The 143,779-nt window shown below is 39.7% G+C and overlaps 10 protein-coding genes across 18 annotated transcripts; 6 read left to right on the top strand and 4 right to left on the bottom strand.

Annotated features, from left to right (window-relative positions):
• Positions 1-2,709: 2,709 nt before the first annotated feature.
• On the bottom strand, positions 2,710-3,928 carry LOC114360663 (DNA fragmentation factor subunit beta-like). Its single transcript, XM_028315417.1, has 3 exons — positions 3,606-3,928; positions 3,283-3,421; positions 2,710-2,957 (listed from the first exon to the last, which is right to left on the bottom strand). The coding sequence occupies exons 1-3, from the start codon at positions 3,708-3,710 to the stop codon at positions 2,710-2,712; spliced, it is 492 nt and encodes a 163-aa protein (XP_028171218.1). The 5' UTR covers positions 3,711-3,928.
• Positions 3,929-4,381: 453 nt separating this feature from the next.
• Positions 4,382-6,077, top strand: LOC114360670 (thymidylate kinase). Its single transcript, XM_028315427.1, has 6 exons — positions 4,382-4,607; positions 4,684-4,784; positions 4,941-5,088; positions 5,262-5,379; positions 5,466-5,552; positions 5,714-6,077. Exons 1-6 carry the CDS (start codon positions 4,529-4,531, stop codon positions 5,835-5,837), a joined length of 657 nt encoding a protein of 218 aa, XP_028171228.1. The 5' UTR covers positions 4,382-4,528; the 3' UTR covers positions 5,838-6,077.
• peng (Pumilio and CPL domain-containing protein penguin) lies at positions 6,076-9,860 on the bottom strand. The gene is made up of 9 exons (XM_028315426.1): positions 9,762-9,860; positions 9,211-9,623; positions 8,680-9,085; positions 8,300-8,427; positions 8,028-8,193; positions 7,257-7,433; positions 6,890-7,121; positions 6,441-6,640; positions 6,076-6,267 (listed from the first exon to the last, which is right to left on the bottom strand). Exons 2-9 carry the CDS (start codon positions 9,612-9,614, stop codon positions 6,085-6,087), a joined length of 1,896 nt encoding a protein of 631 aa, XP_028171227.1. The 5' UTR covers positions 9,615-9,623; positions 9,762-9,860; the 3' UTR covers positions 6,076-6,084.
• A 2,506-nt stretch (positions 9,861-12,366) lies between these two features.
• LOC114360673 (DNA excision repair protein ERCC-6) lies at positions 12,367-15,585 on the top strand. Its single transcript, XM_028315434.1, has one exon. The coding sequence runs from the start codon at positions 12,524-12,526 to the stop codon at positions 15,530-15,532; it is 3,009 nt and encodes a 1,002-aa protein (XP_028171235.1). The 5' UTR covers positions 12,367-12,523; the 3' UTR covers positions 15,533-15,585.
• A 411-nt stretch (positions 15,586-15,996) lies between these two features.
• lic (dual specificity mitogen-activated protein kinase kinase lic) lies at positions 15,997-18,006 on the top strand. Its single transcript, XM_028315436.1, has 3 exons — positions 15,997-16,329; positions 16,552-16,717; positions 16,846-18,006. The coding sequence occupies exons 1-3, from the start codon at positions 16,262-16,264 to the stop codon at positions 17,620-17,622; spliced, it is 1,011 nt and encodes a 336-aa protein (XP_028171237.1). The 5' UTR covers positions 15,997-16,261; the 3' UTR covers positions 17,623-18,006.
• l(2)k05819 (transmembrane protein 94-like protein l(2)k05819) lies at positions 17,979-49,778 on the bottom strand. Of its 6 annotated transcripts, XM_028315428.1 has the most exons (28): positions 49,537-49,778; positions 48,920-49,176; positions 48,495-48,602; positions 47,845-47,993; positions 46,657-46,806; positions 44,348-44,556; positions 43,129-43,348; positions 42,821-43,024; positions 42,182-42,366; positions 40,240-40,363; positions 39,655-39,789; positions 38,910-39,055; positions 37,755-37,885; positions 36,489-36,565; positions 35,958-36,157; positions 30,640-30,741; positions 28,908-29,040; positions 28,319-28,489; positions 27,379-27,507; positions 26,504-26,583; positions 26,147-26,270; positions 25,252-25,374; positions 23,802-23,969; positions 22,515-22,671; positions 22,075-22,194; positions 21,311-21,404; positions 20,650-20,826; positions 17,979-18,609 (listed from the first exon to the last, which is right to left on the bottom strand). In XM_028315428.1, exons 1-28 carry the CDS (start codon positions 49,647-49,649, stop codon positions 18,537-18,539), a joined length of 4,059 nt encoding a protein of 1,352 aa, XP_028171229.1. In that variant the 5' UTR covers positions 49,650-49,778; the 3' UTR covers positions 17,979-18,536. The 6 variants fall into 6 exon arrangements, with proteins under 6 accessions (XP_028171229.1, XP_028171231.1, XP_028171230.1 ...); XM_028315430.1 differs by lacking the exon at positions 30,640-30,741; XM_028315429.1 differs by lacking the exon at positions 22,075-22,194 and having other exon boundaries at positions 22,395-22,671.
• Positions 49,779-50,472: 694 nt separating this feature from the next.
• On the top strand, positions 50,473-85,312 carry LOC114360667 (WASH complex subunit 1). 3 transcript variants are annotated; one of them, XM_028315421.1, is made up of 7 exons: positions 54,618-54,780; positions 55,797-56,192; positions 56,288-56,581; positions 56,839-57,176; positions 68,023-68,158; positions 80,911-81,114; positions 81,344-85,312. In XM_028315421.1, exons 2-6 carry the CDS (start codon positions 55,818-55,820, stop codon positions 81,091-81,093), a joined length of 1,326 nt encoding a protein of 441 aa, XP_028171222.1. In that variant the 5' UTR covers positions 54,618-54,780; positions 55,797-55,817; the 3' UTR covers positions 81,094-81,114; positions 81,344-85,312. The 3 variants fall into 3 exon arrangements, with proteins under 3 accessions (XP_028171224.1, XP_028171222.1, XP_028171221.1); XM_028315423.1 differs by lacking the exon at positions 54,618-54,780 and adding an exon at positions 50,473-50,540 and having other exon boundaries at positions 80,911-85,312; XM_028315420.1 differs by having other exon boundaries at positions 80,911-85,312.
• Positions 50,547-54,774, top strand: LOC114360666 (cytokine receptor domeless). Its single transcript, XM_028315419.1, has one exon. The coding sequence runs from the start codon at positions 50,831-50,833 to the stop codon at positions 54,566-54,568; it is 3,738 nt and encodes a 1,245-aa protein (XP_028171220.1). The 5' UTR covers positions 50,547-50,830; the 3' UTR covers positions 54,569-54,774.
• Positions 85,313-87,645: 2,333 nt separating the features above from the next.
• On the top strand, positions 87,646-98,348 carry LOC114360668 (WD repeat-containing protein 13). Of its 2 annotated transcripts, XM_028315424.1 has the most exons (12): positions 87,646-87,851; positions 87,949-88,004; positions 88,109-88,228; positions 88,562-88,669; positions 88,751-88,904; positions 90,025-90,191; positions 91,205-91,265; positions 92,025-92,107; positions 92,694-92,756; positions 92,880-92,977; positions 96,462-96,661; positions 98,166-98,348. In XM_028315424.1, the coding sequence occupies exons 1-12, from the start codon at positions 87,770-87,772 to the stop codon at positions 98,264-98,266; spliced, it is 1,293 nt and encodes a 430-aa protein (XP_028171225.1). In that variant the 5' UTR covers positions 87,646-87,769; the 3' UTR covers positions 98,267-98,348. The 2 variants fall into 2 exon arrangements, with proteins under 2 accessions (XP_028171225.1, XP_028171226.1); XM_028315425.1 differs by lacking the exon at positions 92,880-92,977 and having other exon boundaries at positions 87,665-87,851; positions 92,694-92,854; positions 98,166-98,302.
• A 17-nt stretch (positions 98,349-98,365) lies between these two features.
• LOC114360664 (uncharacterized) lies at positions 98,366-116,868 on the bottom strand. The gene is made up of 12 exons (XM_028315418.1): positions 116,752-116,868; positions 112,564-115,681; positions 111,906-112,053; positions 110,848-111,073; positions 108,085-110,510; positions 107,781-107,950; positions 106,843-106,893; positions 105,226-105,426; positions 103,837-103,957; positions 102,400-102,504; positions 101,480-101,704; positions 98,366-100,783 (listed from the first exon to the last, which is right to left on the bottom strand). Exons 1-12 carry the CDS (start codon positions 116,811-116,813, stop codon positions 100,194-100,196), a joined length of 7,443 nt encoding a protein of 2,480 aa, XP_028171219.1. The 5' UTR covers positions 116,814-116,868; the 3' UTR covers positions 98,366-100,193.
• Positions 116,869-143,779: the final 26,911 nt, after the last annotated feature.

The raw sequence follows: 143,779 nt of genomic DNA on the forward strand, positions 1-143,779 counted from the left end.
CCTGTTATTTAGCATTATTGCTGTTTTTATTTTATCAGGATATGTCGCTTAGTTTAAAAGTTATTACGTTTTCTTTACAATAAGTAATTTTAAGAGAAAAAATATACAGGGTGTTTCTTGTAAGGTGTCAAGCCGAAGGCAGGTGATAGGTGAGGACTAGACCTATCGATTTCACCCCCATGTATGTTCTACGATTTTTCGTAGTTTAGAAGTTATCGTTAATTTTGTGATTTTTTCAAATTTCAGGACCTAGTGGCTTAATTTTTTTTTTTATCTTTTTTTTTGGGTTGACTTTTCTCAGATTTCTTTTTTTTGACAGATTCTTCGCACAACTTCGCCCCGTATGGCAGTCACGGAAACTGACCCGAAGGGTCAAGATCAAAATTTTCGGGACCAACGTTAAATCCGTTCTGCTCTATGGGTGTGAAACGTGGAAGGTCACCAAGGTCATCTCGCACCAGCTGCAGATCTTCGTCAACCGCTGCCTTCGCCGAATTTTCGGCATATCCAGTATATGAGAAAATCTCAAACGTCGAGCTATTGGAACGCTGCCACGAAATTCCGATCGACCAGCAGATCAAGCGCCGCAAGTGGAACTGGATTGGCCACACTCTCCGAAGAGATCCCGATCACATCCCCAAGCAGGCTCTGGATTGGAACCCCCAAGGAAAACGCAAACGTGGTCGCCCCAAGCAAACTTGACGGCGCACTGTGGCAGACGAGGCGAAGAAGATCGGCAAGACTTGGAGTGAGATCAAACGCGAAGCTCAAGACCGAACGCGATGGAGGACTGTTGTTGACGCCCTCTGTCCCATCTAGGGGACATACATAGGACCCTAAGTCAAGTAGGTCAAGAGTGATAAAAGTTTAGATACGTTACTGTATCTACGATCTCGTTACAAGGCCCAAGAATTTAATCTATATTTAATAATATTTTTATTACCTCTTTATAACTCAACTAGCTTTCCGCCCGCGGCTTCGCCCGCGTGGAATTTTGTCTGTCACAGAAAAACTTTATCGCGCGCGTCTCTGTTTCAAAAACCGGGATAAAAACTATCCTATGTTCTTTTCCGGGACTCAAACTATCTCTATGCCAAATTTCATCAAAATCGGTTGCGAGGTTTAAGCGGGAAAGCGTAACAGACAGACAGACAGACAGACAGACAGAGTTACTTTCGCATTTATAATATTAGTTGGGATAGTTGGGATTTGATTTGGACTGAATTTTGTTTTATTTAGAAGATAAATTAATTTAGGTTAGGTACCTACTTACTATTCCTCCGCAAACTAACTTTATTATACTAAATTTGCTAACTTTAGCTTAATCCCGGAAATATCGAAAATACCGGATTATCGGTATTCGTCTAGAGCCAATACCGAAAATACCGGTTTTGCTGAAATGATTCGGTATTGCGACCCCTAGTCAAAGCCCTCTTTCCCACTGGGCACTTTAGGCACGTGCTCAGGGCCCCGCGACGGAGGGGGCCCCCGTCTGTCCGTCTCAAAATACCTTCTTCTAGATGACAAGGGCCCCCTTGATCCGTAAGTGCCCAGGGCCCCTAGTAGGTTAAAGACGGCCCTGTGTTTACATAACTTTTTGTCCTAAATTAAATTAGAGAAGTTATACATAAGCAAAAAGGATTTTTTTTGCTTATAACTACTTCAATCTTTAATTTAAGGCAAAAAGTTATATTAACATATTTGTAGGCAAAGCAATTTTCTACAAATTATGACTTTACAATTTTTGCACGCGCATGCCCCGCAACCCAGGCCGTGGGGGGCCCGCGCAGGCTGGGGCCCGGCTGGCAAATGCCACCCCGACTGTATGGCCAGTCCGACGCTGGGATTTGGTAAGTCGACTTTGTCGCAGTTAACTGGCACTGTGCTATAAGTCTTTATAGCACAGTACCAGTTATAAACAATCCTTTGTGATGACAACGATTGTAGGAGTTTCTGGTTCCCTTGTCTTCATTTAGGCAGAAGGGATCGCTAAATCATTAGCGGGGCTTAACCCGCTTACGCGTCAACCATTAAGACTATGGATCCTTATGGAATTAACATTACCTACTCCGCCATCTTAGTAAGTATCAAATCCCGCACGTTGAATGGACGGAAACCGTATTGAAAGGAAACCGAATTAGTGGCGATTATGCCGTAACACTGAGTTTACCATAATGGTTTTTACGGTGGCGGTCGCGATGTAGCGTTGGAACACCTTGAGCTTCTCCTTGACACAGTACTGAGGAACTCCTGTGCTGCTGCCCTTGTGTATAAGACTCTCTCTTTCTTACCTTCGAACCAGCCCGGGTCCTGAGCGCGCCTCTAGTGACGCGCCGACCGGTCGCGTTGTAGCGCCGCGCTGGAACACCTTGAACTTCTCCTTGACACAGTACTGAGGAACTCCTGCACTGCTGCCCTTGTGTATACAGTATACAGACTCTTTCTTATCTTCGAACCAGCCTGGGTCCTGTGCGCGCTCACTGAGCATAGTGCGCGCGTCACTAGCGGCCGCGATGTAGCGCTGGAACACCTTAAACTTCTCCTTGACGTCAGTACTGAGGAACTCCTGCGCTGCTGCCCTTGTGTATACAGACTGTCTCTTTCTTACCTTCGAACCAGCCCGGGTCTTGCGCGCGGTCACTGAGCATGGTGCGCGCGTCACTAGCGGCCGCGATATAGCGCTGGAACACCTTAAACTTCTCCTTGACATCAGTGCTCAGGAACTCCTGCGCTGCTGCCCTTGTGTATACAGACTCTCTCTCTCTTACCTTCGAACCAGCCCGGGTCCTGCGCGCGCTCACTGAGCATGGTGCGCGCGTCACTAGCAGCCGCGATGTAGCGCTGGAACACCTTGAACTTCTCCTTGACATCAGTGCTCAGGAACTCCTGCGCTGCTGCCCCTGTGTCGATGAACTCTTTCTTCGTTGACCGAATCATGTTGTAGTAGAAGTCGAAATCTGAAAGATTCTTTCTGTTAAAACTTTTTATGCTAAAAATTTTTTTTTATTACCTTTCAGGTTTAATAGCAAAAGGTCTTGAACATAGCTGAATAAAGACTATTGGAATGGAAAAGGAAAATGTGATTAACTTTGTGGTAATTAAATTAATTACAAGAGGGAAACATTTCAGATGTTAAAACGCAGCCTACTGTGTTACAGGTAATGCTTGCTTGTTTTAACATTAAAATTAAGAAAATAATTCTAAAATTAATGCAATAAACTTCAGTCTTATTTTATTAAAAAAAAAAGAACATGACCATCATTATGAGCAGCTTTAACATACCAGTGACCATAGTTTCTTTATTCTTCAGAAGAATGAAGAGAGTTTGCGACGGTAGAGTGGACAGGTATTCGTCATCCTCCACGCGCGTCCCGTCTTCCGCCACGAAGAGCCGGCAGCCCCCCGCCTCCTCGACATTGAACTGGAACAGAAAATGGGTCAAGGTACCGCGATATGTCAAGGCCTGCTGCCCTTGACACACATCCCTATCCAGGAACCAACAATCAAATTCATAAATGAAACTCACCCCCAATAAACAAGAAATACACAATTTAAACACTTATTTAACCGAAAGGGGAACACTTAATAAATAAATTAAAACTCACCCCTAACTTTTTCCGAGATTTCGCTATCAACTCCTCCAAATTTTCAGCGGCGACGCCGATTTTCTTTTCGCGTTTAACGTCTGCAACTTTATACCCTTTCTTCATGATGATTTTAAATGATTGCTTTAGAAAAAACAAAAGAAATAATTTTTACAATAAATACGACGCACATCTGCCGCCACTTCACATTTCACTTGCGGTCCGAATCTGTGAATGAGAAGGAAAATGGGAAATTGAAGGGAAATAGCTACTGACCGAACGAACTGACTGAAACTGAAAAGGAAAAACTTCGGCTGAAAAACACAAAGGAAGGAATGGGAAGGAAGGAAGAACGAATGATGAATGAACATATCGGCAAAATGTCAAAAGTCAACCACAGACTATCTTTTTTGTTCATTGGTTTATAAACGTAGGGAGGGACTGATCATACATACAAAATAAGCGTGCCTATAATTAAAGTTAGAACACAAAATGGCGGCTGTAACTTCACTCCGCGAAGAGACTTCGAAATTACAACTGTCACGTTTTTTTTGCCATTGCCATGAATAAAGGGGCCGCTGTTTCGCATTGTGTCCATATTAGTTCCAAAACAGTAACGGCAACGCGTTAGATAGCTGGCGAACGAGCTATTGCAAATTTTTTTTTTATGTCTCACCCTCCACCAGTTGGGTAAAAAGACCCACAGCTGTTGTTAGGGTTCCGTAGTCAAATGGCAAAAAACGAAACCCATATTTTACATTTTACCATGGGTGCCTCCATATTATTGATAGCTCGTTAGTTCTGTCACCTGTCGGCGGCGGTTTTTTTTTTTGGTGCTTGGTGGTTGTTTTGACTTTTGATAAAATTGAGGAGCCAAAATAACCTACGATCTTTCGTAGCGTTTTCTGTATTTATTATCTAAATTCTGCTTGTTTTTATCAATTATGAAAATAAATCGAGGAGCCCTAATAGTTGTCGAAGGGTTGGACAGAACTGGGAAGTCAACGCAGTGTAAAGCACTTGGTAACTAACGATACTTTTCTCTCTAGATCTTGTGCTATTTTAAATGTAAATAAATGCATACGAATGATGTTTACAGTTGAGAGATTGAAAAAACATGATATTCAAGCAGAGGCCACCAATTTTCCTGCACGTAATACAGAAATAGGTAAAGTGATTGATAGCTATTTGAAGTCACAGGTAAATAATATATAGAGTAATTTTACACGATTTTATAATTACATAAATTGCCTGCGTGCACGTTTTCTGGCTGACAAGTAGAAGAACATATTTTTCAGAAATATGATTGAGTTCTATTTTATTTACTTTAATTAATGTTGTTTTTTAACTTTTCAGAATAATCTATCAGATGAGACTATTCATCTGCTCTTTTCAGCAAATCGTTGGGAAAGGGCCAATGAAATAATGAAGACTTTAGAAAAGGGCATTAGTGTAATAGTAGATAGGTATTGCTACTCTGGGGTTGCTTTTACTGCTGCTAAAGGTATGGCAATTACTTTAAGTTTTTAAAATAATTTAACAGCACTCAGCAGTAGGTACAGATTATAAACTTTTGAGTAAATAGTGTTGTAATTAAAGTATTCCTTTTTTTAAAAACACTAATTCATTATGCTATCAAAGATAAAACTTATTTTGCAAGACTTATTACGATTTCAGGATTAAATATTGACTGGTGTAAAGCACCCGACGTTGGCCTGCCCAAGCCCGACAAAGTGTTCTTCCTAACAATGCCTTTAGAAAGTGTTCAGCAAAGGAAAGGATATGGAAATGAAAGGTCGGATTTTATTCTAATCAGTATAAAATTGTATCATAAAACTTGATTCTGAATAGCCTTTCATAGAAGTGTTTTGTTATTTGTAGGTATGAGGTTCTTGCTTTCCAGAAAAGAGTCGCAGAAATGTATCTTAAGTTGCAGGATGAGACTTGGGACATAATCGATGCAAACAGGTATGTAATAATACTGGTTAAACTTAACACTATTTTAGTCTATGCTCTTGACAGTTTTTAAATTATTTGTGTTCTTACTTGTGTGATATGCAAACCCATCCAAAAAAATTCTAATGTGAAATTTATTATGTGTAATGTTCAAACTATCTCAATCTTTTCAGGACAATGGAATGTATTGAAGAGGAATTATTGCAAAAAGCACTGAATGTTATAAACAAAATAGAGAATAAACCAGTGGGAAAAGTATGGTCACCATCTACTGAAGCATTTATACTAGAAAAATAAGAATAAAAGAGCCCCTTTACACTAGTTTCACAGTTAGCATAAATGTGCAGTGCACATTATGATGTAAATTGTACAAATTTGTTGTGAATGTCACACATGGAACGGAAGAAAGTTTGTTACTGATTAGATGACTGACTGACCACAAATGTTAAGGGGCTCCAAACTTTTATTTTGTAATTTTTAATAATCATGAATGATGCTAAGTATTACTAAAAGGATGAAATAAATATTTTAGTAGTATATTTGACTAACATTTATTTTTCTGAATATTTTGCAGCAAAATTTTTGCACCCTCTGAAGTCTGCTGCTTCAATATACTTGTGTGAGGTTTTAACTTCTTTAATATCTTACTGGATACACTTTCGTTGTTATTTTCAATCAGTTTCAAGAGAAAGAAGCATCCTCTGTTTGTTGGCAGCCATGCTTTCAACTGTAAAAGGACAAAAAGGTGATTGATTAATCAAGAGAATAGTGTTTATTTGATTGTGCCTCAATAGTGTCAACATATTTTGTGCTATTGATTGAATCCATAGTCTGGCATTAGTTGGAATACCTATAGCACGGTATAGTAAGTTATTGTGTCATGCAGCAACTCTATCTTACCGTTTCCTCCTGCAAGTTCTCACGTACGGCCTCGCTCAGGGTATGCTCTGTCTTGTCTTTGTCCAAACAAGCCAGTTTCTTCAGGCACATGTGTATTCCCGCATCCTCGACCGCCAGCACCGGTTTTCCATCGACAGTGATCTGCCAATCCGGCCGGCATATAACTTCGGCCAGGGCGTGCAACATTTCTTTTGTACTTTCTGCAAATAATTTCATAATTTTATCAAGACATTCTACAATGTTAAATATTCTGTTGATTGTAGGGTTGAACAGAAGAATGCTTAAAGCCATTTAGTAGTAGTAGTGGATGTAGTTGTAATAAATAGGGGGAGTTTTACAAAAGAAAAATGTGCTGTAGATAAGGATAGTAGACAGTAACTAAGATCACCTATTCTTTCTGTATTAGAATTTTTAGTTAAAAATTGTATAACTTAGTACTTTATCTTTACCTATAGACAAGACAGCCACAGTCAGCAGCATAATAGCCTTTCCACTCAGCCAGAACTCCGGGTCGGCCAGTATATCTGCCGTCACCGCGGGCAAGATGGCTTCCCGCAGTTCAGCCGTGCGAAGCTCCGCGTCCTTCTTCGAGGTGCCGCTTTTGGCGCCCTCGTTGAGAAACTGGATCAGTGTGGGGTGGAATGTGGCTGTGTCTTTTGGTTTCACTAGCCAATGTATTGTCTGAAAGGATATAATAATAATTAATATTGTTCATAACAGGTGAAGGATTATTCAATGTGTTACATAAAATTCAATTAACCACTACTTGTCTCCAGGACTTATAATAAATGTTATTCTGTTATGATAAACACTTACCATGATGCCCCAATGATCTTTAACAATATCTTTTAAGTTACTGGCCAGTGTGGACACTATAGCCTTCTTCACTAAAACTGTGTCATCAACCGAGTCAAAAATAGCCAACAGGAGTCTATATCCAGTCTTGTGTTTGCTGAGTGGCACTGCATGCTCCTTTACTACTTTTAGTATTGTCTGAAAATGAAGGAAAACTTACTTAGTACAATATTACTACAAATATCAAATGGACTTTGCAACGCAAGGGTGGTGTCGTGTCGTGTTCGGATCCGTTCACGGTACTTATGGTCATGGCCACACTTATATATCGTGGATTGTAAAATTATTGTTGTCTTTATTGTTATTATCGTATATTTTTTATCTCAGCTTTAGTGCTGGTAAGATTAATTGTTATTATTTTTTTAATTTTGTGTTGTTTTNATGTGCTATGCCCCCTTTCCTGCCCTCCTATTTGCGTGTTCCCGCCGACGGACAGGCACTTTACGGAGTGCTTCTCCTTCGGCGGTTGGGCGCAGCAACGTCAAGGGACCCGCTGAAAATCAGTGTCGAGGCATTCCCACGGCGTGCCCCGATTAATGCTGAGCGGGCCCCTATTTGACAGCAGGGCACAATGTTTTTCTTTTTGTAATTTGTGTAAATTTTAATGTGATGTCGCCCTTTTTGTCAAATAAAACATTTTATTATTATTATTATTATTATTATTTTCTTATTCAGAACCTTAGAGAAATTAGTACATAAATGTATATGACTTTATAGTACTATGGTCCATACTTTTTTATCTTTGTTGGTGCCCTGCCAAACACACATGCTAGCAGCATTGACACCAGGCAGTGAGTTGCTGAGTGGCACAATAAGTGGGCTGAGTGTTGACACAAATTCTGTTCTGTCCTCCGCGCTGCATTCACGAATGTAGTCATACAAAACTGAGTGCAGCAATCTGAAATGTTAAACATACATTTTTCAACCTGGTGATTTCTTTTACATGTATAATAATTGCCATAAGCAAAGATAACTACAAAATATTGTAAAGGAAAGTAACTTACTCGCTGTCATGTAGATTTTTATCCAAAATCTTTTGTATATTGGCTTTACAAGACTGCAGTATGGCTGGCCTCATTTCAGGACTGTCCTTGTAGGCATCTTTCAGGCACTGCACCTTAGGATCTTTTGTCTGAAACATTTTATTTTCATTTTCCAATATACAATGTAAACAACATTACAATCCATTTTGAGGCAATTTACTGCCATGTTAATTACTAATTTGCTTGTCTCATGGACTTCTCTGCATAGATGTCTGGAAGCGATTTCTTCATAGTGATAAAACTAAAATTTTGTATTATAAATTGATTGCACAGTAAAATTAGTGGATAGTCTGTAATGTAAAGTAGTAGTGTGAGTAAGATAGAAAATATTATCAACTTACGTTTTTATAAATATCACCATAGAACTCCTGCTGCATGTGTATTTTCTCTTTGTTGTTTGCAAATTCACCATAAGCATAGTCCAAAACTGGTGCACTAATGTTATGTGATGCCAACGACACAATATGCCCAATGAATCTTTTGATCACTTCATGGCGGATGGAGTCACTGCCATATTTCAGTATTCTCTTCACTGCATGGTGACCATATTTGGACTGGGCCATATTGACAACCAGGTCCAACAGTTCTGCAATGATTTCATTCTTAATTTCATCAGAAGCGTATTTGAGGAGCACTTGTATGACTCTGCTGAGATCGTGTGTCAGGGCAATGGACTTGTAATGGCTTTTCAGCAGGTTGTGCAATTCTTTGCAAGAACTCGCTCGAAACTCTGCTTTCACTACTTTCCTAAAACAAGAGTAAACCTTGCATAAAGATAACAGGCAAACTATTCAGTTAGTGATAGGTTTAAATTAAAATATAGGTGATCATTTGAATTCCAGAAAATATACAAAAAATCTTAAATTAGTTACCTTTGAATCTGTGCAGCAAGTAACTTAGCCTTGTGAGACACCTCAAACACCTCGGCCGTCGCCTTGGCTTTCCGGCGCGCAAGCCGTAACTGTTTCTTTTCTTTCTTCATTTCTGACCATATTGGTTTTTCATCCTTCCCACTTTCTTTTGAAAACTTGCCAGTAATTTTACCATCTTTATGAAAACCTTTACCTTTTACATTTCCATCTTTGAATTTCTTAAAATCTTTAGGGCCTTTTTTTAAATCCTTACCGCCCTTCTTAAAATTCTGGGGCTTTTTGTTGAATGGCTGTTTCTTATCCCCATTTTGTTTTTTGTCTTCTTGTTTTTCCGATTTTAATTTCGGTTTTTTGTTCGGAGCTACAGCATTAACTTCTTCACTTTTTCGTTTAACTTTCTGCATTTTGCTATCCTATAAATAAAGCAAAAAATACATTTTTTTACCAGTCTGTCGGTTGTGTTAGAGGTTATAAAAACTACACTTTTTGTAAAAGTGAGGTACTGGCTTAGATAAACCTTTAGTAAAATGTATAAATAATAATAACAGTACCTTTTTTATTCTTGTTTAAAAATATTTAAAACCACGTGTGAAAATAGCTCAGCCGATACCGAAATCGTGCGACAGAACAAAAATGATGAAATGTCAATGTCAATCCATGTGTCAATCAATCAATTGTCAGTTTTTTTTTTATTTTGTATGGCTCTGGGACTGATAAATCACAGCCGAGGCCAGAGAGTTGAGAACACAGATATGGATTAGAGTAGATACAGCAAGTTGATCGTCAAAGCGTGCCATTCCGATATGTCCAAATGGACATACATGGTCGAGTGATGTTCATGTAATCCGATTACAACAATCGATTACGATGATTTTACGAGAACAGTAGTACGAACACGGTAGAAAGAAGATATTATTTACGGATTGAGAATTGTAATTAACAGCACAAGTAGCAAATAATTAATTAGAATAAAGTAGCAGTAGAAGAAGTATAAAGTGGCATTGTTTTTAATACATATCCTGCGATGTACTCTTAAGAGTTAAAACCATGGTCCCTGTATGTGGTGCACTCATACCGATCCCAAGGAACCGTACTTACTCATAACAATAAGACACACACTGATCCATGTATTCATGCACTTGACAAATTTATGTCTTGAAACGCTGGTAGGGTAAAAAAAATAACGAGATTTGACGAATTGTAAGAATTACTTTATTTTAAAAAGGTAAATAAAGATGTTTTTGGTTTTGTATTTAACAAATTATCAGTTTTATCGGAATTAATTAATTTTCGAATCGAGTCACACGATATCTTTCGATGACTTTGCGAATGCAGTACGATGATACGATTACTTTTACGTTGCGGCAATCACTAAAATTCGCTAAAATGACACTAATGACGTTTAAAAAGTGGCACGCTCGGCTTCATACAATTTTTGACACATGCTGCATCTATCCATATCTGTGGTTGAGAAGGACAATATACACAAACTAAATTGAACGAATGGAAAAAATCTAAATAGAAACCATTTCTCTATTACAAATTACATGCTCAGCTTTTAAGATTCAGCACGATCAAGATCTCAAAATTTCACACAGGACGAAAGTTTGATTTGACCCCAGCCTCAGAGCCAGACAAGTGGCACTTTTTGATCGCTTTGAAAATCGAATTCCTTCACTTACGTTCACGTTTTGGGCGAAGGGCGAAGTAACTACAACAAAAAAAACTTTGAAACTATAGCCTGACCAGAGCCCCGATTACGGTAACTTTTAACGTTAACAATCCAGACACGCTTCTCGATTCTGCGATACAATTGGTCGTTCAACAGCGTACGTCAGCTGTTTTGACCAATCGTATCGCAGAATCGAGAAGCGTGTCTGGATTGTTGACGTTAAAAGTTACCGTAATCGGGGCTCTGGAACATACAAACCCTGGCATAGAGGCGCATTTGATAGTGCAACACTGAGTACAGTCGTACATGTGTTAAATTAATAGGCTAAATTTATGTATCAGGATTCAGGATTACGGGCTAATTTGATATTTTCATAAATTAACGAAAAATATTATTAAAGGTAACCTGGTTTAAATAAATTAAATGAAACCATCAATCGAGCTAGTAGGATTTATTTTATTATTCATCAATAATCAAATTCAGAACTTGAATATTCAACTGCAATGTCTGCTCATGAACCCTTCAAACTCGGTACTTCTTTCCCAATTCCATAAAATTCAAAACTTAGAAAGTGACAAAAAACATTAAAATAAGTAGTTGAAACAGACTACAGCTAATTTTCATAGTGGACTGTACTATACGATAAACATGTCAGTCAATTTGAAAACCTTTGTCGGAAACATTATTCAATGAAAATATTGTCCGAACCCTTAGTATTTCTCTTCGACAAATACATTAACACATCGTGAACCACTTTTCTTTCACGACTATAAAAATATTTTAGCAATTTAATTCACATAATCAATTGCAAACATTTAAAATAAAGTTTGTTTACACTTTGACAACAATAGACTGACATGCAAGGTGACATGTCAATGAAGTTTTCAGTTATAGTTCCAAAATACTGTGGGTCTAGACAAAGTGCAAATTATAATCACAAACCAGTCGAAAAGTGGTCGAAAGGCCCCTTTTTTGTATGGAGTTTTGACGGATTCGATTTTCGATTCGATCAAAAAGTGCGTTTTGTCTAGGGGGGCTGGACTGTCCTGTCGATGACATTGACAGTGGGGCGCCACCGTCAATACCGGATCGCTGGTCATCTATATAGATGACCCACGCTGAACTGTCCCACCAAACTCAATGACAGAGGGGCGCTACCATCGTTCAACTATATGGTTTTGAACATGGCAAAAATCGGAACCAGCGATCCGGTATGGACGGTGGCGCCCCACTGTCAATGTCATGCATAGGACAGTTCAGTATTTGGGAACTATACTGTTGCCATTAAAAGAAATTAGTTTAGTTTTCCGCAACATGGCGAGGGTTTTTATGTTCCTGGTCAGGCTATAACAAAAAAAACGTCGGAGCGAAGATATTTCGAAATTACAACTGTCACGTTTTGTTTGCGTCTTTGTCTACGGGGCTTGCTTTTACTCTTTATATTATCAAGGACTGGGAATGATGAACCCCAAAAAAAAAGTAAAAATTCAAACAAATTTTTTTTTATCGATGTTTCGTCGCTTGTTCGCTTGTGTTCTAAATTTTTATTCAAAGGATTTTGTAAATAAAAACATCGTCAGGCGACATTTCATTCAACAATTTAGTTGAAATAATGTAGATAAGTTTAAATATTTGGTAGAAATGGTGGATATAAATAAGTATCTTGAAAATCAACTTGCTTTGGCTAAGAAACATACTATACACAAGGTCGGCAGATCTAATGATGTTTCAGAAATAAGTAGAACTGCCGCTGAAAAAATATCTAGAAAGGAGGACAAACAATTATTTAAGAAAAACCGCAAAATTAATAAAGAATCTTCAATACAAGTATGCACAGAAGTTGAACAACCAAGTACTTCAAAAAATAAGAATGAAGACGACGAGAGCGATTACCTTCCGTCGTGTGATGAAGATGATGATGAGGCAACTGTACCAAGTCTGCCATCTACATCGCGACCCAAGAAGAATTTAAAGAAAATCGTAGATGACGGTGACCGAAATTCGTACGACAACAGGATAAAAGAATGGAGGGAAAACTTAGAGGCAGCACGCACCGGTAATCTAGTAAATGAGTCTCATTCTGCTGACATTCAATATTTGCTAGATGGAAATAAAGACGTTGAGAAGTTTCAACATCTGGACCAAGGTTTGCGCATTCCTATATTTGTTTGGAAGCAACTTTATAAGTACCAAAGGACAGGAGTGAAATGGTTGTGGGAATTGCATCAAGTGCAATCTGGAGGATTGTTGGGTGATGAAATGGGTTTAGGCAAAACTGTTCAAATAATTGCATTTTTAGCAGGATTATCAAACACTGATTCTGGGATTTGGGGTGGACTTGGCCCATCTATTATTGTAGCCCCGTGTACTGTCATTTACCAGTGGGTTTCACATTTCCACTACTGGTGTCCATATCTTCGAATAGCAGTTCTGCACAACTCTGGATCTCATTCAGGGAACCATAATAAACTCATTCGTGATATTCATCACTCCCATGGAATTTTATTAATAACTTATGCTGGAGTTGTTAAATATTCAAAAGATCTGCTAGGTCATAAATGGCATTATATTATTTTAGATGAGGGCCACAAAATAAGAAATCCTGACACTCAAGTCAGTAAACATGTTAAGAAATTTGATACTCCACATAAACTGTTGATAACAGGTTCTCCCATGCAGAACAGCTTACAAGAATTATGGTCATTGTTTGATTTTATGAGCCCTGGGCTACTTGGGACTCACCATGCATTTATGGAATATTTTGCAAATCCTATAACCCAGGGAGGTTATGCAAATGCTACAGAGCTTCAGGAAGCAACAGCTTTGGAAATAGCAATTGCACTGAAAAAATTAATCACCCCTTATATGCTCCGAAGAACAAAAGCAGAGGTTCAAGAGCACATAAAGTTGCCTGAGAAAAATGAACAAGTCTTGTTTTGTGCCCTTTCAGAAGAACAAAGAGATTTGTATATGGGGTATCTTATGGGAAGTACTGTCAGAAGTATTTTGGATAAAGAGAGCAGATATGGGGATCCTATTCGTGCCAGAGTGTTAGTAGCTCTGTCTACTTTAAGGAAAATATGTAATCATCCAGATTTGTATCTTTATGAAATAGAAGAAGACCAAGCAGTTTTGAATGATTCATTTGGTCATTGGAAGAGATCAGGGAAAATGACAGTTGTGAATTCTCTGTTGAAGATATGGCAAAAACAGGGTCACAGAACACTTATTTTCTCTCAATCCAGAGCAATGATATGTATTTTAGAGCAATTTTTACAAAACCATAACTATAAGTATCTCAAAATGGATGGCACTGTGATAGTTAGCCAGAGACAAAATTTGATTAAAACATTCAATGAAAATCCAGAATATTTAGTGTTTCTGTCAACTACAAGAGTTGGAGGTCTTGGAGTTAATTTAACTGGTGCTGACAGAGTGATAATATATGACCCAGATTGGAACCCAGCCACTGATAATCAAGCAAAAGAGAGAGCTTGGAGAATTGGGCAGGAGAAGAATGTCACTGTTTACAGATTACTTTCTGCTGGAACAATTGAAGAAAAAATATATCAGAGGCAAATTTTTAAACATTTTCTGAGTAACAGAATACTTGTAGATCCTAACCAGAAAAATGTTTTGACAACAAGTACATTGCAGGGTTTGTTCACCTTAGATGAACCTAATCACGATGGTGACACTGAAACTGCATCATTATTTAAACACACTAAGGTAAATATGGACAACAATCACAAAAAAGATAACAGTGGAGGAATTTCCAATTCAAAAAAGAAAATTGAAGCAATGAAAAGAATGGCTAAAGAAATAAGTAAAAGAATATCAAAGAATGTACAAACACCTAGTACTTCAGTGGCAGAGGTAGATCCAAGAGAAAGGTATAAGAGAAAAAGGGAACTTTTGTTGAATCCCCCAAAGGCTCCTCCAGAGCTAGAAATAAATCTGATGGATGATAAAATAACCACAGAAACATTTGACAATGTTATGTCTGAATTGGATATAATAAATATGCATGCAAAAGAAAATTATGAAGAAAATCTTATACAAGAAGTGCTTAGCAAACAAAATAAAGATAATGAAAAAGATGATAATAATAGTTCTACAGAAATCTGCAATGAAAGCAAAGAAGAAGGTGAGATAAATAGTGATAGTGAATCTAGAAGTAATAAAAACAATTTAGTAGGTGACAGTGGTAGTAGTGATAAAATTTCAGATATAAATCATGGTAAGCAGTTAGAGGGCTTACCAGATCAAGCTGAAGCTTCATATGATGATAGTCTAAAAAAGACTAAAAATCATCATGGTAAAAATAGAGATAAGAAACGAAAAAGGAAAGATTCTTCTGTATCTGAAACAGAGATAGACAGTTTGCTAGCTGTAAAAAAAGTTAAGAGGAAAAAACACAAACATAATAAGGAAGAGAAATCAAAAAATGATGACGATTATGTATTAAATAAACTTTTCGCAAAAGCGTCTGTAAAGAGTGCATTGCAACATGATGCTGTGGTTGGTCTAGCCGAAAAAGAAAAGAGGCTCAGATTAAAAGAAGAAGCATCGAAAGTTGCTAAAACTGCTGTAAGAGCCATTAAATTTTCATCCTCAAATAAGCTGAAGAAAACTGTTCAAGTTCTTTAGAAATGTTGAATTTTAATATTTTTTGTAAGACTAATAAAAAAAGTGTTTATATTTTTGTTTTTTCATTTGTCTCTTTTTCACTTAAGCGCTAAGAGGTCAATAATCTCTTCTTCGGAGGTTCTTATAAGTAATTGAAGTACTTAATACATACATGGATCCCAGATTCGATTCCTGGTTGAGACTATTACGTGCTCTGTGGGCTGTGGGTTGAGTGAAATAACTTTTGGGAGTGCTAGAAAGTGATATTGGTTGTTAATTATGGATTTTTTAAAGCGATGATTTTAATTTAGATGGGGGAAATAGGATATAGGAATACCGTAAAAAAAATATAAATTAATTTTCTAAGAAAAAAATAGAAAGTGCTTAGAATTATTGAACCATGCATGGTAGAAATTTTAATTTTAATGTTATTTTTTTTTTAGTACAACGTTAACCGTAGTAGAATTACAAGCGATTAATGGTAACATTGTCCAACCAACTGTCAAAATTGAAGCTACCTTCTTTGGGTTATCAAGTTCACTTTCAATCAAGAAGTAAATGTAAATTATCTAATAGTACAAGCTTCCTCAGACGAGAAATAGGCAATGAGAAATTTTACGGCAGTCATTATGTGCAAATAAAATCCATAAAGTAGCGTCTCCCAACGGCAGCAAAGCACGGGTGTATCGACGTAGGAAGTTGGCTTTAGGTATTATTTGTAATAACTGCTGATAATTCGGTGCCATCAGTATGTCTGGACGAAGAAAGCCTCCACCACCAGGATTTAACTTCCCACCCGTACCAGCGCCAGTGACTGTGTATGTATCAAGGTCTTATGTCAAATGTGGTAAATCTTCACATTCAGCACATAATTTTCTTTCCTATTTTTCACTTCTCATTACTGTAATATGTATTTTAAATTAGTACCACCTTGGCTAAGTGTTTTTAATTTTAGTAAAGTAACCTCTATAGCAATTTTACATGCACCAAACACTATTCCGACATGATTGTTAATACAAATGCAATGTACTAATTTCCAGGACTCCACCAAGAAATCTCGACAAACAGACCACTATAACGGTAGATGACAAGACCTTTACAGTGCACGCTGATGACCTGGTGAAGATATGTGACCTTGGCCGTGGGGCTTATGGTATTGTGGAAAAGATGCACCACAAACCTAGTGACACAATAATGGCAGTCAAGGTAATATGATAAATATAGATATTAATTTTATTGTATAAAAAATGGAATTGTGTTAGTGTGGTAATGTAACATGATTTACTTTCATCTTGGTTTTGGTTATTTATCTATAACTGTATCTATTGTTTCAGCGCATAACAGCTACATTCAACAACCAGTCCCTGGAGCTGAAGCGTCTACTGATGGACCTAGATGTCTCGATGAGAGCCAGTGCATGCCCATATACAGTACATTTCTATGGAGCCATGTTCAGAGAGGGTGATGTGTGGATTTGTATGGAAGTCATGGACATGAGCCTTGATAAATTCTACACCAAGATCTATAAAAACAATAGAACCATACCAGAAAATATTCTTGGGAAAATATCTTTTTCAGTAGTCAGTGCCTTGCACTACCTGCACTCCCAACTCAAAGTGATCCATAGAGATGTGAAGCCTTCCAATATTTTGATCAACAGAAAAGGTGAAGTTAAGATGTGTGACTTTGGTATTTCTGGCTATCTTGTAGACTCAGTTGCTAAAACCATTGATGCGGGTTGCAAACCTTACATGGCTCCTGAGAGAATTGATCCGTCTGGTAATCCAGGGCAGTATGACATTCGCAGTGACGTTTGGTCACTTGGCATATCTATGATAGAGTTGGCGACAGGTCAGTTTCCATACAGCAATTGGGGGACTCCCTTTGAGCAATTAAAGCAAGTGGTCAAAGATGATCCACCAAGGCTACCGAGTGGCCAGTTCTCGCCAGAGTTTGAAGACATGATTGTGAAATGTCTGCAGAAAGATTACAAGAAGAGGCCAAACTATGATGCACTACTGGCCCATCAGTTTTGTCAAGAGCATAGTCAAAAGGAGACTGATGTAGCTTCCTTTGTTCAAGAAATACTAGACTTACCTGATGACTCCTAGTGATAGGAATATGTATTTTACTTTAAGTACCTTTAAGTACAAGTGTTTAGTGATTACTAACAATAATCTAGATTGTTACTGGAGAATTATGTGAGATAATTGTTATTAACAAATTAATTTATGTATGTTTAACTGACAGGTCCAGCCAAATGTAAGTTCAGAAGTCAGACTGGCAGAAAAAAACATTATTTTCATGTCACATAAATCAAAACTTAATTTGTGATACATGTTTAAAATTCAAGTAGAACTATTCAATGTAAATGAGTAGTCACTAGGTGGTATAGTAGTTCATTAAATTAAGTTTGATTGTATAATCAATTGTATAAAACGGAGTACGCCTTTTATGTCTATGTACATAGGTACATATGCCTTTATTAATTTTAATGATAAAATAATTGGCAATATAGAGTATTTTTAAATGACTGCTATGTCTTATACATCACAAATTGATAACTCGTAATAAAAATATTTGTTTTCAAATAGTATTTAATTAATACCTTATTTTGATAACAGGCATAGCGCTTAACTGAGTAGTTTCCTGTGGTAGTATAGCAGAGCATATTGTTACGTTGAATCGCGAAGTTTGTTTTGACAGCGCAGTTACGTTACGTCACACTGCTCCCGCATTCTCCACTGTCGCTCCGCCCGCAGGAACATACTCAGTTATGAACTATGCCTGTTGAAAAAATAAAACACAATATCTTAATAACATCTCTTGAAATATTCATGTTTATCATAAAAACAGACGTTATAAATAAAGTAAGTACAAAATAGTGTTAGGTACATCATAAGTACATTGTCATTTTTCTCTTATAAATAAATCTCGACCGCACCTCTGGCTTCGTTCAGTAAACACGGTAAAAAATATTCAAAAATTCTACTAAAGCGTAATTGACTAGAGGTAATTGTTTTCATCAAAACGGAGAGTTCATTCCCAGTTTTGTCCCGAAGTCTAAGCGGGCTCGTCGCTGGTTGCGGATGTCAGCTCTGTAAATAAAAAGTAAAATTAAATGCCATAATCTAATACTGTACCATCTGCCTATCTAAGTACAAGCGAATCTTGTAGTCAGAGTGTACAAGCAAAACCGCCATTTCATGAGAGCGAGAGAAAAGGCCTCCCCTGCCTCCCCCTCATATGCTCATGATACAGTCAGGAATAGATTAAAAAGGTAAAAAACTGAGTGCTACTGCTATTGTTGAGCACTCACTTCTTGTCGTGTCGATAACAAACCTACACAGTGTCAGCCCAAAACTCCGTATAAGGCTAAGAACTCACGGCGCGATTTCCACCCGCGCCCGCAGTTTCTGTAGAATGCAGATACTTATGTAAAAACTAATGCACAGATTGCGCCCGCGCGCTCTGCGATCGATCGGCGGGCGACCATTTTGTACCAGTGACTTGATTGGCGCGCATATCACCCGCGTCCGCGGTGGTTGCGGGGCGGCAGCCCCTACTGAGTTCCAGGGATGTTATGGATATCTGTAACCGTAACCGAAACTTTCGGATATCCGAAATAATAAAATATCCGAAACCGTAAACGATTCATAAGTTTCGGATAGTTTCGGATGTAGGCAGTTTAAATTGTTTTTTGTATAGTATTATAGGTAAAGGCATAACAGCCTAATTTACCTTTATAATGCCATCTAGTATCAATTTTTATTACTTTTTATTCGATGTAAGTGTGTAGTGTGCGGCCATGAATGAATCGTGTTGGACAACTATTGCAAATTGCATTCTAGAGCACAGATATCCGTAACCGTAACCGAAACTTTCGGATATCCGAAATAAAAAAAATATTCGTAACCGTAACCGAAACCGGTATAATATTATTCCTATATCCGTAACCGTATCCATAACTGAAACTACATAATATCCATAACATCCCTATTGAGTTCTTAGCCTATGAGTGGCGTTGTCAGTTTCAATATTTGTTTCCATGTAAAATATGTGACCGTCCATTCTGGTCACAATAGACATGTTAACACCACCAATCAATTGACGTACTTTTTAAAACTGTCAAAACGAAACTCTCCCATAGTTTTTGTATGGCACTACAACAAGCAAGTGACGTCACTATTTTGTCAACTCAATTAAACTACTTTTTTCAATTACAATGCGACCAAAAATCGTAATTTACAGGTAATTTAAAAATAATTAAGTTTTTAAGACCAGAATGAAGTGTCTTTTTAGAAAAGTTGTGATTTCGAATTATTGGAGAATGGTGTCAAATTGTCCATTAAATCTTCCTGCGTGCAGTCTGGGCACGGCACTCACTTGATCTCCTGCCACTTGATCAGTTCGTTGACCGCGAACACGGCGAGCGGTGAAGCGGCGCACGCGAGCGCCAGCGGCCAGCGCGCGGCCAGCCGCAGCGAGCACAGCCCCCAGCGCGCGCACAGCCCGTACTATACCTTCGCGAAGTAAAACTTCTGTACGTAGTACTTATTATTATTGTGTGACGCCACTCACTTGATCTCCTGCCACTTGATGAGTTCGTTGACCGCGAACACGGCGAGCGGCGAGCCGGCGCACGCGAGCGCCAGCGGCCAGCGCGCGGCCAGCCGCAGCGAGCACAGCCCGTACTGTACCTTCGCGAAGTAAAACTTCTGTACGTAGTACTTATTATTATTCTGTGACGACACTCACTTGATCTCCTGCCACTTGATGAGTTCGTTGACCGCGAACACGGCGAGCGGCGAGGCGGCGCACGCGAGCGCCAGCGGCCAGCGCGCGGCCAGCCGCAGCGAGCACAGCCCGTACTATACCTTCGCGAAGTAAAACTTCTGTACGTAGTACTTATAATTATTTTATTATTGTGTGACGACACTCACTTGATCTCCTGCCACTTGATCAGTTCGTTGACCGCGAACACGGCGAGCGGCGAGGCGGCGCACGCGAGCGCCAGCGGCCAGCGCGCGGCCAGCCGCAGCGAGCACAGCCCCCAGCGCGCGCACAGCCCGTACTATACCTTCGCGAAGTAAAACTTCTGTACGTAGTACTTATTATTATTGTGTGACGACACTCACTTGATCTCCTGCCACTTGATCAGTTCGTTGAGCGCGAACACGGCGAGCGGCGAGGCGGCGCACGCGAGCGCCAGCGGCCAGCGCGCGGCCAGCCGCAGCGAGCACAGCCCCCAGCGCGCGCACAGCCCGTACTGGCTGCTCAGCATCACCCAGCTGAACACGCATTGCATTAATACTCTGCGGAGGAAAAACGACGGGTGAATAAGGTACTATAGATGACCTAAACTGAACTGTCCTACGAAACTCATTGACAAAGGGACGCCACCATCGTTCAACTTTATAGTTTCCAACATGGCAAAAATCGGAACCAGCTCCGCTATTGACGGTGGCGCCCCGCTGTCAATGTCACAGATAGGACAGTTCAGTATATTAGGTCTATACTAGCAATGGTCCTGTCTACCTAAAGATATTCTAAAAGGTCACATCTAATTTAGACCGCTTTATTTTATTTATGTAGTGGGTGTTTAAGGCCCAATATCCACCAAAGCGGAGCGGAACAGAAAAGTGTGTTGAATAACCAATCAGATTTCATTAATTAATTCCACTTCTCGTCTTGTCAAATTCTATAGAAAAAACAAGTGACAGCCCGACACTTCTCCGCTCCGCCTTGGTGTAAACCGGGCCTAAAGTACACTGTCTAAAAAGTTGGATAGATACTTACAATAGGACTACACTAGCCGACCAAACTCGGTTCGACCAGAAACATTTCTGCCATATGGAAGATTGTCTATGCACGAACGACAATGATATCACAACTGCGAACAAAACAATCATTTTAGTACAGAGCATTTTCACGTCAGACGCGAGATTACAGTATCTGTGGGCTTAGTGTGAGTTTACATCAAATGTCTTCACTAGTGACTGCGTAAAAAAATTACATTAAAAGTAGATTGCACCATCTTACTTTACTTAACTCTGACAAAATCAAAAAGTTGACAAACTCCATACAAAAAGCACCGGTTATCGTCATAGTTACCGTTAAAGTTAGGTGGTGCAACTCAGCCTAAATGTATGACGGGTTGTACAGCGACCCGAGCGGATACTTTCAAGAACTAAAATCTTCATAATTTTTTTTGACGCGCTCACTATGGAGGTCGTTTGATGTAGTAAACTTACACTAATGCCCGTTTTCATCATCAATCCCTAATTTTTAAGTGACCCCTATAGTAATACATAACTGGCATTTTGTTCTCATCGGGGTCACTTAACAACAACAATGTTAACAGCATTGTTGTGTTCCGGCAGTTAGATGTAAGATAGCCGGTTCCTCCGTGGTTGAGGATTCCGAGTGAAGCTCGCTTCCACCTTCGGCCTGATCATCACTTACCATCAGGCCAAGAGCTTCCACGTTGTCGATAAAAAAAAACTTAAAAATTAGGGATTCATGGTGAAAACGGGCTTAAGCCTATTGTTTCGCTCACTCACTTAAATGCACAGTAATAAGCGCGAGCGTGATATGCTGCGCCAGATACAGTCCGTCATAGAAGTCGTCGCCCCAGCCGTGCCAGCTGCGCCGCGTCAGGTCTCGCTCGGGGGCGAAGGCGCCTGCCAGCAGTCCGTCGCGTTGGTAGACGACGTTTAATGTAAACTCACACTAATGCCCGTTTTCACCATCAATCCTTAATTTTTAAGTGACCCCTATGGTAATACATAACAGGCATTAAAATTTTGTTTTCATAGGGGTCACTTAAAAATTAGGGATTGATGGTGAAAACGGGCTTAAGCCTATTGTTTCGCTCACTCACTTAAATGCACAGTAATAAGCGCGAGCGTGATATGCTGCGCCAAATACAGTCCGTCATAGAAGTCGTCGCCCCAGCCGTGCCAGCTGCGCCGCGTCAAGTCTCGCTCGGGGGCGAAGGCGCCCGTATTGACGGGGTACACCAGCCAGCAGCCCGTCGCGTTGGTGGCGACCGAGATTTGCTCGCAAAATTCCCGCAGAGTGTACCCGTAGAGAACGAGGATCGAGATAGCAGCGGGGAGGAACTTGCAGGCGTAGCACCAGAATATGAATAGCGCCATCTGGGGGATAGTAATAAGAGTTAAAAATACAAAAAAATCATAATTATCCATAATAATGTGTCAGGGTGCGTAATATGTGTCAGCGCATACACATGTTTACTTGTCCTTGTTTCCTAATTCCTAAACGTGTCAACATAATTGCGTTAAACCCTGAGTTGGTTCCCGCTCGGCCTAGTTCAGACACGCGCGTTAACTGGGCGATTTTTAGGGTTCCGTAGCCAAATGGCAAAAAACGGAACCCTTATATTGTTGGTTCTCATTGGCGAGGTACTGAGACGGTAACCGTGCGGTTTCGGTTTGATGCAAATGTACGAGAACTGTCCAGCAACCACGCGATTATCGCCGTGTCTAAACCAGGATTAATCGGAAAACGCAGCATGGGACGTCCCACCCACGAGGTGGACCGACAACTCATAATGGTAGCAGGAAGGCGCTGGATGCATGCCGCTATCCGGGCGATATGAAAACATTGGGTGAGGCCTATATGTTCAGCAGTAGATGTCCTGTGGCTGAAATGATGATGATGATGATGACTTCTCTTTTCCACCGCTGTCAAATTCTATTGAAAAATTTGACAGCCCGACACTCCTCCGCTCCGCTCCGCCTTGGTGGAAACCGGGCCCAACGTCGACAGCCCATATCGTGATTGCACGCGGTGGAGTGTCAACTGCCTACCTGGTCCGTGAGCACGTAGAATCCCGTCCAATGACCCCAAGCTGCCCATCCTTGTCGCTCGCATGTAATTATGTTGCTGTCGCGCTCGCACACAGTGAGTGTGGCACAGTCGCGACAGTAATATAATTACGCGCGCGCGATAAGGATGGGTAGCTTGGGGTCATTAGACGGGATTCTACGTGCTCACGGGCCAGGCTTTAGTAGACGCAATTTCCACGTGCATCTCAAGATTCGGCCACAATAACCGCGAGGTTGGTATGGCCATGGGTGGTGGTAGGGATGTTATGGATAATATGAAGTTACGGTTATGAATATAGGAATAATATTATACCGGTTTCGGTTACAGTTACGGATATTTTTTTATTTCGGATATCCGAAAGTTTCGGTTACGGTTAAGGATATCCATAATATCCCTGGGTGGTGGTTTTTTAGCCCATATCGTGTGTGGCACGTGCCTGTGTGTGCACGCCGAGCTGCGGGCGCGTGGCGGCGCGCTGCATGCAGGCGGCGTCGAGCGGCGCGCAGGCCAGCGGCGCGGCCAGCAGCGGGCACGCCACGCAGCCCAGCCACGCGCAGCCGCCCACGCTCAGCGCTAGGGGCAGGAACGCGCACAGCGACCCGACCTGCCACGAATATAATGAGGGCTATCATTTTTATACTTAACAGTTGGCACCCCTGGCGATTGACAGGACCTTACTCTACAGTGGCGCCATCTTGATGAGTGCAAATGCGATAGTCCTCCTACCACTTTAGCGCTCACCAGCTGGCGCCACTGTCTTCGCTACTAGCAAGTGACAGGACCTTACTCTACAGTGGCGCCAACTAGTTAGCGCTAAAACGCTAGCCATCATTGTGTTATACTAACATTATTAAAAAAAAAAGTATTCAAGTATGTTTATATCCGTTGTCTAGTACCCAAAGTACTAGCTTTGCTTAGTTTGGGACTAGAAGCGCAGTGTAAAATGTCCAAGGATATTAAAATAAATAAATAAAAAATACATTAGCTGTGCCCGCGACTTCGTATGCGTGAAAATAGTTTGAATAAATTTTCCCGTTTTGCAACATTTATTCCTTGACAAATAGGCTATCGAACACAAAGAGATTTTTTCAAATCAGCGGGCACGCCACGCAGCCCAGCCACGCGCAGCCGCCCACGCTCAGTGCTAGGGGAAGGAACGCGCATAGCGACCCGACCTGGGACCAAATACATGTACATAAAACTATACATTTCCGTTGCAAAATAATACCCTATTAACATCCATACGCTGTTTAGAATATTAAGCCGGGTCAAGACGAAGTAATGTATCACGAATTTTACGTATGGACGGCACTACGAGCATTACATGTAAAGTGCTGCGCATACTATTTCAATTACATTACACGGTAAATTACATTACACATTACACCCGTCTGAACACGGCTTTAGGGACATCGATGTGATAGCGTGGATGACGAAAGAGGAGAATAAGGGACATAATATATTTGAACATCAGGCCAACTAAGACCAGCGTAGAGAATAAAGGTCAAATTAGAGAAAGTCTTGTTCGTTCTGCAGTGGAGACTTAATTCAAGCATGTGTGTTTAGTCTTAATATTGAAATTAACTAGTTACAACCTTGTTCTTCAATTGAGTTTTCTAGAATTATTTTAAAAAACTATTTCTTATCAGCTTACTATTTGGTCACACAAGTTAACACGACCTAAATAAATGTTCAACCATATGCATGCCATCAACACTCTAGACAAGTAACGTTAAGTGACCTGCCACACTGGCGGGTTGCAGCCGCGACTGCGAGACGAACACGTCGCGGATGCGCAACTTTTCCGCCTCAAGTTTTCGCCTCGTGTTCGCCGCGCTCCGCTTGTAATCTGCCAGTATGGCAAGGCCCTAACTAAGTTATGATACCTGTAACAGCGCGATGAAGCAAACGCTGCACATCCAGAACTGCGTGCTGTTCCACAGGCACGTGGTGAAGTGCCGCGACATCGTGATCAGCGTGAACAGCGACACGTCCGCGTCGCGCGTCATCTGCCGGCACACCATTCATTTATAGCTCGCGCAACAAGAGTTGAGGCGATCGACACAACCAAAGGCGCTTGTCGCGTTGACTTGCATATTCTGACTAATATGTGTGTTCTGTACTAAAATTTTACATCAGTGTGAGTATGTGTTCCCCTCAACTTTCGTTACGCGACCTATGTTATAGTTCGTTTCACGCAGTCAACAAGTGAACAAGTTGCGATTGCAGATTTTGACTCTTGCTGGCAATGTTAGTGTGAAAAGCCCAAGCATTAATAGTCAATTTTGATACATGAACACTGAACAATGATTAAAAACTTTTTAACCATTTTTAAAGCTAATTAAATACGATATTCAGGCTACTTAAACTTAATTATAAACTGAATTAAAAACATAAGTAGGTACATAAAAAGTAAATAATCTTACCTGTTTACTGCAGTAATTAGTCAGCGGCTGATTTTGCCACTTGTTTTGCAACTTTACAAGCAGCATGGAAATATAGTAAAGCAAGTTAACGTTATGCAGATATTTTACATAGTAGTATTTTTAATGGCAAAACTCAACAACCATTTGATAAGAGCACACAGGAAAATCACATTATTCTTAAGCGTGTACTTTTGAAGTAATAATTCGTTAATTTTTATATACTTCGGAAATCGCACAAAAAAGCTAAGCAAAGCAGGGTGTTGCCATCATTCGATGAACTCTCTTTGGCTCATCTCGTTTCTAATTTCCATAAAAATATATTACACTTAAAATATCACTCAAAAATTTATCTTACCGAAAGGGAGCAAGGCACAGAGTTGAGCGCCCTGGCCAAGTCAATCGGGCCTATGCACTTGTCAGGTACTTGGTAAGGCGGCATTTTCTGACACAGCACTGGGTACAACGGCTCTACTGCTATGCTGTAACATATTTTACTCTTAGAATTAATAAATCTGACACTATTCACACATAAAAACTGGTGGCCGATCACCTAATGCAATATATTACGTTTTGTAACGGTATGAATCTCACTAATTTAAAGTGTATTTTTAAGTAAGCCAGCTAAAAGTTGTAATTAGAAAAACTAATTTTCAAAGTGTTCAAATTGGGTAATTTATGGTCAAAGATGAAAGAAGCAATGAACAAAAATAACCTTGCGTCTGCTTGCATGAATATTTCCATATTGAGGCAATTCGCAGCAGATCCCATGACGCAAACCACCTCACCATAGTCCTGCAATAAAATTTTAGTCTTAGTAGGGTATTGTTGTTTTTATTTAATTCCACCAGCCCCCTTTCGTCACCGACCGAGGAACTAGTCGCAGGTTAGCGTAACATCCCTACGTTGTCACATTGTCGACATTTCATCAGATCGCAATAAACGTTTCGCTAATAACTGTTTTAATGCTTACAGCTGACTGGAATTCACTGCATACTGATATCTTTCCCGAACACTATACTCTTCAAGGCGAGAGTAAATAGGCATTTACTGGGCAGGTATGTAGTACCCTAGACTTCATCTCATTTCATATCACTAGATTGACGATCTGATGAAGGTCGCGGAAGACCTTGGATGTGGGCAGCGCAGGACCCGTCGATGTGGAATTCCTTGTGGTAGGCCTTTGTCCAGCTGACGTCATTTGAATTAATTTAAACAGGTTTTAACGCGATAAGCAAAAGTTTAAAATTAATTATTGCAAAGACGTCATTTTTGATCGAAACGAACTATGGGTTAATATCAGGTGTAATGAGGGCTATCGTTTTTATACTTAACAGTTGGCACCCCTGGCGATTGACAGGACCACCACTGTAGAGTAACTACAGTGGCGCCATCTTGATGAGTGCAAATGCGAGAGTCCTCCTGCCACTTTAGCGCTCACCAGTCGGCGCCACTGTCTTCGCTACTAGCAAGTGACAGGACTTTACTCTACAGTGGCGCCAACTGGTGAGCGCTAAAACGATAGCTCTCATTGCAGTGAAATATCTGCCTTATGCAGCACAAAAGAAAGCCTAAAATCCATTGGCATACCTGCATGATCTGCACCATAAGGCGCACGGAGCGCGCCGTGCAGTCCGTGAACAGCGACACCAGCAGCGGCACGTTGTCCACCTGCGCGATGTGCGGCCGGATGTTCTCGATGCCGCGCGGCAGCTTGGCCTATGAGACAGAACAAAATGCTATGAAATCAATCATTTCCCAAGTGAGTTGGCGAAAAACTGACGTCTAAGTCTAATCGCGTTTAAAACTCATAAACCTGGTTGATTATGGGCGCCTTCAAAGCGCGTGAGGAAGCGCTGCAGTGGCGCCACTGTTACACCACATAGTAGACGTTTAAAACTGTCAAAACGAGACTCCCATAGATTCTGTGTGGCAGTACAAGCCTGAAACGTCATTATTTTGTCAACTCAATTAAGCTATTTTTGTCAATTACAATGCAACCGAAAATCTTAAGTTACAGATAATTAAAATTAATTAAGTTTTTAAGACGAGAGTGAAGTGTCTTTTTGAAATTAAAACAGTTGGGGAATGGGGAATGGCGTGTTATTAGGCGAGTGATGAAGATGTAAGTTGACTGTTACATCACGATGGAGGAGTCTCTCGGTTACTAATTTTAAAGTTGACCGTATGAGCTGCTGATTTGTCGTTAGCTGGTACACTCACCCGGTTGCTCATGTCGAAGTTGACGGGCGCGGAGTGGTCGGTGGAGTCGGTGAGGCACGACAGCGAGCGGCACGCGTCCGCCGGCGACTCCGCGCCTTCCGCGTCGTCGTCATCATCTAGGAGCGAGTCTGCAGCTCGGCTGTTGACATGTTAGCTCATGCCACTCACCCGGTTGCTCATGTCGAAGTTGACGGGCGCGGAGTGGTCGGTGGAGTCGGTGAGGCACGACAGCGAGCGGCACGCGTCCGCCATCATCTAGGAGCGAGTCTGCAGCTCGGCTGTTGACATGTTAGCTCATGCCACTCACCCGGTTGCTCATGTCGAAGTTGACGGGCGCGGAGTGGTCGGTGGAGTCGGTGAGGCACGACAGCGAGCGGCACGCGTCCGCCGGCGACTCCGCGCCTTCCGCGTCGTCGTCATCATCGTCTAAGAGCGAGTCTGCTGATGGGTGTGAAGTGGCTATGCTGCCGCGCTGAAACTACAATTTTACTTGTTGTATGTGTAAGACAGTAATATCTATAAGAACAAAACATCAAACCACTTTCCGCAAGTACAATTTCGCTTATACAATAGGTAGGATCTGCCTGCCTCATGTCATATGTTTGTGGCCAGGATAGCTCGTCGTAACGCATTCGTAAAGAAATACGAGTAAAAGGACTGTAGGCAACGTCGCAACCAATTTACAGTCAAATAGTGCGGGTGGGCGGAGCAATAGTGGTACCGCCCACACTAGCTCTTACTTAATCTACCTAACAATGTTAATTGTCTATGTTAACGCTTCATATCACTGCAGCGATACAACACGCTGCAGCGCTGTATGAATTCTCAATAAATAAATAAACAAACAAACAAACTTTTTGTATCTTTTTATACTCAAGATCTTGTTATCAGCGTACCTTCAGTCCACTGTGCGTCGTAATAGAATGTCGCGCTTTCTTGATCTCGTTGTCAAACTTGACGGTCGTGTGCTCCAGGTTGATGGCGCCGGGCGCGGACATCGACAGCGCCTTGCTCGTCGATATGGTGTTGCTACGAACATCACTACGTCACTTCACTACGCCACGAGGACGACACGGCACGTGTGTTAGTGGTGGTTGTCAGTGTGTGAAGCTGAAGCGGTAGGGTTATCGCAATGTCACGTGGCGCGAGCGGGGAATACGTGGGGTGTACGTGGGCCTTATGTAGGGTGTGTATCGTATAAGATTGCGGAGAAGCCCACACATACACTTGCCTGTTATCTATGCTACGTCGCACGTATTTGGAACGTTACACGCGCGCCATGTGGCAATGTGACATACCCTTATATTACTGAGGCATTTAGAAGCAAAAGTTAGTAACAACATGAAGCATGCTAAATGATATTGAACACAGATGCAAATGATACTGAGGAACAGCAAAGTTAATAAACACCAATTTACGTATTAGTATTTTTAACGCGAGCAATTATTCAAAAAACACCATTACCACATTGTACGCTCATTAATACTGAGTAAAAAATTAGGGCTTCATATTTTCATAAGTATTTGTTATTAATTTAATAAATACACATGTACCTACTTTCTATTTTACAATGTGATCAATGTTGATTTACACACATGCAAACACAAAAGTAAGCACACTCAGCCAATCCTACATAGATGAGGGATTTGTGCTGAATGAACTATATTTAAGGGGACCTTACGTGTTTTAGTGTTCGTCCATAGCATTAAAAATAAAAAATACTAAGTTCTAAAACGAAAAATAAACGGGGACTAACTACAACTAACTAATAGCAAGTACGATAAAGTATTCAAGAAAGTGCAAACATGTTTAATTTCAATTAATAATCTCGTTAAGCACAGATAAAATGTTTTAATACAATATTACGCTTTTTCTTTTCAATGTCTGCAATTACTTTTACTAAAGCAGACAGTAGATAGGAAGAAAAGTGCTTCTAGACAATGTAACTTCGTTTCAGCGCGAGATAACTTTATACGTCAGGGTATGAAAATGTTGTAACCGCGAACGCGACATGTATTTCTAACGTTTAATTTAAGGATAGTATTTAGGTACATTAAAATGCCGTTTGCGCATGAGTTGATTTCGCGACGTGGTGAGGTAAGTTCACGGCACACACACAATGAAATAGTGGTAGGTCCAATATACTTCATGGTTCGTGGTGCATCTTAATCCTGTGTTATGAAATACCAATTCGTCGATTGTAATTCGTTTTGTAACACTAAGAGTAGGCGCACACCGCTGATTTTTCGTCGGCCGATAGTTTAGTCGGGCTGTTGATCAGTATGGGCATGTATGGGAGTGCGCACACTACGCCGATTCGATTTGGCCGATTCTTCATACAATTTGAAATCGGGCACAACTATCGGCCAACTAAAAATCAACGGTGTGCGCCTACTCTTAGGGCTGATTTTTCAATCGACGGATAACTTTTAACTGAAGAATAAGTTTGGCACATTGCTTGAAAGTTTTAGTATGGGAAATATGTTAAAATGAAAAGGTTATTCTTCAGTTAAAAGATATCTGACGATTGAAAAGTCAGTCCTAAGGCTGGTGAAAGATATCAAGGTGATTTTGAACATACGAGCGTTACATTGTCTATGCGCTCATGTTAGGCATAGAGAAACAAACCTATAGCAAAAGCCTTTCGCGGCGTCATACTTGTCGGCGGCGCTGGCGGCGTGCGCGCGCTCGCGGCCCAGCGTCTGCGACGACAGCGGGGACGCACTCTTGCTGTCGACAACACGCCGTATACGCTACCGTACAAACTACCGCACATCCAACTAAACACGTTCTTAAGTTTTTGTAATATATGTGCTATTTTGCAATGGTGTGCTGACGTCTGTACTGTAGCCCGACGGGACTAAGAGCGCTTTCACATTTAAGCAACTTTAGTAGCACGACAAACGCGCGTCAGACGCGCTGCCGATAATTTCATACTATATTACAGCGGATGCCTGCCTTCACATTACAATATAATAAAAATAAACTTTTTTAAAAACAAGCTTTTATTCTGAATTTCGAAAGTTTGTATCGCGCATGGAATTTATTCCTCTTTTTCTCTGTTTGCGCTACAAGCTTTCGAAATTCAGAATAAAAGCTTGTTTTTAAAAAAGTTTATTTTTATTATAATTTTATTTTACACTTTTTAGTTATATCTTAATCTCAGGACCCTGGACGTTATCTAACACTAAAGTGCTCGAAAAGACAAATCCAACGAACCCAAACTCGATGAGTTTCCGCCGTTTTGTTTAGGAGTTCCTATGGCCACCTCCCGACTCCATCATCAGACCAGCTCAATCGTACCATAATATTGCATTGTCATCGGACTTACACATGTATGCAAAATAGCTCAATAGGAAACCGGGAAGTGGGTCAATTTTAAGTTGCAAGATTTGACGACAGACACCAGACATGTGAAAGTAATAAAAAGCTTGTAAAAACGTCGCTGCTGCGTTACTGTCGCGCTTCTCACTCCCTAATGTGAAAGCGGCCTAAGCCCACTTTTCAGTCACTGAGTTCCTGTGTGACCAGGATCTAACAAAACCGCGACAGCGCCGCACATTCAAACACTGACATTTTGTGTTCTTGTAATTTGTGCTATTTGACAATGATGTGCTGTCGTTTGTACTGTAGGTACTGTGTAACCTGGGACTAAGCCCACCTGTCAGCCGCTGCGTTCCTGTACGGCCAGGATATACAGCTAATATCCCCTGGTACCTCCAATTCAACTGAATCGTAAGTACTTTAGCTCTGTAGCATCTTACGTTATTGTAAAATGTTGCTGTACTTGAATATGGTACAACATTAATAGTCCAGTAGAATTAGCTTTTAAATCGGAAATAATTCCTACAAAAGATTTTATTGCTTTAATGGCTTTATTGGTTGCCCATTAAGACTCTCCTAAGTTTTCGACTTCGACGGAGTTGTGCTTAAGTGGTGGGGGCCCCCGAAAGGGGCGCTTTTTCGGTTTTCCAGTTATACCGCGTAAAGGACTTACCCTATCGAAAAGTGGTCTTCCTGATGGTTGAAGGGCATTTAATTCTGCATTAAATAAGACCAAATTCATATGTTTTGAACAAACCGTTCTCGTGCAAATGTTCGGCAAAGTAGAAAATATGTGTATAATTAATGACCCTCTCCACGTCCAATGGCTCGTTACCCGCAGGCTTCCAAGTCTTGAAAAGGAGCGCCTCAACCAGTGTAACCCTATCAAGGCATACGAGCTGGATTCGCCGATCCTTGTTCGCCCCGTTCCTTAACTGCGGTTGCTGCACCTCTTCCTGGCACTCACCTGAACGACTCTGTGTTACCTACTGTGGCTGCCCCTCTTCCTTGTATCTTCCTGCACAACTACGTTGCCTAGCCGTATGCCTGGTCTAAGGTTTGACGCCAAAAATCAACAACAACAAGTTCATATTNAAAAACGTCGCTGCTGCGTTACTGTCGCGCTTCTCACTCCCTAATGTGAAAGCGGCCTAAGCCCACTTTTCAGTCACTGAGTTCCTGTGTGACCAGGATCTAACAAAACCGCGACAGCGCCGCACATTCAAACACTGACATTTTGTGTTCTTGTAATTTGTGCTATTTGACAATGATGTGCTGTCGTTTGTACTGTAGGTACTGTGTAACCTGGGACTAAGCCCACCTGTCAGCCGCTGCGTTCCTGTACGGCCAGGATATACAGCTAATATCCCCTGGTACCTCCAATTCAACTGAATCGTAAGTACTTTAGCTCTGTAGCATCTTACGTTATTGTAAAATGTTGCTGTACTTGAATATGGTACAACATTAATAGTCCAGTAGAATTAGCTTTTAAATCGGAAATAATTCCTACAAAAGATTTTATTGCTTTAATGGCTTTATTGGTTGCCCATTAAGACTCTCCTAAGTTTTCGACTTCGACGGAGTTGTGCTTAAGTGGTGGGGGCCCCCGAAAGGGGCGCTTTTTCGGTTTTCCAGTTATACCGCGTAAAGGACTTACCCTATCGAAAAGTGGTCTTCCTGATGGTTGAAGGGCATTTAATTCTGCATTAAATAAGACCAAATTCATATGTTTTGAACAAACCGTTCTCGTGCAAATGTTCGGCAAAGTAGAAAATATGTGTATAATTAATGACCCTCTCCACGTCCAATGGCTCGTTACCCGCAGGCTTCCAAGTCTTGAAAAGGAGCGCCTCAACCAGTGTAACCCTATCAAGGCATACGAGCTGGATTCGCCGATCCTTGTTCGCCCCGTTCCTTAACTGCGGTTGCTGCACCTCTTCCTGGCACTCACCTGAACGACTCTGTGTTACCTACTGTGGCTGCCCCTCTTCCTTGTATCCTCCTGCACGACTACGTTGCCTAGCCGTATGCCTGGTCTAAGGTTTGACGCCAAAAATCAACAACAACAAGTTCATATTAAAACGCTGAAGAGTTTTTTGATTGTTTGTTTGAACGCGCTAATCTCAAGAATTACTAGTTTGATTGAAATAATAATTTTTGTGTTGAATAGCTCATAAATTGAGGAAGGCTATAGGATATATACAATCACTCTACGACTAATAGAGCCGAAGCAGTAAAGAAAAATGTTGCAAGCACGGAAAATAGTATTTAAACTATTTTCACGCGTGCGAAGTTGATTTTGTGGCGTCGAACCTTGGACCAGGCATACGGCTAGGCAACGTAGTCGTGCAGGAGGCTGCAAGGAAGAGGGACAGCCACAGTAGGTAACACAGGGTCGTTCAGGAGAGTGCAAGGAAGAGGTGCACCAACCGCAGTTAAGGAACGGCTGGGACGCACAAGGATAGGCGCATCAAGCTCGTAAGCCTTGATAGGGTTACACTGGTTAAGGTGGCCCTTTTCAAGACTTGGAAGCCTGTGGGTAACAAGCCATTGGACGTGGAGAGGGTCATTAATTATACGTATATTTTCTACTTTTCCGAACTTTAGCGCGGGAACGGTTTGTCCAAAACATTTGAATTTATTATTCAATGCAGGATTAAGTGCCCTTCAACCGTCATGAAGACCACTTTTCGATAGGGTAAGTCCTTTACGCGGTATAACCGGAAAACCGAAAAAACGCCCCTTTCAGGGGCCCCCACCACTTAAGCACAACTCTGTCGAAGTCGAAAACTTAGGAGAGTCTTAATGGGCAACCAATGAAGCCATTAAAGCAAAAAAATCTTTTGTAGGAATTATTTCCGATTTAATCAATTTTTGTGTTTAATTCTACTGGCCTATAATGCAGCAGTTTATGCTTGAGCTTCAGTTGAGTAATATGCTTCGTTTTATAATGTCTTTCTTTTATGTTATTCCAGTAGTGTTATTGGATAGGTAATTTGCATATTTTTTCCCCAATAACTTCAAAGATGTTTCATTAAAAAAATATACAAAATTATTTAACAAAGCGAAAATAAGTCACCTATGATTTTCTAGACAGTTTGAAGAATAGGGGGAAGTCTATTTCACACAGAGTTACCAAAATCCACCAACACAATGTCTTTCACAAGTAAGTTTTTAGTTTTAATATGAAACTTTTCCAATTTTGTTAGTGGAGCTTGGTAGTTAATTACACATCAAAACTATTTAAAAATAAAACACAGAAATGATTAAATTCCAAACAACAAAAGAAGTCATCTAACATGTCGTGTTGTGTGGTTTGTTTAGGTGACCTTAACGATGGCTGTGCGTGTTACAAAACCTTGTTACGATGGGAAGCTCCTTGTTAATCACTACACTGATGGTAAGCTTGTTGCATTGTTGACTTATTGTCAGCATTGGGAATCGAACCCAAAGACAACGATGAAACCTATTAATGTAGATTATTCAATGATTTGGTTATGTTATCCCCACCTTTTGCAAATACATTGTGTTTAATACTTATGCTAATCTTCGTAAGCAACACTGCCCCTTCATAAATCACCCTGTAGTCTAATTCAAATTATTAAACGTGGACCCTCGATATTATTGTAATTCAAGTATAGTACAACCTTTAACCAACCCATTTTAATGTTAAATTAGGTCTTTTTGAAGGTATCCTTCCGTTTGGCCAAATTACTTTTCGCCAAATTTCACTTCGCAAACAACTTATCGCCAAAGTTTCATTTCCCAAATGAACTTTTAGCAAATGTACTTTTCGCAACTATTTCATTTGGTCAAATTATCATTTGGTTAAATTTTACTTGGCAAATGTTTATATAGCAAATGTTTTATTTTTCCAAATATTATATCCCAAATAATTTATTTGGTCAAATTGACACTTCACATGCTTACCCACCGTTACCCACAAATCAAAGCACAAGGCAAATGATCATGGTTTTCACAAGAATTTTATGTAAAACAAAGAGATTGCAGAAAATAGTATGGATGCGAAAGTAGGTTTTGCAGAAAATAGTAGGTTAGGTTAGGTTAGAACAGTGACCCTTAACGCGCGAAGGCGAGCGAAGCGTGCCGCGGCAGCGGCCGCCGAGCGCTAGAATCACCTCTATTGTTAATTAATCATTTAGTTTCGATAAAAATAATGAAATATGAAAATAAATTTATAACAAATTTTATATTTAACTACCCACTACACAAAATAATAACCACAAGCTAATTTGTATTCCATTCTATGCACCAATCAAATTATTTTGTAAATAATTTATCGTGAAATATTTTTGCCAAATGAAACATTTGGCAAAACATACTTTGCCAAACAATAATTTGCTAAACAATAATATGCCAAAAAAGACATTTGCGAATTAAAAGTTTGCAATAAGTTGTTTTGCCAAATGAGAATTTGCCAAATGAAAATTTGCGAAACGTTGTTTGCCATGTGATAATTTGGGAAACGTTTTTTGGCCAAACATTAGTAATCCGTTTTTGAAATCTATAATGAAGTTCTGGTCATATATTTCCAATCCCATCTACTAAGAATTTACTTTCTTTTCCCAGGGAAGTTTATTTTCAATTGTGAATATTGTTACCTGGGCTCAGTGTCGTTCATGAGCGATATGTGGCAGTTCCATCCTGATTCGAGGCCCATTTTTTCGCTGAAAACTCGCGAGCGAAGTTCGTTCTCCTTGCTAAAGTGCACGAAGCGAACGCACGCTCGCTCTAGCCTTTCAATCAGCTCCACCATGTCGCTTTGCGCCTGGTACTGCATCGTCACCATGCCGATGAAAACCTGTAGGATGATTTCATATTGTTTGATAAAAATACTAAACAATCATAGTAAGTATGGATGTTGAGGACATCCTATACGAAGATGGAAGAAGATTATGTATAAGCACGATATGAGATATGACTTGTATAGTTGTCAAATCATAGTGTGCGATCACGAATAAACAGTAAGAACAATAACTGGTTCATAGTGCTTTAATTATTCCAAGTCATTCATGCAATGATAAATTGTTTGTAATAGTGAATGGGAATGGAAATGGAAATATGTAGTAAAATCGTGATACCTAATTTCGGTGTCGTTATTTATGAATAAAATACATAAATGAAATGCCAACCTGATTACACTGCATGTCAAAATAGCCCTCCGCGTCATTTACATCTTCATCCGTCACCTCATTAAATAGCAGTGAATCTGAAGCAAACAATGATAGCATAAGTATATGGTAGCCTTTACACAGCGCAGTCGCGAATGCTAAAATGCAGTCGATGCCGCAATTGCCGCACGAAGCAAAACATGCAAGTAAGTAAGTAGTTTCAAGGAAATGAAGTCCGAATGTCGTGCGTATAAGGTAAATAATTCTTTTCTGGACAATAGATTGTGCACAGAAATTAAATTGTCACCTCATCAGTTCGATGAAATATACAACCTTATGCAGACATCATTCGGACGTTTTTTGCTTGATGCAATATCGTCTACATTTTAATTCCCTTTAACTCGTAACTTGCCATCTGGCTTCTTGATTATTAAGCTGACGTTTTGTGCACAAGTTTCTTGTTGCTTTCGCACAAAATGGTAAAATAATGATGATTGGTGAAATTCAGTTTATGAGTACAGTTAATTCATAAGATGTCCCAATGTTTAATGTACCATCGTATGTAAGCCAGTAATTTAGTAAGATTCAAAAGAGTTGCGTGTTATTTTTGGTAACCTTAACACCCTGTATTAGTTGTTCTGGCAACTGTGAGGTAAGAAAGAGGAGGAGGTAGGGTTACCTGTAGAGTAGAAATTAAGTATAGTATGAGGGGAGGGAGGAGGAGTTACTGTGGCACAATCAGCGTCAAATAGTTCAGTGGCCTAAAAGTTGATAAAAAACCTTATTACAATAAAATTGTAACAGAGACTTGTTGCAAACTTATTGGTTACTTTAGGTGTTTGACGCTGACTGTACCAGTAGAGTATAAGGCCCCGTTTCCACCAAGGCGGAGCACTGCGGAGAAGTGTTTTGAATAACCAATCAGATTTCATTATTTCGACTTTTCCTCTCCACTCCGCACAGCTCCGTTGCGCGGCGCGTCGTCTCCGCTGTCCAATAGACAGTTTGACACCATACCCCAATAATTCGAAACCACAAATGTTTTAAAAAGACTCTTCATTCTGGTAGTAAAAAGTAGTTTAATTGGGTTGACAAAATAGTGACGTCATTGCTTGTAGTGCCATACAAAATCTATGGGAGAGTTTCGTTTTGACAGTTTTAAAAAGTACGTCAATTGACTGTGGTGTCAACATGTCTATTCTATAGAAAGATTTGACGGCTCTACACTTCTCCGCTCTGCCTTGGTGGAACCTAGGCACTACGTATAAGAATAGAAGGAGTCAGTACCTGTTGAGTGGAAGTGCAACGCGGGCGCGTCGGCCCAGTGCTGCGACAGCGGCGCGTACAGCGGGCGGCTGTCGGCCGGCAGTTCTAAGTATGAGTGCGCCAACGCCGGTGCTACACCACGCGTCAGCGGTCTGTAAGATACACACGAGATTGAGGCTTGAGACAAAGCAGTAAGGTGCGAAATTCAGTGACAATATTAGTATTATTCAAAAGAAAGAAGGATGATTTTTAGCGGGCGCTGTCGGCCGGCAGTTTCATGTACAAGTGTGCCAGCGCCGGCGCCACGCCCCGCGTCAGAGGTCTGTAAGATACACACGAGATTGAGCCTTGAGACAAAGCAGTAAGGTGCGAAATTCAGTGACAATATTAGTATTATTCGAAAGAAAGAAGGATGATTTTCAACGGGCGGCTATTGGCCGGCAGTTCTAAGTACGAGTGCGCCAGCGCCGGTGCTACACCACGCGTTAGCGGTCTGTAAATTACACACGAGATTGAGCCTTGAGACAAAGCAGTAAGGTGCGAAATTCAGTGACAATATTAGTATTATTCGAAAGAAAGAAGGATGATTTTCAACGGGCGGCTATTGGCCGGCAGTTCTAAGTACGAGTGCGCCAGCGCCGGTGCTACACCACGCGTTAGCGGTCTGTAAATTACACACGAGATTGAGCCTTGAGACAAAGCAGTAAGGTACAAAATTCAGTGACAATATTAGTATTATTCAAAAGAAAGAAGGATGATTTTTAGCGGGCGCTGTCGGCCGGCAGTTTCATGTACGAGTGTGCCAGCGCCGGCGCCACGCCGCGCGTTAGTGGCCTGCAAGTTACACACGAGATTGAGCCTTGAGACAAGGCAGTAAGGTGCGAAATACGGGGGCCATATCATAATTCAACAGAAAAAGGGTGATTTTCAACGGGCGGCTATCGGTCGACAGTTCCAAGTACGAGTGCGCAAGCGCCGGCGCCATGCCCGGCGTCAACGGCCTGTAAGTTACACACGAGATTGACCATTGAGACAAGGTTTTAAGGCACATAGTATGGTGGCAATGTCAACATTTTAATTTTTGTAATCACCCGATTACTTTTGTCTACGGAACATATGCTATAATCATTAACTCCATGTAATTAAGGTCCAAATTCCATTAACATCATATCGTACTTATAAGCGAAGGCAGTGCAGTAGGCCGTGAGCGAGTTCCTCTGGTAGAAGTCGATGATCTTCTTGCGGTCGGACGGCGAGATGGGCGTCAAGTCGCGCCCGTTCCAGTAGTCCACGCACGAGTCCAGGATTATGTCCGCGGTGCCCTGCCAAGCGAATTTCAACCTTAAATGTTTGTAGCAAGTTCGGATTTATTGTATTCTATAAGATTGGAAACACGTGACAATATTCCGAAACAAAAAGCACTGCAGTTTATTTCGTTATGCTCACCTACATGAGTATTCGATCGCGCATTTCCATGCAAACCTAAAAATATGCGACAGTGACTCGAAACACAAAGCCCTAGAGTTCATTTCGATGTGTGCCTTGACGAACACGGCGAACTTGTGCGGCAGCGTCACGTTCTGAGTTGCATTCTTGTACTGAGGTGCAACTGCTTTACGATAATAACGCAAAACACAGAACTCTACAGTTGATTTGTGCTATAATAACCCGAGACACAAAACACTAGAGTCTATTTTGCCGTGATCACCTGCTGCAGCTCGCTGGCCTGGTCTTTGACGAGCATTTGCGGCAGCGGCACCTTCACTCTAGTACTGAGGTGCAACTGCCGCACGATAAATGACCCGAAACACTAAGCTATAACTCTAGAGCGTTTATTTTGGCGTGAAAATCTGCAGCTCTCAGAAACTACGCGACAATAACCCGAAAAACAAAGCACTTAAGTCTATTTTGCCATGTTTACCTGTGTGAGCATTTGCAGCTGGTTGGCCTGGTCTTTGACGAGCACGGCGAGCATATGCGGCAGCGGCACTTTGACTCTGGTACTAAGGTGTAACTGCCGCACGAACCGAGTCTCGCGCCGGATTGTGTCCGCTTGCTGGAAACAACGAAGAAAATAATACAATAAAAATAATACTATACCGATTACATTTGGGTAGTTTACACCAGCAGTCAATTGACATACTTTTTATGTCGCACGTTATTTTCATTATCAATACAAGTCGATGACGTTTGCAAGCTGTCAATTTCAAATAAAAACTAAATTATAGTTCCAAAATACTGAACTGTCCTATCCATGACATTGACAGCGGGGCGCCACCGTCAATACCGGATCGCTGGTTCCGATTTTTGCCATGTTGGAAACCATATAGTTGAACGATGGTAGCGCCCCCCTGTCATTGAGTTTGGTGGGACAGTTCAGCGTGGGTCATCTATACTTTTGATTGGAAATTATTTGAGTTATTAGGTCTAGAATAGTGTCTTTTAAAAAAAGAAAATGAGAAGAATGTTACTGAAACTTAGTTTCCGTTTTAAAAAAGGCACTTACCAAATGCCTGAATACCGCGAGGCAGTTCTGCACGCTGTAGGTGTCTGCGACGGCGTCGGTGAAGCCGATCTGCTTGGCCAGCTCGCACAGGCAGCGCCGGTTCGTCACCGGCACTAGATCCTCGCTGCAATTTATAATAACAATCACAAAAACTTATATGGTTGTCCAAAAAGTAATCTGAAAAAAATGTGTCTAAATGTATTTCACTTAGCTCTTTTGACAGCTCTTTTATCAGCGTTCTCCAATATCGAGGTCTCGGCTTTTCGATAAGGGAGAGGGGAGCGTGGTCACGTCTTAATCGAACGAAGACTCCTCAGTCTTCGTTACCACAGCACCGTCCAACCGTCCACTAAGCGGCATCCGCTGCCGTTACTAGTGATTTCCACATAAACTACCGTCTGTGCTACGATTTAGGTATGGATAAGTCATTGGCCGGGCTCACATCGGACAATTACCGCACTCTGATCACGTGCACAATGCACATATCCATATCGTCGTCATCCACAGTGCAGTGCATTTAGTGTCGTTTTAGCGCTTACCAGTTAGCGCCACTGTAGAGCAAGGTCCTGTCACTTGTTAGCGGCTAAGAGAATGGCAGCAGCCTTGTGAGTGATTCGACAGTCTCTTTACCGCTTTAGCGCTCACCAGTTGTCTCCCTTTTAGAGCAAGATCCTGTCACTTAAGACAATGACGTAAACTGGTGAGCGCTGAAGCATTAAAGAGACTATCACATTTACACGCGCCAGGATATTGTATAGCTCACCTGAGCGCCTGAGCACGTGTTGAGCAGCGCGGCCAGCCCCAGCGGCTTGAGGCGCGCCAGGTGCTCCGCCAGCGCTGTCACCTGCCATGTTGTATGCTCACCTGAGCTGCGCCTCGCAGGTGAGGTGCGCGCAGAAGTGCGCGTAGGTGTGGCGCGGCGCGGGCGCGCACGTGTTGAGCAGCGCGGCCAGCCCCAGCGGCTTGAGGCGCGCCAGGTGCTCCGCCAGCGCTGTCACCTGCCATGTTGTATGCTCACCTGAGCTGCGCCTCGCAGGTGAGGTGCGCGCAGAAGTGCGCGTAGGTGTGGCGCGGCGCGGGCGCGCACGTGTTGAGCAGCGCGGCCAGCCCCAGCGGCTTGAGGCGCGCCAGGTGCTCCGCCAGCGCTGTCACCTGCCATGTTGTATGCTCACCTGAGCTGCGCCTCGCAGGTGAGGTGCGCGCAGAAGTGCGCGTAGGTGTGGCGCGGCGCGGGCGCGCACGTGTTGAGCAGCGCGGCCAGCCCCAGCGGCTTGAGGCGCGCCAGGTGCTCCGCCAGCGCTGTCACCTGCCATGTTGTATGCTCACCTGAGCTGCGCCTCGCAGGTGAGGTGCGCGCAGAAGTGCGCGTAGGTGTGGCGCGGCGCGGGCGCGCACGTGTTGAGCAGCGCGGCCAGCCCCAGCGGCTTGAGGCGCGCCAGGTGCTCCGCCAGCGCTGTCACCTGCCATGTTGTATGCTCACCTGAGCTGCGCCTCGCAGGTGAGGTGCGCGCAGAAGTGCGCGTAGGTGTGGCGCGGCGCGGGCGCGCACGTGTTGAGCAGCGCGGCCAGCCCCAGCGGCTTGAGGCGCGCCAGGTGCTCCGCCAGCGCTGTCACCTGCCATGTTGTATGCTCACCTGAGCTGCGCCTCGCAGGTGAGGTGCGCGCAGAAGTGCGCGTAGGTGTGGCGCGGCGCGGGCGCGCACGTGTTGAGCAGCGCGGCCAGCCCCAGCGGCTTGAGGCGCGCCAGGTGCTCCGCCAGCGCTGTCACCTGCCATGTTGTATGCTCACCTGAGCTGCGCCTCGCAGGTGAGGTGCGCGCAGAAGTGCGCGTAGGTGTGGCGCGGCGCGGGCGCGCACGTGTTGAGCAGCGCGGCCAGCCCCAGCGGCTTGAGGCGCGCCAGGTGCTCCGCCAGCGCTGTCACCTGCCATGTTGTATGCTCACCTGAGCTGCGCCTCGCAGGTGAGGTGCGCGCAGAAGTGCGCGTAGGTGTGGCGCGGCGCGGGCGCGCACGTGTTGAGCAGCGCGGCCAGCCCCAGCGGCTTGAGGCGCGCCAGGTGCTGACGCCAGCGCTGGTCGTCGAACTCCACGCAGAACGGCGCGTTCTGGTCGTGTGTTAGGTCCAGGACCTGCACACAATACAATAGATTGGTTCACATCACTAGACAATAGGGTACATTATGCAACTCTGCGTAGGGAGCAGCGCCACTAGCACCAAAGAAATTTTTTTATGAGCTGTCAATATGTGATTATCTCTATTGCTTTTTTATATGGCAAAGGGAATTTTTAGATCGCGATCTCGCTTGACAAAGCTGCTAATAATCAAATAACCCATGCCCATGGAGCTCCTTTCACTTACTAGCTCTGAGGAGAATGCAGGAGATTTGAGGAGTTACGAACACAGGACTCACTTCCACACAGCTGGTCAACGTTAGCCGAGCTATGGAACTGCTTAAATTCCTCAAGTTTAAAGCGAGAGAGAGAGACACTTGAATCATCCTAAGAGGAGAACAAAAGGAAGACAGAAACACCTGTGTTTCTGTCTTCCTTTTGTTCGCTTCGCATCGCTGAGTCCTGACTCACTTCGACAATAGTAGACGGCTCTGGGTTCTGCTTGCCGTCGCCCAGCTGGTCGAGTGTTGTCTCGCTCTGGCGGCCCATAGAGCCGGCCAGGCTCGTCTTACTCGAGCTGTGTGAGGTAGCGCTCGAGTTGCGGAGAAAGAACACCTTCTCTGCAGTCGGGTTAGGCCACGATAGTATACCCTTCTTGTCTACGCAGCTGAGGGCCTAAAATTATAGAAAAAAAATATATAGAAAAAACAGTTTATTTTGTTCATAACAAGCTGATTCCAATTCATAAGTATAAAGAAAAAAAATCGTTGTACACTTACCGACAAAGATCCCAGAACGTGCACAATATTGGCCGTCCTCGCGACCATGTCTTCTTTACCTAAGAGGATATTTAAAAATGTTTTGCCTAAAGACTTCAAACTCTCTGGTTTCAGATTAGATTCGCTGAGCGCTTGTATAAGTGGGTCGCTGGCGTCTTCTGATATGGAACAAGACTTCGGACGGACATACTTTTGGCGTGTTTCCGAGAGGAGTTTAAATCTGAAAACCACATTTTTAAAATAAGCATACCATATTTGTAATGTTCAGGGAATGGGACCGGCGATCTTTGGAATATTAGTCCGGTACGCAAGCCACTAGGCCAGGTAGCAGACAAATAAATTAAAGCTGCTGCAACAAGAATATCGAAGTGATCTTTAGATTTTAAAGTAGTTTTGTGGATCAACATCCTAGAGCTAACCACAAACAAAAGAAGATCTTTAGACTTTGAGGTCGGTTGATGGACCAATATCCCAGACCAAGCCATACACAAAAGAAGTAGATCTTTAGATTTTGTGTCCGTTATGTTGATAAATTACACAAATCTGACCATGAAAATAAGAAGATCTTTGGACTATGAGATCGTTTTGTGGATCGATATCTTAAATCTGGATCTTAAACCTTACCTAGCCAGCCCGTAGCAGTAGAGCGTGACCCAGGCGAGCGGGAAGACGATCTGCAGCAGCGGCAGCGACGCGGCGATGGTCTGCAGGAAGTAGATCTTGGTCCAGTGCGTGGCGCCCGGTAGGTCGTGCACGTGGCATCACGCTCGCTGCCACTACCACTAGCAGCTATACAATAGACAGTTGGCGTGTAGAGACTGACCTCGCCAGCCCGTAGCAGTTGAGCGTGACCCAGGCGAGCGGGAAGACGATCTGCAGCAGCGGCAGCGACGCGGCGATGGTCTGCAGGAAGTAGATCTCGGTCCAGTGCGTGGCGCCCGGTAGGTCGTGCACGTGGCATCACGCTCGCTGCCACTACCACTAGCAGCTATACAATAGACAGTTGGCGTGTAGAGACTGACCTAGCCAGCCCGTAGCAGTTGAGCGTGACCCAGGCGAGCGGGAACACGATCTGTAGCAGCGGCAGCGACGCGGCGATGGTCTGCAGGAAGTAGATCTCGGTCCAGTGCGTGGCGCCCGGTAGGTCGTGCACGTGGCATCACGCTCGCTGCCACTACCACTAGCAGCTATACAATAGACAGTTGGCGTGTAGACTGACCTCGCCAGCCCGTAGCAGTTGAGCGTGACCCAGGCGAGCGGGAAGACGATCTGTAGCAGCGGTAGTGACGCGGCGATGGTCTGCAGGAAGTAGATCTCGGTCCAGTGCGTGGCGCCCGGTAGGTCGTGCACGTGGCGCGCCACGCTTGCCGCCACTACCACTACTATTACGAGAGGCAGCACGATGCCCTCCATTATCTTCACTGTACACTGCGTGACAAGATTTAATTGAGTGCTTATTTATTAAAATAAAATAATGCTCTGATTTGCCGCAAAAGGAGACACAATAGAAATACCATTGTTGATTTACGAACGACTCAATCTGTCGAGTCTACTTTAAGATACCTTTTCAGATCTAGAAATTTTATGCTTTTCAACCTCAGAATACGGAACAAACCAGAAACCGTCAACGGGCGTAAATGTGTATTCATATAAAGTACTCCAAATCGCACTACTTTGACTTTAGAGCAATCAGTCAATGGCCGGCGCGCGCATTGTTTACATATCCGTCAGATTGACACTTTATAATTAAATTATGCCGTCTTGTGCCGTTCCAACATGTAAGAATGCTACTGGAATTACGAAGAAAGTGCATGGGATCATGTTTTATCCGTAAGTAGCACATTTCCAATTCATTTTAATTAAATAATAATTTTCAAAAAAAATCACGGTTGTATTTTGTAAGTGTTGCCACAGGTCAACGGAATATTTTACCCTACTTTTTTATATTGAATTACATTTGTCTACTTATAAAAAATTCACGCGTTAATTTTGTTAGCGTTACCACAGAATAATGGAATATTTTCCCCATCCTTTTTGTTTTAATTAGTTTTTAGTGTAATTTCATCCATGACATGACAACCTGATTAATTAAATTATAAGTGCCACTTGTGGTCTAAACTGAATAAATATTTTTGATTTTGATTTGATTTCAATATATTGAATTAATTTATAATATTACTCCCTAATAATGAGGAGATAATAAATTACTATCGTGAATTTCATACTTTCCCATTTATTCAAAAGTAAGGCATTGGTATCAACAGATCAGCAGCAGCAATATTTGTATATTTAATAATAATTTTAAGTAATTAATTATTGCTTACATACTTACTCTGATTTTTTTTCAGGATACACAGCCAGAGTTGCCTCGCAATCAAATTTAAGTATTGGTGATGTTTTTGATTTGGATTCTGTTTTTGACTCCAAGAAAAGTTAAACTAAAAGCACTACTGCGCCGTAAACAAATGTTTTGTTGTCGATATGTTTACATAATAAAGAACCTTAAGTTTCTTTTTTGTTTTACTTGGCATTCTAAAATTTATATTCGACTTTTGTAATTGACTTTTAAATAACATATTATACCTACATAAAATATAGTACATATATTACACTATTTAATAGAAATAAATAATCATCTTACACTTAGTTACTTCGGAGTAAAAATTAAATTCATAGGTAGGTAGGTACTATCTATGCCTATGGCCAGTCATGTCGTCTCGTTCTATCGCAAAGAATCACCATTTGATAAGAGCGAGAGCAAAAACGGAAATGGATAGTTAACACTGGCCGTGTGTACTTATTTCACTTACTTATTTTTTACTTGTTTAACATCTCTTTAAAAAATTACATAATTTTACCCCAAAAATGGGGGTGTCACACGGCGCTAGTAACACTAAAGGGGGTAGAGGGGCGCGGGAGGGGAAGTATTTTGGACACAAGTTGCCGCGTAGAAATGTTATCGAACACTCCTTCTGGTTTGTTCTGTATTCTGAGTTTTCAACATAAACATGTCATCATTTATAGTTTAGAAAAGTTAATGCTAGAATTTTAAAAACTCGAGCCGATTTTTTGATACTTATCAGAAGATAGAAAAATAGAACTTGTAATAATTACTCCTCGCGGCCTGAGTAGTCCATACGGCAAGCGAAAGTTTGTAAGTTCAATACCCACTTAAGGCAGTCGTTTTTTTTATAGAACATTAAGTATGTAATAGTGGGATTCTGTCATATTTTTTATTAACATCTTAAGATGTAGCTTGACCCCTCTACTGAATGCATTGCCATTTATATGAGATCTCATGGTTGACGGGGCGACAAAAGTAAATAAAATACACGCAACATTCATAAATGTGTGTTGTGTTCTATTCAAAGATAAGGTTTTCGTAATCTGGTCACCAAACTGATGGTGAAATAAGATAGGAAAGCAATTTGATAAGATACCATATAAACATAATTCAGAATTTATCAATGAACTAAATCTGATTTTTGGCGCACTAATTAATTAAATAATGGAAGCATTGAAACTCACCAAATACCTTTGCTTCTCAAAGACCGTCACAGGCCTGGTCGTGGCTTGTTCCAGAGCAAGCTTCAGGTTCTTTAGGTATGGAGTCTCCAGCATCCTGTAGGCTTTGTTCTGGTGCGGCGTGCGGATGCGAGGCGAAGTGAAGTTTTCTTTCTGTTAAAGATGAGAGGTATGAGAGAGAGCAAAAATGGGAACTCAACTTCTTTTTCGTTTAGCAGTGAATCAGTCATCAAAAATAGGGAGACGCGTTTTTTCGTAAGCCTAGGCGCAGACCACCGACTTTTAGTTGGCCGATAGTTGGGTCGGGCTGTTGATCAGTATGGAGATGTATGAAAGTGCGCACATTACACCAATTTGGTATCGACCGATTCTTCATACAAATTACAATCGGGCCCAAACATGGGCCCACTAAAAGTTAGTGGTCTGCGCCTAGGCTAAGAGAAACTTTTCTAATGTTGTTACGAAATGTTGAGTAAGGGACGCACGTCGGGAGAAGTATGGCCCGGCACCTACTGGCCACTTTACTATTGTTGCTGTAAGTTACGTACCTGTGACGTAGGCTGGAATATCTGTCCAAAGAACAGCTCGGGGTTTTCCGGCAGTGGCCCGGCACCTCCTGGCCGGGCCGCAGCGCGATGACGTCACCCTCCACCAGCAGGGCCCACGGCAGGTTCACTACTGTTGCTGTAAGTTACGTACCTGTGACGTAGGCTGGAATATCTGTCCAAAGAACAGCTCGGGGTCCACCGGCTGCAGCCCGGGTCAGTGGCCCGGCACCTCCTGGCCGGGCCGCAGCACGATGACATCACCTTTCAGCAGTTGGGCCCACGGCAGGTTCACTATTGTTGCTGTAAGTTACGTACCTGTGACGTAGGCTGGAATATCTGTCCAAAGAACAGCTCGGGGTCTTCCGGCTGCAGCCCGCGGCAGTGGCCCGGCACCTCCTGGCCGGGCCGCAGCACGATGACATCACCTTTCAGCAGTTGGGCCCACGGCAGGTTCACTACTGTTGCTGTAAGTAGCGTACCTGTGACGTAGGCTGGAATATCTGTCCAAAGAACAACTCAGGGTCTTCCGGCTGCAGCCCGCGGCAGTGGCCCGGCACCTCCTGGCCGGGCCGCAGCACGATGACGTCACCTTCCACCAGCAGGGCCCACGGCAGATTCACTACTGTTGCTGTAAGTTACGTACCTGTGACGTAGGCTGAAATATCTGTCCAAAGAACAGCTCGGGGTCTTCCGGCTGCAGCCCGCGGCAGTGGCCCGGCACCTCCTGGCCGGGCCGCAGCACGATGACGTCACCTTCCACCAGCAGGGCCCATGGCAGGTTCACTATTGTTGCTGTAGGAACAGGTTGAAGAGCAGATTTATTAGTACAATGCAAACAAGTATCCTAGTGATAGTTGTTTTAGTTAAGATAATGGATGGATATTATTGCTTATTTACTACCTCATTTTGCGTGTTAATGGTATATGTATTTAATCACCCTAGCAGAAAACAGATTAGTTAATTCCCACTAATTATATTTATTTTGGTATAATAATATTGTTTCTTTTTCTGTATAATTGTAACTTTTCCGATTTTATTTAATAGAAATGGAATAACATGAAAATAACATACCCAATACAAATAATAAATAATAGTATTAGTAATAAATGTAATCATTTGACTCTAATCTAACAGATAATTCCCTATTATAGTTTAGGTTTACTTGGTGATAGTTCTATAAATTGTTGTATAATAGAACTGTTTAATGTGCTCTTTTCATAAAGTTTTTATAGAGTAATTTCGTTATCTGAGTGTCTGAGAATTATCTGAGAAAACATTTAAAATTCTACTCACCATCACGATAAGTCCACTGAAGAATAACACAGGGGGAGTATGGAGCACACAGATGAGGATAGTGCTCATCCTTCCACTTCGCCTCCTCTATGGCTTGCTCTAGTGTGTCTGAAAGGATTCAATTTACATATGAAAATACTACGAAACATAGTCTAAGATATAAACAGAGTGGCAAAATAATTTCAAAAAATATTTAACAATCATTCAAGGAATTGGTCATACTTACACATCATAAAATTTGTAAATTACAAATGAATGTTGATGGATAAGAGTTAGAAGTTACAGTTAAACATCAAATTATAGCATTACCATGAAAAAATGTGTTATGAATTAATTACCTTAGTATTATTAAATAGGATTTAATTGGGTAAGTAATAAAATTATGTAGATACCTCAAAAAGAAAAAAATACATCAAACAGATTACCTAAAACTTTCTTGACCCTGTGTGGTATCTCATTCCTATAGAGATATTCTTCATTGTAAGCGACAAGAAAGTTTACAACCAGTATTATGAACAAGAAGAGGGCCTCCCAGAGGAGATAGGCATGGGCCTGCACCGACTCGCCCAGCAAATATGTTAGGATGAGGCAGACTATGTACACAATTGTTATGGTGTATGCTACTCCAGACAGCAGCACCTTCTCGGATGAAAATGATATGATACTCTTCATCAGCTCATACCTGAAATCAATTTATATAATTAGGGAGAGACTGCAATCTTCCTTGACGATGTGGTTTCTAATTGTAATTAATAACTATTTGCTGTATGTGTGCCTTGCCATTACATAGTACTCGTAATTAGTCATTATTTATTGCTAAATTGTGTTTATAAATACAATAAATACCGGTACTAAAGCCGGAACAAGTTTTATTTCATTTTGAATGAGTTAAAGCAGATTTTTCGTGATATAGGGTAATTATAAATAAACTTCATTAAATGTCAATGTGAAATTTTTGATTATACGATAAATATTAAAGTGATAAAAAGCTGCTACATAGGTAGGCATATTATGTAAGTAATGTATGAATGTAAATAAATACCCTGATTTGTTTTTCCGCTTGTGTTCATCTATCACTGCACGTATATCATCACGTAATTTAACTAAAGCCGCCCTTGTAGAATAGCCTAAAGTATGTTGGTTACTATCATCCATTTTATAAATAAATTTTCATTCGGCCAAGTTTTAATATTTAGCTTGGGCAAAAGATAATTTTAATGAAAAACACTCGCAACTCGAATCACAGTGAGAAAATGGGGAAAACATCTGACATTTCTATTTGAACTTTCAGATGTCATGACAGAACAATCATCTGCTGTTGATCGTTCAAATAAACAGAGTGACTTTGACGTGTTGTTATTTTGGGGCTAGCTTCAGAGTGGTATTCCGAAACACAAAATGACAATTAGTGAACGTGGTGAAAATTGGAACTAAAAATACCCGTAACGTTTTGACAATTTTGGATTACAGTGGCGCTCCCATGTAAGTAGTTCATTAGAAATTGTCCAGTGCAATAGTGCAAATGGCTGCACTGTATTTAACTGAACTAGTATAGATACTAGGTCCAAAAAAAAATTTCGTCGTAAAATGTAACTGGATTGTTCACTGTAAATGGATTGTTCCGAATTAAACCACGCGAATATGATCGAAATGTGATGAAACATTTAGTAGACCGCTAAGAAACGAGTAAATAATGGCCACTCAATGGAAGTTGAGGCGAAAATTGATATTATGTTTAAACATGTTTGCAAGCGAGCGAGAGCGAAAGCACTTGATCAGTCAGACTAACTACGCAAGACATTAGCGCAGAAAGTGTACAAATCTAAGAAAAACGAGTACTAACTACAAAGTAACGAGAACTCAAAAAATATTTTTTTTTAAATTAAAATATTACTTTATTTATTCAGTCCTAGTATATACTGTTATGATATTTTTTGTACCAAGAAAGAACTATGACTAATACTTCACCGAATAACGTTATACATCACTACACCAGAGTGAAGTTAGCGATTACAAGGAAACGAACCCAAAGTTTTTCTATTTCATGTAAGTACGTCTTATGCGTAATGAATTTTCACAATAGATTAATTCGTAGTCGGACTCGAGTGCGGTGTTGATTTATAAAACGAGTAACAAAAATCAAAACAATAAAATCCATGTGTTACGCGCTCAGTGATCTATTCAGTCGGTGTGTGTCATCGTGTGTGGACTACAGTGCGCCATTGCAGTTTACCTCACAATATAAAAAACAAGGAATGTGCGGATAGTTTTACTCAATGTGGTTAAGTTTGCAAGTGCTTTTACTAGAAATGGAGTGATAAATTCATCCAGCAGCTATGGCAAACGTTTGTACAAGTACTAAAAGGACGAAGTGCAGTGGATTGAAGAGAGGACCGCAATATGGATTTTGGATCTGGTGTACATTGATAAAGTGTTTTGTTAGTTTACCCTGTATATTTTCGACATGTCTAGGTGTAGATCTATCGGTGAGACTGCAGCCAGAGGGAGTAGTGTCGGTGCGATTCGGCGAGCCCCTGGAAATATTCTGCATAGTTGATAATAATGAGTACACCAACTATACCTCCAATGATCTCGAGTTCACCTACAGTGGGAGGCCTGTTCCTTCCACAATCGTCAATGACACGACTATCAGATTATACATAGACCGGCCGGAGAAACAAATAAGTGCATACTATTGCTGGAATAAGAAAACCAAAAAAAAGTGTACAAGCAGAGTCTTGGTGGACTCACCGCCTATGAATGTGACGGATTTTAATTGCGTCTCAAGAAATCTTGAAATGCTGAACTGCTCATGGACTTCACCACCCAATGTGGCCACTATAAACTACTCGCTCACTTTTCTAGTAAACGGTAATGTAGTTCCATCATGCAAACCTGAGAAAACATCAAACCAATTACTATTCTGTACATGGAATACAAGTAGTGAGCCTAGGTACAGGCAGCAAGAGGAAGAGTACATCTTTATACTCAAATCATCAAATCAGTTTGGGCCCAACATTCAGAACTTTACAGTCAACCACTTTGCTGTCGTTAAACCAGATCCACCGAGTAACCTGAAGTTGGAGCAAGTGAATTCTCACAGCATTTTATTAAAATGGAATATTCCAAATACCATGGCAAACCTTTTGACCTGTGGGGTGGACCATCGAATAGAGTATCAAATTGCTAAGATCGATAGCCGAACTCATTTTCGTACTGTGGATACCTCTGGCTTACCCCCTAACAATAAAACTTATAAGTTCTTATTGAAAGACCTTCCATATGCTTATATGCAGTATGAGGTGAGGATCTATATTAAATCAAAGAAAGCTGTTGAAGAGGAGTTCTGGTCTGACTTTACATACAAGGTTTTTTACACTCGTAGTGAGAAACCCAGACGGCCGCCAGAATTGATAGCCGGAGCATTCAGTGAAGCTGAATTTCATGAACATAAAAGAATATGGATTTATTGGAAACAGCTTGAAGAGTATGAAGAGGCTGGTGCTAACTTCACTTACCAAGTGCAGATAGCTCAGGGCTCTAAGACACAAGTTCTGTTTCCTGATAAAAACAAAAGTCTGAGCTATGTAGAGCTAACAGCACCCTGGGAGGCTATGGAAGTTACAGTTTGGTCATACAATGAAAAAGGCAAGTCAGAAAACAGCAGTCAGCTTTATATTCCACCTAAAACAGATGCTTCTCTGAGAGTTACAACTTTTACCCAACTTGCATATAAAAGTGGGACTTATAAATTATCATGGGTGGGCAAGGAAAAGATTGACAATTATACATTGTTTTGGTGCCAGTACAATGTTACCCTTATCTGTGCAGGACGTATGAACTTCACAGTTTTGGACGCCACAAAGAATAGTTACGAAATAACCCTGAATAAAGATCATAGGTATCAGTTTGCTATATCGGCAAACAGTGGAACTAGAACTAGTGGCATAGTATGGGCTCAGTGTGCTATATCTAAAGACTCCATTCCTATGTATGGTTTTCCAGTTACGGTACAGAATGATGCCCCTGGGAAGTCATTTGTCAGAGTAACTTGGACTATGACATGTACATTACAAGAGAGAATTATTACTGGGTACTTACTAAAATATTGTGTTGTTGTGAATACTAGTAATACTTGTGACCCATCATATAAACAGAATTCAACATACATACCAAATCCTGATCAAATGGATGTGAACATCACAGATTTATTGCCTCACAAAACTTATCTGTTTAATTTAGATCTTAATACCACTTTTGGCTTAAAGACTGTAAATGCTTCAAGGTCAATTACCACTACAGAGGATACTCCGACAAGCCCAAGAAATGTAAGAGTTACAGATGTACAAAGCAACTCACTAGTCATATCCTGGGACCCACCCTATCCTAGAAATGGTATTATTGGCCACTATGCTATCTATGATCAGAATACGGAACTGTTGACTGTCAAAGTTGAAGAAGATAGCAAAGATGTCAAAAGAAGAAGTGTAGTTTTAGAAAATTTGATTGGTTTTAGAAACTACACTCTGTCAGTGCAGGCCTGTAATACTGGAATCCACAGTTGCTCCAAGAGTGGTCCTAGTGGAGGAATTTTTGTACGTACTAAAATTGGAGCACCCAGCAGATTAAAAGCTCCAACTGTAAATAATAGCCCTGATCTTCTCAAATGGGAACCACCAGAAATACCAGGTGGTATTGTGGATCAATATCAAATAAGGAAAATAAAAGATGATGCAGAGCCTGAAATACTCAACACCACTAACTTATCATATGAATTGATACTATGTGAGGGAGTAGTAGAGAGAGAAACTTATCAGGTAAGAGCTGTAAACTTTGATTATGGCAGTGACATAATGGCTGATACTCGGTATGTTACAATTCCTGAAGAGAAACAAAGGGAAGAAATTGAGCATCCTGGTTTATGGAGTGAGCCTAGTACAGTTACTTGTCGTAGCAAAGATGGACTTACAATGACTTTGATTTTCATGATTGTATTTTTCCTACTAGGAATAGGGTATGGAACACTAAAGTTGTACAAAAAATATAGAAAAATGGGTGATATAAAACCTGTTTTACCAGATGGCCTAAGTATTCCTGAGAAAGATACATCTAAATATTCTTATGGTGGGTGGAACCCAACAAACAAAGAAGAAAAACCCTCTTCAGATGAAATGTTACTTCTGCCTAATGCTAAAGGTGTAGTTCCTTCACCAGAAATTAAACAAAAAGATAATAGCAACTGTGGGTCCAGTGACCACACAGACAGTACTGCTTTATCTGATACTTCCAGAGGAGCTGTGGAAAGACAAGCCTCTACCTCAGATGAGAGTTCAAATTCTTCACTTAATCTTGAAGTAGAAACAGTTAAATTAGATGATAATAACTTAAACCAGGATGGATATTCCCTAGACAATTCTGATTTAGACAGTTTACGTGAAAACTCGCCGTACTTTACGGACAATTTCAAAAAGGATACAGCTCCTGTGGTGAATCCTTCAAGTGGTTATGTAGAAGCTGTTCCTAATATTAAGAGTTCGCCTCAAAAGCCTGCTGCACTTCAGCCGGCCGGCTCTAGCTATGTTATGGCGAGTTTTTCGCCGCCGATATTCACGACCGGCATGACGCCAGCCGGCGTGAACTACCAACCACCTACCTCATCTGGATATGTGCGTCACGACGACGCTCAGATCAAGTCATTGATGAACTTACCGAATTTAGGCCTGTCGCCGACGAAGGCGCTCGGGCCCGAAAGCTTGCCCACAATGCCTAGCTTGCCACAGCCAGCGAAACATGGCGTCGATAACAGTTACATCCAACTGAAGTCACTGGACGTCATGCCTAGTCTTAAGTCCGCTGTTCGTAACACAGTGCCATTAAAACCGCAAGCGCCCGGCGGTTACGTTAGTGCGAACGACCCCATGATCAACAAGCACCTGAACTTGCCCGGGGCGCAGCCCGTGGAGGAGTCGGCCATCCTGGACCCCACCATGTCCCCCGACGCGTACTGTCGGTTCTCGTGGAGTACGGACCCAGCGAAAGACAATCTCCATTCGTTTTACTCCCATAAGAACTGAATCGTTTTGTACAATAAATAGTGACATGGTACTGAAATAATGTGAATTGTAATTAGTGACTGAATAGTAAATTTTTATGAACATAGAAGCTTTACAAAGTGCTATAGAATCATTGGACTTGTATATTGTTTACACAAGAATGTTGATGTGTTAATAGTGATAATTCTTGTGCCTTATTAATTTATTTTAGGTGATTTACAGAAATATTTTAGGTAAGGATATTGATTTTACAATTCTATGTAACTTTGTTTTGTTGAATTACTAAAAAACCAATAACAATTTCAATTGCTTTGATTTGATCTTAGATACATTCACTTTTATTCTGGTTGGTTATTATTGAACGTACCTATAACTTTTTGCACGAAAAACTTTGATTGACGATTATGAGTGACGCATTGACCATTATTTTTTACAATAGAATTTCAAAGGTAAATTCCCTAAGTCGCCGATAACCCATCGGTGGTCTGGTTAAACTGGATTACAAATCATAGATCTTATAAACTCGTCTATTCGCGATCCAAGCTAATACACGGCGCTCGAGCGCTCGCGGATTTAAAGCCTGACAAGCACGGACCGTACATACTGTTTATTTTGAGTATAGTTAATTATTCGAATCATTTATTTGATTATATGACTCTTAAAAACAATGTTATCTAAACATAGTATCATCAACTCATTTAGTTCCTCAATTAATTTCCTCAGAATCTGTTTACCTGTTAATATAAATTAATTAACATCTTTGGTCTGTGATATACTTGTATATTACAAAATCAAGATAAGGAAGCAGGAAAATATACGTGTATTTGAAATTATAGGGCTAGATTTATAACCACGATAGCCGAACGGTGAAGGGGTCGGTGTGGCCGACTCGAGATACGAGGAACGCGGGTTCGTATCCCACCGCCGCTCGACTATTGTGGTGAGCCCACTCGTAACACAAGCTTATTTAGCTTACCACGAGGGGCTAATGGGACTATTAGTAATTTGGGCAATACAAATTGGTAATAATCTTTTTAAAAAAAAAAAAAAAAAAAAAAATATTGCGAGTAAATAACGTACATATCGCGTAATCGTTGCTGCGTCACTCGGGACTCCTATAATAATTGACCTCCCAGAAGTAATCGATCAAATTCTAATAAATGTTTGCAACGTGTGAGACAATAACGGTTAAATTATATCTGCAAATCCATTGTTTCAATGACTGAAGTTGAAAACGCGTTTGTTGCAGTGTTGTCCCAACGAAACAATCATGGAAGGTATCTATAAAATCAATTTGGTGCCCTCCGATTTGAGTACGGAAGAAACTATACTACAGATCGCAGACACCCTCGACAACCTTAACGGTGTCATCGACGACGTATTCGCTCGACTCATGGGTAGAATCAAGCAGAACATTGACAAGACCAACAAACTCACGGATAGAATTGAGATTTCTAGGAAAAAAGTTGAAACACTGACTGGGATGCAAAAGGCGATCAAAGTGTTCTCTAGTGCTAAATATCCGGCATCGATCGTCCACGAACATTACAAATCTGTCTTAGATCTAGATGCTTATCAGCATAAACCTCAAAAGGTAACCTTGAGTGGGAAGACTCAGGGCCAGCCTAATGACAAGGGAATACAGGTAATTTTTAATCAATAGTTATCGAAAATGGTTTCTACAACTTACTAACTTTGTATTTCAGTAAGAAATAATAAACATAATCGGTTCTCTTTTAGGAAAAACTTCACTTTTACCACGTCAAAGTGGCCGCACCAAAGAACACCAAGCCTAAACCAGACTTTGAACTTAAGGCTGTTATAGATGACATTACCACCGTAGGAGAGTTGCTGGTTTTCAATAGCGGGGAGAGCCCGTACTTGGGTATTCCAGACAAAGCCCCCGCATACGTCCCGAAAGTTCCAGACGTTGAGAACAGGAGTTTACTGGAAGACGCGCCGTCATCCATCATGAAGAGGGACGTGCTGAAGAGAGAAGTTGACGAGTACATGTATGCTCCCGGCATGGGGATGGTAAGAAACAATTCTAACAATACGTAGCGTTTGAATGCTTCCTAAGAAGACGCGTAAATTCTTGTTAACTCATCCCATGGTAGTGTCATTACGAACACTTACAGGCTTCCGAGAATCGATATTGATACTAATGTCTTTATAGTAAACAGAATTTCCTTAATGATTGTTATTAAATCAACAACGTAACAAAGGTTTTCTGCTCAACACTATTTTTTCGTGTATGAGATTGGTTTTTGACTGGCACGTTATTACGACAGGTGCCAGAGTTGGAGATGCCATTGGACTTGCCGCACCTTCCGGGCATCGCAGGGGACGTCCAGTTCTCGATCACGACCGACGGGTCGATTGCTCCGTCGGCCGTTACGTCACCGGTCGCTCCGGTGGTTGCGTTACCGGAGTCGGAACTCCCGGACTTCAAGGAGTTGCCGGACGTGAAGTTGCCGGACGCGCCTCTGCCTGCTGTGCCGGACATGCCGGACGCTCCGCCCCCGGAGCCGCCGGCGGCTAAGGCTATGCCACCGCCGCCCCCGCCGCCGCCGCCGCCGCCGCCACCGCCTCCAGTACCGGAGGCAGCCCAACCACCTGATACTAAACGGTGAGTTGTTTATTTCGTTACTTTTGAACTAAATCTCTCGTAAAACTATTATCGATTCTTTTCACAACAGTGAACGGCGTATATGAAACGCGAGTGTATATTGGCTTCATTCCGCCCACGTTTTCGGCTTAATCCACAATTCCATTTCAACTGTAATAACCAAATTAGCACACCTTATGTCACCTATTTTCTGAAACAGTCTAATCTACGTCGGGGATTTGATTTGGTAAACAATGAAATGTAAATCCCTGTACGTTATGAAACACATTTTAAATGCACATTTGTTTAGCTAATGGTCGTTAAACAAAATTTAACGGAGAAAAAAGTCGTGTAAAAACTCAATTTCTCTTGACCTTACCCCACGTGTTTACCTTTTTTTAGCCAGGGATGGGGCAAAACACATTAGCGTTATCGTATTTCTTTACCTGATTTTTTTCAGTAAACCCTTGCCATATGTTCGGTCGCTGGTTTTTGTTGCATCACTAAACGAAGTCGTAAAATTATGAAACATTTACTGACCATAAAATCGTTATTATAATAGGAGGGGAGAGCCCCTACTTCTAGTGATTTCTTAAACATTCATGAGTTGATAATAACTAATTCAGAGTCGGAAGGGGAGAAGTATTGCTGCATAATTCGTTTGCTGTTTTGAGACTACAGCGTCGTTTCACTTAAGCTTTATCGACTATGTAGGATTATATTGTTTAGTTAGGTAAATGAAACTAAATCTTTAGTTTGGTCGGTTCACAACAGAGCGCCAGGAACAGTGTTCGCTTATTGCGCGAGTTCCCCGTATTATTCTTTAGCAGAAGCGCGCTGCGAAAACAAAGCGTTTGCTCGATCCCTAGAACGCTCTTTACAAATCGTTCATAAATAGCACAACTTTGCGAAGCCTTTGTGCAATTATGCAAATTCTCCCTCTCTATTTTATGTCCCATTTTGTTTGTGGTTTTACATCTGTGTGAGTAGTTTCATCTTTTTTCTTCAAAAGTGTGATTAAGAAATATTTTGGTTGTTTTCGTTTATTTCGATTTTCATTTTTCTTTAATTGTTTCCATTTTCCGAAGAAACAATCGCAGAAGATTAGCAACAATCGCTCCTAACGCTGAAACTGCATTCTTCCGACAACGGGTGACAATCCGGTTTTGTTGTCCGCATGAATTGCCTCGCAATGACTACAATGCCTGTATTGTTATGTATCAGATCGTCATTAGTGTCGCTCGTTAACAACGTTCATCTGTTTAATTTATCCGCTGGATTTACAAAAGGCAGCATTGTTTCATCATTTTTTGTACTAGCTGTTTAAAAACCAGCCGTGTCTATGCATTTGTCTGTGTTCTAATACAACGCTCAGGTTCGAATCTATATTCAAGAATAGAGTCGATTGTCATTGGCCTGTATGAAGAAAGATAGCCAAGCTATATGTTAAATCTGGTTCCTAGGCTTGTATTAGCTTAGACTAGACAGGCTATCATTCTCAAACTTGAGTCCCGTTAATGATAGAATGCGTATCCACGGAAAGGTTGCGCAAATGTCAAATGAATTATCTAAACCTTGTGCGTCAGTTGTTAAAAATATATAAACATTTACAGTTATTCAGGTTTTATTCATACTGGGGTTTACTGTTTGGAATTGATAGATCAGCGTACTATGACGATGTAAACGATACACCAGTAAACATCAATATAGTCCAGTCAAATTAGACATGAACCCTGCAATAATTCGCATACAGCTTTGTATGCGAATTATTGCAATTGGTACGAATGTTCGGAGCACCATTATGAATTAACTGTGAAAAGTCCCCATCGATCCGACGTGTGCTAAAAAAAAATTCAAAGTCAAACTTAAAAAATACGGGTTTTTGAGATTTTCAGCCAAACGGTAAGTTTTATCACAAAAATATGTATCACAAGGTTTAAGACCATACAATTATCTATCAAAATTGTCTATACACTTTCTCCTAAGAGTCAGCGTTTCTGAGATTCGATGATCCGAAGAGTCAAAAAAGTGTTTTTTCATAACGGTCTTACACATAAATCCAATGTGATATCGCCTCGTGCCACGACTCAGCATTGTATCATGATGTGTTGTCGACGTCAAATATAAAATGATTAACCTCAATGTTAATTGTCATCTTTAATTGTCGAAAAATGTTTGCAACTTAGACGAAGGACTGCACCGTGAGTTTATAAGATACGAAGTTTTCGTGTCTATTATGTTTAAGAGCTCTTATATGCACATGTCAATACTCTACTTGTAACTCTATGGTCACTCTTTTAGCCCGGTCAAGTCAGAAAATCCAGGTTATAATAATTCGCATAGAGCTGAAAATTTGTGTGATTGTTGAGAACACCATCCTTAATGAAATGTCAAAAGTCCCCAGCGATCCGTCATTTGAAAAAAAAATTTACGAAGTCCAAGTTTTTTGCATTTTTTCGCCAAACAGTAAACTTATCATAAGAAATGATAAGAAATAGTAGTAGATCATAAAATAATCTATTAAAATTGTCTTTGCCCCTTTTTCCTAAGAGTCACCGTTTATGTGGTAACGATGCAAAAAGTTGGAGAATTCGCATTCTGTTAACTACTCCAAAAGTCCACAACTTCAACTGTATTAAAATAGTTTTGAATTGAACAGGATAACAAATACATCTTAAAAAAGGCCTACTGGGAAAACCTGGTAAATAAAATACGCCAAATAACCCTCATAGGTGTTGTGGAAACATGTGCATATAACGAGAACATCAAAACTGCCCTTCTGACCCACCGCACTACCAAACCACACTACCAGTAGTGTCGTGGGGAATATTTTTTCCCTTCTGCACTACCAAGCCAGTAGTGTCGTGGGTAACATACATCTTCATTCCCATCGACACTACTACCATAAATAAATGTAAAATTTGTAAAATTTTGGATTGTTTTGTAATAAATTATGTTTATATGCAACCCTAACCTCTGTGCAAATTTGCAATTTGACGGAATTTACTGAAAATAAAATATTACCTAAAAGGCCTATAACTAAGTATATACTTTTGCGTGAAAGAAAACCCTAAAAAAATATATTTACCCGACTACGGCAAAGCAAAAGGAGGATTATGATTTTGACAGGCTATGTATGTATGTATGTATGTTAATCTGTTCCCTCGTAACTTCTAAACTACTTATCAGAATTCGACAAATGACATATCATTAGAAGCGTCTTAATTGTCCGCTGGTTATAGGCTATATGGGGTTTCACAAAATCTAATGTGGCGCCCTCTAGCGGACAAACCATACAGAGTAAAAAATAAAGTTAAGATAAATATGCCGTGTTTGGTATCATTTGAAAGCGTTTTACTTGCACATTTACCTTAACATGTNAATAGCAAAAACGGTTATTCTTAATTCAATTGTGAAACTATTCCACAGTCCTGTGCTTCAGATAGCTATTAATTAATACATTGTGTGTTAAGTTCCCATCGTTGGATCCAGGAGCGATTTGGCAAATGTGAGAAAAACTCACTGTCTGATTAAAATTCCTGGGTCTATTTGCGGCCGATATTTAGAACGTTAAGGCGCGTTATGCGGTTTTCTTTTGTTTGTGTGGCCAGAGTACACTGTTGTGCTTTTTGTGGGCATATTAATGAGCTCTCATTGTGCTCGACTAGCTTTTCACACCAGACTTCAATAATTCATGAAATTATCAGTCTTATCTCGGTTTCTTAATCAGACGCTCGCTTATTGATTGACTATGATATGGAATACCTCCTTTAATTAACGTGGCCGGCTGGTCCTCCGTAGATCGTTGGACAGATAAAGACATTAAGTACAGCTTCCATTCGGGATTCCGCTTCCAAACCGGGAAAATTATAAAATCAATAAATTGATTCACCTGTTTTTTCCCTGTTCTGTTTGTATAAATTAGTTAACATGTCAACGGCCTCATTAAGATAAAGTAATCATTAAACGTAGAGTAATGCTAAATGTACAGTCTTGGATTTAATGCTAATTGGATAAAATAGCATTGAAACATATTTTCAATATTGATTTTTAATTCCCTAAGGGACTTCTAAACATCAAACTAGTCAGTCAATTTGTCCATGTTTTTGTTCCTTGGTTGTTTGTTGTTTATCAATTTCCTGTTCTTGTTTTTAAAACATTGGAGGTATAAAATAATTTAATTATCTTCTATATTAATTTAGCACAACGCACATTTGAGATTAGCTTTAAAATTTATATTTCCTTGTCAACAGTAAGTCTAGGTATCGGATCGCTAAAACTTTTTGAGTTTACCTTAATTAATTGTATGTTAACAATCATAATATTGACATGTACATTTTCCTGTGATAAGTTTAATTTAAATTAAATACAAATACGGTACTTGGGGAACAAAATAGTTTTTGCGTTGCATAACCTACCTGCCATGGAAGCTTTTGATATGCATTCGCGCTGCGGTTCGTAATTAAACCGTCTATTGTCCTATTTAATGAGCACCACATCGTTTATTCCCACGAGACGCTCCTCGCGCCGTCGTCGTTGGACTCGTTATTTTCATTGAAAATTAATTCGCAGTAAAGTTTAAACTGATGGTAAATGTTTATCAAAATAATTAAAACAACATTCATGAGACATGCATTTATTTATGTTTGTTTAACATAATTTTAATAATGCTGAAAAGTATTAAATTACCCTTAAGTGTAGTTTATGGTTGAACATTGGCGAAAATTTTAATCTATAGTTGAACCATTTTGATCAAAAATATGAAATGCTATTTTTCTTCGTCCAAGTTGCGCTACAGTGACTAATGATTATTGTCTGCCTGAAACATAAAAATGAACGTTTGCCTTGTCTCTTTTGAAATATCTTATCATTAATTCAACACGTTATTAATTCGTGCAATGATAATTACAAACAATAATATGTATTATCGTTCTACTACGCTTGTTTACAAATAACATACGATGTTATTGTAAAAACTCAGTATTTTTAACTTAATGATTTATTTATAAAACATGCAACAGCTAAAGTAATTGTTAGAAACCAACAAAATTGTTGTTTTCTTTTAATTACCAGTATTTTATGTCGTGACTATGCAATCTCATTGACTGTGATGTTGTCAACTACAAATCATCATCAATGACTGCCCGCATCGGAGTTGTTTATTGATAAAGGCGTCCATATTCAGTGAAGGAAAATCTATTTCGCAGAAGGATCGCCTTTTATCGCTTTAGAGTGGCCGTAAACAAGCCGATAAGAATTAGCATAGCCTAAATTGATGTATGCTAATGCGTCTCGATTAGGCTGCGCGAACCAATGCGCCGGCCGCTTGTGCGCCTACACATGGTGCCGTCCCATACAAATGTACAACGTGTTCTGTAATCAAATGTGTAATTTTCTATAATAATTACTGATATTTAATACTTTTGGTACGTGACGTGTATTGCAATGCGCATTTTTTCTTTGACTCTACATGACACAAAATCTTATTCCGTAAAATCTATGTACTCTTTATCATAAATTGAAACGAACGATACAGACTACAATAATATTTTTACTAGCGAACAAATTCAAGTGCATAACGGATTATAATCTTGCGATTAGCCAATATTAGTATAGCCAGACACGACAGAAAAGTACGATAGCGTTCGTTCGCCGTTCGTTACAACGAAAATAAATTTATGACGAATTTTAATGTATATTTTTATTTATCACCTCGTAACTTAGCCAGTGAAATCAAACAACACCTACACATTCTTGTGAATAGTAAATTATGTATTTGAATTCTACGAATTTCTGCGCTGCATAATTAATATGTAACCAAAAGCAACTCCTTCTAGGCAACATAATTTCATTATGTTTTTTTCATTCCTAGTTTGTAATTCGTCAAAAGAAATAACACATACCTACTGTAACTTTCCAGGCCGTTTCAAGTGATGAATTTAATTAAAAGCTTGATTTTAATTAGTCCCTGAATATGGATGCCAAAACAGTATGCCAGCTATTTAGAATTAACGAGACATCAGAAAATATATTTCACTTTAGCATAATCTTTAGGAAAAGTCGCTATTTGAGTAGAGCTTTTTGTGTCTTTCATTTTGTTTTATATTAATTGCAGTACCTACTATGTATTAAGATACTGCATTAACTAGGTCTTACAGACATTCTTATATGGGATGCCAGTCTTTGCTAAAGCCTCCGTGCGGACACTGTAAACAAACATACAGTACGTTTCTGCGGGTGTGGTGGCGAAACATCAAGTTCCACAGTTGCGTCATAGGACTATGTGATGGGGCTTTAAAATAATTTAACTTTACTATTATTTGTCAGACTTAATGACATACATATTATTATCCAAAATATCCTGGATTGGCAAAAAAAAAATCTGTCGTCAGTTAAAAACTAATGTAATCTTTTTAATGCGTTGGGAACCGGGATGATGTATGGTTCCAATAAAAACCTTCGCAATAACTTCACAGATGTGACTCACGAAAAATAACCCAGTACGTACCAAATTAACGCAAACCATACGCTGTACTTTGAATACAATGATGAATTAATTATATTAATTTTACCTATAATACATATCGATCAATACAACATAATGTACGTGTATTCTGAATTATATTTTGATTTGATTCATATTAATTAATTGTAATTACGTTTGTTATATCAATTGTTAAATTCTGTACACAATCTAACTGATCATGTTGGTCATGTAGTCAATCATAATAATAAATCATATGAGTCACCTCTGACTAAACTAAATAAGTGTTTGCAGCTACGGGAAGGTATGTCACTTAACATTTAAGGACTACAATTTTATTTAATAACTTATTTATTTACACATAATATTTGTCAGTTTCATTTTAAACTTTGGTAGGTACAAACTGTTCAACCATGAAATTTTTACACTTGTCGTTGTTTGCAAAATCCATTTCGGCTGAAGGCGTAACACAAGAACATATTTTGGGTTAGCAAGTGTTACCGTAATGCAAAATATACCGTTTAAAATTAAATATGTTGTGTCGTGCAGACCGGCCCTATATGGTGCAGGTTTATTTTGACTCCGTAAAATATTGTGTTGTAAATGTAAGTAATATGCACATACAGGATGTTTTTGTTATTATATTTGATTAAAGTTGTTGCATTTTAGCATCATTTTTATGATCAAGTATGTATAAGAAACATCTGTATTTTATACGTCTGATATTCAGCATTAAGATGCTAACTGTATTATTGTAATAAAGGCTCGTCTAGACTTTATCCAATAAGTTGAGCATGAAATTAGAATTAGGTTTCATAAATCTATTTAGAAAGGATCTTCTATCAGAAAAAGGCTGAAATTTTTCGTCTAGCCGTCAAGATATTTAAGAGAAAAGTAAAGGACACTTAAATAACATACAGGCATTTTTGTAGACAAAATCAGTTATGTACGTGACTCATATAGTGTTACGGAAGGATAACATCAAGATGTGAGTCGTTCTTAGATTGCGTGCGAAGATTCGTGTGTTCTATAGTATGAGGCTCGGTTTTTGCCTCATTACGCTAATTGCATAATGAATTAGATGGAATCCTGCGATGTAATTGCATGCTATTCATCCTTTAGGTAAAGTTAACTGAAAATTGTTCAGTATAATAGTTGCGTAAAAATATTTGATAGAAAATATTATACACTAATAGAGTCGTATTCACTGTATATTTTTGTTATTTTGGTAGAAAACGATCAAAATGTAATATGATATAAACAATTTAAAAATTATTTTAATGAAAATCAGCTGCCAAAAAATCCTAAACTACTCAAGTTTCGCATTAAAAAAAAACAACCGTATGTCTATTTGCCCTCCAATATCTACAGCACTTGTTTTCTCAGTATGTATGTTTAAATTTTACTGCCAAGTGTCGCAGTAATTCGGGTGTTTTAAATCAAACTTTTTTCAATATATTTTTAATTGCCCGGCTGGAGAAAGGAACCGGTCCTAACGCTTTTGCGCAGTACCGCGAACTATTTGTGCGATGGCCGGCTCTAATTCACGATCGCGTATGTTCTAAGAAAGCATACAGCGATATAAATAGCTGGGCGTATCTACACTTTCACGATGACGCCCGTGGCGCCGCCTCCTTCAATACTGTGACAACGTGCTAATTGTTGAACGACCAGAAAAACTGATATTGTTTTCCCACGCTTGTTTGCGCAGCCTTCAAGTTAGTCGTCTCTCAGTTTAATTGTAACAGTCTATCAATTTTTTACTATTTTCCTATTTATCTTCGTTCGAACGACTTGTTCGTAATGTTGCGTAATTCATTGAGCGTTCGCTCCGAGTCATTGTTTTTAATATTTTTTCGTTTATGTACGAAAAATATTAATTACGTAAACTGTCATCTGAAGAATTTCATACAAATTGCTCTCAGAGCTGCACAAGGTTGCAAACTTGCAAATCAGTAAAGCTGGTTTTTGAGGTGAAGAAATAGCGACGTCACTCGGCGTGGTAGTTTTAATGGGCGTTCACGGAACTGGCTTAGCGCGAACCTTCATATTGATCCCCACATCTCGCAGTTAACTAAAGCGTTTAAATAAACACACTGATTTGCTTGGACGTGTTGATTCAATTTTTTACACTGAATGCATTACCAACACAGAATTTTTTTTATTAAATCTGTAAAAAACAAGAAAGTTGATTCATAACAAATATGTTAAATAAGCTCTAGGAATTTAAAGGTTTCCCAGTGTAGATACCGCGACTATTCAAGGACATCATAAGTACCTATTCTTTTCTGAATCATACAAACAAACAAATTGTACATGAACATCACAACAGTCATTCAACTTATGAATATAATAAATGTTAAATTCTAATTCGCTTAAGTAATCACTTAGAATACGCAAACAATTCTACGAATTCCAGTCCTGTTTCTAATTTTTATGTTTGAAGTTATTAAAAAATAAAATAATGTAGCAAAATATGCAAGAGTACTTAGACGACCTACAGTTAAATAACATTATTGTACATTTGTAAAACGAAATACTAACCAGTGACGCAAATCTACGAATTCTAGTGAAAGCGATTCGCGCAGCATATCCGCGTATGTAAACAATACTCCACATGTATTGGCAATACCGACAATTGACGTGGTGTATTGGCAGATTAATTCTGTTGTATTGTATAGCTGAACTTTCCAATCACTAAAAGTGACATCACTTCGATTTGATGTAAAAACCACAAAAAAAACCTGAAAATGGCTATGTTAATAGTGATATACAAACAAAGATTATTTCTCGGTGGCAGAGCAAGATATTTTTGGGCCGTATTTAGTGTCTGGAAGAGGACTTCCAACTTTTTTAAAGGAGGAAAACAATGAAAAATCTGTTATGTATTCTCTCATAGACTTCTGCTATAATAGGGGATAATTCTGGTGTCTGCACACGTAAGTGCGCCGCGCCGCGAATCGATACGGCACAAAGGTCAGCCGTTAATTTAGCCCGGCTAATTAATTTAATAGTGGAAGTGCACACTATTTATATATACTGTGCTATTTGCATTATGTTGTTCTCTTTCATCGGACAAATTACAACGTTGACTTGAAACATGTTTGGTATCGATTTTCACACGGAGTTTATAGCATAGGTAACTTCAGCCTTGCAGGGTCTCGCTAACTACTTCGTGCTTGTGGGGCTACTCTATAACACCGTTTCTGTATTTTCCCTGTCGCTCACAAATCATAGGGCGATGTGTGAGAAGGATAAATAATTTTGAAATGATGATTGTAGGGCCAGGGAGTGAGTCTCGCTGGAGAACACAGTAATAAAATAGCTCATTAAAGTTTAACCCATTTTGTTCACGTACAGTCAACGGTACATCAACCTGTCACAAAACATCAGATTTCCTCAATAGATTATGGACTTTATGTCTAAAGAGAATAGATAACTACAGTAACAGTACACAAAATCCATTCTCCTCCCAAACTATCATAAAGGGTTTTGTAGATTAGTTACTTTTCATAAACTGGAACAAGTTTGATTTGACCTTACAAGTTATTATTTTTTAAATTCAAGTTAATCATAATTTTATTAGACAATGCATCCGTTTTAGGAAAACTCACTCCTTTGTCTTAAGTAAGGTCATGTACTCGCCTTGCCTAATATGAGGCAGAGCACCAAACATGCTGAGTCATATGTCGCGCCTTGCCCTTTACCTCATATTCTAAAACCATTTTAACGCAACCAATATCAATTATGTACGTCGTGGGCCCGTATTATGAAACGTACACTCGAAACTCGATTTATTCAATTAATTACATAGATGATATTCATTATTAAACCAGTCGGGATTTATTCTACCACTGCGACTCCTGTATGGCTAGGATCTACAGTTTGGCCTCCAATGAAATACCTACACCCGTCTTAGAATCCGCAACGAATTTAGTTAAACAAGTTATGGGATAGATTTTTAAGATAAACCTTAGATTATACATAACTAGCGGCCGCCCGCGACTTCGTGCGCGTGGACCGCGTTTTACCCCCTTAGGAGTTGTATTTCACAAAATCCCGTCTTAGTGAGCACCTACATTCTAAAAGGAAACCCCGTGCAAAATTTGAGACTTGTAGTTTCTGAGATTTCGTGATGAGTGAGGCCCTTTTCACACGTCCCGGTTGCCGGTTAGCCGGCAACCGGGACGTGTGAAAAGGGCCTGAGTTAGTCAATCAGTGACCTTTCGCTTTATTTATTTATTTAGGTTCACCATCAACTATTACATCAATATTTGCATAGACATTTTGACAATTCAATAATGTAAATGTATAGCTATATTTATAGATATATGTAGATAGTATTTTGAGTCCACGTGTCTTATTAATTTTTTTGTCGCACAGTGAAGAGAAGGCGCCTTCGAGCGCCGCCTCTGCTCCGGCGGGCGACGCGCATGCGAACCTGATGGAAGCAATCAGGAAGGCCGGGGGCGCGGGCCGGGCCAAGCTGCGGCCCGCGGCTGACACCACGCCAGATAAGGTAAGAAACAAACAATTAAGAATAAGAATACTTTATTCAGCATAGAAAAATAAAATAAAAATACAGTACATATTATAACATTTAACTACAAGCTATGCTGAAGAGGCGTCCGCTCAGCTATATTCGCGACATAACAAGCGCCATGTCGAGAAGCTGGTTTTCAGCGGGAACCAACACACAATGAAGATTGCGGATTGCGCGGCCTCTTGACCGGGACCATATTATTATTGAGGCTACCAGTCAAGAAGGCGCGCAACACAATTCAATTATAGGTCGTCACAAAGATAAGACAATATGTACATTATAACGAGGCTTCCGGCGACTGGGACCGCAATTAACTAGGACCGCGGTTCCAGTCAACGGATCCATAAAAAAAAAAAATTTCTTCCGGCGACTGGGACCACTCATAGATAACTTAAAAGAAAATATTATTCAATCCAAAATCGGTACAGTACTAAAATCCATGAGTGGTCCCAGTCGCCGGAAGAAAATTATTTAATTTTTACGCATCCGGCGACTGGGACCGCGGTCCCAGTTAATTGCGGTTCCAGTTGACGGAATCCTCATTATAACAGGTACTACAACACGAGAAAACACTGACCCGCTTATTAAAAAAGCTAAACAATAGTTTAAACCCTGTTTTAAAGTGACGTTTAATATGGAAATGAAAACTTTTTATTAATTAGGTAGGTAAAGGTGTAGGTAGTTTTCAATTTCTCAACTTTTTTAATTTCTAAAGTCAACACTAGCACATTGGATTACGAATTCTGTGTAGGTACTTTACTAACGCCAGGATGACGTGTCTTGTATTTAGGGCCATTACCATGCTCATCTACTAGTGATGGCTAACAGAAAAAATAAATACGATTCCCGGACCATGACTTTCCAGATATTTATGGTTCAGTAGATTTCTGAAAACATCCCCTCCCCACCGATTCCAGTGAATAAATAATAATCGACGGAATAACCCCGTTTACTCTCTTTGGAAACAACTTATGCCAACCGCTTTTTCCACGTATGCGATACGAGCTGAAACAATGAAGGTAACTACATTAGCAACGCGCTTCAGGCGACAAACCGGATCGCAGTAAATCTGTAGGTTTCTGTGAATATCTGCCCAAGCAGAGCTGTTGGAATTGCTTTTATCTAGAATAGGACACATCTGGGTCCAGTTTAACGTGACCAAATAATTTCGTGGACGTCATCTCTTGTTAGGTACAAACGATGGCACTCAAGCTTAATACTGCTGCATCTTAAATTATACCGGCATAAAAACCACCTGGGCTTGAATTCCAAAAAATATATAAAGCAAAAGATTTATTTTATTTACTGTGCGAAAACAAATTGCAATCTCAGATTATGCGTCAGCTTTTTTCGGAAGTCCAGTCCCACGCCTTTTAAGTAAAGGTTTTGTTTTGTTCTTTTTGAATTTTTTACATTGTATTGTAGCCAGCGGTGATCTAATCGCATTTCATACAAGGATAGTGCAACAAATACAATACTTTGAGCACATCAAAGCATATCTCGTATTTGTGTCACGCTATATTTGCCATCTTGTCCGCCACTTGCCAATGCGTATTGTGTTGTGCACTGAACTGCTGGGATGTCATTCCTAATTTACACTGGTCAGTTGCCCGGCGCATGACAAAGGGAGTAACTAATGATCAGATATCGCCACGAAGACTGCTCAAACTATATTTGTGAATTGACGCATATTTCGAACTGTATTTTATTTTGGTATGTATAGAGCGGATATTACAAAGTAAATTTTCCCGCTTCTTCGATCGCCATTATTTATAACGTGTCCGATCTAAAACTCAGTGATATCATGACTATTCTGAAACACTCTTTGTATCTTATCAAAAGTAAGCGCTTCACTTCTACGTCTCTTCTTCTGCTAGTTTCTGTTCAAGCTTTTACAAGTAACTACATAAGATATATTTGGTATGCTACGCATACTTAAATTCATAAACAATTTTCGCTTTTTACGACTAGACAGATATCGTAGAGATTAGCCTGATGTCATCGTCAATTGCTTCTTAAACATGACACCCTATGCGCAATCACATCCCGCGGTGTTGTCCGCATCCTCAATTCGCGCACAATGGGCGTCGCTCCTCCGAGGAAGTCAACAATATTGCGAGTCAGTGATCTCGGACACAAATAAATGTACCAACTGCCTCAAGGATAACGGCCTTCCAAGAAATCATAGCGATAGTCATCTTTTAGTACCTATTGCATTGCTCAATTATACATAATTTACGTAGGTATTATGACTTCAAAATAATTTAACTAATATTCGTTTAGTTAATAATATAGAATTAAAATTATCATCATTAGAGTAAGCGAGCTGATGATTTACAAACTGTTTATCCCGAAATAGAACTGCCTTTTTTATAAACAAATAAATCTAGATAATAAAAAGATGAACATAGAAACAGAAAAACTATACCTAAATAAATTGATTGTCAAACAACCTATCGACATCAGCAATAATTAATTATTTTCTGCTTATCAAATCTATTTAAATGATCGTAGATAAAAAATTCTTAGAAAAAGAGAGTAACATAAACTTGTCTTTCCCGTTTCCTTGAACAGTGGGTTTATCGAACTATTGGGAACTGCAAATTACTTAGAAATAGACTAGAAACGACTTGACTTATGTTTCCGTCGTACACGACCGTACGTACGATACCGAGCACCTCGCGGGTTGAACGCTCGCGGTATTAATTACCAATTAAGATTTTATTGCTCCTCCCGATGATGAGCGAATTAGCAATAAACATCCGACTCTCGGTATTCACTCCTCGACGAATGTTATCACAATTTTATACTCGATAACTTCTTGGAAAATAAAATAACCAAGTTAACACTTCCAACGTCTGTCCACACATCATTAGAGGACTGGAATTGAAAACTCGTTTCACAAAAAATATTTTATGCAGGTGTTTGACGACTACAAATTCTTGTCCTTATCTGAAATCCCTCGATATGGAATACGTTGACAGGGTGGAATTTTCTTGTGAAGAGATCTTACTTGTCAATGTCAATTTTATGGTGCTTCATTTCACGGTATACTTGTATTGTTAAGTTAATGATTCTCGCTATCTGAAAATATATTCGCATTGAGTTGAATAAATACATGGCAATTTATAAAGTGTAGATCAGTTGCTTTTAAGGGACTATCAGATGCATTAGTAAAGAAAACTCAAATGCTCAGTAACCCTGTATAATTGTTATGGGCATACGTTATCATCAGTAAGCCGCCGCGTCACGCGAGATGATAATTTGAATACGTCACGGCGATCCGCTTGGTCCTTCAGAGGCCGAGTAATTACCGCCCGAGCCGGACGCTTCAAGGAAGTTGGATAATTGTTCATGTACTCAGCTAATTTCGCTTCTAAGAAAGCCCATTACAATATTCCGTGATAGTGTAGCGATAATGATATCAGCTTAGCGCGTGAACCGCGGCTGGAACGCGCATATACAATGGACAACACGCATAAGTTGTAATATTAAGTTAAATTATGACTTAATTTAAAGTTTAGATCACACACATTACACTAGTTTTTATTTCACCTCGATCCATCCAGTATTACCGAAGATAGAGCCTCGAGAAGTTTACGGACATTTTAAAATTTTCAAAAATTTCCAATATTCGCGCGTGACGTCACAACATGATTTTGCAGCCCCCGCACGTTAACCCATTTACCACTTTTTGTCTTTTTCTAACTAAAATAAAATTTTACCTAACTGACAACTGTTGTTAGTTGTCATCGTTCAATCACATTTCAAACTAGGCGCTAAAAAAGTAACCATTGTTATGCCACCTATTGCCAATTTTGTGCACTATGAAGCCATTTTTACATTTATGCACTTAAATATAAATTTTCTGGAAAAATAACCAATAAGGTCTCTGTGCTCAATAACAAAATCAAAATCAAAAAATATTTATTCAGTTTAGACCACAAGTGGCACTTATGAACGTCAATAGAAAACGAGTAAATAGTCCAGTTATTTGTTAATTTTACTTGGAAAGTTTTCCGGAATTTTTGAAAATTGGTGAATAAATAGATTTCGCTATGTTCTTTCCGAATTTTGTGACCTCGTTTAATGTACCTGCTAAATTGCGAGTTCTTTTTTCTTTGATCATGGCAGGACACGCTGCCGGGTGTCCTAAATATGCTGAAGTATAAAAAAATTCGCGTTGCATGTATACTTCAATACATTTTTTTTGTCTTGTTTGTTTCTACATTACATAATTGTATCCTACTAATATTATAAATGCGAACGACCACGGCACGGGCTGGAAGACGTAGCGTGGGCAGGCCTCCTACTAGGTGGACCGACGATCTGGTAAAGGTCGCGAGAAGTACCTGAATGCGGGCAGCGCAGGACTTTTTATTATGAAAAACCCATGGAAAACCCAAAGGCCTCTCGCCTTTGTCCAGCAGTGGACGTCATTTGGCTGTAACGACAAAATAGGAAAGTAATTATCAAAAATCTTCTCTAAGGCAGCATTTTTCCAATTTCGCAACGAGTGCGGCAATCACACTTAACTAACAGACTAACAGAGAGCATAGTGAAATCTATTTTAATCACCAATTTTCAAAACTCCCGGATCACTTTCCAGGTAACCACGTTAATTTGTACCAAACGACTGGACTATAATTTAATTGATCTAAAAATTTGGGTAGATCTTCTCAAAAACAAAAGAACTGGTGCTAAAAGGGTTAAGTGACGTTTTGACATTTGTAGAGGGCCTTGTAGAAGGGGAGGCTATGGTGCTGAATGTGGATTAACTCGAGTGTCATAGTAACTTATTAGGCTGCTAATCTTGATGATAAAATGAAAAATATTTTATTCAAGTACATAGTCTGGTCATAAGTTCTGCCATATGATAATAACTTTTGAATTTTGAATGAAGGTTTCAAAAACATTTTTTACTGAATTAGAATAAAAAAGAAAAAATGTGCGATAGTTCGAATTTTATTGTATGTGTAGTGGACGCATAAAGAAGTCCGAACTGCAGTTGTCACGTTGCATTGGTGCGGCTACGCGCCAAAGCAGATTTTCGTTGTGCTGAAAAAATTTAGTTTATCTTTTCATTTAATGATAGGTATAGGTGTACCAGAATCTCATGGCAAACAAAAATATTGGAAAAGTGTGTCTCTCATATGGCAAATGTCTATGGCTTTATTGTCACCTGTCAAAGTAAATCAAGTGAACTGTCAGTCGCTGCAGAAATTTTGTAATCTTCTCATGCCTATTTGTTATTTTTGTGAAAAAGTAAAAAAAGCTCAAGCAAGTCATATTGTTTTCAATGTGTATTGTAAAATAAGGCATAATTCAAAGTCAATCTTTGATTTTAAAGCGCGTCGTTGAGTTGACAATAAGTTGGAGTGAAATTTGATACATTTAGTTTATTACCTAACTGCGTCAGAAGGAGGGTTTTTTTAAATATTATTCTTATAATAGCTGCTTTATCGGGGGTTTCAGGTGTACCTCACAAATTGGTGCAGAGGAATGGTGAAAATGTTATGACCATGTAAATAAAATTGAAAAAGATTTCATCAAGTAAGATAGAATAATTGAAATGCTGGAAGAGCAATTTATAATAAATACCTCTTTATCTTGATCATCTATTGAAGAAAAGTGGAATCCTTGGAATCGTTTTCTAGTTCTGAATGAAGTGATTAGTTATAAGTATGATACATAATAAAATTAGTTACATAAAGTAATATACGATTTACTTATTTTTCAAGACATTTTCCTATTATTATTACTGACGGGATTGCTACCATGTACCTTAGTTTTGAGTTTCCAATATTTCGGCACTGTTGCAAGCGCCATGGTCACGGAGTAACTGAAGAAATTAAAACCAGACATCGTTCAGATGTGCGTTCAAAAGACCTGAGATTTAAAAAAATCCCACGTTTTGTTTAAACAGTAAGCGAAAAAAAAGTGACTTGAAAATGGAATACAAAATGATAAGGTATGGTAAATGATAAGTCTTTATCAATGAAGAAGCAGAAGTTCAATTTCATGTGTCCTCCATCTAGGCTAGTTTCCATCGTCACTCAAAGTTTGGCTGCGGTCTCAAATTTGGGCTTAATTGAGGTATTTTTTGGGTGAGAGGCATAAGAACTAATGCCGTTTTATATCAAAAATTCATACTTAAAGGTAATCAACCAGGTACAAAGTATTTCCTTGTATGTTAGTCTGCCACTCTTTAGTAAGTCCCGAAATCCCCGCTTCGGCTCCCCTACTAACCATTCTAACCATTGTACACAGATAATATCTTACATGCAGCTTTTCATGTTACTACGTCACATTTTCAAAATCCGCGCGGAAAATCGCTCCTAGCGGAAGAGCGCACTTTGAGCTTGAATATTTCAGTCATTTTTAAAGATATCAAAAAAGTAAAAATACAGTATTCATTCTAATTTTTTGTAGTTTTTTTTGGCATCTTCAACAAAAATTGTGCGCCATGTCCATTGTGACATGTTCATTAAAACTTGTGTATTCGTTATTTTAATAAAAGATGTCGTGATCTCTTCTTTACCTAAAATTATAGGTGTCCAATAGTAAATGTATAACTATCCTATCGAAATCGATCGTGAATGTTACGCTAAGCGTACTTCTCATCTTTATGAATCAGACAAACGTTGGTTTAATTTTAAAATTATTTTTATTTGGTTATCACTACAGTTGATTATGATAATAACGTATGATAATAACTATAAACAATGACCACGTTATGCGAGCGACAATAACAAGTAATTTTAGACTAAAACATTTGTATTTTAAATACGCTGACGAATCATTAGGAAGTGGGATAGTAAATATAACATGATATGACGTATTGAACCATACGAAGTACTTACAGCTATTTTTAACGTTCCGTAATGACGGGGGTTCTTTTAACGTGTTTATACGATAAACGTAAGGATGTTCTCAACGCGTCCATAAATCGGCGGATTCCTCGGAAGACGCGTTTCTCGTGCGCCCGCGCAATCCCGCGAAGCGCGTAACGAGCCGGTGTTGCATCACGCCGCTAATCCGCGACGAGGGGAGCAAAAACGAGACTTAATATTATAAAACTTTTTATGCTAAATGATTTACAACGAAGTTCAGACCACCGAGCATTATGCTTTATTATATGTATATTATTTTGCAGAATTGCAGAGGTAGAAGTAAGAAAGTAATATGCTACCTTGTTCGTACACCAGTAGGTAGAGCCGATATTGAAATGGAATGAATTGGCGACAAAAAATCAATTCACACTAAAAATACATGCTGGATTGCTGGCTACTGTTTTGAATGTTATTAATTTATTTGGCAATACATTACTTTGCACATAAGTTTGCATTTGCAATTGGCGCTTACGCGCGACCCAAAATTGGCTGGTGATTTTTGCGATTGTTTTGTAAACTTCGGGCAATAATTGGCGTTCTGAGAACAATGGAAACAAGAGTTTATTGTTGCAACTAGTTTCCAAATTGCAATGAAGGATTGGTGGATTCGTGGAAATACGTGACGTTTGTATTGATGAGGCGGAGCGAGGCCTGAGCGGTGGGCGTTCTGTTCCTTTTGACGAACACAAAGGACCTGCTCTCGCCGCTTTATCCGTGACTGCGGCTTTATCCCTGGGCCCTCGCGCAGGAACGGCGCACTTTACTGCATACAAAGCATGCGCTATATCACGTTCCAAAAAGCAACAAACCGATAAACGTAAATAGATCAATAAGAAACCGGCATAAATAATGCGACAGGCATTTTTCTCTTTTTATAAAGCTGTTTCTTGGATTTAATAATTCAACGAACGCTACTTTTCTTTTCACATCGATTCCGACAATATGATTCGTTCCGGTCACACATATTTATTTTGGCTTTTCAAAAAAGTTGTTTCGGGATGCAGCACCGTCTTCCAAATGAGGTGGTCGTGGTCGGACTCGTCGCAGTAGATGTTTTATTTATCACAATACCTGAACGTCAGTTTAGTTCTTACATCTTCAGTAATAACGTTCTCATTAGTCTGAAGCACTGGCTTGTGTAACATGTACATTTCATAGAATGCATTCCGACGCGCCGAATTTTTCTTTGTAAAATGTCTTTATGAAGTATCATCGTCATATACTAAAGGGGTCGCTATGTTCATTACCTGCCTAGTTCCTGGGATCGTACGCGATAGAGACACAATTTATTATTTACATAGTTGCATATTAGTTTTACTCTGACTGCATAAAGATTGTATAAAGATCTGTATCTTACTCACGTATGCCATATTTACTGATGCGACTTATGTGGGAACAATATTGATATCTCAAAGTAATTTCAATTAATAACACAGATTTTATTTATTTAAGTGAAAAAAGGTTTTATACAGCAAAACTTTTGACAAATGACCTGGTAAATTGGGGCTTTTTTGTTGATAGCATTGGTTTGCACGGTTCTTTTTACGAGTAAAAGAGAAGTGCTCGCTCATGCTATTAAGTTATTGAGTATTTAATTTTCTGCTTTACTCGTAACTTTCTAAGCCTGACAGCTCCTTAACTGCAAAGTCTACATTTACCGACTGGTTACTGGCAGCTTTGTACAAAGTAAACAGATGAAGTTTATAGCTCAGCAGCACACATCGGCGCTACTCGCGGTTATGATTGGACACCGGAACAAGTTTAGAAACCCGTCCGACCGCCGCTCCCCTAGCCTACAAAACCTAAACGAGCTTCCATAGGCTCAAGTTGCAGGACTAATACAATTTATCAAGTACAAAAACCAATAACGGGCAAATAGATAGCCGAAGGCTGAAACGATGACAAAATCCTAACACGAAATCATCACAATATTCTGTCAAAATAACTACAAGTTATTACAGGACCTACACTTTTGTCTGTTATATTTTGGGACGAGCGTTTATAAAATTGACCATTCTATAAAACATCCTTTTCTCAGATGTAACAGACAAGTGTGAAAGGATGATGGGCAACAATGTATGGAAAGTGGTACCCGCTCCAATAGCCATAACCAATATACAGTGTGAGTCACGTTAAAGTGTACATATGAAAATAGATGAAACTAGACCTATTTTTATCGACAAAAAAGAGGTCAAAATTTTTTTGAGATTTTTTTTAAATTTTTTATAGATCTTTTTTTCTTCCAATTACTTATTGTAAAGAAAACATAATAACTTTTAAACTAAGCGGTATATCTTGATAAAATAAAAACAGTAATAATGCTAAATAACAGGCAATACTAAAAAAATACATAAATACACAAAAAAGGCCAACAAATAAAAAAATTATACTTTTTGAAAAAAATCCGCTTAAAAATTCGTGTTTTTTTGGTTATTTGACAAATTTCTCCAAAAAATGCCCCTATAACCGGTAGTTTTTATTACTTTGTATTATTCTCTATCGTATTACCTTCGTAAAACGAAAAATCGCATGTCTCTATCCCTATCACAACGTTTGCAATGATCGTTTGAACTAAGCCTCTCCGGGCGCGCCATTCAACGCTTCGTTAACAACAAAACTGAAAATGGCTCTAGATTTGTAATTTTGATAAAGACAAGTTAGATTTCAAATAAAAACAAAAGATTTCGAAGTAAAATAAGCATTTTAGTTAAAATTAAAATTGTCTCTACCTGTAGCGNCCAATATTTCGACACTGTTGCAAGCGCCATGGTCACGGAGTAACTGAAAAAATTAAAACCAGACATCGTTCAGATCTGCGTTCATAAGACCTGAGAATATTTAAAAATATCCCACGTTTTGTTTTACAGTAAGCGAAAAAAAAGTGACTTGAAAATGGAATACAAAATGATAATGTATGGTAAATGATAAGTCTTTATCAATGAAGAAGCAGAAGTTCAATTTAATGTGTCCTCCATCTAGGCTAGTTTCAATCGTCACTCAAAGTTTGGCTGCGGTCTCAAATTTGGGCTTAATTGAGGTATTTTTTGGGTGAGAGGCTTAAGAACTAATGCCGTTTTATATCAATTCATCGTTCGTTCGTTTCAGCCAAATGACGTCCACTGCTGGACAAAGGCCTCCCCCAAGGTTTTCCACAATGAACGGTCCTGCGCCGCCCGCATCCAGGCTCTTCCCGCGACCTTTACCAGATCGTCGGTCCACCTAGTAGGAGGCCTGCCCACGCTACGTTTTCCAGCCCGTGGTCGCCACTCGAGAACTTTCCTGCCCCAACGGCCATCGTCAAAATTGTCAAAAATTCATACTTAGAGGTAANATTTCAAAAGGTCTTTAGATGTAGGAAAATGTCTGCTATGGGGCCAGTTCTAATTCACGTTTTGAAAGCAGTCATTCCACTAAGTATTATAATGAAAGTATAACACAATCATCCATGTATACGAGTATGTATTATGACTACAATCTATTAATATAACTAAAATAAGCATTGAAAAGGAAAGGATTATATCTACGATGAACTACCCAAGCTATTAGCTCTTTATTCGCTTTCATCATCATCATCATGATCAATTTAGCCATAGAACGTCCAGTTAAACATAGGCCTCTTCCAATGATTTCCACAATGGACGGTTGGTGGCGGCCTGCATCTAGCGCCTTCCCGCTACCTTTATGAGGTCGTCGGTCCATCTTGTGGGTGGACTTATTGGGTCTTGTGGATTTATTCGCTTTAGCAACCCATAATAAAACCCTTAAGTAGTAATAAAACTTCAACCCCTTTATTAATAAAAGTTACACCCTAGTTGAACTCTGGCTTAAATTGTCATTTGGTATGGAAATGTCATTTTAATCCAAGGTTCATCCTAGGTATAACCTTTTATTAATAAGGGGGTAGTAGTTCTTCAAATAAAAACATTTATTTCACAACTATCCCTATCAATAATTATAGAGTTATGGAAGGATGCTGGAGCAGTAAACCCTTCATGCGTCGCATAACCTAAGTACCATGCGATGGACACGTATGATACTTAGGTTACACAAAAAGTATGTTTATCTTCGAACACAACCAGATCTGAGGCTGGTGGCCATAGTAAATGTTGTTCATCTTGGTAAGACCTTTCAAACGACACTAGAAGCATATCTATTGGAGCCGGGTACCATTTTGCCCATTGTCCTTTATAGCATATTTATTTTTGTACGTGCTGCGTCGTCACCCCTAGTGTCGCATCGGAAAGCTATTTGTGTAGTATCGCTTGCCATTGACCTTTTGTTTCAAGCGATAAGCCCTCTCTGATAAGTGTCGATATTCTCTTCAGAAACCCATACTCGCTGCGATAACTGCGCACTCACACCCACGTACTCTGAAAGTGTATTCATGCTCGTTTATCTCTCGTGCTGTACTTTATATAAAAATGAACGTCAGAATTCTAATAATATCAGGCAACAAAACATTAGATATTAGGCAAACAAACGGTCTATTTGAAGCCTTACTGAAAGCATGGGCAATGGGCATAAAAAGTAAAGTAAAGGATTTACTAATTCTTTTCATGAAAATCAAAGCCTCATCCAGTGAAAGACATAAAATACCTGAATGGCAATGAAATCAAAAGACATTTGAGACCGACTTTATCTGCGAAGCTTGGGGTCGATCATTAGACGCGCAAAACTGGCTCCCGCCGATTGAAATGTTTATGCTAATCTTTTCAACGCATCGCAATTAATCGATTCGTTTTATTGCGAGCTAAATTGCTAATACGATTTCTGAGAAACATTATAATTTCAACATTTATATCTGAGGGATACTTATAAAGTTTAGACATAAACACTAAAAATAAGTTCTGAGCTAATCTCAAATTCTCGAACCACTGGTCGTGGTGCTAGACAAGATAGTTTACTTGTTCATAATGAATTTTATATCTTTGCTTCGACAGCGAAGATTAAGTTTGAATAATTTATTGTATATCTCTTTTTTGAGAAATTGATTAAGACGTAAAAGTTCGTCTAGTCGAAAATTTAATATTGCCAACCTGAATATTTTAGCAAACAATTTACTTGGCGCCTGCAATTTGGCAGACTTTCCAAACAATCTTATTATGTTTGAACAGCAATGTTTTCGTCAATAAGGTCGTTTCTTTTGTAGTTATTTCATAATATTTATTGGATTTCTAATATGAAGTGAAAACGCTCATTATATTAAATCAACCATTCTTACTACGAAAAATCCTTGGTACTTAGGTAATTACTTTAAATATTAACCATGTATTAGTCAAGTCGATATAACCAACAGGTAGCCTCCATTGTCAAATCTTCAAGGTCCTTTTGATTTAGTCATAAAGGAAAATTTTCTGATTCATTTTCTAAATTTTTTTCCGGTATACCCGCGGGTAAATTATTTTTTTAGGGTGTGGGATATTTCGTACTATTGTTTGTACATACTTCGGTAAACCCAAGAATAGAATAGTGGAAAATCTCATTGAGCTGTTTTAGCTGCATATTACAGTGCAGAACAACTTTGAAAACTGGATTCAATCTTAATCATTCATTCGTTTTAATTCTGTAATACAACCAATGAAAAGCCTATTTAAATTGTTGCTTGAAATTGAATACAGCTGTAATACACAAATGGGTAGTTCTTGCCCTTCTGGCAAATAATCCAAGCTGCCTTCGCGACTGGTACAATGCCATGCATTTTCCCAACGAAAAAAAGCCATATTACAGACGATGGAATGTCAAACTAAACACTGGGATCTTATGTTAGTGTAATAGGGGCGAGTTTGCTACAAAAATGTGAATGTAAAAGTCTGTAATCTCATCTCCTTGTCGTAGGGCACCAAAGCGGCTCCGACCGGCGACCTGATGGCGGACCTTCACGCCAAGCTGTCGATGCGCCGGCGCGGCATCTCGGGCGCCGAGCGCGGCGGCTCCGTGCTTCACACGCTCGCGAGCGTCATCCCCGAGCCGGCCGAGTCCTCGCCAGCGCATTCGTCCAGCGAGAGCGACTGGGAGTAGCATCATGTCTATACTGACCGGGTAACATCTGTGTAACCTGAAAGCTAACGGTAGATCAGCGTTACACCCGAGCCAGAAAATCAGCGAACGTTCCTTATGCGAGAATGACTGGGAGTACCGCCACTGCCCCGGCCGGGTAACATCCATGTGACCTGAAAGCTAGCTATCAGCATTACACCCGAGCCAGAAAATCAGCGAACGTTCCTTATGCGAGAGCGACTGGGAGTAGCATCATGTCTATACTGACCGGGTAACATCCATGTGACCTGAAAGCTAGCGGTAGATCAGCGTTACACCCGAGCCAGAAAACCAGCCAATATTCCATAAACGAGAGCGATTGGGACAAGCTACACCTCTTCACTGGCCGCGTATGAACGAGCATCTATGACCTGCAAGATAGCGATCAGCTTTCTGCCCTAGCCAGAAAAGCAAATGCCGCAACATTCCTCAAGCCGCAGCGACTGGGAGTAGCAATAGTATTTTAAGCGCGTTGCACTACTGAACTCGATGTTACCATCTTTGGACCCTAATCTGGCGTTCACATCAGTAAAATAGCAATTTGAAAGTTTTGGTAAATCTAATGTTTCCACAACTAGGTAGATGCGACACCTTTTTGTGCGCCGATTTTATATTCCACTGAATTTTTCATTGATACGAATAATATTGAATGTTAAACACATGAATATCGGCATTCGGTATGCACTAAAAAGTTGTTTGTAAGTCTAAAATAATAGTTTTCTATGAGTCTGTACACGTGTGCTGCGACATACGTTGTAATCTCAACATAATCAACCGTGAACATCACTTCAATGTGTACTAACTACGTGTGTCCTCAGTAAATTCACGCGATATCGCATTGATCTGCTTGATGAGTGGGAGTGAGTGATTTAACGTTGTGAATGACGCCTGAATAGATCTAGCTTGGCGCAGTAGTTCAGGGCTTCAGGCTAATTGTGTCCCAGGGTGACGCAAAAAAGAACTTAATGACTACATAAACTGCATTCCAAGCGGTTTACTAATCAAAATCGTTAAGTCAATCTTTAAATGTGAGTAATGAGATTTCCCTAACTTGGACTTAGTTATCTTGCATGTTTCACGAATTTTTTTCTTAAAAAAATCCCCGACCACAAATTCTGTACTGGGTTATTTGCTCGTGGGAAATATTTGCCAATGTTAATTAAATAAGTGTTCATTGGAAATACTAGATAATTTTCCAATATTCAGCTCCATAAATAGGTACCCATCGATGATATCATTTGGATAATCGCGGGACAACACGCGCACTAAATGTAACTATGATCTCCAAATGTAACCCTTCTGTAGGCTGAGTGAAGCTGTTAACTCGAACAGCTCTCAGTGTGTACACACGCCTTAGATTTTTACTCGAAGTATACAATCGTGGATCGGAAAAGGGCTCTCGTTCCGGGAGGTTATTACGATAATCGCATTTCCCACTAGTGGCTATCTCGCTTTCGTTTCCGAGAAGGTGCGCGGGCGCAGCGCACCTTCCCCGCAAACTATCAACTGGTTCGGCTAATCACCCGATTTCCAGAACCGAGAAACAGATAGAGAAGCGCATAATAGCCGCGGCCCACTTACGCGGAAGTCGCTAATTCTACGACAATTTCGACGCATAATCAGTTTATCATTATGGCCACTTATGTTTTTCGGTTCAAGGGCCCACCGTAATTTGTGTAATGACGCCTCACCTATGAGTCGGTTCGACGAATTTTGTAATGTAGATCTGAGTAGAGGCGAGGGGACCAGGTATATTTACGACCGGCGCCTATTTCCGGATACGTGTCTTTTTATTCTTGTAAACACTTAAACCTTTGATTACAAAACTATGCAGGGAACAAGTAAAACTCCTAGGTATGGTAGCAGAAAGGATAGGGGAAGTAGATAGATATTTGGATAGAGATTCTATAAAGTGTTAAGAAGACCATGTGATGTGCGTGCCTAAGTATGTTGGGGGTGCTAATATATAAAACTTAGGATGCTCATTTTTCATTTCATTTTTTTAATATGCTCTTTCTATTTAGTACGAATGTGATAAGGTTTAAAAAGGTTAAGAGTTAAATCGACAACGAATTATCAAATATTTGCGTAATTAAATTTTATAATGCACTTTTATTATCGTGTTACAGCATAGCTAATTAATTCCCAACTAAATAAATTTACATAATTAATGCTTTCCGCGGTGTGAGTCACACTTGAGGTCGTGCGTTGAAATGAAATTTTGCGAATGGTAGGCCGACTCGGCCACACAGGCTGCGCTGTCAAAGGCTCGTTAAACCAAACAATAGATATTCTCAGTAGCGTCGGCCGCGGCAGACTCCCAGTCGACAGAACTGTCACCGGTCTGGGCCGGCGAAATGTAGTCACGCACAACGAAAACAATCGATTTGCATGCCTAATTTCAATTCAATGGAAGATAGAAATATAAAATAGTTATCGTAAGACAAAATTGAATAATAAAAATATGTGAATATCTACCTAGATATTCGGCCCTTATGTTGCTAAGTTACAACAACACAATGTCTAATCCGAAGATCAATAAATTAACGATCGAGCTTCCTAATTAATTGATAACATCATGCAAGTGAAGCAATAACAGTCGGTAACTTTACGTAAGAGTATGATGAATGTTTGCTCCGGTCGTGCTAGAAACTGGTTAGTGCTGGTAGATACCAACATCTAATGTAAAGCCGACGGCTGAATACGTTAATGCAGCGTGATAAAATGTAATGTAGAGTTTACAACAATTTGAAGTAAATGTCCAACCATGCTTTTGCATGCGCATTGCGTGTTTAAGGCGGCAGGGTTTACAGCGTTCCAAATATCACTCTAGTGGGTGTAACGTGACAAGGGTTTCGTATGGGCACATTAGGTAAATCGTCCGCGGTACCTTCTTTATTTCGGTCACATTTGTATGCCGCATGACGGGCCCATCCGCATACAGTTAAGTTCCGATGAAAATAGCTGTGGCTTCGCTTTGCATTACACTCGGCCGGGATAATACCAGCTAACAATTGTTTAATCATGTACAGGTTTATTCACATTTTAGGAACTAAGCTGTAAATAACGTTGACTGTACGGTTTTGTACATTGTTGTGTCTGATGATGTAACGTTGTTTCTTAGATTGACATTTTCATCACCTAGAATTTGACTCTAAAAGGGTTGTTAAGAGGTATAACCAAGCGACAGATCGAAGGAATACTAATATAGCTTACTTAAGTCTCGAATGATGTTTGTAAATCAATACACAATGCTAGATAGTATAATTACATATTTTAATAATATTTCATTATTACACATCGTAAATGTTCGCTATTAATAAATGAAAATTACTAAGTAATGATCGGCCTAATGTTTCCTAGTTTGCCCAGTTGTAATTAGATTTTGCCATTGTAGTTAACGAGTAAGTTTTCAGTAATATATTAGTGAGTAAATAATATTAAGTAATGTGAATGTTTTTCATAACCTTTAAGGCCTTTGTTAAGTGTAGGTGGATAATGCATCGTCATAGTTTCCTATAATAGCCCTTCGTGAATGTTCTGCTTGACTTTTTTCAAGAATCTTCTCCGTAAGTGAGATTAGTTCCGCTCCGGTCGTGGCGGCCGCGTCCGCAGCTAGAAGCCGGGTCTTGCCTACGACGAATTCGGACCTCCCTTATTTGTATCGTTTTCGACATTACGGATTTCTCGTGATTCAGTTTTCCGAGTAGGTACACAAACAGTTTTTATTCCGAGTAACCGACAGGTTGACCTTTGGTTCTGAGAACGTGAAATATTTTGATTAACGATATAAGTGTTATTGCATGTCACACGATAAAATCGCCCTCCATGCTAGTGTGAATTGGATGAATGATTTAGCAAGTATTTAATTTGTATTTCGTGCGTTAATGACGAGTGTTTATGGGAGTAGTATAGTTTACGAGGGTAGTTAATGACACGCAGGTGCTATCGGTCAGGGATCGCTGGAGTAGGCGGCCGGCGCCTTTAGCGCTCACGGTTACGCCGGAGATTAGCTCAGCCTATTGCAGCTGTCGCTTATGGGTATTTTGTAACGCCATTGTTTTTAGCTTAATATTTTTAAAGTTAAGTTTAACGTTGACAATAGACTATTTTATATGATTGGAACAAATCGGGACGTGAACTAGCTGTAAGTTGGATTTAAATCATTTTTATCGGCTAATGAAATTACAACTGTTGATATTATAATTGATTCGTTATCAAATTATGTATATGTTACGGCTAAAGATAGATGTGAACATAAACTTAAGATTAGCCGGCTAAACTTAAGTTTATCTTCGACGAGGTGTTAATGTTAGTTTCTTCTATCTTTAGCCGGCTAAACTTAAGTGTAACCGCAGGCCCTTGGCTAAAAATGTAGAAGGAAATGGAAAAGGAAACAGTGTAATAATGTTTACTATTTTGACACGAAAACTTTATTAAAAAATAATCACTTTCATTACACATGCTTTTATGTACCTATGTAGGTATTCAAAATGACAATTATTACAATAACAAAACATTAATTACTTAAAACAATATCTAGGTACCTAATCATTAAAATAAAATAATAAGGAACCATTTGGTCATTACAGAATCTTCTGTAGGTAGGTATTTAAAATTACAAAATAAAACAAAATAAAACTTCTTCAGTGTTAATTACTTAAAACAATATCTAGTCACAATTGTTAAATAATATGGAGCTATTCGTTGTCTCCCCACCGCCCCCTCAAGCCCTCCGCCGGCCTGGCGCGCCCATCGAATACATTTTTAGCCGTATCGTTTTGGCTAATGTGCACATTAGCCGGCTAAAGATGGAATATCACGACGCAAACTAACATGTTATCGAACTTTAGCTGCTTCTCGAAGCTAAACTTAAGTTTAGCCGGCTAATCTTAAGTTTATGTTCACACCTATCTTTAGCCGTAACATATATACAATAGAGGTATTTTAACATAGTTATTGTATTGTATATTTTAGGGTGTAGCTACTTTTATATTGTAGTATTAAAATACTTGCCTTTTATAGTGTTACTTTAAGTTTTGACTGATTGCTTTATGATCTATTGTGTTATGATTGTAACATGTATAATTATATTTACACTCCATGCATTTTTATGTTAATGCGAACATTTTTAACACTAATTAGGTACAACAAATAATAGTCAACAACTATCTTAAATATTTAAGATGGATTAGTGTTTAGCCGATGACCTGTTTATTCGTAAGTGTCGATATTTATTCACAGCAATTATTGTACGAGCTCCTAATAGTTATAGAATATTTATAGTTTATAATGTTTCTCACTAATTGAATTTGGATAATTACGCTAATCCGTCTGATAGTTATAAAGACTTATCTTGTACATATTTGATGTATTTAGCGCAGCCGAGGCGCGGAGCCGCGGCCCGCGCATGCCGTATGCTCGGCACGAATTTTAAATGTTACTGTGTATGGTATGTCACTAATTAAATGGAATTTAAACATTCGCCTGCGTTTATTTTCAAATCCCTTAAAACCTTAATTTAATCCCTGCAGCGGTTCATCTAAAACGCATAATTCGCTATGAAGAAGCGGAAAGTGTTTCCGAGTAAACAAATAATCCGTAATTGAGGGTCACCGACTTCTCTTTACGCATTCTGATTATTTATAACGGCAGAGCCACCTCGCTAGAAAGCTACGTGTTTCGGGTTTTACACGGCATTGCCCCAGAATAACGCGCGACGAGATTTCTCGGTATCACCGAGTCGGGTATTTCGGAATCGGAAACAAGGATTCCGGGAAATCGCTGGCCTCAGCGCGAGTCCGAGGACGAGGCGCGGGCGCAAGTGTGCGCGCTGCGCCTGTGTGCGTGAGCAGCAGCCTCCGCCGCGGGGGTCACTCGGTGGTAATGTCCACTGCCGAACGAGCCCACCTAAATCCGCTTTAAAGTTGCGATTACTCAGATGCAATGCGATAAAATTGCGGATTACCCCTACCCTGAGTCTCAAATCTGGATCCGACTAATAAAAAAGCTCATAAATCAGCCGTTCACTTGGTAACAAAAGTAATTACATGTAATAAGTAGTGCTAGGGCTCCCACTAACTTGTTCAGGGAGCAATACTAAGTCACCTTTGTATATCCATGAATGATTGCTATAATGCTACTAAATATTAATAAGGCATTGTCTTACTATACGTCAATCACATATGCCTTTGGTTTTAAGGCTAATAAAGTAAAATATGTTTCTTCCGTGTCCTCGTATCGGGCTGTCTGGAAGAAATCGCTTCCCCTAGCTATAAAACCGCCTAAATTGTTCCATTACACATTTGGTGCTTTCGATTAGTAAGTACTGATTTTAAATATCTAATTTTACTATACCTACTTATTATTATTTTGCTCTGTTTCCCCGCCCACTCAATGATAAAATACAATGGTGGTTCCGTATGGTTATTGTGGAAGTTCGGACCACAAAAATCAACCCATCTAAATGGGACACTTCTAGATTCGGACCAACCAAAATTGATATGTGTCACTGTCATAATGACATTGACAAGCTTTGCGTCATCAATGGATTGTAAAAATGTAAATATTTTTGCTGTAAAAAATTGTGTTAATTTATTGTTTTACTGAAGAAATGAAAGAAATTTTGATTTGATAATTTTTAAAAGGTGTTATTATAATGGCAGCGGCGTTTCAGCAACAAATATTTGCGCTAGACGCGCGATTTAATGCCTACAGAGCACCAAACAACCCGAACTTTAGTAAGAATTAATTATTTTATATTATTTTAATTTTTTGTACACACAATTCGATACAGAAACTTGAAGTAACTTTTCCAAACAATGATTTTCTTTTTAGAGACTCTTTACATACGCAGAAGAAGCCAGCTTCTTCGTGAAAATGCAAAGTTTAAGGTAGGTTTTAAAAAAATTACCGACAAAATGGACCGCTCTAAAACAGCTAAAACTACGTTTCTTCAATTTAATTTATTACTCTAATATATTATTACCTTTTGTAGGATATAGAGACAATAAAAAAGTATATAAATATAAGAAGCCAACTACTGCAGCGGCGATATGGCGTGCAAGATAACATTTCCATTAGTTCCAGTTCATCTCGTCCTAGGTCAAGCAGTAAGGTAGGTATTCCAAACATTAATTTGCATTTAATTTTAAACTTTATTGACTTGTGTTAAGATTAAATTGATATGTCCTAATACTTAAGTCTCAATGAGGGCTATCGTTTTAGCGCTCACCAGTTAGCGCCACTGTAGAGTAAGGTCCTGTCACTTGCTAGTAGCGAAGACAGTGGCACCAACTGGTGAGCGCGAAAGTGGTAGGAGGACTATCGCATTTGCACTCATCAAGATGACGCCACTGTAGAGTAAGGTCCTGTCAATCGCCAGGGGTGCTAACTGTTAAGTATAAAAACGATAGCCCTCATTGAAAATTTGAAACAACTTAACTTACAGGCTAGTTTGGCTGTAGATGACCCATTAGCATCAACCAGTAAAAAGAAGAATGATATGACTATATCTGAAAACTATGCTTTCTCAGGAGTGCATCACATATTTGATCAGGTATTTAATAACACTGCTGAAATTAGAGAAATAAAACTGACAAACTTTTTTTTAAATTACATTTTTATGTTCTCTTTACAGCACACTGACCAAGTGAGTGTGGTGAAGTTTGCAAATAATGACAGGTCTAAGCTGTGCTGTGCCTCGCACGACGGGACTGTCTCCATTTGTGACGTGACTGCAACTCCACCTAAAGTCAGCTTCATATTGGAAGGGCACACCAAAGCTGTCACTGGTAGTTCATACATTTATTAAATTCAAAATATGTTTTAGAAACATTGAAATCTTGATATGAAGGAGACAATCTTGTTTTCTCTTTAAAATTTTAGTGGTCTCAAACAAACTACTGGTTCTAGTCTAGGTGTTCTTATAAAGCTATACCAAGTAGTAGTAAACAATGTACCATGTAAAAGTTAGATATCACCACATATGGCATATTTATTAGTGGAGTTAGAGGCACTACATAATGTAAAAAAGCCCTCAGGACAATCCTGAGGTTTCCTGGCAACCATAGTCCTAGTTAACATATTAGATATAGAATAGAATCATTAAAGGTTAACTTTCTTTAGGCCCGATTTGACCAAACATTTATCCGAGAATAACTCCTAGTATAACTGGCACATTGACAGTTTCAGTATGGGAAATACGTCAAAACTGTTGATTTATATTTACTCTTGTTTGGTCGAATCCACCCTTCAATCACTTAGTCATACCCTGGTTTGTTTAACTGTGGTAATTTTCATAGTAATATAATGCACCTAGGACTAACTTGCAGGCTGCAACTGGTCGGCATCCAACAAGCTCCTAGTCTCCGCTGGTCTGGACAGCGCTCTGTGCATTTGGTATGTTATTATTGGTCTGACACCAATGACCAATAATAACATCCCAAAGGCACAGAGCGCTCAACTAAACTAAACCAGAGCCACAGTGTAGATGCAGAGTCCTAATCACAAAGCCTTGCAGGCTGCTTAAAGATTCGTACCCGCCTTATAATGCAAGTGGACCTGTCTGATCAAACCATCTCTACCAGAGGAGCGCGCAATGCTCATCACTGCAACTGGTCGGTGTCCAACGAACTCCTAGTCTCCGCTGGTCTGGACAGCGCTCTGGGCCTTTGGGATGTTATTATTGGTCATTGGTGTCAACCACTCAGTTAAACCAGAGCCACAGTGTAGATGCAGAGTCCTAATCAATCACAATGCCTTGCAGGCTGCTTAAAGATTCGTACTCGCCTTATAATGCAAGTGCAACTGGCTGATCAAACCGTCTCTACCAGAGGAGCGCGCAATGCTCATCAAGCGTTGTCCACCGCATTGTGCTGAATAAAGGCCTTTCTTATTATTCTTACCTTGCAGGCTGCGACTGGTCGGCGTCCAACGAGTTGCTGGTGTCGGCGGGTCTGGACGGCGCGCTGTGCCTGTGGGACGTGGCGCGGCGGCAGCGGCTGCGCGCGGTGGCTGACCAGCTGGGCTCGGCCGTGCTCTGCTGCGTCTTCCAGCCCGCCAACAACAACATGGTCATTGTATCCTTTGGATAAAGATATATTCAATTATAAATAACTTGAAAGTCTGCTTGAGGCAGGAATCGAACCCACGACAGCCAGCCGTAACACCTGAAAATTTCGACTGGTTCCATCCAGTGTCTAAGTAGCTCAAACGGCAGTTCAATTTTTTCAAGTTATTTATAACTTGATTTCCGCCCGCGTGGAATTTTTTCTGTCACAGAAAAACTATATCGCGCTCGTTCCTGTCTCAAAAACCGGGATAAGAACTATCCTATGTCCTTTCCCGCAACCCAAACTATCTCTATGCCAAATTTCATCAAAATCGGTTCAGTGGTTTAGGCGTGAAAGCGAGACAGACCGATAGACAGAGTTACTTTCGCATTTGTAACATTAGTATAAATTATAAATAACTTGAAAAAGTCTGCCTGAGGCGGGAATCGAACCCACGACAGCAAACGCTGGCCGTAACACTTGACAATTTCGACTGGTTCATCTAGTGTCTAAGTAGCTCAAATGGTAGTTCGATTTTTTCAAGTTACCTATTTATAATTTAGTTTGAGATGCGACTCTAAACGCTAAGAAATTTTAATAACTAAAAATATATTATCTTGTCACTGAAACTCTGAATACTTCTACTTTGACTTTTTTATCGTCTAATTTTGCGATCTAGTCTTACGAATGTAGGCATCCATACCCTGCAGATGTACCTAATGAGAACTGTGGATCTTGTATTTATTCCCTTACACAATTTTCTTTTGCTACTTGCCTGAGCGTCGCTGTTATTTCGAAAGATCTGAAAATACGAAAACATTTCTCATTAAAATTCTAGAAAGCTACAGTCAAATTCACTCCACTGATCGAGTAATCTCTGATTCACTCAATTATGAACAAGAAAAAGTATCAGTGCAGAAAATGCGGGTATTGAATACATACAATGTTAATATAAACCCTTGTCATAAATCTACCCACATTGTTTTGTATGATTGACAGACATGATAATGGCAATAATTTTCTGAATACTAAATACTAAGGCTGGAAATGCTAGAGGAATGGTGGAAGTACTCAACATCTCGACTGGAATATATCCAAGAGGTAAGTTTGATGATTAGGGAATGAATGTAATCTGAGTGTCATGACTCATGATCAACAATCACTATATTGATAACGTAACATGGAAAGCCAATTTCACCATCTGATGAACCTCGTGTGTGATTGTAATGACTAATCGGCACGATAATCATATGATAATTCGTAATCAAGCACTACTACTCGTAGATATTCTCTTTTGACTCCTTTACCTCGGAGATTAGTCGCGAGTACGATCATCTTCTAATGTAGCCTAAGCAATGAGGTCGGACTTATTCTTTAAAATAAGTATACATTATAATGTATACCTTTGTCTATTATTCCTTTTAAGGGCCGGTTTCCATCAAGGCGGAGCGGAGCGAAGAAATGTTTTAAATAACCAATCAGATTTTTATAATATTCATTCTGTCATCTGATTGGTAATTTTGTATACCTATTCTTATAAGATACACCATATAAGAATGCGTGGTAAATTCAGTGAACTGCTCCTGAATCATGTACCTACTACTGCTTTTTTTATTTATTTATATTAACCAGCAGACAGTGGTGACTGAGTTTGTTGCGGCGCTTCTTCTCAGCACTTGCCAAATGTTGGTCTCGAAGCGCTGGTAGGGTAAAAAGATTATGAGACATGTAGAGGCTCCGAGCAAAATATTTGAAAATTAAACAAATAAAGAAATTTTGACTTTGACTTTGGTAGTTCAAAACATTTCTTCGCTCCTTAGTGGAATCTGGGCTTTAAATCATGTTTGTTATCAACATCAGGTGGCAGCAGCATCCTAGGAGGGCGCGTGATGGCTGTGGCATGCGAGTCCAGCGGAAGGATGTTCTGGGCAGCCAACGATAAGGTATCGCTACCGGGAACCCCGGGAACTACTAGATACAGTTCTTAAAACAGATAGTGGAGGCATCGGAATCCTATTGTGGGAATACTCGTTTATCGTTCTTTTATTATTTTTAAATGAATGAATCATGGAATGATTGTACATTGTTACGAGGAAAATGTGTTTAGGGCATTTGGATACAATACAGGGTTTTTATTTGTCAATGTATGTAAAACTTGCGCACATGTTGTGCATAGTGGTGACTTGCTATAAGTTGTTGATTGCTCTTGGTCTCAAGAATAAAAAGATTTACAAAAGTGTGATGGCGTCACGTCGTAAATAATAATAAATATAAATAAACTGTTTACATTATGACGTCGCTGCTGTCATCATTGCTTTCACGAGCAATGTGTTCTGTTTTGGGCATATTGCTGCGTCACCGGCCCCGCCCCCTTGTCACATCTCCCTTTAGTTTCTGTGATCCGTGGTCGCGTCCAAGAGATCTTAGTCTTGAAATCTCCGGACAACTCACTATAGCGTGATGTTCAAATGAATATTGGCTTCAGGTCTGGGACATGACCATGGTCATGGCTTACGAGTCTTCTTTCAGGGCGTAATAATAAGCTACCGCATCGAGGGCACGGGCAGCGTGAGCAAGCTGCGGCGCTGCCTGGTGGGCGGCGCGGTGAGCTGCCTGAGCTGGAGCCCGTGGCTGGCGCGCCACCCCGCGCTGCTGGTCAGCGCCGCCGACCACTCGCTGTACCTGTTCAGGTATCATTAGCTGCGGCGCTGCCTGGTGGGCGGCGCGGTGAGCTGCCTGAGCTGGAGCCCGTGGCTGGCGCGCCACCCCGCGCTGCTGGTCAGCGCCGCCGACCACTCGCTGTACCTGTTCAGGTATCATTATAAAAACCCACTCTTGTAGCGGAGTTTTGGGCTGACACTGTGTAAAGTACGGCCAACTAGCAACGATACAAAAGGTCGATACGACTGTCGAGTTGACAATATATTCTGTCTCTTCACATCTTGTGTATTTGTCGTAATGTCTCGTTCTCCCGCCAAAATATGTCAAAGTCAGACGGGTTCACCCATGACATTGGGTTTGTTTACATTTGGTATCGTTTCTCGTTGGCCCTACTTTAGGTTTGTTGTCGACACGATAAGAATATGTAACTTGAAAAAATCGTACTACGTATGATGGGAATCGACCTCACGACCTTTCGCTTGCCGGACGAATGCTCTTCCATCTGAGCTACTTAGGACACTGGATGAACCAGTCGAAAGTTTCAAGTGTAATACGCTTTTGAGTAGCGAGTCTAAATGCTAAGAATTTTAATAACTCTTCAGGTATTCTCTCGATTCAATGCTCACGGGATTAGTATCAAAATTCCTGGTTAAACAATATCAGGGTGTCCACTGCAAATGTTCGAAAAAATTCCCTGACTTTTCCCTGACTTTCCCTGACAATTTTCTCAAAATTCCCTGACCAACTATGTATACAACGTGTCCCAAAATTCAAGGATAAGCCGACGCCACAGGATGGACATAGTCATGATTACTTTAGGAAAAATAAGGAAAAAAATCTATCTTAATTATTTTTTAACTTACACAATAAATTATGAAATTCAACGAAAATTGACACCCCTTATGATATTTTACATTACCACGACCACAATTTTTCAATTATTCCTGGTTTTCTGTTTATATCGGCAACTTAAGTAGTGCTGCTGTTCACCCCAACTCTTAAAACCCCCAGAATACTTGCAGTTTTTACACAAAAGTTAATCAAAATATTTTATTTCCTTAAAATTTTGAACGATTTTTACTTTCACACCACTTTGACTCATCGTTTTGTAAAAAAAAGGATGAACACTACTGCGGCAAGTTTTTTTAAAGTTGACGCAACTATCTAAGATTCCAAAATGGTACTCTAAGAAACCTAGTCGCAAAAAAGATATGCGTACCATTTTTACAAGCAATTCGCTTGTTAGTTAGTATGGGATAAATCTTACAACTGAATTTAAACAATTGAGCTGAAATTTGGTATAATTGTGTAAGTAAGATGACAATGCAATATTATACCATTGAGCTGGATGGAGTCAGAGTCAGAGAGACATTGAGATAGGAACTCTTAACGAAACGGCGGAATTGCATCTAGTTTGGGTTCGTTGGACTTGTCTTTTCGAGCACTTTAGTGCTAGATGATGTCCAGGGTCCTGATGATGAAGTCAAGAGGTGGCAGGAGCTGGCCATAGGAAGTCCTAAACGAAACGGCGGAAGCTTATCGAGTTTGGGTTCGTTGGATTTGTCTTCCCGAGCACTTAGGCCATGAGATTGAGAAACAACTAAAAAGTTTAAAATAAAGTTGTAATAAAAAAAAACTTTTTTAAAAACAAGCTTGACTTCGTTTGAAAATTATAATTGACTTCATCATCAGGACCCTGGACATCATCTAGCACTAAAGTGCTCTAAAAGACAAATCCAACGAACCCAAACTAGATGCAATTCCGCCGTTTCGTTTAGAAGTTCCTGTGGCCACCTCCAGTTTCAGCTCAATGGTACCATAATATTGCATTTTCATCGTACTTACATAAGTATACTAAATTTCAGCTCAATCGGTTGAGGAGAACTGGTTTTAAATTCAGTTGCAAGATTTATCCCATACTAACTAACAAGCGAAGTGCTTGTAAAAATGGTACGCATATCTTTTTTGCGGCTAGACTTCTTAGAGTATTATACCATTTTGGAATCTTGGATAGTTGCGTCAACTTTATAAAAAACTTGCCGCAGTAGTGTTCATACTTTTTTTTTACAAAACGATGAGTAAAAGTGGAGTGAAAGAAAAAATCGTTCAAAATTTTAAGGATATAAAATATTTTGATTAACTTTTGTGTAAAAACTGCAAGGATTCTGGGGGTTTTAAGAGTTGGGGTGGACAGCAACGCTACTTAAGTTGCCGATACAAACAAAAAAACAGAAATATTTGAAAAATGGTGGTCGTGGTAATGTAAAATATCATAAGGGGTGTCAATATTCGAAGAATTTCGTAATTTATTGTGTAACTTAAAAAATAATTGAGATAGATTTTTTTCCTTATTTTTCCTAAAGTAGTCATGACTATGTCCATCCTGCGGCGCCGGCTTATCCTTGAATTTGGGGACACGTTGACTTTTCAGATAGATCCAGTTAATTCTGTAACCTATTACTGATATCGTTTGAAAGAGCTCGTGAAGCACTTTCAAGATCAGTAAGCAGTTTTTCGATATCTTGTGTAGTTTAGAAATAATCGAATGAGATCACTTATCGTTTCCACCCTGTATTAATAGCACTCACAGTGAACTGCTCACTAGTCTGCACTCAATAATCAAATCAATAAATAATTGTAAAAAAAATATAAATAAACATAAGTTATAAGTTGCACTTTCACATCGACAATAGAAAATATATCATTTTACTGAAACAAAAACGTACAACTATTAAAACAAAAAAGAGTAATCTCGTTATGACAAAAAAAAATCATAACAGTCTATTAATCTATCACTCTAATCCTGAAAAAAAAACTATATGAAAGTAATCTAATTATGAACAAAATTGTGTCATAATTTAGATCAATCCACTTCATTAGATAAAAAACTAAAAAGGAGTAATATAATTATGACTAAAAACAAAGTCATAATGTAGATCACTCCAAACCTGAAAAAAAATTGCTTCGATAGTCAAGATCAAAGGTCTTTCTAGAGCATAAATTAATTAAATCCCTCATTTTACAATCACTGGGAAATTTCGGGAGACAAACAGTGTTTTGGTAGACAAAATCTCAATGTTTCCCTGACTTTCCAGGTGACCCCTCTATTTCACTGACTTTCCCTGACTGCTATGAGCTTCCCTGACTTTCCAGAATGTGGACACCCTGAATATACATGCGCAAAAGATAGGTCTTAGTATATGAAAAGAGCTCGCTACACATCCTTGCACCGTTTCACAGGTTAGCTACACATCTCCATACAGACTGCTTATTTTCGAAGCACATCTCTGGTGTAAACACCATTATTTTTAGTAATTTGTTATTACACAAATGACTAATATTCCCGTTAGCCCCTCGTACTAAGCTAAATATGCTTGTATCACGAGTGAGCTCACCACAATAGTCGAGCGGCGGCGGGGACCGAACCCGCGTTCCCCGGATCACGAGTCGGCCAGTCCGACCCCTTCACCGTTCGGCTATCGTGGCTTCGAACACAATTTTATTTTACATACAATTTGAATAAGATTGGCTTCGTTGAGTGTCACGAACTATTTGACGCTGACTGTACCTCTCAATCCTCTCATGAGTCCCTAAAGGACAATGCAGGTAATCTAAGAAAATCTGACCTACCCTCAGAATCGCCGACCGCGAAGGCAGCTTAGCCCTGAAGAAGCGTTTCGCGACTCTCCACAGCACCCACGCGGTCAAGTCCACGTTCTGTCCTATCATGTCGTTCCGCCGCGGCGTGTGCGTGGTTTCGGGCGGCGAGGACGCCTGCGTCTACTTCCTAGACATCGAGGGGCATGCCGACCAGCCTGTGGTTAACAAGCTGCAAGGTGATTTACCTTTGTTTTTTTTATTAAGGCGGATTTATACTTGTCTGACGTGTTGTGACGTGACGCATCAGAACTGAATCGGTTTCCTACATTTACGCTCGTATTCACAAACGATACTTGCTAGTGAAGCAACAAATCGAACGCACAGCGTTAATTAGAACTGTGATTGGTTCGTGTGTCACCCTGTGCGTCCACGCGCACTGTGAGACCTCATAGTAATGTTTGTGAATACGAACGTTAGTATGCGACACGTGAAGCCATCACGACGCGGCACATCACTAGTTCAAACGTTACCATACAATGTATGAAACCACGTCAGGAAATATAAATCCGCCTTTTCTTGATCTTTTACGACGCTCTTGGCCTGCATCTAATTTAACACAAAATGAATCGGTTAACGGGCATATTATGGAGTACACATTACTAGTAAACTTTAAAAAAAAACCTAGTGTAAGATAATAACATTAAAGTACTCACGTAAAATAAAACTTGTATTTCGGGAAAAGTTTTGAGTTTCCTATAACAAATTGGCTAGTAGGTATAGTTAGTTAGTTATTTTGTACTGTTCAGAGTAGTTTTTATAGTTATAATAAAGTATTCCATTGAACTCAAGATAACAAATTATGTTATTATTCCGAGAAATAACTTTTATTGCCATCTCATTGTCTTTCGCTGAAATAGACTTCCATGTTTATTATAGTGCTTATCATTGCAGAATTAAGATGAATTCTCAGATTTTAGTGTATTTCATTAATTTCAAGAACAATATTATTTATCATCTACTGTTAGAAGGTTATCGTCACTGTTTGCGTCTTGCTGAGAATTTTAACACATTATAATTCGTTAGTAGGAAATTTTATCTTTTAAAATTCAATTACATTCATAAGCAAGCTTAATGTGATATGCATTTGTGTCGATAGGTACTGTATGGGTTGTATAGTTCCAAAATACTGAACTGTCCTATCCGTGACATTTATTGAACATCAAGGGCAAATCGCGCCACCGTCAATACTGGATCGCTGGTTCCGATTTTTGCCATGTTGGAAACCATATAGTTGAACGATGGTAGCGCCCCCCTGTCATTGAATTTGGTGGGACAGTTCAGCGTGGGTCATCTACAGGGTGTTAGGTAAATGGGTATATGAGCCGACACTAGCCCATGTTGACATGGGCATATAAATGGTATGGTGAAGTCAGAAAATTGATATCTTCATTTTAATTATTTTAATTTTTATACAAATTTATTTTGTTATTATACATTTTTATTCCTAAACAGTCTGTATAAGAGTAAGCGCACACCGTTGATTTTTCGTCGAACGATAGTTTAGTCGGGCAGTTGATGTATGGGAGTGCGCACACTACGCCGATTCAATTTGGCCGATTCTTCATATGTACAAATTAAAATCGGGCACAACTATCGGCCAACTAAAAATCAACGGTGTGCGCCTACTCTTATAGGCACTGTATAGGAATAAAAATGTATAATCAGTGCTATGTACTGCAGGGCACGCGTCGCCGGTGCTGGGTGTGAGTTTCAGCTACGACGAGAGCCTGTTGGCCAGCAGCGACGCCTCGGGACTCGTCATCATCTGGCGACGCGGCTGACGTCACAACACACACATTCCACGCTCCCCTCCCAAAACATAATGTAATATATTGTAAATACAAATAAAAGCCTCATATTGGAGTCATAAGTTTTATTCATTATTTTATTTTTTCATAGAAATACTTTAAAAGACTCGACAAAGTCACAATATGAAATGACTTCAGATGCGTTCACATTCACTAAATACTGCTGACAGCTCATACAAATCAATAACAACTTACGAACAATAAATATCATAATAATTATTGGACAAATTCATTAATTCCCTTTTTTGTAAATAGTAAGCAACGAATCTGTTAAGTTGGAAAATCCCAATCAAAAAGTAACTTCAAAATAATACATTATCATAATCGATGAGACCATATTACATGCGCGGGAATTGGGCGTCCGACGACGGTTGGTGCCGCCAGACCGCGGGCGCGAGGCGCTCCTACATAACAAAATGAACATCTATCACCTATTTACAACTGTACATCAACGAAAACTTTCTAAAACTGTAAAAAATAATGCTCAGAACAATAAACATGTAGTAATCAATACAATCAATAAATTTTCATATTCAAAATTTCCTCTTCAATAACATTAAATTATATTTACAGCAGTAACTAAACAACTAAAACGCAATGATATGGAAATGAGAAGAATTGCACATTAGGTTCACACTTGGACGTATTGCATACTACATTGATGACGTAATTAGTGGCACATACTCAGGAGTGCAGGCGGCGACAGTAACGCATCCGGGCACAGTGCAAGCAGAGAGGGAAGGTACGGGAATAAGATTTCACTTCCGAGTTAGATTTATTTGATGAAGATTGTAAATAATTTTCGAAACATGTTTTACTGTCGCCGACTGGACATATACGCAATGTCGACTGTCACCACATCTCGATACATCTAATTCTACACTTATCTAATATAAACTTTTACTTAACTAAGAATTGGCTTTTTAACCTCAAACGTTTATAGACCGAAACATTTCATTTTTGATAGTTTTATATACCTCGAGGTTCAAAAGATGGAAGATGCATACTCACTTGTGCGTAGAACTAGTTATAAAATTTAAATAACATAATTTAGACATCGAATTTAGATACGATCGAACACACGCTCCTCGCGTCGACAGTCACATACAAGCGTCGCGCGCGGAGCCGCGTGTGCGAGCGCGAGAGTATATTCTAATCCACTACGACATTACGAAATTAGAGTAAAAAGTTAACGTATTAAAATTCTAGCATATGTTGGGCGGTCACAGTGGCACGAGTGGATAGGCCATCCCGCGGCAGTGTCGCCACGAGCGTTGCATTGATACGTGGCTGCGAGCCGACCGCCATCCGGCGGCGAGAGGGATTCATGACGACACTGCCGAATATTAAAATTAGAGAGTTATCTCCTAGCCGGAGTGTAATGTATCAAAGCACTTAGTCCGTATAATAGTGGCAATGAAAGCGATACACCTAATCTTGTATAGGCTCGCGACGATTTGTACCTTGTGGTCACCGTGAACACTGGTGAAATTATTTATATCTTTAATTCTATCGCTAAGCAATTAACCTTCGAAAAACCGGTCATTTGCAGTTTACGTATTTTGTAATCGGTGGTGGACTCACACTCGATATTATCTAGCCAGACGACGGTTAAGAAAATTCGTGCTGGTCACCCTGCAGAATGAGATCTAAGGAAACTATTAAGTCGACTAACGCAACGACGAGGAGGGTTTTACGATTGCGCTCTCGAGACGCGCATTTATCCGATATGTATATCAAAGACGCGGGCGTTCGGAAACTTAAATGTAAATGAAACGACGACGTCGGTAATACTATGGGGGGCTATTCTGACGGCGTCGGGGTGCCCGAGCTTTCCTGACGCGCATTCCTAACGAGTGCGGGTCGGAAACTACTGCCGTTCGAGTGGCGAAAGACTCCGTTACGAGACGTTGGGCGTGGTCTTGTTGCGCTCGAGGGTCGCCTTGGAGCTGCTCTCGATGCCGGAGTCCTCGTCGCCGGAGTCGAGCACGGTGCCCTCGCCCTTGACGGGCTCGAGCGCGCGCGGGCTGTCGGCGGGCGCGGGCGCGGCGTCGGGCGCTTCGTCGGTGAGGATGATGGCCTTCGGCTCGGGCTCGGGCTTCGGCACGCTCTTGCCGAAGGTGGAGAACGTCGGCTCCGGAATCGGGAGAGGAAGTTCGGCGTCGTCGCGCGGGATCGGGAGCGCGGTGGCGACGACGGGCGTGTCGTCGGTCATGACGAGCGGCGCGGAAGAGGCGGGGTCGGCGCGAGGCTTGGGCGGGTCGAGCACGAAGCTGAAAGCGCGCGCGTGGCGCGGCGAAGGCAAGCGTGGTGAGGGCGGCAGGTCGAGCTTGAGCGTGGCGCGCGTGTGGCGCAGGCCGCCGAGCGCGCCGGGCGAGCTGGGGCTGACGGACTCGCTGGAGCTGGCGCTGTCGCTGGCGGGCCAGCAGGCGGGCGGCGCGGGCGCTGGCGAGAGCGGCGGCTTCTTGAAGTCGTCGTCGGCGAGAGAACCTGCGGCAGTGTTGGAATTCGTACTATAATTATAGTATTTGTACTATTATTTCATAGTAAATACTATATACTATCCTGATTACGAGATAGTACGAGACAATACTATATTTTTTTATTCCGTTCCATTTACCCTTATTTTAAGCTAAAATTTTACATTTGGCAACATATACTATAAGGAAATTGCTGAAATGGTGATCAACATTCCATAGACAATATACTATTCTCAACCATTTTTAGATTCATATTTTTATTTGAATAATGTTTGCTATGAGAACTGGACCAATAACCTTTTTATTAAAGGTTTATTTATTCAATTTAACTGTATTTTTTCATTTAAATCCGTATTTACCTAACGTACTATATTTTTCAAGAAATACTATCTTTTTATCTTCCATGGACAATAATTTTCGAAGAGCGCAATGGACAATTTGACACCATTCTTCAATAATTCGAAATCACAACTTTTCTAAAAAGACACTTCATTCTTGTCCTAAAAACTTAATTAATTTTAAATTACCTGTAAATTACGATTTTTGGTCGCAATGTAATTGAAAAAAGTAGTTTATTTGAGTTGACAAAATAGTGACGTCACTTGCTTGTAGTGCCATACAAAATCTATGGGAGAGTTTCGTTTTGACAGTTTTAAAAAGTACGTCAATTGATTGGTGGTGTCAACATGTCAATTCCAACACTGACCTGGGGTTATATCCTCGACGCCGGAATCCGGCGTGGTGAAGTCGAGGGACGGCGTGGCGTGGTGGAGGACGGACGGCGGCAAGTCGGGCGGCAAGTCGGGCGGCGCGCGGCGCTCGAGCGCGGCCTTGGCATGCATGCCGGGAAAGAACTGGCTGGTGGTGGACATGATGCCGAGGCTCTCGAACGGCCGCGTCGACGACGATATGAAGAAGTCCTCGTCGTAATCTACCGAGTGAAATATGTCTTTAACAACTCGCGCATACTACTCATACCAAAATTAGTTCATCTCCTAATATTCAAAATGCTGGTCTATAAATGCATAATAAAACCTGTATGGACTTATGGGATTCAACTCTGGGGATCTGCCAGTAATTCCAACCTTGAAATTCTCCAAAGGTTTCAGAATAAAACACTGAGGGCAATCTCAAATTCACCATGGTTCGCTAGAAATGTAGAGATACACGAGTACTTGGAAATGCCGACAATCAGGGAGAAGGTGAGCAAATACTGTACCAAATATAAGGAAAGGCTGAAACATCACACAAACCAACTCGCTAGAGAAATAGTGGAACAAACCCACAAGACCACCACAAGACTGAAAAGATGGCAAATATTACAGTTGGACCAAAGATGCTAGTGGCTTGGACTGAATATTGGAAGGCTGGACTAGATTGCTACGTGAATTAGTAAATTAGTAAAAACCGAGGGAGAGAATTTACTGGAATACCCCTCCTCATGAACACAAACAAAAAAGCAAGACAAAACATCTGATTATGACCTAATTCGATTGCAGATATAAAAAGGGAAAAAAAACCCCTATTATTAATTTTTATTCGTCAATTTTTGAGCATGTAAAACGAACTCCTGCAGAGCTACTTGAATTATTTGTAAACGATCTATCCAAAGAATATAAAGCTTACCGAAAGCGATACTGGAGCGCAGCGGATACATGTCGAGTGGATTGGGCGCGCCGAACAGCTGCCCGTAGCCCAGCTCCGCCTCCTCGGCGCTGCTCGGGTCCCAGTCTGGAAAAAAACAGAACAATTAAGGATTTTTATTATAAAAAAACACCAATTGGAACAGCAGATTAATTTAAAAGCCACTGTCAACAACCATGTTCCCAGATTCTTGTATTGATTATGATATTTATTTAGAACTCAATCGACCAGAGATATTGTACGTTCATATTCATAAGCGGGACCAACCACTGAACACAGCATAGTTGAATCTAGGTGGCTGAAAACTGAGGTCTTTGCAGCAGTAGAAAGATTGACTTGTTCCTTGCGGTGAATCCTTGCAGGCATGGTGGATAGAGAAGCATGGGTTTGGATGTACATCCCAGCACATCTTTCTTCTAAACATATACAGGGTGTCCCATAAATGATGCTTGACGTTGATTTATGGGGCACGCTGTATAACTCAAAGGTGCCTGACTGACTGACATAGTGATTTATCAACCCACAGCACAAACCACGGGACGGATCGGGCTGAAATTTGGCATGCAGCTAGATGTTATGACGTAGGCATCCGCTAAGAAAAGATTTTACGAAACTCCACCCCTAAGGGGGGTAAAACGGGATCCACACGTACGAAGTCGCGGGCGGCCGCTAGTTTAAGTAGATTAGAACGCGAATCATGAAGTGAATACAAATTCTGCTTGTGTATATGCATATTATAGCTAACGGCTGCCGTATAGGGCTGCAAATACGTTTGCAATGCAAACTTTGCATAGCTAGAGGTGTATAGATTTGTACTACAAAACTGCACGCTCTTTCGCTGCGGAAAGACATCGCCTCTGACCACGGTTCAAAGTGTAGCAGTGGGGCATGATAGGAAGTTAGGAACCTGAAGGATGGGCTAAATGTTAAGGGTATAAAATATAACTTAAAAAAAAAATAAAACCGACTTCAAATGCGTGAACACAAATAATACCTATTCAACAAAAAAATAATCGTTCAAATTGGTTCATAATTGGCGGAGATATTGCGTATAAAAAAGTTCATTCCCAATTTTCCACCCTTGGGGGTGAAATATTTTCTTCAAATTCGCATGAAACCACCCTTTTGATAATACCTATTCAACAAAAAAATAATCGTTCAAATTGGTTTATAATCGGCGGAGATATTGCGTATAAAAAAGTTCATCCCCAATTTTCCACCCTTGGGGGTTGTTTTTTTATTATTAAATTTAAATGGGACCACCCTTGAGGTATTACCTATACGCCGAAAAAAGATTTGTTCAAATCGGTTCATAATTGGCGGAGTTATCGCGTAACAAACATAGAAAAAAAACATACGGGTCGAATTGAGAACCTCCTCCTTTTTTTGAAGTCGGTTGAAAATAAAAAACGTTCTCACCAGTATATGTGGAGAGGTCTGGCACGTATGCAGCAGGCGAGTGCGCGTCGGGCGCTTCACGCGGGTACTCGTAAACGCAGTGGTACTTCTGCCGCTTGAACACCACGCGCTTCTTGTTGTCCTGCGTAAATGTTATTCACTTATTTATTTGTGCAGGAAGAATCGGCTACGTTAACTAACGTTTTAGTCAGTCGCTGTAATGGTAGATAATATATTTCAAAACTTCCCTATCCTTTAATTTAAATGTGTCATGTGGCACATAAAATTAAACATTGTTACAATAAATATTATCCTCTTCCTTATTAAATTATTTGAACAAAAGTAGGTAGTTGCAGTCTTTTTCTTTCCTTGATTAAATACGGATAAAATAATGTCAAGAATCGGCACTGGAAGTTTATAGTTATTCTTCATTACTCGTACGAATCAGTACAAAAATAAAGCACATAGACTTAGGTAATATAATCATTATTTCCTACTGTATAACTTCATGGCATCAACACTTCTACAACCCGGTCCAGTTAACTGCACACCTGTCGGCCGTGACGTCACATCGACGCTCTGTTAAGAACGGGGCGAACGCGGAGATGTGTGGGTAAGTGAAAGTGAGACTCGTATTCCAGCGAGATGCGCAGTTAGCTCGATCAGAGGTGGAATTTTGTAAAGCAATCGTAATCATTTGACAGTTAACGTACGATAAAGTCAGTTAAACAAAGCGTTTGACAGAATAATCGTACGTTATGAACTTTCAAATGATTACGATTGCTTTACACAATAGACATGATGACACCACCAATCAATTGACGTACTTTTTAAAACTGTCAAAACGAAACTCTCCCATAGATTTTGTATGGCACTACAAGCAAGTGACGTCACTATTTTGTAAACTCAAATTAACCACTTTTTTCAATTAGAATGCGACCAAAAATCGTACAGGTAAGTTAAAATGAATTAAGTTTATAAGACCAGAATGAAGTGTCTTTTTAGAAAAGTTGTGATTTCGTATTGGGGCCTAAAGTATACAACCGATTGCCTAAAATAGTGAAAGAAGCGGTATCACTGCATTCTTTCAAATTTCAATTAAAAAAGTGGTTGATCGAGCAGGCGTTCTATAAAATTGACGAACTGTTTGGAATTTAATTCTTATTGACACTATTTATTTTGACATTTAATTGACATTAATTCTATTTGTATCATTAATTTATTTGGACATGATGTGTATTTCTTTCTTATTAATACTGCAATTGTTTATGATTAATAAGAAAATATATTGAAAATTTGACATGTAATGAACATTATGAATAAATTTCTTATTCTTATTCTTATTTGAGAATGGTGTCAAATTGTCTATTCCACCTCAGATTGTAAAAGAGACAAACGATTTTCACTCACCGGTGTAGCCTGCTCAAGGCTCCTCAATGACGACTTAGAGGGCGCGGCTCGGCAGTCCCACGAGGAAGGCACGAACTCAACCTCATCGCCTTCCGAGCCCGAGCCAGAGTCCCCCGAGCCCTCCGACCCCCCGCTGCCCTCGCCTCTGTCTGCGTGGGAGTTGCCTTCACCGCCGTTCGGCTGCCCGCTGCCGCCACGTTGCTACACGCGAAAGTTACTTTTATTGTTTTGCTGTTAGAGTGCAATTGACAAGCGACTCCTTGAATGCAGCCAAATTATTTTACATTTTATTATTGACAGTAATGCCTCTTCGCCAGCTAATGTAAACCTACCAGCGCCATAGTTTTATACTCGACGCAAAGAGTGGCAGGCGGGGCCATAAGTAACTTTTGAAACAGAGATGCACATTCGCCAAAATTTTATTAATTATTATTACGTAATATCACAGAATAATAATAAGTACTACGTACAGAAGTTTTACTTCGCGAAGGTATTTAAAAAAATGTATGCTCAATGTCATTAACAATATGGTGTAATTTAGCTTGTCTCAAGAGTCAAGCAAGTTTGTCAGAAGTTTTGTTGACAAACGTCAGTGATCGGTACTGCGCCGAAGCTATAGGGCTGACTTCGGTAAAATGATGTGACATGAGGTGCCAATCTGCAGAAAATGGCGGAGGAAATTCATGATTTAGCATGAATTATCATGAATAATATTAACTACTTATTTACCTCTCAGTGTCTTGAGGCAACTTAAAAAAGTACATTCTGTGTTTTTATTATTATTTAGGCAGTTAAATACTGCACAGTATTTAGTACACCATTTTCTTTATTTTTTTCCATCATACACAAGAATACGCGTGCGTGAGGCCTTGTCGAATAGTACTCTTGTAGGGGGCAATCGTGCGTGTTTTGTTTTCGATGTAAACTCGCGGAGATAAACAGGCCTGGTAATATAAACAACGCTATGCCTGCCTCTGTGTGACGTCACCCATAACTAGTGTGAATGCGAGAGAAAACGTGATATTATGCACTGTTGTATTATGACACCGCCTGAGTCCGCCTGACGAGTCTTTGCGCCGAGTATAAGCATAGGTTTACACTAAAGGCCAACGAAATACGGTTTCTGACTGCTCAGTTATTTATTAGTTCTATTAATTATATGCTGCCTTCAGAGAACCGTTTGTCGTAAAATATAAAATGAAACGCATGCATTAAAAGTATGATGTTGATGACATGCTTGAAAATCGCAAAATAATGTAGAAGCAAAGCATAGAGAAAGCAACATAAAAGATATTATTATGGTTGATCGTGGGCATTACATGTGGTTTTCTTGTTTTGCCTCCTTTTTAAATTAAAGTTTTATTTCTTCGAATGTAAAATGAACATAACTGTGACAGCATAAACTAACTGCAAAGTTAACGATTTTAATGCAGTTGCCATATTATTTATCTGTACGATCACAATTATTTTAATGGCAATTCTTTTCATACATATTTATCATGTAAAGAATTTGACAAATATACAATAGTTATCAATCTTTGTGTACTTTCAACTCATGTAAACCCCACAGGTCGACAGGTGAATACCATAGACAAATGATGTATAGGTAACACTTACATGGTCGAATTGCGTTGAGGGAACTAGCGGGGTCTCGTGGCCGTCGCCGTCCTGCCACACACACACATGCACACACCGCACACCGACACCGATACCCGCATTTATATACATGTACAGTGCAATGGCACATCATGCTCTTCAAATATGTTCTTTAAAGCTGAGCAATTAAAGTACTTTTTACTAAAGTAATGGTAGTACGATGGTAGTACTTTTTAGTATCATCTACCAAAGGAGTGGCAGCTGTACATGTTTATAAATAAAAATATTATATTCCATAATATTAGGGCAATAAGATAAGTATTTTATAGGTATATGAAGCTTGGGACAGTAAAAATAATTTTAGATAGATAACTAGTGGCTAGTTTGATCATCATATTCCTAAAAATGATAATATTTAGAATTTAATTTGTATTATATTTATATGATGATCAAACTAGACCATTACGGGGAGAAGTAACTATCACAGAGTCACTAATTAAGCAGTATAGATATTGCCTACGGAAACTCCAAACCAGTAACCAAAAAGTAAGTACATATTAATCACAACACAGAAGTTAATGCCTATTATAATGTTATTGTTTTGTAATAATGTACAAATTCAGATAAGTTTATTTTTGCATCTGTCATGGCACAAGGCTTCAATGCCTATGTTGTATCATTTTAATGCAGTCAGACTCAAACATTAATTTTCCTTTAATTTATTTTCAAATTTTTAGTCTGATGGCCTTGAGTCATAGTTCACATTAGGGCACGTTTGTTTTGCTACACAAGATACGGTTACATGACGTCATTATATGGGTGTAAAACGTACACGATGCCGAGTCACTATCACGAAACAAATGAAGTATTTTAACTTGTGCCCTACGCCTATGTTTTTTTATAAAACAAAAGAGAACGTTATCTCACAAGACAAGTATGTAAGTAGTCTTCCGACTCACCTTCCAAATGAACTCTCCGCTAGAAGAGTTGGTAGAGTGCGAGTCGCTATCGCTGTCCCACTCTTTCAGCAAGTCAGCCGCGTCGGGCCGCGACGGATCGCGCGCAGGCGACGCGGGCGACGACGGCGAGTCTTGAGAGAACGACGTGCTCATTATTTCGGCTGCGGGACCTTTGTGATAGGGAAATTCATATTAATAATAGTAATTTTGCGACTTTCAATAAGTAAATAAAGAAAGGATGCAATTTATTTTACCAAACCACAAAAAAAAGTTTTATTTAAGAAATTGAATCATGTTCACTCACCAGTAAATCTAATATCACTCAGCAAAGGAAAATAAGAGTCCAGCTGGCAGAATTTCTTTTCGTTCTGCAAGAAATTCTCCGTGACCGATGTCATTTCTTCCACTTCTTGCACGCCGTTCGTCTTCACCTCTTCCGCCTCCTCAACATCGACCTCATTTTGAGGACTCCTCTCTTTAGATGTATCGTGGACTTTGGCCGGACTGCAGATGGGCTCAGTGCTCTCCGCCGATTTACCTTCAGAGTTTTGACTAGGTGAATCTTCAGTAAAATCGTCAGATTTGAAATCTTTACAGTCCCCATCGTCCACGTTACTCTCGATCAGCTCCTCGAATGTCTCGTGCAAGAACTGGACGGTAGCAAACTTCTCACTGTTGCCGTTGCATTTGATCTCTTCATTTATTACTACTGGGCTGCTGCCAGATTTGTTCGACGAGTCTTCAGTTACTACCGAAGGCAAAACTGTTAAACTTTCTCTAATTTCCTCCTTAGGTGACTTCGGTTCGACCTGTTTGAGCAGATCTTCAACTTTGGGCGATTTCTTATCACATTCGATGACATCATCGTTCTTGTCAATTCCGTTGACTCGGTGATGATGGCTGTCGTTTTCAGGCTTTTGCTGACTTCGGCTCTCGTGAGAGTCGTAGGTGTGGTTCAGATCTAAGGGCGCCTCGTGCGAGTCGAACGTGCGGTTGGGACTCTCCTTGAGCACGTCCCGCTCGGTGATGATAATCGAGTGAGGCTGCTCGGTCTCATCCTCCGCTTCCATATCTAAATAAAAATTACTCGGCGTTCCGACATTACCTAACTCATGAGATTCTATTAAATTCGTAACATTAGGCGGACTTACATCTAGAGATTTTATCGGATCGATATCGTTCACGCGGCTCCCCGATTGACTAGTCTGTTCCGAGTCTACGTTGCCGGTGGAGTTGGTTATCACCAAATCGCTGAACCTTCTCTCGCTGTTCAAGAGCAAGGAACTGGCGTCGATGACGGAGGACAGGTCCTGCGGGCGGCTCCGCACCGAGCTCTCGAAGTTCCGGAAGTCCTCCGAGTTGACGGTGGTGCCGAGTTCGAGGCTCTGACTAGATTTGTCCCTCGAATTCACGTCCTGGGGTTTCGATATCGCCGAATTCTCGAAATCGGAATAGTTCGGCGTGCGATCGGTTATGGCTAAGCTGTCTCGGTTGCTGATTCTGCTCAGCGTTTTGCTATCTCCCTCCAACAGTATTTCTGTGTCCTGGTTGCTGGCGGCGTCGCTCGGCGATATATCCTGCGGGCGCACTTCAGCCGACTGGAGGAAGGTTTGGAAATTAGGTATATTATTTAGCAATTCGGGCGTCCTGGTGCTGTCGGGAAGCGGCATCGGTATGGCCTCCACATTGTCGCCCTCGGCCGGTTCCGTCAGAGGCGTGCTGGTGACCGACGGCTCCATGCTTTTGTACTGGTAGTTCGGGCTGTCGCTAATTTCAACCAGGTTTCGACTTTCGGGGCTCTCGATTTTGATTTGGGTGTCGATCAAGTTGTCGTGGAGGCAGGATATCTCGACGCTGTCCATCTTCTTGAGGCACGGCTGGGCCGGCAGCTGAGGGCTGTCGGGGACCACAGGCTCCTTTTCCTCGGGGAATTTCGGGGGAGTGATGTTGATCTCATCCATCACGGGCGACCTCCGCACCATCTCAGGCTGGGAAAGCTTCCAGACGTCGTCGAATCCGGAGGCCACTTCGGTCGTGCAATTGGAGTACGACGGGAGTCCAGACATGAGAGTTCCGTACGCGAGGTCTTTGGTTTGTGTGTTCTTGGCGGAGTCTACTTCTGATTTGGTGTTGACGGAGGGAGTGGCGGTGGGCGCGGCGTCGGTTCGCGCTTTCGTATAGGTGTAGTTGTCGTTAGCGGTGATCGAGTCGGGCGAGAAAGTCTCACAGGGCTCGGACTTGCTGTCGTGTACGATGTACGTGGAGCAGTGGCTGAGTTCTTTATCTTCATCGTTGTGGGTAAGAGTGTCGCTACTTTCGCTGTTTTCATCTTCTTTCTGCAGTTCGAAGTCGACGGGGAGGTCGGGATCCATGGCGAGATCGTCGAAGTTTTCCTCGACGTTGTATAGCGTGTCGTTGGAGCACCAGGAGTCGATACTGGTGGCTTTGGAGAGGCACTGCGTTTCCGAGGGTTTGGAAGATTTGGCGTCGGTGGGCACGGTGGTTTTCGACAGGTTGGATATTCCGGTGGCGTTGTCAACATAGTCAGAATTCTCTGGTGCCGACGAGTCGGTGGTGGGGCTTAGTATGAAGGGCGACACTTGTGATATTCTCTCGCAGCGCGACTCTTTTTCTTCCTCGTTCTTGTTGTACGTTCTATCGTCGATCGGTGATTCGTGAGCTGGTTTCTTGTAAGGACTGGCGTTTAAGCTGTCGGCGCTCATTGTGATACTGAAAATAAGCAAACAGGTTTTTTTGTGAGCTGTTTTGCCAAAAATCTGATAGATAATATTTTGTTTATTGTTGTTTTGTGATTTAAGTTTGCCAAGTTTGGAATAGGTTAGTTAAATATTTCAAGTAAACTGACATACTTTTGTAAGCTGTCATGACGGGACTCTCCATCTTTTATGTCAAGGACGATGCTATGACGGGACTTTTTCGTACTATTTGCTGTTTTAAAAGGTATTGAAAACCATATTTCAATTTAAAACTAATTGAGATTTCTCGGGTAAAATTATGTATTTAGTAAAGCTGTATATTACTTTATTGTGTCAACTCTGTCACTCACTCTCGACTAGTCGTGGCATCCTTCTGCACGGTGTAGGTCCGGTCGGGCGAGTGGCCGCGCGAGCGGTCTGGCGAGTGATCGGGCGAGCGCTCGCGCGAGTGCACGGTGTAGGTGGAGTGGTCGAGACCACTGGGCAGGCCGGTGGGCAGGTCGGTCACTTCGTCAGTAGAGTTGTTACACGGCTCAGGATAGCTTTCAGATGAATCTGTGCGCGTCGAGTTGTTCCCTGTTTATAGAATGGTACTTTGAAATTATTGCTGTTTCTTATTTTAAACTGGTGTTCGTGTACCATGCGGGTCTTTTAGTTAACAGTGTAAGTCAGCTCGTACTCCGTAAATAAATAAGTTGTTTATTAATCATCTGCATAATAATATTATCTCAACTAGCTCCATCCTACCCGGTGAGAGATGGAACGCGGCATGAAGCGACGAAATGCGACACGGCGTAATGAGGGTTTTCGCGTATGAAAAATCCGCCAGATGGCAATACGTAGACGCGAGGTCCAAATGCTGCATGATTGGTTATTTTTGACATAACATTGACAGATATGTCAAAATCCACCAATCACGCAGCAGTCAGACACTACATCCACGTCCTGCCATCTAGCGGATCTTTCATACCGGAAAACCCTCATTGCGACCAATACTTCACGTGACGTATGACACATGTAATGACACGCAATTACATAGGCCACTATTATAAAACAATGGCTCATAGTCAGCCAGGCAGGCTGTTCTATGTACAGTACACTCACAGTGCGCGTCGCTCTCGTAGGCCGACAGCTGCTGGCGCGTCTCCTCGGCGATGGGGCTGAGCGCGCCCGGGTAGCTCAGCACCAGCTCGGGCGGCGGCGGCAGCGAGCCGCTCCACTCCGCGGGCAGGCTGTTCTATGTACAGTACACTCACAGTGCGCGTCGCTCTCGTAGGCCGACAGCTGCTGGCGCGTCTCCTCGGCGATGGGGCTGAGCGCGCCCGGGTAGCTCAGCACCAGCTCGGGCGGCGGCGGCAGCGAGCCGCTCCACTCCGCGGGCAGGCTGTTCTATGTACAGTACACTCACAGTGCGCGTCGCTCTCGTAGGCCGACAGCTGCTGGCGCGTCTCCTCGGCGATGGGGCTGAGCGCGCCCGGGTAGCTCAGCACCAGCTCGGGCGGCGGCGGCAGCGAGCCGCTCCACTCAGCGGGGCAAGCCGGTTCGATGTTCGCCACCTGGGGGACAAGTTACAATAAATCCCTCGCACAAAACCATTTATGAATGATAAGATCACCATAAACATGAGCATTTTCATGGCTCTTGGCTACTGTAACTAAAAACTTTGAAGCCACGATGGCTGAACGGTAAAGGGGTCCGACTATAATCTGGTCTGCGAACACGTAGAATTTTGTCCAATGACCCCAAGCTACCCATCCTTATCGCTCGCGCGTAATTATGTTGCTGTCGCGCTCGCACATTCACTGCGGCCGCTCGTCGCACAGTCGCGACAGCAATATAATTACGCGCGAGCGATAAGGATGTGTAGCTTAGGGTCATTGGACAAAATTCTACGTGCTCGCAGACCAGGCTTTAGCTGACTTGATCCAAAGAACGCGGTTTCGATCCTCGCCGCCACTCGACTATTATAGTGAAGCCGCTCGTAACACAAGCATATTAATTAAAAATGAGTGATAAAAAGGCTCGTAACACATGCATTATTAAAAAAAAAACAAATAGGAACTCACCTGTGCAAGTGGCAGCTTCAATTCCAGTTCGTTCCTCAGCGCTTTGACGCACTCCTCGTCGAGCTCGACGGCGCGCGGCGACGACCCGCCGTTGCCCGCTAAGTACGACTCTTGCACTGCGTCCGTCTCGTCGTGCAACATCATGTCATCAGGCGCCACGCCTTCCACGACCAACGGCCCCGAGTACTCGATGTTCAAATTGTTTTCGTTCTCGGCCATCGCCAACTTAGTGGTTATCTGCAACTCGATCTGATTCAAATCTACCTCCTTTGGCAACCCCGTATCCAACTCCATGTTGGACGGCCCCATCGGTGGATCTAAATCGATGTCTACCACGTATTTTTGCTGGGACGTCGACGCCAAAAAAGTCCCGGGCGAGTTGGGCGGCGTTAGAGGAGACACCCGTTTCTCTGTCGCCGACTGCGGATCTGTCTCGTTGGACGACTGGGGCTCAGACTTATCGATGGGCTCGCTTAATAATTCTAGATCGTCGAATTGAATATCGTCGTGGAGGATGTCAGGAACTTCGTTTAGGAAGTTGACGTCGCGTAAAGGAGACGGCGTTTCGAGATTCATCTCGCTAAAGTTGGATGAGAAGGCCAAAAGCTCCTCCCTTGGCAAATCGACTGGGTCGATGGATTTTGCTCCTTTGAATATTTCGAGAGTGCAATTCTCGAATGGGCCCAGAACGACTGAGCTATTTTCGTCGTATGTATCCGTGTGATGGCTCTTTGTCGGCGATTCGAAGGGGCTCATAGATTCTGGGACACATCTTTGCTCCAGTTTAGTAAGAGTAACTCCCGGTCCGTAATCGGGAACTTCGGGCACTTTAGTTTCAGATAATAACTCATTCTCGACCGCTTTGACAGAGTTCTCTAGGGTATCATCAGTAGATTGGTCACTGGCTATTGGAGTACTAGAACACATGTCTGCGTATGGTACATTCTGACTGCCGACTATCTTTTCAGACTGTATTGGAGTACTAGAACACATGTCTGCGAATGGTGGTATATTCTGCCTGCCAACAACCCTTTCAGACTGTAGGAAATTATCTGTCTCCTTTATCATACTGGGCAAATCCATGTATACTGTTGATTCATTTTTCACCAAAGCGCAAGTACTATCAGCTACAGAGTTATCGATACACGAAGTACTATCAGCTATCGACTTTTCGATGCACGATTTGATAAGCTCTTTCATATTATCATCGATCGTTTTCTCTTTGACAGTTTCGTTTGTCGCATTTATGAGATCCATGTAAACAGTGCTATCATTGGATTGCTCTGTTATCATATCTTTACGTATTTCTGTTTGTTCAGATCTTGGTAATACTATCGCTTCTTCCTTAGAAGCATCTGAGGATTGAATTTTTAAATCATCAATAGGTTTTTCATTATCATTAGTTTGTACTATTTCAGGTGAAATGGGTGGAGTTGAAATATCTTCAGTAACTATTTGAGCTGGTGAAATTTCAGCCTCTTGAATAACTATAAAATCGGGAGCTTCATTACTATGAACAATATTTTGTACTGCTTCAGGTGCTGTCAGTTGTGGTATAAAAACTGGTTCCATTGCATTTTCTGACTCTGTCGCCTCAGAATTTGTTGCATCTTTTGAACTATCAGTTACGGTTTTAGATTCACTCGGAGAATCAAATATGATTTCTACTGGCAAATTGAGATCACTAGTAACTGTTGCTCCATTAAAAACTTCAACATCCATGTTCTCACTAGTGGGCAGGTCACTCACCAGGGTGATATCTTCCTCGGACTTGGGCTCCGACGTCGGCAGGGGCGCGACGTCCGCGATCGTAGCTTCTTCCGTCACCTCCGTCGGGGCTTCGGACACCGGTTTTGGCAAGACAAGATCTACATTATCTATTTCTACTTCTTCAAACTTCAATATTGCATCAGATTCAATCGTTTTCTCTACAGACGTAGAATCAGTGTTACATTTCTCTACATCATCTATTGACTTAGTTTCGATTTCATTATCAGTCCTTTCTTCCGCTAAATTATTATCACACGATCTTAAACAGTCTTGTGTTCCATTCGGTAATTCAATGTTCTTTTCACTTACACTAGATATTGAGGCTACGCACAGTTCCTTCAACTCGGGTATTTTACTATCACTACTCACTAATTTATTTTCATTTGGCAAATCAACATCATCGGGCGGGGGTCGTTTCGTTTCGTCTATTATTTTATCACTTACATTTTCTAAATCATCTCTCGGCAGGTTTTCGATTCGATCATCGACCCTGCACACTACATCTAAATCTTTTATGGGCGTTTCGGGGGTTACGTTTTCGAGGGTCTGCTGGCTCAGCGTGTCGCTGTGGCGCTCGAACGAGTGACTGAGGGTGCCGATGGTGTCACGGTCGGCATCGTCGTCCTCACAGGGTTCCTTGGCGGGCTCGTCGGCCACGAGGCCGGCCTCGAGAATGTTCTGGAAGTTGCTGATGCCGGGCGACTTGACCATGCTCGACTGTATCGGGTAATCCTTTTTACAGTCGAGGCTGAGGTTGTCGCGCGACGGGCTCGCCTGGTGGCTGGACTCGGAGCTCGACGTCTTCTCCGAGTTGAGGATGTTGTCGAGATTCTTGATGACGTCGCTGACGTCGCGGTAGTAGCTGACGTCGTCCTGGCTGCCGGCGACGATGTCCTTCAGCCAGGGGTCCATGGAGCTGTCGGAGCGGTCGTGGTCGCGGTCATGGTCATGGTCGTCGTCGAGGCTCACGTTGCCCTGGTGGCACTCGAGCAGCGGCGTCTCGTTGTGCGTGAGGTAGATGTTGCGGACGTCTTCGAGCGAGCCGTGGAGGTTGGTGAGGCTCTCGGACTTGATCTGGGCGGCGAGCGGGTCGCGGTCGGACATGATGGAGCTGGAGCGGGACACGGGCGCGGGTGCGTCGCGCGTGGGCACGTGCACTTGGGCGCGGTGCTGGTCCACGACTGGGATGTGGTTGGGCTTGAGGCGCTGCCAGCGCTCCTCGAAGGCGCCGGGCGCACCCTGGGGCCGCGCGTGCGTGCTGTGAAGATGCTGAAGCAATAGCTGCACTTGGCTCGCTGAGGGCCGCGCGTCGGCCGACGGGTTCCAACACAGCTGCATCACTTGATATCTGTGAATGAATAGATAATAAATATATTAACACCAGAGAACACCACAGCTTATTAATTGACATTTATAAGCTGTCAAAAACCGATGATGTCACTATTTCGCACAATCCTTTAGAAGATTTATACCTTGATATTATCGCTTTATGCAATTAAAAACTGCTGATTCTAATTTAAAATTGTATTTTAAAATATCTTTAAGTATTAATAAAAGCAGTCTCTGACATTAACACTGAGCGAAGAATGAACATTCGAGTCAAGCGATTTGGCGTAATTATGTGCAATAAAACTCAATTAATCTCAGAAAAATAGCAATAAAAATAATCGCAGCAGATTACATAAGTCAAAAAGTTCAAACAGTATGACTATGACTTAACTGCGGACTTCCTTCCATGTAACTCGATTATTTATAGACGTCTGTCCTTCATAATGTTTCTATTGATAACAAACACATTGATGGTTTTTGCTGAAGCATGAGGCGATGTGGCCAATTGAACCTATATCAATGTCATCCATTGTGTCTTTGAATGTCATGTTCAGTACAAATTCTATTTACGTAACAAAACGCCAGTGATATGGAATCAATTTATACTCCATCTAAGGAGAAACAACGTTAACAAGCACAGTGGCGTGTACCCAAGCTGTGTTTGAAATGTCAAGTGGCGTGAAGAGATTTTGGATATCTATCTCTTAGATATCCTCTGAATTTTTTTAACAAGAAAACCACTGGATGATTTGACGATGATAAGGCTAGAGAAATGTAGTAGCAGGAAACATATCTCGTACCCGTTGAGGCAGAAAAGTCCTCTAGTGGCGACCACGGGTCGCAAGGCACACTACGCCTTCCCTAAGTGGACCAACGATCTGGTAAAGGCCCAGGAGGTTCCTGGATGCGGGTGGCGCAGGACGTCATTGTGGAGATCCTTGGACATTAATAACGTATTTAACATATCTAGTTCTAGGGTTCTTCTTCGATTGTGCGATTAGTATCATAGCTCACGAGTTAGTAATATTAACTATTGGACGTCATTTGGCTGAAACGATTGCATCACACAGCGGTATATTATGTACTTACAAGTGAGCGCGGTAGGGGCAGGGCAGGTCGGGCAGCGGCGGCGGGTGGTGTGGTGGCGCCATGCCCCAAGAGCATACTTGCCACACCAGCGTGCCCAGCGACCACACATCGCTGCTCGTCTGTAATTAAAACATCATCATCATCATCAAGTCATTAAGGGCTATATTTCACCGAGCAAAATGTATACAGCTTTGCGCAACCAAACGGACACCAGGTGAGTAACTCTCTATAGAGCTGTATACATTTTGTTGGTAGCGGCGATTGGTTGCGCCGCCATGGTGTCCCGGTGAAATATAGCCCTAAGTATCCACTGTAGAGCAAGAGCCTTTGCGATTTGCCAAAGACAAATGGAGGATTTGATTACATCTGGCCACACGGCTTGGGGAAGCCTGATGTTCGCATATTTTTTCCTTAATCCTCTTAAAACATCCACGAGAAGAGTGATGGTAGTCCTATTCTGCTCTGCCGAAGCCACACGGCCATAAATATTTTTTTATTTTAACTCTAGACCAAGTTCGGAAAGTTTTCAAGAATAAGCTACAACTACACTCCTATGCATTGTATAACCGGGCTTGACATCCTACTCACACTACTCTTTAGTGAGCAGGATGTTGAGCCTACCTCGCAAGCCCATGCACAAAGTGTGGATGCACCTTTTTTAGACAATAACGAGGACGTAACTGCCCCCCTGACATTCCATACGTTTCTAGAACGAGAGAGACTTACAGAGAGAAAGAGAAGGCAATTGGAAATACACTCGCGAGCAAAAGTATGGAATCACTTACATGAAGTTGTTTCCACGCGATCTTGTGTACTAACGAATTTGTTAGTAACTAAAAAAGTAGCATCATTTTAAAGATTAAACTTTTAACTTTAAATTGATACCAAATTCATTTAAATCACATCGGTATTTAAAAAGATATCCCGGCTGATGTGAAGAAGTAAGAAAAAAGACATGTACCAACTGTTTGATACGTCGCGAGTTGCGGCCTATTTACCCCTATAAAAGCACGTGTTTTCGGATTTTTGCGTTCATACGTTGATCCATACACATCTCGGCTTCTTTTGACACTTTACCTGGGATTGTACACCTTCAGAAGCAGCACAATTCGTTGCACTATTGCAAGAAGGGCTCAGCCAGCGGGCTGTCGCACGTCAGCTCCACATAAGCCAGTCCTGGGTTTCGAAAGTTTTAAGACGCTTTCGGGAGACTGGTGGCTTTATCCCGAGACCAAGTTCTGAACATTGCCGGTGCACATCGCAGAGGGAAAACCGTTTTTTCATGTCAACTTCTCTACGAAATCGTCATTTGACTGGTATCGACGTCCAGCAAGAGCTCAGAAATGTTCGTAAGATAGCTGTTAGCGAGAGGACAGTTCGTCTAAGATATGAGCAATAAAATTTGACTCCAAAAAGGCCTGCCACAGGCTGGAAACTGACTGCAGGTCACCGACAAGCACGCTTTCAATTAGCTCGCACTCAGAAGGCGAGTAATGGAGGCGAGTTTTGTTCTCCGATGAATTCAGACTGTTTTTGCAGTGCAGCAGTCGAAGAGGTCAGGTCTATAGACGGCCTGGGGAGTGATTTGTGCAGTCCTGGTTCGCTAAAACATTGGCTTATGGGGGTGGCTTGCTCGACTTCCCATCGAGATGTGTAGGAGCAAATTGAAAGCGTGCTTATCGGTGACCTGCCGTCAGTTTCAAGCCTGTGGCAGGCCTTTTTGGAGTCAAATTCTATTGTTTATATCTTAGACGAACTGTCCACTTGCTAACAGCTAACCTACGAACATTTCTGAGCTCTTGCTGGACGTCGATACCAGTCAAATGACGATTTCGTAGATAAGTTGACATGAAAAAACGGTTTTCCCTCTGCGATGTGCACCGGCAATGTTCAGAACTTGGTCTCGGGATAAAGCCACCGGTATCCCGAAAGCGTCTTAAAACTTTCGAAACCCAGGACTGGCTTATGTGGAGCTGACGTGCGACAGCCCGCTGGCTGAGCCCTTCTTGCAATAGTGCAACGATTTATGCTGCTTCTGAAGGTGTAGAATCTCAGATAAAGTGTCAAAAGAAGCGGAGATGTGTATGGATCAATGTATGAAAGCAAAAATCCGAAAACACTTGCTTTTATGGGGGGTAAATAGGCCGCAACTCGCGACGTATCAAACAGTTGATACATGCCTTTTTCCTTACTTTTTCACATCAGCCGGGATATCTTTTTAAATACTGGTGTGATTTAAATGAATTTGGTATCAATTTAAAGTTAAAAGTTTAATCTTTAAAATGGTGCTACTTTTTTGTTACTAACAAATTGGTTAGTACACAAGATCGCGTGGAAACAACTTCATGTAAGTGATTCCATACTTTTGCTCGCAAGTGTATTACATTCAATTTAATCCACGATGGTTGAAGATTGAAGCCACGATAGCCGAACGGTGAAGGTGTCGGACTAGCCGACTCGTGATTCGGGGAACGCGGGTTCGGTCCCCGCCGCGCCGTTCGTCTATTTTGGTGAGCTCACTCGTGATAATTACAGTCCGGTTCAGAGCTGATTTAATATCACTGTCAGTGTTAAATACACTCGTAAAAGTTTGAATATAACGCAACAAGAAATAATTTCCATTATAGCCAATAAGTAATTTGCAGCGTCATTTAAAATAATTGCTTTGAAGATTCATTCACATTTCACTCAATAAATGCGGCTAGTAAGACAATGCGGTGTTTGATGATACAATAACCAATCAGTGATATAATATTACCTAACTAATAGTATTTAGGAATGCTATTCAGAGAAAAAAATAATAGAATTTAATTAAATAACTTTTAATAAATGTGAATGTTTGTAAGTACAATTTGAAGATAATGTTTGTCTCTTACACGAAACCATGACAGCGAAATCTTCTGGATATACATCTCTGCTTTTAGAGCAACACAGTGCTAATAATGGCAACCTAGCGCGGACATGTATGCGTTTGCTTGGACATGCGCAGAACGGAAAATGTGGAAGGTCTTAGCTAAATTCGCCCTTTAGCAATCGGGGGCGTAGCTCATACGGTAGAGCACTCGCTATGCTGCGAGAGGTACCGGGATCGATACCCGGCGCCCCCACCGCGGCCGCCCGTTTTGCCAATTGTCTCCTTTTAATTAAGTTGAATTAGTTTTTTAAAATTAATAACTTTAACAAGCTTGAGAAAACGATTTTTATAAAAAAAAATAAACTTTGATGAAGCGCCTTAATGCTATCATTTATCGGGAATTATAAGCTCCAGTTAAGCCAGACCTAAATTTTAATATTTGAATTATATTTATTACTAGATATGATTTATTATTTATCATTGAAATGTATCGTGTAAGAATTGTAAGAAGTTTGTCATCAGAACCAAAACAAAATTCATGGATGAAGTGTGATCAGCCCCTATAGGTTTATAGCCATATAACTTCAGTCATTCATGACCATATAGATCCATAATAAATATCTTTACCAAAGTGTTTTCCAATAATAACTATCTGTCAACATAAATATGTCCTTACAACTTTATCACTCTCAATAAATACTCTCCAAAAAAGTACGTAAGGCATAAATGTATTGAGGGACAATTCTTATACGCACTTACGAACGTACCATAAAATCTCAGGTATACAGCTGGCATGAGCACACAATTTGACAGTCGAATGACAAGGCCAGGGCTTTCAAAGTGTATATTATTATGTCACCGTAAAATTGTGAATTCCGTCAGATTGTAATCTGACGTAGTTAAATTACAATCTAACCTAACCTAATGATGTAACGCGTTATATTATAAACTGACAGAGTTCACAATTACACGTTGATATATACAAAATAAAGACGAGCTCACGCTCATTGCACTCGATTCAGTGAGTGATTTTTAAGTAGAGTCGATAGAACATCCTATCCCACAATACTAAAAATGCCAATGTTTGTGTGGATGTATGTACGAGCATGTATGAATGTTTATTACTCTTTCACGCAAAAATTACCGAACGGATTTTGATGACCCTTTTGGTGCGGAACCCTAATAAGTAGTCTCAAAATAAACTTGGCACCGCATTGAACTTCCTCATGACCCCGTCAAGATAAAACCAGACAGTACAAATATTTTAATTGAAGATTCATTAGATGACGTTACATAATTTTGATTAACGTTGCAAAATTTCATGATACTCGTAGAAATTTCTTAATTGAATATGCGTTCTAAATTATTTGACTTTCATATTTTGATGGAGCTTTTAGATAATTTATTATAGCAATGTAATTATAGGTATTATACAAAATAATTAAAGGTTGAATTAGAAACATTTGAAATTAAGTTGAAATAGTTTTCCAATTTTCTGCGTTTTCTGGTAGATTTACGTCAGCCATCAAAATCAAGAATACAACGTGCTTGGTTAAGGATGAGGCAGGAAAACATCATGAGCGACATGATGTTTCAATTAAAAGATTGAGTTAAAAAAGAATAAAAAAGGTATCACTCGTTGTCGTCCCCATAATGGCGAGCAGTCCGTTAGTAGAGGTTACAGTTCCATATTTAAGCTCGGAAAGTTTCCATCGTGATAGGTTACGTCATCAGATCCACGAACTCTAACCTAGCATTTCATACTGCATGACTTCAACCATCGATCGATGATCGATTAACCTGTCTGTGGTATACTCGTACGCCGGTGTTATCTAACTTGCGTGCGCGCACCGCATTTTCCCGTGAAATATGGAGTCTCCCCTACACCTCAGACGCGAGCGATTTTTTTCGAGCGAAAGTAACAACAGGTTGCAATACAAAATTACTCCAGTCAAACCAGTTCCTTTTTGCATGCATGATAGATCTACATACAAAGATATCGTCAATAGCTTGCTTAAACATGAAAGCGTGTAAAGACATGCATTGCGATAGACGCGCGTCATTGCAGACTGCAGAGACTAAAAATACTAAAATATTTATTTATTTAACATGAAAAGCCAGGTACAATACAAGGCAGCAGTAGTTATTGTACTAGGCGCTAGTTTATTTTATAAATATTAAGTTTGAATCACTAGGCATATTTAATTATGCATGTGTACGTGACATACAGGATGTCCCAAAAAGTAATGTCAAGCCGAAGCCCAGAGGTAGAGCGTCACTAGGGCTACCCAAATCACCGTGACTTGATAGTTTTCGAGTTATGATTTTTGTTACAACATACAGGATTTTAGTTTCGTGTTTGGATGTAGATACTTCTGAATCAGCTAGGCCTAGTATTCATCTAATAATTATTTAAAAAATCAGGCATGTAACATGACTTTTCGCGCCACAGTGACCAAAAAAGTGTCTAAGCACAGTTTAAAACTTTCATAACTCGAAACTACCAAAATCGCGGAACATACATGGGGGTGATTTGGATAGCCCTAGTAACGCTCTACCTTTGGGCTTTGGCTTGACACTACTTTTTGGGACACTCTGTATAAGTAACTTACTAAATATATAAGTTCAAGTATTTTGGAACTTGTTTATCAGGATGTTTCTTTTCTAATCTTAGTTACTCGTACTTAAATTACTAGCTAAAAAAACGTACGAAACTACATTTTAAATGCCAAACTTTGATAGTCTACTACTTGTTTTAGTATCTCATATAGAGCTTAATCTTATGTAGCTGTAGATACAGTTACTACTTTGCCACAAAAACGTCTAAAGCCCGGTCTGTGAGCACGCAGAATTTTGTCCAATGACCCCAAGCTACCCATCCTTATCGCTCGCGCGTAATTATATTGCTGTCGCAACTGTGCGACGGGCGCCCGCAGGTCATTGGACAAAATTCTACGTGCTCACAGACCAGACTATAGTCTGTGTTGTCAACTGTACAAACGGAGCCTACTTTGTGTGACAACTCGAGAGCTTTTCATATTTGTTACGGGCATGCTTCGATAAAATCTACTTCGCAGGTTCTAAGTGCGTTATTTAACGTGCTGCGACACTCGACATCGCTTACGCTGACGTAACTAACTATTCATTCAAAGTAACCGAGTAAGTGTACTTTCAAAACTAGCAATATTTATTTAGTGCGTTCTGAACATGCTCAAATGATGAATGAAATTGAAAGGCATTTTATGACTAGTGAAGGCATAGTGCATTCATAAAATTCTAAGTTCTACAAATCATACATTCAAAAACGAGCCATATTAATTTACGAATCAATCACAACAAACTAAACTTTATAGTAATCGATGAGTAATTTTATCACATTAGTAATAGGTTGTCGATAAAAGAGTACTTGCCCTACAAACAACCGGTAAAATTGGCTTTCAAATTGTGGCCTACTTATTTATGTTTCTCCACTGCGCAAGAGCCGAAGAAACGAGCTGATCTTCGTTTTCACGCCAAAAGCACTAATTATTCAGGTAGTTTACCAACGGTTACATCCTTTTACACGTAATTTAATACCCCATCTCTCCATGTCTACATATTTACATCACCTTCTCAATCACCGCCGAAGCGTACCGGCATAAAGTGTGAAAATGACAAAACGTATAATTATAACTTTCATAATTATTGTTTGTGAACCGAATAAGCAGATGTCATTGCATTCGAAGATGAGACCTCAAGGCTGCATCAAACACGGTTGTGCAAGATCGTAAAGATTCTTTTTACTCTTATTATTTATTCTATAGCGTGTGTAACTAGCGTTTCGTCGCACATGCTTTGAAAGCTCCCGTGCGATTGTGCTGCTCGTAAGTACCTACGTAGAAAAATGTAGTATAGAAAATGTAGAAACGGAGGTGAAAAGGGTGGACATTTCTGAATCCTTTCGTTAGCTGCATTGAAGTAATATTGCATGAATTTGTATGTTGAGAAGTTTCTGATATGTTTACCTAATATTTCAGTCCTATAAAATGATAAATTATGTTAATCTCGAATAATCGTTAGTTTTGTTAGTCGTAATGTCTGATTTGGTTCAAATTATGGACTTATTAGGAAAGATTTCATTCAAAATCATTTACAATCGCATTCTACTATAATATACGAATTCTCTTTAAACCTACTTATGACACATTTAACAATTATTATGAGTGATGATGTAGATAACTTTGGCTTAAGAAATCGGGTGAAAGTACCAAAATACTCCACTTACATATTTTATTGTTGTGCTTAACCCATTTAGCCCTACCGTACCCCATGTGGTACGGTATCTTTTTGAAAATATTTCGAAGTACCAAACTGTTGTTAATTTGTAAAAATGATTGTGACGGTAAGCTTAAAGTGATTATTTTACATAAAAATATTTTAAAATATGCTTTAACAAGTGGTTTCGGAAATATTTATGAAATGCCTCGACAGAAAACCAAAAAAATATTTACAATGTATTTAAGAAGGTATAATTTCTTATTACTCATGGTAAATTATGTTACTTATCAATTTTATTTAAAAAATAGAGTACAATAGATATCATGACTATAAAAAAAATATTATTCAGATTATTTTTATACGGTTAATTCCAGTCTAAAATAGGTGTACCGTATAAGGTACAGTAGGTCTATGCATGAGCAAATCATGCGAAAAAATATAATTAATATTTATTATTTTTATTTGTTTTAGGCTATTGATGCTTCACTATACTGCCACAACTGATGAAAAATTTGATAATTTCACAAACATAAAGCAGTCTTGCTATTTTTCTACTGCTGTCTTATCAGATGACCGCTAATGATGATCAGATTGACGAAGATTTAGGCGATAAAAATAGTGCCAATGTAAATAATAACCCTCAGAGTTTTCTTCGATGGATTTGCTAAATTTCCATCATCGTGTTGCTAAATGCGATTATGGATAGCACTAAACTTAACAAATCAGAAGAAGCCAGGTCTTCTTCAGCTATCCTCACTAACTTAGGAGAAGGTAGGAAAAAATAACCAAATGTGGTTAGTATCACAGAAAACGTCTTACAAAATATGCCAAGTGTGATACTAGTGATCATGTGATTTTATTTTTATTTTATATCATACAAAAATAAATAAAAATCTTCTTTGAACAACGACTATGTTTTGCTTGCTTATAGACCTACTGTACCCTATATGGTACGGGCTTCCCACGGCCCCCTATTTATGGATTATTTTTTTAAATATTTTTTTCATGATTTTTAGGCTTCCCTTTGTAAGTTTTTGCTGAAAAAACAATATTTATTTACAAAAATAATTACCGGTCTAAATGGGTTAAATAAAACCGGTGAACTTAACAACTTACAGTTACCAACTGTTATATAATTCACATGTAAGTTAATAATTAATATACCTACATGATACAGTCTTTTATCTGCATTAACTTCATACAAACAAAAATATAGACTTACGTAAACAGAGTTCGTTGGACTTTTTACTAGCCAGTTCATTATAAATAAAATATTTTCCTACGCCTCCATATTTTGAAAATAATAATATCAAATCTAAATTTTCGCAGGCCAAACGAATCATTTCTGTATTTGAACTATAAGCACTTCAGTCGGTTAAGTTTAGCATAAAGTCATACTTGATCAAGTCAAAGCACAAAAGCTACGTAAACTGTACAGCACAATAAGTTAATGTAAGGACACGAGTACATGAAGCTAAACTTAGGCCCAGTTAGTTAAAATAACCAATAGTGAAATTTGACAGATGTCAAATGACAAGTGGTTAAATATTCGGAAAAAATGTTTTTCGAACAATGGTTAGCTTGACTTTTAGTACATTTTTTAATTATTAGTTTACATTTTGTTAATATTTAACTATTAGTAGCAAATTTTAACAATTAGTTATTTTAACTATGAATAAAAAAACTGGGCCTAGAGTGGCGTCTTTTCTCGCTATTTAGTAGTATCTAGTAAGTGTTACTTAGTTGTTGCACACCCACGATAATCAATCATGGTTGGATGTAAAACATCCAACATTAATTTAAAAAAATAATGTCTTTCTTCTACACTAGGTATTCTAATTTATCTTGAAAGATGACTTCATAACCATATCTATGTAGTTATGTAAAAGGTTTAAAGGTTCCATCCTTTTCATAGGTCACTTAGCTTACTTGTTTTGATCAGAAAGCAGAGACCCACCGGTCTTACGTATTATTAGTAACGTTTACTATTAACCATGTTACGCGTTTTTAGGACAAATAAATTCTAATGGTCAATGAATAACGCGTTGCGTCTTAATATTTCTTACCAGCAATTCTCGTATTTATGCCTAAAGCGGGCCTATAAAATTATCGTTAGTACTTTGTCCACCAGTTTAATGGGACCATCAATGAGTTTTCTAATGTGCATTATCTAACAAGTATGGTGTAGTCTCCGCACGAGACCTCGCAGGTCAGACGCTCGGAGGCATCAGGCGCAAATTATCACGTTACATTACTTCAAAGATTATGCAAACACAGAATTTCTTCATAAAATATACCTATCAAACATGATCATAACTTTAGACATTAGTATTTATTTGGACCTTTGGAAATAAAGGTTTAAACGTTTCACAATGTCAAAGTTTATTAAAAGCTCATAAGCTAAAAGCTCGATTTGGTTTTCGATTCGACTCTGCATTGGTAAACCTCATTAACGTCTGGAAGTCTTAATCCAATGAGTCATTATCATTAACCACGTTTGTTTGTTTTTATACCAACACACGATACTCGCAAATAAGGAACAATATCTTTTTTATCACGTACAGAAATACATTGTTGTGAGTCTTAAAAGAGTAAAAAAATGATCTCGCTTCTTCGAGTGTCTTGTAGCTGTATGCAAATTACATGTACGTTATCTTTGTGGGTATTGTATTCATCTTCCCACAGTGACTGAGTGGTCAATAATAATCCTTACTAAATTATAAATGCGAAAGTTGTCTTTTGTTATGGCACTCGTTCTTCGTGATTCGCCCAAATAATGAAGTGTCTTTATTTTGAACTTTGTTGCACATCTGCCACACAGATTAAAACACCCGTATTCACAAACATTACTTTGAGGCCTCATAGTGCACGTGGACGCACAGGGTCCCAAAAACCTATTCATAGACGATACTTCAGTGGTGACAAGCACTATGCGTCCCTTAGAATGAACGCAAAGCTAAGGTAGGGAGCTGTATTACGCAATGCATAGTGTCTATTTACGTCAAAATTTTTAGGTTATTCTCGTTTTTGAGGTTTGTTTGCTTTATTTATGGTTGATTAATATCATCTTTCAATGAATTACAGTAGTGAAGAAGAATTCGATAATTATATCAATGAGCAAATTAGAATAAGTACCAGAATTTAACTGATACGGGATTCACAAAATCCCTTTGATTATTACAATTCAGACGAATTTAGTTTAGGTTTTCCAAATATGTGGTACTTTTCATACTCTTACTACTGATAAAAGAAGACCTGAGAAAATTAACTTCCAGTGCCACCTACATAAATGTATCAGTTGCTAGTGGCAAATAAAACATAAAATTTTTAATGAAGTTTTATTTTCATCAATCTTCAATGTCTAATTTAATTTTATACATTTCTGAATCATGAAACTTTTTTTCATGTTCTAACAAATTATTTTCACTTGCTATCAATTTTTTTTCTCTTTGTAGCCCCAACTCGTGCAAAGCCTGGTCTTGTATATTATTCAATGTGGTGCGTTTGATTCTTGTTTTTGTCATACTTGCTATATGACATAAACAAGAATCAAACACTAATCTTAATTTCTTGATACCTGAAAAGCAAATTATGAATTTAATTCCTTTGAGTATACTCTGTTTAGTTATTCCTCATAAATCTACTACTATACATATATTTTAAAAACATTACTTACTAGTGGGTGTTGAGAACGTTTGATTGATTCCTGAGTAAGTTCTTTCTTTCTTTGGGTCTTTAAATTATTCCAGCAGCTTTTCAGTTGATGTGTGAGCCAACATATAATATGGTTGAGAATTGTAAGCCACTGTTAGACTTTCCCAGGCCTGCTTATTCAACTCGATATTTTAGAGAGGATAATAATATGCTCGTCTTCAATAATAGGCCGTTCTCTTATTATAGCAGCAGCTCTCTTTCGGAAGAAGAAAACGGCAGCTTTTTTATCTGAAAAATAATGATTGAAACATGATTTTCACTATTTTATTACTGCTCAAGTTAATGTTTTATTATTGAATGAAAATAAACAATTGAATCGAAGTCTTCATACTAACCTGATAGTTGTAGTTTAATCCATATTTATTTAATTCACAAATTAATCCGCAAAATAACACAAAATAACGACACATAATCCTTTGCACCGTTTCAATGACAGGAATGTCAGTTAGCGGAGTGAAGTGCGTAACATAAGCGAACCAATCACAGAGCTCTATTCAACACTCTGATTTTGCATAGTCAAGGGTCGTTTAAGTATTGTTTATGAATTGAAAGGCTTGCCATATGGAACGCATTGAGAAATGTCTCATTTCGCATAGCGTTGCTGCTTCACATAGGTAAGTATCGTTTGTGAATATGGGTGTAGGTGCTGAAGAAAAATTAGCCTCAACTCTAGTTCATGGTTGGTAACAAATTCTGACAAACTAAGGTACATCTTGGTTGTCTACCCTTGTCGTGAATTATAAATTTAATTTAATTGCCTTCCTAGTAGTTTTCAAATAGTACAGCCACAGCAGTTCGGGCAAAAAGAACTTCGGTGGAGAAGACGAGAGAGAAATTGCAAGAATGGAAAAAGTCAATTATGAAAAAGATAAACGTGCTATCTTGTTCCTTAAAAATAATAATTAAATGATTGAGCTATCATTGGTATTTAAATTGTTTGTGTGCTAATTTAATTCACTAATTTTTCCGGCAGGCAATGTCGCAAAATACGCGAATATGATGGTTGCCTTCCTAGTAATTTCCAAACCTCTTTAAATGACAATTTGACAGTGGAATGTCAAAAGAGAAAATTTTCCAAGGACGAGAAGTTTTCAGCGGATAGTTTAAACATTTTAAGCAGGTGGACAAACTGGTAAGTTTCTTTAATTGTACGCTCTAATGATCTCTGTAAAAGTGTGCGAAATGATACATGTGTCGGTTACATTCAGATGTCAGAAGAATCAATATATTATCGCTGCGGCGATTATGTCAATGGTGTTATCAGATTTAGCTCTTAAATAAAGGTTCGCACGGGATGACATGTTCATAAAAACCTAGGTTCGGGTTCGGGGTCTAATTTAATTGATGCAGCGGAATTCAATATCAGAATAGTTGTATCCAGCACCTCACTATTTATGCGAATGAAGAAAAAGTCAAGAAGTAAATTGCTTATGTATGGACGACGTTACATCTAACTAAACACTAGGTAATCTTATGTAATTGTAATAGCGGCTATTTTGCAACAAAAATATTTAGTTTAATGAGTTCTCGCTGTACTTTTGTAATTAGATGTAAAACCGAGAAAATAGGAAGCTAGATGTAACGTTATACAATTTTTAAGAACTACAATAAAATTTTAATCTATGTGAGTATTCAAATTAATCGTTTATCGCAGAATGTGAAATGTTAATCGAACTATAAAACTATCTTTACACTGTGATATTTATAACTTAATCAGCGGCTATTTATCGTTTAAGAATATAAATGCATTTAATTAATACTTAATGTTAAATACATTCACAATCATAAACAGAATATAAGGAGTTCTACACAAAAGCATAATTGACTTAAGAGGGTAACTGAAAAGTTTAGAGTCAGAGGCAGTCCTGCTAATTACTCGACCTTGCAAACTACTTACTTATAATTAACTAAAGTTTGAAATGAAAGAATATTCTTCTTTGAGAGATTCAAGTGTGAACATCAAAACCAGACTCATTGCTGCATTCAGACATCATAACATCGTGCCGACTTTTTCCTAGTTAAAAATAAACCAATTCATTTAAAAAGGGTAGAATGAAACAATATTTTTTGAGATAAAATGTATTTTGGTATTTGACTCTGTCGCTGCAACGGGGTACATACTTGAAACTTCGGTAGGTACTACTACTATTTGATTAAAACCGTACCACCACCAGCATCACTTAAGTAAGAAGAAGACGACTCATCCGACGAGGTCGACGAACGCTCCTCCTACCATCACATAAACTCTCGGGCCTTGTTATTTGGAAACTTAAGACTCGCAACCTACGTGTTACTTCAATGCTCTCCAGTTAATCCAATCCATCCAGCAGTAATGTAGAGAATTACTTTAAAATGCAAAGAAGTTGACGATTTTATTATGAAACACACATAATATTTTATCAGGGTAAGAAAAGGTAGCGTTCTCCAAAAGAAGAAACCAATGTTAAAATGAATCGGATATGGTTCCAGTGAAGACCTTTGACTTTACTAAGGAATTGGTGTTTACTTCAAATTCTAAACAAGAAGATAACTGGCGAAATAAATTAGAAAATCAGAAATACATACCATTAATTAGAATCTAAAAGAAATGAGCTAATAGCGAAAAGCTTCGATCAACATCTAAATAAGCTCTCCGCACCAATGACATTAGCTCTGCACGGCACGAATTGTTCGGAGGTTCCTCAGTGTGTGACACTGACCACCGGTAGCTTGGTGGACCCTGTCTCACTGCTGGGCGATATCCTAGTTTTTATTTTGTCTTTTATTATAAAAATGACGTTGTAAACAATTTTATAAAATTAAGTTTTTATAAAATTTGAATAAAGGAAATAAAATACAAAGCGTTCAAACGGGAACATTTATTCATCCGGTGTTTAGAAAATCAGAAATGAATCTAAAAGAAAGGAGCCAATAGCGAAAAGCTAGGTATTGATAAAGTAGTGATTAATAATATCACTTGTACATTTTTGATGCTATACTCAATGCTTTTAGCAGCTATTAGTACTGACTACGCTAGTATTTATGTTGATGAGTTTTGTAAATAAACCATTTTCTAATATGAAGGGATCCTCCCTTCATAAAACGATAATAATAATATAATTTATTATATCATCCTACCATATAAAGATCAGTCAAATACAATTATTATTAATCATGTAGGTGGCTAAAGGGCAACAAACTTAGAATTTTTGTTTTACTAGTCAAATAACATTTTATAAGAAACGAAGTCAAGAAAGAAAACTGTACGTAAATAACTCGACTAAAAAGTCTGGGCCATGATTGGTAAATAAGATACAAGATGTAATTTGTTACCATTTTCGGTAGGTTCTTATACTCGTATTACTCAACAAACTCTTCATTTAACGATTATACAATTGACTTGTTTAGTTTGTAGGTACATACTTAGGCCCAGTTTTTTGATTCATAGTTAAAATAACAAATTGTTAAATTTTGCTAATAATAGTAAAATATAAACAAAATGTTAACTAATATTTAAAAAATGTACTAAAAGTGAATCTTACCATTGTTCGAAAAACATTTTTTTCTGATATTTAACCACTTGTCATTTGACATCTGTCAAATTTGACCATTGGTTATTTTAACTACGAATCAAAAAACCGGGCCTTAATCATTTCTCAATACAGTATTTTTATAGTCGAAAAGTTGCCAATGTAATCTAGGTCAGGCGTAATCAACTAGTGGTAATTTGGATGTCATGCCTTGACTATGAGCTTTTTACAACAAAAATGTAATTTTGTTTAAATAATAATACTTACTTGTTTTATATTATTTGTGACATGAGAAAATAGTGTAACGAAAGTTTCCGAAAGTATTATGTATTGTAATAACAACACACTTAACAAATAATAAAAAATACCAGCCCGGTTATCGTAATTAGTTGAGACATTGTGTCATTCGTAATATTGTACCAGCTCAGTCAGTGTTTTACAAATGTCATAATCTTGAGAGCCCCAAATCTGTCAAGATCTGAATGCTAATTAATACGACTTGCGCCGCATGTCAGGTTACGTGACGCAAAAATAATTACAGTCTGAAACACGCAGGATAAACCGTAGGGCTGTACTTTTAGTGACTGTACTACTTTAATTTTTAAAAATCCTTAGGCAGTGCCATCTACAAAAGCTAGTACCTACCTATTTATGGGTAACGGACAGTTTTTGTGTAAATAAATTCAAAATAATAGCACCTTGGCAAATAAATAAGATAAAATCATGCACACCACCAGTGTTGAATATGAAGGATACGAACTCGCTGCTTCCGACTCCATAATTAGGTACAGGGGCCTCCAGAGCAGCGTTACTACTCGTACTTCGTTCGTTTCAGCCACATGACGTCCACATCTGGACAAAGGCCCCACCCCCCAGGATTTCCACAACGATCAATCCTGCTTCAAATTTATATTTACTATAATTTTAAATTATACTTCACGAAATCCACGAGATCTACACTCTCAAGATTTCACGCATTCAAAATGTTGTGTCATTAATACCTGTTAAAAATGTCGTGCCTGACTTCTCTGATACGCTATACTTAGCCATACGAACTCAAACAACAACTAGTCTGTTGCTTTCTCAATGACATTTGCAGCTGATTTCATAGTAGAATAATCTACATAAACCGTTGTCTGTCTGTCCAGTGCCCATCCTTGCGCAACCCGAAAACGACACTCGGCAGTCGATTGTGATGCGCCCGCGTCTTCCGCAACACAATTAAGTTGGGTTTCGCGCAATTTCCATTGAAATCGCATTCCATTTTATCGTATAAAATGCACGGAGATCGGTGATTTTGCCGTCACGTTGGGAAATAAATCTCGGAGCCGAAAAGGGTCCGGAATATCAAATGTAAGCAAGTGTATGCCATCGAAAGCGGTGTTCTGAATATCTTGATAAATAAAATGTTTATACAACGATTACCTGATCGACAACCTGCGGAACTGCACGTGGGAGATGTAATTTAACGACTTTATAATACATCTTGGAAAAAGCATTTAACATTAAATACAAAAGTGATTGGATTTACTGCGAATCAAAATTTTATAATATAAGGCGACGACGACACTTTTCCGCATTTTGAAATATTAGTTTCACATATCTTATGTAAATAAATTTACAATACATAAAACAGATTATAAACGAATCCTATTTGAGTCTTTAAAAGAAATGTTTTGCAAAAAGTAAAGGACTGGAATTAAACACATCTTTCTACTCTAAAATGTTCGATGACTCTCAATTTCATTTCGAAACATAACAGTTAAGTAACATTTATGATAGTTAAGAAATTAATTTTATGGCACAATGAATTGGCAGATCTCAGACTGAATCAATAATAACATCGTATTATTATAAAATTTATGTTCTGGAAACCGTGTACAAAACATGAGTCGATGAAACGGAACAATTATGACATAATAAAAAAGCCTTTCTGTTATCATTGCAGCGCCAGACAGATACTTACGAGACGATACTTGTTATATCTTCGCTGTTAAACCAGAAATCTTGATGCCACTTGCTCCAAAAAAGCTACAGCATTTTACGGGATTGCAATAGAAGCTTTAAATGGCAACAAAAATAAATAATTTATTTATTTATATGGCATACCAACAACATATATATTATACTCTTATGATTAACATTTATGAAGATAACATTTCTGATATATATGTCACTTAAGGGTAAGCACAACATTCAGACGGTTTTCTTTTAAATTACATATTATTTAAGAGATTTAAAACGAATACAAAAGCGACTCGCTAAACTAAAAAAAATATCTGATGGACTGACTGGTCGTCGCAAACCGTTTTTTGAAAACTTTTGTATCTTGCATCAAAGATAGAAAGGTGATTACTTTTTACCCCTGTACCCCTTTGTACCCTGTATATTTGAAAAATATAATAAAAAGCATCCACTTGTTTTTTTTAAACAAACAATCATATCTTTATGTAGTTTTACTCGTAGTTAGCAATAAGCTAAGTAAAAAATTCTATTTCTGGTATTATTATTACTTAATCTAAATACCTGTTTCAACTATGTAGTCCACTTTACCATCAGCTAGGCTATTCGATCAAGTATGGCATAAAAAACATTCTAAACTTTTAATTTGCGGTTACTATAAATAAAGAGTGATCAGAATGACAAAACACAAAAACGTTTTTCTATTAGGATCCTTATTTACAAAAAATAGGACCCAAATTGGTTCCTACAATTTTATACTATTTAATTTCTCTTCCTATAGTTTTGACCAGAACCTACTAAGAATCCATAGGCAGGTAAAGTCGGATTCTTTAGAAATTTCCATAGATGTACGTTTTTTATGGTGTACAAGCGAGAAGTTTCGAAAACATAAGTTATCCCAGTGGCTTCGTGTAGTGCAGTTTTGGGAAACGCCACCGTACTTATAACTTTGCCGAAGGGTGGCAGAATAAAGTAAATAATGCGGTAGGCAAATAAAACCAAATATTACGAAACTCCTCATTATTTTACATCAGGACGCTAATTTATATAACCTTAAAGCTACTCAGGAAAAAACACGTACGAGTTTCAAAGTTTTCTGATGATTTTATAATGAATTGTCAGATGCAACTCATCAATTCTCAAATAACAGTGGGGCATTTTCTTGAAAAAATGAAACACTGAAATTATGTAACTAGTGTAAAATACTATTTGATTATCTGTCCGTTATGACAAAAAAAAATCTGTGTTTCAAGATGTGATAATTAATGGAAATAACCTGTGATTTATAAAGGTTAATAATTTTGTTCTACTATGACGCATATGCATTGTGCATTTATGCAGAAATTTGCTTTACATTAATAGTATGTAGGTATGTAGTAGCAACAATCATTAAAAATTACACATCTACTGAAAAAAATATAAGCATTTCTACGTAACACTGCATTTCATTTGCCCTTTTTAAAATCGGCACGTGTACGCTGAATCGAAGTTATTTTCAGATAATGCAACTACACTACACCCACACAGCGTCGGGCGTTGGATAGCGACATTTTAAACCTTTTTAACTCGTTTACTCTCCCACAACACGAGGTACTGACTAAACTATCTTAAGTATAAATAAGTAGATAAGAGATTTTATGATGTTTATTTTATATTTTGATATAAAGTTAAATGACAGATTTTACTGGGTGATTTTTGATAATGAGGCTAAAAAATAATAAAACAATCATAGATACCTACTCGTAATTACTTCTTCCAATTTCAACGTCAACATGGCGAATGTCAGTGATATTTTATTGTATTTTAGAAATGAAGTGATACCGTGGACTTTGTTTTGCTTAAATTGTTCGTTCACTTTTAAAAAATTAATGTCCTGGGACATCCACAAAGGGAAACGTTTTCGAGATGCATATGCCGTATCTTCAATTTTTGTTTTAATCTGACATTAACTGTAAAACTATTGCTTTGGAAGAAATAAGTAATACCTATGTATTAACGTGTAATTTCATAGTGTCAGGAAACCTATCGTTAGAACTTTTTTCATTTTTAGTTTCGATTTAGCTAATTTTCAGCATTAACTATCGATAAACAATCTATCAAGAGTTCGGCAACACTATCGCTCAAAATGCTTCTGTCTGATCACGCATATCATCATACTAACTTAATCCTCGTTACGTCATTATGGCGCCAATGCAAATTAACTTCAAGTATGCGCCAGACACCGTTATTTGAAACTTACTTTAGAAAATAAAATGGGATTGTGAAGAAAGAGATGTTTACTTTATGCGGACATTTTATTGACAGCCATAAATCACTTGTCTACTAAATACTGATTCATTATAACCAAACCGCAATCAAAAATATGCTGTCCGTAAAAAGTTATGACTGAATGAAAAGTCATATTTTTTACCTTTTCATCTGAAAATTTTTCTTGATATCATTCTATCCATCGCACATTTTGGATTAATCTATGCATGTTATGTCATGTCGCTTAGTGTGCCGTGTTAGATTCTCGCTAAAAGAAAAAAAAATAACTCAGAAGAAAGATAACAATATTGGAATTCTGGTCGGGTGGTCGCTGCTCCGCCCCTATTGGTTGTAGGGTGATGTTATATAACCTTAAATGGATAAATGGGCTATCCATAACAAAAATAATTTTTCAAATCGGACCTGTTCCTGAGATTAGCGGGTAAACTACTACAATTTTTCATACAGCCATAACTTTTTACTGACAGCTTATTTTTTTTCGTGCCATACTGAAAGTTAATCTGTATTTAATGGACTAGAAGCCAATATAGGTCTCATTAGTGGTGGACATTTGGACCACTTTTGGTCATTGTCCTTTTACTGTTTGAGAGCGATAGTAACTGCTCATGAAAAGTTGGTGAAAGCGGCTTTTGAAATCGGAGAAGGATCATCAGATCCACAAATGCAGGTCGATGAAGAGACAACAGAGAACATTTTGGACTATTTAAACAGCATTACTGTGGAAAACCAATCATAAGCATTATATTCACCCTCCACAACATAAACAGGCAGAGAGCCAAAAAGATGGACACCAACATGCTTAAAAAAGCTTCAAGTACATCATATAAGGTACATTACATAAGGTACATCATATAAGGGGACGGACTACCTTATACCAAACCAGCAAGCAGACTCCATTTGGATCAATGCTTTAAAAGAGAATAGAATACCAAGACTTTGAACCTACGGACAAGAATAATTGGTATGGGACTATGGGGCCGTATCTAGACATGTTTTCCGCATATGCTTTGAGAGTCAATGAACTCCGCCTCGGTCACAATAACATGCCTATCGCCAAGTTGAATGGGATACATAAAAGTTTTCCTGTGTCCAAATACGGCTTGTCTGGGGCGCACCACGTACTATTTAGAGGGTACTTCTTTTCCTCCTGAGAGAAGATCGTCCATCGTACATAGCTTGGGACCAATGACTGCGTGGCTGTGTATGATAAGAAGTGAAGGAGTTTATAGAAACAAATTGCAGCAGCAGTTAAGAGCGTTTACGCCGTTTGGCGCAAAAACAGTACTTTTTCAACTCGTTACAATCATTAACCAGTAATACTACAAATATGTTATAGGCATAAATAGTTAGGCAATTTCGTCGTCTAAATAGTTAATTGAGAAAATATTGCGATTAGTTTAGCATTTAAGAATTCTATCAAGATAAGTCCACACAGGTTTTGCAAATTTCCACTTTAGCGTCAGTTTACAAGCTGAAATTTTTATAAAAATACTGTGAAAACGATTTAACAAACATTTATATCCTATAGCATAGATCCTTGGGCAAATAGTTATCTGAGAAAATTTTTAGATTTAACCATTTTACAATAAGAAATCACAAATTAAAAGAACGTGAAATACCCAAAAATCAAAGTGATTTTTTCACCAATATTCTTCCTTTATTCAACACAAAAATAGCTTAATATAATAGAAGAATATCTTATCTAAAATATTTACTTTGAAATTTAAAATAATTCATTGTAATTTTTTTTCTATGAGTATTTGAAAACTACTATAAATCGCCGCGCACGAATCGTTCAAATTCAGTCCGCCTCGAGGCGTTCCCGGTTATCCGCCGCCGACACCCTGGGCGCAAGAGGACAGCTTATGGTCTCCAACTGTCCCTTCCTAACAGGCCTCGGTCGCTAGACATGGAGGTGTCTGGTGGCGGCTAAGGACGAATGCTACAGGCAACAGCCAATGGCGATGTCCCGCGTTCCCTCATATCACTCATATGGATCATGGCAGAAACAGTCAGGTTTTTAGTGGGTGTAGGGGCTACCCACCTTCTGGTAGGAAGAACCCCACATAACCCACTAGCTGCCCCCGCAGCTGGTGGGTATGAAATGTTATGCATTTTCCGGATAAAAAAAGAATAGTAAACAGGAAAAGTTTGTTTTGAATAGAACCGATTTGAAAAAATCTCTCACCATTAAAATTCAAATTTTTTTCTGCTGAACATAGGCTGTATAAAATATTCTCAAAATAGTAAAAAACCTTTGATAATTAACTATTTGATAAAGAATTTACGTATTTATTATTGATTAGGACTAATGTATACCATTATTTATAATTATGGAGTCGGTGTTGGAAGATTTGAAGATTTTATAGTTTCCTTGAGCTGTCACTTGACAGCCTGGCACACTTTTACGATGGTGGATCAAAGTATTTTGGTTTGACTATAGAGCGTGAGAACACGCACACAGTCATAATTATTTTAGTGTGAATAAAACTAGCATCGAAATTACCGAAACTTGACATGCCACGCTAGACGTAAACGCTCTTAAGAGAGCCATGTCACATGTACCCTGTATAGATGACATGATCGCACTCACCAAAAACACAAAACAGGCATACGAGATCTCTACCTTGACAACACTTGTTGCTGAGATTTTATTGGTTACAACATCAAGACAAACAACACGAATGTTCTTCCCTATTGCATTGTTTGCCAGTGTATGGAGGAGCCATAGGGACCCATCTGAATTCTGTAAGTTCTTCAGCACAACAGGAGCAGGGGGATGGTACACATATAAAAAACTTTCCCAATCAAAGGAATCTTTTACAGTGTGCGGTGAGTACGAAGCAGAGATGATCTCCCAAGTAGTATTTCATGGGATATTTGGAACATTTAAGGAAGATCTCTCCATCCTGTCTCAGATTTCTAATATCAGCACTTGGTTTACAAGGGAACAAATGGGCAGCATCTTCAGGCAACAAGGAACGACAAACAGGACTACAAAGATAAATCTTCCTGTACTCCGCTATTACTCTAAGATGTCCTGCGCAAATCAGACAGGATTGTTGTCAGGGGTTTATAATCAGATGGTGACCGTACCTTGCTTGAGTGGAGCCAGGATACACAAATTTGACGAGTCATTCTTTGAACATATAGAGAAGAAAAGAATCATGAGTGTCACAGGGAAGACCCTAACTCAGATCATCAATATATTGACAAGCACTCTCGAGGAGCTCCATGCAACTTTAAGGAAGAATAACGGAAAATTGGAGATGGGTACCACGAAGTGGTTTGACATGGACACACTCAAGCTAGGTGAACCGGGTGAACCTAGAGCCACTGTTCTGGAGGGGACAGGGAAAATGTTCTTGGGGAAACAATGATTCTTATATTTGCATCATCGAGTTCTATTAGATTTGTTGACTTTGGTATTGTTCATTTGTGTACTTCATTAATTGACCCCTAGTAATATATAAATACCTTGTGGATAGCGGCTACATTTACAAGGAGGATAAATGATATCCATCGTATGGTGGAAACGAGTGAGCCCGGCGTGGATTCTATAGCTGCGACAGTAGATACATTGGAACCACGAATTCATGAGCTATTCGACCATGACGTACAGATATACAGGGTGTCCCGTAATGTAACGTCAAGCCGGAACTGGGTGTTGAGGCAAGTTATGATGGTTATAAAAAAAAAATTAAAAAAAAATCTATGTGGCATATTTTCAAAATAATGGGCATTTAAAAAAAATCAAAAATTTCTACTCCAGGTGACGGTCTTTTTACTCGTGTTGCCTCAAATCTTCACTTTTTTCAAATTTTTTTTTTGTTATGTAACCCTGAATAATGCTTCTCTAAATTGTTATCAAAATTACAAAACCAGCTGCTCCAGTTTGGATNATGTGGAGCTGACTGGCTGAGCCCTTCTTACAACAGTGCAACGATTTGTGCTGCATCTGTAGGTGTAGAATCCCAGGTAAAGTGTCAAAAGAAGCCTAGATGTGTATGGATCAACGTGTGAACGCAAAAATCCGAAAACACGTGCTTTTATAGGGGGTAAATAGGCCGCAACTCGCGACGTATCAAACAGTTGGTACATGTCTTTTTTCTTACTTCTTCACATCAGCCGGGATATCTTTTTAAATACCGGTGTGATTGAAATGAATTTGGCATCAATTTAAAGTTAAAAGTTTAATCTTTAAAATGGTGTTACTTTTTTTGTTACTAACAAATTCGTTAGTACACAAGATCGCGTGGAAAAAACTTCATGTAAGTGATTCCATACTTTTGCTCGCGAGTGTATAATATTGACGATTGATTTGTAGTAGACACCACATCAGTCTTAATATTTGTTGCAATACCACTTTTGACGTTGTAGTCAGAAGATGCCACAGTGTTTAACAAAATGTGCACCAAATCGTAATCATCTTGAGGAAACTCTGTAGTATTCCCCAGACATCAGCTTACGATGAAAGGGAAAAAGTAGATCACTTAACCTACACTAAAATTACCTTATTCTGCTACTCTTGAGACCTGCAACGCATCTGTAATGCCCCCGGGCCCATGGATGTCTATTTTCTTTTTCTTATTCGTTTCGCTCTTGGCAGCGCGGTCGTGGTCACGTTGAGGCGTTGTGTACTTCGGTTATAGAGGCGGATACAACTCTCCGCACGATCTCCCGCCATCTTTCTCTGTTGGCAGACTGGAAGTCTATGAGCGACGGTAATCATTACCATCAGGTAATCCGTCAGCTCGTTCGTTCGCCTCTTGTCCCATAAAACAAACTCTTACGTTGGTGAATGAGTATTTAGTATAATCTGGGGGCACGGCAGTGCCCCCACCAAGTCGAGCAAAAAAGCGGCACGGAAGTACCATCCTTTTCTCGAAGCAATTCAGGCCATTTTCGACCCCCTGTATCATCGTTGTGGATAAAACTAGAAGACTGAATTTTCAGTATCCATGCAGGCATTGTAAAGACACAGTATATTTCAAAATTCATTCAATTTGAACCAGTAGTTTAATAATTATAACGGGTCAAAGTTTCTTAATTTTGTCACTCACTGACTGACTGACTGACTGACTGACTCACCGATCATCAAAAGAAAATGACATTGGGAACTTTTTGCCCCACTTTTCGAAAAGTAGCGGACACAAACGAAACCTATCACAGACGATACATACTAATATCCAATGAATTTCCGTGCATTTTTTTTTCTCTCTTATATGGGAATATTGAGAAAATGAAGTTTTAATATTTTATTTTATTTTACATTTAGGTAACATTTTTGACGACCTCCGTGGCGGAGAGGCGCACACACCGGTTTTCAAGGTGTGCCGGGCCAATCCTGAGGTCCCGGGTTCGATTCCCGGCCGGGACAATATAGAAAACGATCTTTTCACATTGTCTCTGGTTTGGGTGTGTTGTGGTTCGTCGTTCCCGATTTCCATAACACAAATGCCTTAGCTACTTATTTTGGGTTGGAGTAATATATGAGATGTTGTCTAATATTAATTTAAGTATTTATAATATTTTGTTTATTTATATTATTTTATTTATATTTTTTATTTATTTATATTATTTTATTTACTTTTATTGGTTACTCTGCAATGCCAAACAACATAACATGTAAAAATATCAAATCATTTTAGACAAATATATTTTCAACTTAGACTCGTCATATCTCAGAATTCCCATATCTCACAACATAGCGCTTTAAGTGAATATACCTACAAGTATAAAGCTTTGAAATAAAATACGTTTCATCTTTGTCCGCCGTGGGGCATTTTCTCATATTAAAGTTCCCAATGTCCTTTGCTATTTTTAATAGTTTTTAATCCATAATGGGAAAGCTCTTGGCCTATATCAATAGACTTTTTGGCTTTACAGGTCATATTTTTTGTAAGGAATCACAATGCATTCATTCCATCGGTCTGCATTTTTGTTTATAGTTCGTCCTTCTGAAAGATACAAGTATTTAATTTTTATTGAAGGCAAATGAGAACAATACTTTCACCTTTTATTATAGCCAAAATGGAATTAAACGGTGAATGAAAATGAGGGTCTTATACATATGGCTACTTTAGCTCCAACAAGCGCATTAACCGCCGTTTCCCTGGCCACCACTAATTACGAATGCAAAGAACTTACTTAAATACTTTAATTATACTTTACAACATGTTTCACCTTATGATGTGAACCCAATTGTAAAATTAATGGATTGTGAATCGAAATGTCTCAATAGTCTCAAAATATCTTGGTTGGGTAATTACCTATGTAAATCGAAAATTGGAAAACTATAAGTACTATAATAACAGCTGTAGACTTTCTGTTTTACGGATATTACTAAACCTGCAGACGATGTGATATTTGCAAATCTAACGATCAAAAACAAATTACTGTGAAATACGAGTTTTCATCAGAATCCACAGGCGGCATCATTATGATGTAACATGTGATTATTGAATGCATCACAGCATGGGATAAATCGTACCTGTAAGATATGTCCCCATCTGTATCAATTGACCGCTTTATCTTTTTTTAAGAAATAAAACTTATATTGACTGTCGGCGCGCTTTGGATGCTACGGGACAACCAATCGCGACATTCGCGGCTTTTATTTATCACTTCGTATTACGTACATTTTGTTTAAATGGTATTAAAATCTTTTTTGTAAAACATACTCGTAAATTATACTTAAATAAATACCACAAGACCAAGACAGACAGAAATTAAAAAGATTTGTATTGTCCAGGAACCGAAACCGTGCTTTGGCAGAGTCCCAGTATGGATTCACCCAATTTTAATTATTATTCAATGACATACATGAATTAATATCCAAACTTGAATAAGGGCGCCGCACTCATGGAATTCGATTAAAATACGAGGGGCGGCTGAAAAGTTTTGAGCCTAAGTATCTTCAAGTGTTATTATTGACTCGCACTAAATTTTATTAATTTGCCAATAACCTCCTTAGTATATGTACAAAGTTTCATTTTATTAGCATCATCACGCTTTTAGTAATTAATCCGTAAACATCATCATGTCTCAGTCATCCGCGCAATGTACGAAATTGAAGTACACGGTTGTCATAAAATGCCTCACAAAGAAGAACAAAACGCTGACGGTAATATTTGAAGAGATGTCAACAGTTTATGGGGAGTCTGGGCCTTCATTTGCCACCATGAAAGATTGAATCCGATAATTCAATCATGGCAGGGAGTCGCTAAAAGATGACCGCAAGTCAGGGCGGCCAGATTTCGCCATTAACGAATAAAATAATGAAAAGTTAAAGAATCTTGCTCTAGAGATCCGCGAATTAAGCTGTGACAGATAGCTGAAGCCATAGGCATTAGCAAGGAACGTATCGGCAATATTTTTCATACTCATTCGCACATGAAAAAGGGGTTTGCGCGATGAGTGTCAAAAATGCTCACGCCACTCGACAAACAGCGTCGAGTCACAACTTCGCAGGAGTTTTAGGACATCTTTGGCCATAATCCTAACATTTTTTTTTCTCACATTGTCACTATTGATAAATAATAAATTCAGCCGTACGATTTAGAGTCAAAACAAGAGTCAATGCAATGGATTGAAAAGGGAAAACGCCGCCGCGGAAATTCAAAGTGGAGCGATCGACACCCAAGCTCATAGCCACTATTTTTGGGATTGTGGAGGAATTTTATTCATTGACTACCTACATCTGCATTTTAATGAGGAAAGAATTTCTGAATTCAGTTCAGTAGCTTTCCAGTTTATTCATTTCAAACATACAAAAGTACAAACCCTCCTACTTTGTGATATAAGTGCTGCTCTCACTGGGCATTTAGAACAAAACATGTTAATACCCTGAAATTAATCATGTTCTAATCTAGTTCTGTTACAGAAACTCGAAAACTTTCATCACATAGCGCCATTGGTAAGTAGTCACCAGGAGCTAATAAACAAGTCTCTCACCAGATGCTGTGCATCGTCACATGCCGAATAATAGTACAAGTTTTACAAAACAATAAAACTTGTATTATTGAGCAGAGACGATGCACAGCATCCCAAGAAGGCCTCCTGGTGAGCCCTCTATGAAGAACTCCGAGCAAGCTCGCCCCCAGGTGACTAAAATGGCGGCAAACGGAAGTAAGTCAAATCAATTCCTATTAAATAATTGCGGAAATGACGTCATTTAAGGTATAAAATGGTAAAAAACTACACCGGAAGTAGACGCATCTCTCTCACCAGATGCTGTGCATCGTCTCTGCTCAATAATACAAGTTTTATTGTTTTGTAAAACTTGTACTATATTTTATCGGTGTGCTAATTACTTTCTCTACGCGGTTCGTAATGGTCACTTAGTAGCTGTAATACCGTATGTGGTGTAATTAATTCTAAATGTTAGACTTTGAATATTTGAAGGTCGTTTATTGCGTGAACCGCTGAATATTCAAGTGACACCCTAGACTGGGGTTGCGAC

Source organism: Ostrinia furnacalis, unplaced genomic scaffold (genome assembly GCF_004193835.3).
Source record: "Ostrinia furnacalis isolate ACB-3 unplaced genomic scaffold, ASM419383v2 OfSCF5116, whole genome shotgun sequence".
Classification (NCBI taxonomy): Eukaryota; Metazoa; Arthropoda; class Insecta; order Lepidoptera; family Crambidae; genus Ostrinia; species Ostrinia furnacalis.

Bases quoted from the DNA above. Each gene is read 5' to 3' on its own strand.
- lic (XM_028315436.1), top strand. From the start codon at position 16,262: ATGTCTGGACGAAGAAAGCCTCCACCACCAGGATTTAACTTCCCACCC. The intron at 16,330-16,551 runs GTATGTATCAAG...ACTAATTTCCAG, and splicing joins GTACCAGCGCCAGTGACTGT to GACTCCACCAAGAAATCTCG. The intron at 16,718-16,845 runs GTAATATGATAA...CTATTGTTTCAG, and splicing joins ACACAATAATGGCAGTCAAG to CGCATAACAGCTACATTCAA.
- LOC114360668 (XM_028315424.1), top strand. From the start codon at position 87,770: ATGGCAGCGGCGTTTCAGCAACAAATATTTGCGCTAGACGCGCGATTT. The intron at 88,005-88,108 runs GTAGGTTTTAAA...TACCTTTTGTAG, and splicing joins GTGAAAATGCAAAGTTTAAG to GATATAGAGACAATAAAAAA. The intron at 88,229-88,561 runs GTAGGTATTCCA...CTTAACTTACAG, and splicing joins GTCCTAGGTCAAGCAGTAAG to GCTAGTTTGGCTGTAGATGA.
- peng (XM_028315426.1), bottom strand. From the start codon at position 9,614: ATGCAGAAAGTTAAACGAAAAAGTGAAGAAGTTAATGCTGTAGCTCCG. The intron at 8,428-8,679 runs GTAAGTTGATAA...AAAATGTTTCAG, and splicing joins ATGGTGATATTTATAAAAAC to ACAAAAGATCCTAAGGTGCA. The intron at 7,434-8,027 runs GTATGGACCATA...CTTCATTTTCAG, and splicing joins GCACCAACAAAGATAAAAAA to ACAATACTAAAAGTAGTAAA.
- LOC114360673 (XM_028315434.1), top strand. From the start codon at position 12,524: ATGGTGGATATAAATAAGTATCTTGAAAATCAACTTGCTTTGGCTAAG.
- LOC114360663 (XM_028315417.1), bottom strand. From the start codon at position 3,710: ATGAAGAAAGGGTATAAAGTTGCAGACGTTAAACGCGAAAAGAAAATC. The intron at 3,422-3,605 runs GTGAGTTTTAAT...TTTCTGTTCCAG, and splicing joins AATCTCGGAAAAAGTTAGGG to TTCAATGTCGAGGAGGCGGG. The intron at 2,958-3,282 runs GTATGTTAAAGC...AGAATCTTTCAG, and splicing joins TAAAGAAACTATGGTCACTG to ATTTCGACTTCTACTACAAC.
- LOC114360670 (XM_028315427.1), top strand. From the start codon at position 4,529: ATGAAAATAAATCGAGGAGCCCTAATAGTTGTCGAAGGGTTGGACAGA. The intron at 5,089-5,261 runs GTATGGCAATTA...TTACGATTTCAG, and splicing joins TGCTTTTACTGCTGCTAAAG to GATTAAATATTGACTGGTGT. The intron at 5,380-5,465 runs GTCGGATTTTAT...TGTTATTTGTAG, and splicing joins AAAGGATATGGAAATGAAAG to GTATGAGGTTCTTGCTTTCC.
- LOC114360666 (XM_028315419.1), top strand. From the start codon at position 50,831: ATGGCAAACGTTTGTACAAGTACTAAAAGGACGAAGTGCAGTGGATTG.
- LOC114360664 (XM_028315418.1), bottom strand. From the start codon at position 116,813: ATGGCGCCACCACACCACCCGCCGCCGCTGCCCGACCTGCCCTGCCCC. The intron at 106,894-107,780 runs GTGAGTCGGAAG...TGTGTGTGGCAG, and splicing joins GCGGAGAGTTCATTTGGAAG to GACGGCGACGGCCACGAGAC. The intron at 101,705-102,399 runs GTAAGCTTTATA...TTCACTCGGTAG, and splicing joins GCGCTCCAGTATCGCTTTCG to ATTACGACGAGGACTTCTTC.
- LOC114360667 (XM_028315423.1), top strand. From the start codon at position 55,818: ATGGAAGGTATCTATAAAATCAATTTGGTGCCCTCCGATTTGAGTACG. The intron at 56,193-56,287 runs GTAATTTTTAAT...GTTCTCTTTTAG, and splicing joins CTAATGACAAGGGAATACAG to GAAAAACTTCACTTTTACCA. The intron at 57,177-68,022 runs GTGAGTTGTTTA...TTTGTCGCACAG, and splicing joins CAACCACCTGATACTAAACG to TGAAGAGAAGGCGCCTTCGA.